The following is a 144179-nucleotide window of genomic DNA, read 5'->3' on the forward strand; positions in this document are numbered from 1 at the left end:
AGCCAAGAATGGCTTTAAGGCCACAAAGACACCGTTATCAACACATCACTGAGTTTTAACGAGACTGGATCTAGGATCTGGATGTTACTTATGTGATATTGCAGAAAGGATTAGGAGGAATGTAGCTACTGTACCTGTTTGATAGTAGCTGTGGTGAAGAGTATGTACAGTTGCAAGAAGACCGGGCTTCGCACGGCCCCTTGGTATTACCGAGAGCAAAGACCATTGTGTTCAGCGTATGGCTCTGGCGCATCGTACTGCGTCTCCAGCAGCAATTTCAGCAGCATTTGGCAACACAGTGACATAATAAACTGTTACAAATCGCTTACTTCAAGGACAGCACTGATAAAACGTTCTGTAGCGAGTACTACACTGAACCTAAACCACCGACTTTTGCGATTTCAGTGGTGCCAAGCTAGAGCTCGTTGGAGGGGGGGATGGAGGACTATCGTGTTTTCCTGTGAAAGCGGTTCTGCCGCGTGACCGTGTGTTGGGTTGAAGGAGACCATTTGGGGGTTTGCAACCAATCTGCTGTGTGTGAGACACACTGGACCCAGATCTGGAGTTACGGACTGGAATGCGATTTCGTGCGTCAGAATGATCATCCTCGTAGCTATCCCATGCGCCCTGATTTAAAATTTGTACATCAGTCCGGTGATTCAACCTGCTGTGTTGCCATTCAGGAACAGAATTCCGGGAAAGGGTGTTTCCCAAGAGGATGTCGCTCACCCACTCACCGCTGTTGTAGCTCATCATGCTTCACAGAGTGTCGACATGTTGCGTTGGCCTGCTCTGTGATTAGATCTGTCTCCAATTGAGTATATATGGGACTCTAATGTCATCCAAAAACAGCATTGACAATGCCTGTATTGACCGGCCAAGTGCAACAGCCATGGAACTCCATCCCACAAACTGACATCCGGCACCTGAACAACATAATGTACTCAAGTTTGCAAGCTTGCATTGAAGATTCTGGCGGTCACACCGGTTATTAATGTACCACCATTTCACAATTGGAATGCCTAATCACGTGCGTGCATTAACCTGTGATCTTGAAATTTTAATCACTTAAGTACGTTACTTAGACCCTTTACGTCAATTATATTTAAGCGTTGTAATTTTTTTCCCGCCGGCGTAATCCACTATTTAGATAACTGTCGATGATACATAGCGTGGTAATAAGATTTACGTTTGTGCTGTCTGAAATAAAATGTTTCACGTATTGTATTCCATTGGCAAAAAATGACGTATGGTGGCCGGTTAGGGGCAGGGATTTTGCTGTTTAACTCTATGACAGCACTGCGTAGTCAGCAGTCAGTACAAGGACCTACTTCATGCCGTCGTCTCCACACATTATCACTGTGTATAACAGCGCGTAATTTATTTGTAACGTAGCGTTTATTACATTGCGTGTTTCTCTCTGTTATGATGCACTCTGAATTGAAGAGAATGATCAGAGGATGGTCCATATCGGCTAGAAACCGGTCATCACTTACGTATAAAAGTGTTTTATGCAAATCAAGACTGTTCTGCACAACATTTTATTACAACTAAAATTTTGATTACTTTTATTAAATTTATATGTAAATTATTTGTTTATATGCTTTCGTTTAAAAGGCTATGTTACATAACAAAAGTAAATGTTGATGGTCGGTATGTTTGGCAACGTGTGACTGCGCAAGTATATTAATATTCATGCAAAGGAAAATATTTTTAAAAAAATATCATCGCACCTCGTATTAAAATTGCAGGCTCGGCTTTCAGTAACAAAACAGCTAACGATAGAGCGCTGATGTCGCTAGATCGTTGCATCATCAAATGAAACAGCCAAAATAATATGATCATAATCTATTTAACGTAAAGGGATGATAGGTTGAGCAGAATGCTGAAATAACGCAGATCTGAATTAAACACAGTGTTATTATTCATAAAAATCTTACAGCACCGTGAATTTAGATCAGCAGCATGCAATGTCTGGAAAGGAACGAGTAAATAATGAAAAACTATCTAAAAACGTGCGTCATCGTTCTTAACGTGCATAATTATTATTTGAAAAGACAGTTGACATAGTGTAGCTGTATTTCGCGTACCTTTCTTTCTTGCTATTAGTTAAAATGAGTAGCTTTACATTGGTTTCCATGCAAATAACTTCAAATTATGATTAATATGAATAATGGCCATCACACAGTAGCACACAAATAGAAATTTGCTTAATAGTACTGTTCCGTAAGGTATCGCTGCCTGACGGGAGGCGGTTTTCATTACAGATACCACCTCTGGCCGTAATAACGGCCTTCATACGCCTGAGCATTGAGACAAACAGAGCTTGTATGGCGTGCTCAGGTACACCTGCCCATGCTGCTTCAACACGATACCACAGTTCATAAAGAGTAGTGACTGGCGTATTGCGACGAGCCAGTTTCTCGGCCACCATTGACCAGACGTTTTCTGTATCTAGAAAGGCCCGTACAGGACCTGAAATATGCGGTCGTGCATTATCCTGCTGAAATGTAGGGTTTCGCAGGGATCGAATGAATGGTAGAGCCACGGGTTGTAACACATCTGAAATGTAACGCCCACTGTTCAAAGTGCCCTCAATGCGAACAAGAACTGTTCGTGCAGATGGCTGTGGTCTTGCAAACGTCCCCATCTGTTGACTCAGGGACCGAGACGTGGCTGCACGATCCGTTACAGCCATGCAGATAAGATACCTGTCATCTCGACTGCTAGTGATACGATACCGTTGGGATCCAGCACGGCGTTCCGTATTACCCTCCTGAACCCACCGATTCCATCTTCTGCTAACAGTCATAGGATCTCGACCAATGCGAGCAGCAATGTCGCGATACGATAAACCGCAATCGCGATAGGCTACAATCCGACCTTTATCAGTGTCGGAAACGTGATGGTACGCATTTCTCCTCCTTACATGAGGCATCGCAACAACGTTGCACTAGTCAACGCCGGTCATCTGCTGTTTGTGTATGAGAAATCGGTGGGAAACTTTCCTCATGTCAGCTCGTTGTAGGTGTCGCCACCGGCGCTAACATTGTGTGTATGCTCTGAAAAGCTAATCATTTTAGTATCTCAGCATCTTCTTCCTGTCAGTTAAATTTCGCGTCTCTAGCACGTCATCTTTGTGATGTAGCAATTTTAATGGCCAGTAGTGTAGTAGGACCTAGTGAAGTGAAATGGAAAGAAAATAAGGATTTCTCGTCAGATGAGTTTAGTAATATCAACTGCAATAGAAAATGGTATAAAGGGAGTAGGATTCGTTATGAATAGGAAGATAGGGCACAGAGTGTGTTAGTGTGAACAGTTCTTTGTCAGGGTTATTCTCATCAGAATGGGCAGTAAACGAACACCGACAACAATTGTTCAGGTATGCAGGCCGCCGTCGCAAGCAGAAGATGAAAAGAGAGAAAGTGAATGAAAATGCTAACAGATAATTCAGTACGTAAACGGAGATGAAAAGCTAATAGTCGTGGGTGACTGGAAAGTAGTTGAAGGGGGATAATTTGTTAATAGGAGTAGGAATGAGAGAGAAGAAAGACTAATTGAGTTCTAAAATAAATTTGAGCTACTAATAGCAAATACTCTATTCAAGAATCACAAGAGGAGGAGGTATACTCGGAAAAGAACGGGAGCTACGTGAAAATATCAATTAGAATACTTCGTGGTCGGTCAGAGATTCCGAAGTCAGATTTGTGGGTGTAAGGCATACCCAGGAACAGTTATGAACTTAGATCACAAACTCGCAGTTATGAAGTCTCGGCAGAAGTTTAATAGGTTAGTCGGGGGGGAAACACTGTGCAAAGAAGTAGGATACGGAAATACTAATAATGAGCTACGTTTGAAGTTGTCTGAGGGGTACTGGTATTGAGATAATTAATAGTTCAGTAGGTAGTTCAGATGAAGAGGAATCTACATTTCAATAAAGGGCAGTCACAGAAGTTGGAATGAAAAAATATAAAGAAAGGTAGCTACAAGGAAACTTCAGCTGACTGACGAAACAAGAGAGTACAAAAATATTCAGGGAAATTTAGGAATGAAAAGAAATACGTTACTTAGGAATGAAGCAAATAGGAAGTTCAGGGAAGCTAAGGCGAAACGGCTAAATGAAAAATGCGAAGAAATCGAAAAAGAATTGACTGTCGGAAGTATTGAGTCAGCTTATAGGAAAGTCAAAACAAACTTCAGTGAAATTACAAGCAACTGCGGTAATATTAAGAGTGCAACTGGAATTCCACTGTTAAATGCAGAGGAGAGAGCAGATAGGTGGAAAGAGCACATTGATGGCCTCTATAAGGGGGATGGAGGGTGGGGTGGGGGGTGGGGGGGAGGAACGGACCGTGTCTGATCACGTGACAGAATAACAAACAGGAGTCTATGTAGAAAACATAGCGGATGCCGTATTAAAGCCATAATTTAAAACAGCTTTGACTGACCTAAGATCAAATAAGGCAAAAGGGATAGATAACATTCCATCAGTATTTATAAAAGCTTTTGGGAATGTGGCAAAAAAACTATGATGCACATTGGTGTGTAGAATGTGTGATACTGGCGATATACGATCAGACTTTCAGAAAAAAAAATCATCTACATACTTTCGTAGATAGGAAGAACCGAGCAGTTTCGCAGCACATGAACTTAAGTTTCCGACAAGAATAACACGCAGAGAAATGGAAGAGGAAATTTAAGATCTATTAGCCGACGATAAGTTTTGCTTAAAGAAATGTAGAGGCACCAGACAGGCAGTTCTGGCTTCGCGGTTGGTAATGGAAGCAAGACTGAAGGAGAAATCAAGACACGTACATGGGATTTGTAGACCAGGAAAAAGCGTTTGTCAATGTAAAATGGCTCAAGGTGTTTGAAATTGAGAGAGAAGTATGGGTAAGCTACAGTAAAGCTGTAAGTTGGCAATATATAATAGGTACAAGAAACAAGAGGGAACAGTAAGTGGGAGACTAAGGACAAAATGCACCGATTAAAAAGGGTGTAAGGCAGGGAAGCGGTCTTCCGTCCCTACTGTACAGTCTGTACATGAAAGAGTCGATGACTGATATAAAAGAAAAAAGTGCGGGATTAAAAATCAGGATGAAAGGATACCGTCAGTAAGATTGACTGATGACATTGCTATCCTCACTGAAAGTAAAGAACATAAGTATCTGTTGAATGGAGTGAACAGTCTTATGGGTACAGAGTACGTATTGAAAGCAAATCGAATAAAGATGAAATTAATGACAAGTAGTAGAAATCAGGATAGTGAGAAACTTAAGATCAGAATTGGGTATCAAGAAATAGGTGAAATTGAGGAATTCTGCTATCTAGGCAGGAAAAATAACAAGTGGCGGGCGAGCAAGGGGAACATAAAAAGCAGCATCGAACTGGAAAAAGGACATTCCTGGCCAAGAAAAGTCAACTAGTATCAAAGAAATGCCTTAATTTGAGGAAGAAATGTCTAAGAACATAAAAAAAAGTTTGGAGCACGGCATTGCATGATAGTGGAACATGGACTGTGAGAAACCGGAACAGAAGAGAATCGAAGCATTTGAGATGTGATGTTACAGAAGAATGCTGAAAATTAGTTGAACTGGTAAGGTAAGGTATGAGGTGTTTGCCAGCCGACTCGGCGAGAAAGGAATGCCATAAGTAGTGTTGGCCACATGAGTATCCCTGTCACGTACAGCGCCTGAGCACTCTATCAGTAGCTGATATTGTTGCACAGGTAAACATCTGTGTACGGTTTATTCAACTGCGTGTCAACCTTGGTGACTGTTATGGCCATACGTTCTCCCATCAAGGTGTTTAAGAGACATTTGCCAGGCTTTGTTAGAGGGTACTCTACTTGGTCTGCGACAAGAAGTGCCTTTACGAATGCGTCTACATCTCCTCTTGATTACAGTGTTAATGTTCGTAGGTTTTAAGGGATTTTGTGACAGATGGACAGATAGGGATGGACCAATTCCTTGGAATCCTCAGTCTCTGCACCTAAACCCACTAGACTTAAATTTGTTGTGGCATTTGAAAGCCCTTGTGTGTGCAAATCCAGTACAACATGTTTAGAGTCTGCCGACATCTACCATGGAAAGCTGTGAAACAATCAGTATCTGTCAAGTGACACATCAGTGCATCATGGATTCACTGTGACAGCGAGTTGATGCAAATGTTCATGTTAAAGGAGGTAATTTTGAACATTTAATTTAGGTAAGTGTTTCCATACTGTGCTGACTCCTTTTGATTCTGTCTGGTTCACATTATTAATTTGTTAAAGAGCTGTAGAAACTTATATTTAACATGGAAAAATTGTCTCCAGAACAATGTCCACAAAACTTTTTCTTCCTCTATGTGTGAGAAATTTTTCCTCGAAGTTTCGCCTTACATCTTTGTTACATCCTGTATATGTGAGCCAGACAGGCTAGTGTTTCTGCAATGGCATTATTTCAGAAGTGATAACAAGCTAGAGTACTTGTTCGTAACCACTAGACAAAAAATAGTTCATATACTCCAGTTTTCCTGTCTGGTCAGCTTCTCCAGATGCCTCATCCGTGCTGCAAGGTAGACCAACTTCGGCTTTCAGGGATGCGAACTCTTGTATTCTGCTTTGTCAGGACAGTGAATGTATAATCGTGAGTCCTCAATACGCTCTTTTGTTCCGTAGTGTCTGGCCATCGAGGTGCCGGACGCCTCTTCCCTATGACGTTGTTCTGCTGAATTAATGTTGGCCAGTTCATACAAGACTAGTCTGGAGTGCAACATAGTGGATGGTATGACTATATACGGTTTAGGTTTTAAACGGGGAAATGAAGGGACAGAAACTGCCTACTCTCTTGTTTCAGCACAAGTTACACTAATATTGCACAGTAAAACGAGCCTTTGATTGTGGCACCATACACAATCCTTAACCCGGCTCCAGGGAGGTAGGGTGCCCTTCCCTGTTCCTCCACTGGGGTAATTCCTGTTTGGCGCGTCCACGTCGCGGGGGTGGGCATCTTACACGTCAGTAGGCTGGAGTGCTACCCACGCCCAGGGTTACGGGTGAAGACCTTAATGGCAGCGACGGCGGAGAAGGAAGACTTCGGAACGGCGTAGCTGGCAGATGAGGCATCCCTCCTTTCTGGGGATTAAATAAGGAGGGAACCACTGCCTTGTGGTGGAGGAGAAACTCCAAAGGCTAAGGGATACAAGGATACAACCCCAACAGAAAATCCTTTCTTCCGTTAGGCCTAGCAAGCCAGTAGGAAAGGGTTCATATATTGCTTTCAAAACACAGACGAGCCTCGGAACGAACCACTCAGGATTTGACCCCACTGCTTCTTCAAGTGCTGGTGCAAATGATGGGAGACCTGATGATATTCGTCAGTACAAGAAGATGAAACCAACTGGACTAAAAAATAACCTAAATATTGGCACTCTTAATATATCAACCTCAATGGAAAAATGGAAGAAATGACAGATGTACTAACAGAGAGGAAGTTAGATATATTGGGATTAAGCGAAACAAAGTGGAAGGGAAAAGGTGAGAAGAATTTGAGAGGAGGAGGAAAACTGTGCTGGAGTGGGAATAACAGGTCTGGAAGCAACGGTGTGGCAGCGATAGGGGAATAAGAATGTACAAAGCTGTATTGAAAATGTGAGATATATATCAGATAGGATCATAATCTTAAACTTGAGATTCCAAAAAGAAACCCTAGAAGTGCAGTCTGCAAGACGAACTTTCCCACTTACAAAAAGTGTTTGAAGACAATGTGTACTCTCCACAACAAATACAGAGGGCACTGAAAATGAAACCGAAAGAGACCACAAAGAAAGCAGAAGATGAAGAAACCTTTAAATCGATGGCCTTCCTGCCGTTTGAGGGTAGCCTCTCATCAAAAATAGGACACAAAGTAAAAGTGATTTTTCGTCCTCAACCCAAGACAGCTGCACTCGTAGGCTCCGTCAAAGATGATTTGCTGCTCCGAAAATCTGGAGTATACAAAATTCCATGTGAATGTAGCCTTTCCTACATAGGACAAACAACTCGTACTGTCCGAGAAAGATGTACAGAACACCAGAGGTACACACGACTTTCACAACCTAACAAGTCGTCAATGGCAGAGCACTGTATTGATAATGGTCCCGGTATGTTGTATGACAACGTCGAAATTTTGTCAACTACTTCATCCTTTTGGGACTCGATGGTGAAGGAGGCAATTGAAATTCGCTTGACGACGAATTTAATTAATAGAGATAGTGGTTTTAATCTTGATAAATCCTAGAAACCGGCACTTGCTGTAATAACCTCGCAAAGACGTCGTCACAGTGCAGCTCACAAAGATATATCGATATACCAACACAGATCAACTGCGGAGTCATAGATACAACTAACGCATTATGCACGTCTCTGCCGCCCAACGTCTCTGGCGCATTTGCATCTGTGGCCGCATGCGCAGTCACGCGGAAAAACAGTATAAAGGGACCAAGCGAGCACTGGAGAGGCAGTCTTGCGGCTCACTCTGAGGATGGCTCAACGTTACACAGCCGAAATATTAGAAGAAGAAGGAGATTTCTTGCGGCTGCACACCCGAAACTTAATGGACCAACACTAAAAGTAATCCAGATTTATGCATCTCAAGTGGGACGTAGCGAAGAAGAGAAGATGGATTTTGAAAATGTGTTAGGAAACCATATAGAGAGTGCTAATATAGTGATGGGAGATTTTAATGCACAGGTGGTAGGCAAAGACAGAAAGGGATTTGAGCAAGTATTGGGATGATTTGGATATAAAGGCAGAAATGAAGAAGAGGAAAGGCTCCTGGATTTGTGCCAGAGGAATTGAATGAAAATAGCAAACAGCTGGTTTATGAAGAGAGAAAGTCGTGTTATCACCAGATACAGTTGGGATGGAAGAACCAAGAGTGTAATTGTTTATATTCTAGCAGATAGGGGATGGGGAGAGAAAGTAACAAATGTGAAGGTAATTACAAGTGTGAGTGAAGATGGAGACCATAGATTACTGGTGGGACAATGCAAAATGAATCAGTGTGTGAAAAATAGAAAACAGAACAAAATGCTGAGGATACGAGATTGGAAACTAAAGGAGAGTGAATGTGCTGAGAAGTACAGAGAATTAATCACACAAACATTTTCAAAAGAAGTTTTCTGTGATGTAGAAAAAGAATGGAGTTTATTCAAAGACACTTTAGTCGAAGCAGCACAAAAAGTATGTGGCAGAACATCTGGAAAGGAAAAAAATAAGACAGACAAGTTGGTGGGATGATACCACAATCCTAGCAGTTAGAAGAAAAAAACGGAGCATGGAGAAAGTGGTGAAAAACTAAAAATGATGAAGACCATAAAATATATAGAGAGGAAAAGAAGAAGTGCAAAGAAATAGTGGAAACAGCAAAGAAAAACGTATGGGAAGAGTTTATAAAAAAACTTTAAGATGTGAAGAGCAATAAGAAAATGTTCCATAAAGTGATGAAAAATAAAAGGAATGCTTCTGAAGTACCAGTAAAGATGGAAACAGAGGACGGTACCATAATTGAAGATCCAGGGAATATAAAAGACCTCTGGAAAGAACATTTTAAGAAGCTGTTAAAAGCTGAGGAGCAGGTACACGAGGAAACAACAAATAATGGTGAAATTGAGAGAAGTTGGGAAGCAGAATTAGGACAAATTACACGGGAAAAAATTGAAAAAGCTGTGAAGAAGATTAAGAGGGGGGGGGGGGGGAAGCCCCAGGACCTGATGAAGTATCAGTGGACATGATAAGAGCAGCAGGTCCAGTGAGACTGCAGTGGCTGCATAGAGCACTATCAAGTGTGTGGAGAAATATTACAATACCTGACGACTGGAGTACAGGAGACATTTTTCCCATCTTCAAGAAAGGCAATAAGAGACTTTGTAAAAACTACCAAGAAAGAACCCTTATGAGTCATGCAGCCATGATTTTTGAATGAATTTTACTAAATAGAATAAGTGCAAAGATAGAAAAGGAGCTGAGTGAAGAACAGCATGGGCTTAGGAAAGGAAGAAGCACGATCGACCTCATATTTTCTATCCACCAACTGATGGAAAAAAGTTGGGAGTATAACAAAAGGTTAAGAAAAGGCATATGACTCAGTTGACCGGCAAAGACTCTGGGAAGAAATGAAGAAGATAGATATAGAAGTTGGACAGATTAATGTTATAAAGACAATGCACAGAGGGCACAACTGTAGAATTAGAACACCATTGAGGAACTCTGAATACTTCCAAGTAAGACAAGGACTTAAGCAAGGAAGTATTCTATCTCCTGCACTTTTTAATGTTGTGATAGAGGGAATGAATAGGGCAGTTAAAGATATAGCAAAAGAAAAAGACAAAAAGATATTTTTTTGCAGATGATATGGTAATATGTGGTGATAAAGAGGTAGATGTACAGTTACAGCTTGATGCGTGGAAGTAAATAATGAAAAGGTATGGATTAAAACAAATAAAGATAAGAGTGAAGTAATGGTATTTGGAAGGGAGAAAGGGATCAACGAAATATTACCTTGAATGGGGAACCCCTCAAAGCGGTAGATAGTTTCACTTATTTAGGGAGTGAAATATCTAGGGATGGAAGAATAACTAACGAAATTAATAGGAGGTTTCAGAAGGGAGGCAATTTCTACCAAACAATAAAACACCTGATTTGGAATAAATAAGTTCCAGAAAGAGCAAAACTCCTTATGTATAAGAATTATTACATCCCTATTGTCACGTATGGTGGAGAAACATGGACATTGACAGAAAGGGACTGGAGCAGACTGCAAGAAGGGGAAATCAAATTTCTCAGAGCAATTAAGGGAAAAAGAAGAATGGACAGAGTAAGAAATGTAGGGTTTAGAAAGGACCTTAAACAAGAAAGTATGAGAGAAAAAATTGAAAGAAAGAGATTAAGATGGTATGGGCATGTTAAGATGATGCATGGGCAGGGATTCCCCAAAATTATGGAAGAACTAAAGATGGATGGGAAAAGACCTAGAGGGTGCCAAAGAACACGGTGGAAAATGGGAGTGAGAATATATGTAGAAAGAAGAGGTGTGACCTGGAAGCAAGTGGAGGTAGAAAAGTGGTGGGAGGACCGAGCCAAATGGAGAGGACTCGTCAACACCCAGACCCGGCATGTAGCTGGAGCGGGATTCGGATATAGACAGATAGAAAAGAAATGAAATGTGTGTGTGCCTAGAGCCTCCTGTCAGGTAGACCAGTTTTCCGGTGCAAATATTTTTATTCGATGCCACTTGGGAGACGTATGTGTCGATGAAGATGCAGCCCCCAGTCCCCGAGAGGAGACTATCTCTGACCTGGATGTGAATCGAACGCAAACGCCTCACATGGCATTCTGGCGCAGTGACCACTTAGCTGTGGAGGTGGAAGACAGAAGAATGTAATGAAGTTAAGACAGGTCCCAACACCACAAAATATGCAATACTTGTTAAAACGTACTTTACGTAGCCACACCAGTTTTATAATTAATTTTAGCCCATGAGGCGTAAACTGTCACTGTTACGTGCTATAGTAATTTTAAAAATCTAGCACATTACAGGCATAAGAAAAAGTGAGAATTGTAATTTTACATAGTTTTACTCATAATAATTTCATGTTACTACTTAGTTACTATACAACATAAATATTAGAAAAAATGGCGTCAAAACTGTAAACTTTAGGCGCAGCTGATAGAGGGCGCCATACGCAAAATCGATGTGTACTGTGAAACCAACATATAATTTTACGACAGTAATGTTTGAACTGTGTAAGCATTCACTTGAGCACGAACAACTGCTACAATTCCGCACTGGTATGTAATGTTAACAATAACAAACAACAATGTCATGGACTTATAACTTTTGTAAATCACATTCTAATATATATTCTTGTATTTGTTTTAGCATTGATAATGACCTAACACAGATCGAAATCTGATCTGCGTTGTGACTATAAATGTCATATTAAAGCAACTTAATTCTACGACTGATTTCTGCTCTATCTAACCCAAGAAGAATGAGACTTACGGCCTAGTCACAGGGTTTTAGCTATTACATCGATAAATTAATGTTATTAATTTTTTGTTTGTTTGCATATATATTTCTTCAGTTGGGTGTACTTTGAAATCAACATCTTACACTACCATAACACGCTGGTAGAAGGGACAAAACAAAACGGTGCAGCATATATATGAAATAGAGTGCGGTCGTTTCCTGCCAAAACCGATGTTAAGTTAGTGGGAGTTATAGCTAATTCACTATAGTATATAACGGTGGTCTGGTGTGGCACGTGATTCCAGTATGTCAAACACGTCCGAATGACGACTAACGGAGTGGTACAGCATCCCGCTCGAAAGAAGTGGGAATCGTAAGACAAATGGAGGCTTGGTGGTCCAAGACAGACAGATCATAATCGCGGTGATAGTGGAAGAAGTGTAAAAAAGTGATTGATCACTTTCTAGCATCTCACGTCCTTTGCCGCCTGATAGGTTTCGTTGCTGTACACAGCCATTCTGAAAACAACTGAACCGGGGCAGCAGTGGAAATACTGCAGCTATTTCAGATCATTTCAGATTTCTTCAACCACCTGATGACCGTCGACAGGTGCTACATTGAGATGAAGGAATTAAGCAAACTGAGGAGAAAATAGATTCACTACCGTCGAAGAAGGTGAAGAGCTAACCGTAATCGACCAACTTGATGTTGTGCTTTTTGTAGTTATAGTCGCGTGGTGCTAAGAGATCGTGCTTCTAAGATCCAAACCGTCGCAATAGTTAAGACAGTTTGTCAAGGGGACGTGTTTGCTCCGCTGCTACGCCCAAACTCATTCTGCAGAGATCACAGTCACATATGCTGTTTCTTGGTGTTATCACTTCCCTCACTTCATACTGTAGCACTAAGAAGCATTTTCGCTTTCTTCGGCTGAAGAAACTGTTATGTATGATGGTGACGAGGTGATTTTTAAAGTGGAATTTTTCCTGAAAATATGAAACGCAGATACCATCGAGATACCCCCCCCCCCCCCCACCGTACTTGATTGGTGAAAAAGTGTCACATTGAAACATTTGGAGTAAAACTAACGTCATCACTAAGTTTCATGGGAGTGACCTGATTTTTTTCAAGGTGATAATTACTAGTGCAACTCTGTGATTCCTCCCAATCATACTGTTAGATTGCCAAGATCGACTGCTACATGAGGCATAATACCAGTAATAGAGCAGACGGCGCTGGAAATTCTCGATGCCCATGGGACCAAGCCCCTGACTGTGGTTTTTGTGTAATGACATAAAAGGTACTATCCCACTGAATCCCACCATGTGGTAACTGGTAAACATCAAAAGTTTCATATTTACATATGGCATTGGATGAAGATGCTAAAAAATACTGGGAATACTAGGATAACACCCAACCTTTTATTACAGACACACTGGGAATACTAGGGCAACACTCCACCATATATTACAGATACACTGTAATCACAAAGTGTCTGCCGCCTCGTTTAACTCATAATAATTCAGAAAATAGGATACTGTTGAATATTTAAAATAATCAAAGTTTTCCTTTGGATGAAAGTACTGAAAAATGCGTGTTTGGAATGCAAGAAGAAAATCCGAAAAAACTGTAAAAATAACTTCAAAATTTTAACAAATTTCCTCAGAACTATAGATAAATGGAAGTTGGTCATACGTTGGAAAGAATGCAGAAACGTTATGGGACAGTCAGGATTGCATTAATATATACTAATTCAGCCAATAGAATAGTGCCTTAACATTTTTAACGTATGCACTCTATTTCGAAGTGTCCGACATATATTTTTCTCGGTCACAAACTATAACCATACAGTAATTCAGCCACTAGCATAACGCCCCAACAGTTTTTATCACGCCACTGTAACGCCACTGTAACGGCAAAGTATGCGATATACTTTTTGAGCCATTAACCATAGAGTAACGTTCCGCCTTTATGCATCGCCTAATTGTTGAACTAGAGGACTTTAAGAGGGGTTTGGAAGGCAGAACATTCAAAGTAAATGACGGGTAAACATGCAGGACTTAAATAAATAACCGATAAGAGCACTGATGCACACATAGTTTCCATTGGGAACACAAATTAGATTTGCATAAACAATTTGTTTACATAAGGATGCTAGGACAAGTGGTAGTGAGTTTATTTACATAAGGACCCCCGTTTCCCAATTGCCCCTGAGCAAGGCTAATTGCACTACATTATCATTGAACATACTTTTGCCCTATTACTTACACTTGTACGCTAAAGGCTTTTAATTCCCACAGACTCGGTTCTAGGGCGGCAAGAAGTCAAGGAAATAGTGCGCCGACACCTTTTTAACCCTAGTACTTTGTTGTGTGACAGCGCTAATTCCGCAATGAGCCTGATGTTATGGAACATAGTTATAATTCAGACAGCTGTATGAATGGACTGTTGATAGTCTGAGGGCGGATACCTTACTCTCTCAAGGGAAGAGGGAAACAGCTCAGCGACTCAGCTACTGGAATCGCGTTCGGGAGAAGTGTCCAGCCATTGCGATCTAGGTTTTCTGTATGGATGCTAAACTAGGTAATTCCTTAGAATAGGCCTTTACGAGTTTCCTGTCGCATTGTTATCAACTTCATGATTACGTTTGGTCAACAGTGACCTTGTCATAGAATGGATTGTAGATGATAAGCTTCCTCTGTTTCGATCTCTAAAGATCGGAGCTGTAAAATATTCGCACGTTGTAGCAACAAAAGAGAATAAAATACGTAATATTGGCTAAATATCGACTAAATCACTCTTTAATCACCCTAACATTCATTACTAGTTATAGTTACCTCCTACCTCCCCTCGACAATATCATTTACTGTAGTTTATTAGTAGTTCAACTTTATTTTGTTGCCGGAAAGGTATTGAAAAATGGTTACCTTCCTGGCAGTGTTCATAATGAATTTCTTATTGCTTGTAGATTCCGTGTACTGAGCTTTTGATTTCTGAGTGTTATTACCCACAACTATATTCATTAGGTAATAAATATAGTAAGATCCTGCAGTTGTTTTACCCATTTGTTTGTATGTGCTTTTTATTGCACTGAAATTTACGCAGTTGTTAACGTTTAATGAATGTAGTAAGTACTTTTATTAACGATATCAAGACTTCATATTGTTTTAAATATACGTTGGTTTGTTGCTTAGAACCGAAACACAGTCGTATGCGGTTTTATAACTGAATTACGGATGTATTAAATAAAATGAAACCACAATATAATACTCGTTGCCAGGAGAACCGGCACAATTGACCATACGACCCACAGACACAAGCACACACACACACACATATATATATATATATATATATATATATATATATATATATATATATATATGTGTGTGTGTGTGTGTGTGTGTGTGTGTGTGTGTGTGTGTGCGTGTGCGCGTGTGTCTGTGGGTCGTATGGTCAACACTGGTAAAACAAACGCCTAGAAACTGAAAGGTAGCTGGATGAACGCTCATTCAGACAATGGAAATTTACGATCTGCCTTTAACCTAGCGTCTACCTCTAAATGGTATAAAGATTGTTTATTTTGTAAAATGAAGAAACAGCACAAAAGTTGCTGAATAAAATATCTTTTATTGTATACACGACCGGCTTAGGAAAACTTAAGGTTTTACCATATAATGTAAAAACTAAAATCACTTAATCATCATTTTTACCCCAATCCTGTCATTGAACAAAAGTTTCGTGTCAGATCGACAAAAGTGGGGACAAAAATTCCGTAAAAACAGTATCTCCTTGCTGACCGACCGGAAGCCATAACAGAAAAATGGACATACAATTGTCTCCAGAAAAAGAAGAACACTTTGTGATATGAAGATTGAGATGCTGTCTAGTGGCTTCTGTATCGAGGTATTTCATAGACGTTTAACGATTTTCCTGACGTATCGTGTGTGAGTGGCTGGCATTGTCAATGTTTTACCCTTCGTTGCTAATGCGACGTAAGAGGCGAACGCGCAGCAGGGATTGTACGAGTATGTGTCTGTGCGTTAACAAAATTACCTTATCACTACAACTATGGTTTTCCCCTTGTAACTTGGGACGGTAGTTCGCTGCACCACAGTAATCCAGGAATCAGTTGCACTAACTGTTTCTCATTTCATAAAACTGTTGTCATGTGAATTTCTAATGCTTCCTTGAATAAACGGGTGTGATAGCTCTCAGCTCTCCTCTGACATTCAGGTTATCGCTGTGGCGAACAGCTACCATGCCCGCAAACTCAGCATAGGCACACGAATTTGCAAATAACTGCCTACTTTCATCTAAAAGAGAAGAATTCCTCAAGTTAACTGGTTTTTGCATACTCGCGCCGATCGTTTAAGGGAAAAAGGGCAGACCCACGGCAGTAATGACCAATCAAAAGCCCTCAGGAGTGGGTGGGGCAGGTACCTATTATCTCTGACTGTGGGATCAAATCTAGTCCGTCATCAGTGGAGGAGGGTGAACCTTTGACAACGCTAGTCACTTGTGCTAGTCAACGTCAGAAAAATCGTTAAACAAACGACGTCTGATGAACCTGAGACAAAAGCCAAGCAGCAACACGTAAACAACTGGCCATGAAATTCTCCATAAATTTGACTGAATACTCTGCAGGAACGACACGTGGTTCAGATTCCACGTTAATATGTAGTGCACATGCCTCCAGATTCGGGACAAGCAATTAGCCAAAATGGGGTCCAACTCTGAGACTTCCCCCAGGCCATTGTGCTCCATGAAATAATTATTATGATAAGAAATCTTTCGTCTCTAGTATGTGTTTTTGGACAGAAGCTGTTAGCGCATTACTATTGGCATCTGAGCTATTGATCAAATTGCCATGATAATCAGTGTCATCGATACAACTCTTAAAACAAAGGTGTACGTAACATAACAAAACAATATCGGCAAACATTTATTTCACGAACTCCTTGTGTAATTACCATACCGGCTGTATCGGTGAGCTGTATCGGTGTTGCTCATCAAGACCGTAATGGCGAGTGCTGATGTGCAGATTATCTTCCACCAGATACATTGAGAAAGATAAGTGATACACTTGTTGATCGTAATGCCTTTTTGGCTTTTAACAGATAATGAAGAGAATGTTTTGAGGCTTTCAGAGAGGTTTTCGTAGAGTCACCAAGTAGGCAGCCATGGTGCGGTACGCTGCGGCCGTCTTGTGGGCGCTGGCGGCAGCGGCTGCGGCGACGGCGGCTGCTGTTGCCAACAGCGGAGCTGTCAACAAGTTCCCGGATGGTTTCCTGCTGGGAGCTGCCAGCGCCGCCTACCAGATAGAGGGCGCCTGGAACGAAGATGGTGAGTCAAAAGAAGTGGGAAAGCGGGTCAGCTATGCAAGCGTTTCACTAAGACGCTCAGGGGTGCAGCTTTTATATTCTATGTTGAATAAAATCGGGATTCAAACTGAAAAGGTATAGTAGTGACAAAATATTCAGTATTAATCCCCCGTTAGGATCTCCTGGATGGAACTGAACATGTAGGTCTTCATGGAAAAAGAATTAAACACCAATGTAAGCATAACATTCTACGTTTAGGAGCAACGAATGGTAGAACTTATATTGGAAGGGAAGGTAGAGGAACTGAAAATGGAAATACGTATAACGAAACAAGATATAGCTAGAGTCAGTGAAATGAAACGGAAGGCTTACAAAAAAAAAAAAAATAAGGCCAAACGTGTATAGGACAGTATCAACTAAATCATAAAATGAGATAATGGGAGTAGGATTACAGTAATGAGGTATGGTAATTAATAAATTACTATGAACAGTTCAGATATAGCTTTATTCTCATCAGAACTGGTACAAAATCCTACAATGATAGTTCTGGTATATATCCTAATATTAGAAGAAGAAGTTGACAGAGAACCTACAATTCGTGCTGGTTTGGAATGTAACAGTAGCGGAACACTACAGGAAGAATCGAAGGAGATCGTCTCAATGATAGGAGTGAGAGAGCAGTAAAACTCCTTGAATTGTGCGACAAACAACAGGAATAAATTTAAAAAAACTGTGAAATACAAAAGTCAACCATCACAAAAGGAAGATGTGCACTTGGAAAGTACTCGGAAACTCTGAATACTGCCAGGTGGGTTACATCGTAATGAGACAGAAATTCTGAGATCAGGTATTGAATTGGAAGGCATGCCTAGAAGTAACCATGAAGATTGGAAATGTCACAAAGAATCAGCATTTAAGGAAGTGTGACATGTAAGTTCTTTGTTTCTGCAGGTAAAGCAGTAATGATTATTACAGTGAGTAGTTCAACTGAGAAGCAACATACGTCTCTAAAAATGGTGAAGTCTGTCAGATAAATATAGGTAATAGCAAGATAACTACGGAGAAGCTGTCGGTTACCGAAGAAGTTCATGGAAATATGAGCGCTGGGGTTGTCTCTAAAGGTCATTAAGTTCTTGTGTGGAATGAATTTTTGTTTCTGGTACGTTAGTATAAGGGTTTTTCTAAGTCCTCTTATTTATTGGTCCTTCAAGAATAAAAAGAGGTACGTGGTTCATTTGAATTAGTTTGTCGAATTACTTTATTAAAAAATTCTCAAAAGGAATGGAATTTTAAAAATAGCGAACTTTTCCATCTCTAATCGAAGTTTTAGAATAGTATACAGAAGAATGGACGTCCACCGTGGCGCTTAGGGGCCACGGCACAGTTGCGACACCTGAGGATGGGCTTATGAGATCCCCGAAACTGGTCGTGATAATAAAAAGAGATCTACAAATTAAGCGATATTTTGACCCTCTAGTGGAATGGAGAAGATGTCCGGCAGATGAACATCAGTTCGCTCTAACGGAACTTAGATACCAGAGGCATTTTAGGTGTTCCAGTTGAAAATGACACAAGAATTTAGAAAACCTAAGGAGTCGCATAGAAGAAAAATTGCACGATATGAGCTGGAGGGATATTTTTTCAAATATAGGGACACCCCTACAAGGGAAGGAGGTCAATTTACAATTTGTATTAGAAACACTGGGAATAAAAGGAATGGGAAATCAGGAACGAAGTGCTTCGATTAATACTGCTGCTGCAGTCTCTCCTGGACTGTTAACTCCATATATTGAGAAAGAAGTGAGTGAGGTAAAACAAAAATTTCATTAGTGTTTTAAAATTCGTGGTTACTGGGTAGCATTGACAGTTCTCGCTCAAGAGATGGCTACCCTATGTGAAATTGAGGATGATTTACAGGGGCAGATAAATGGAATATAAAGTCCACTGTGCACATCTTCTTTAAGAGTCGACCAAGATGACAAGAGACCTGTACACTCAGACACCCTATTTCATTTTCCCAGTAAGTCACCCGACCTCAATGGCACAGAAAAGTGTGCAGGCCGCTGTGGCCGAGAGGTTCCAGGTGCTTCAGTCTGGAACCGCGCGACCGCTACGGCAGCAGGGTTCTAGGGGACCGATGACGACAAATTTTAAGTCCCATGGTGCTCAGAACCATTTGAACAATTTAGAACAGAAAGGTCTGGACTGTTTAGAACAGTACATGGAGCGTAGCAATACATTTTTCCTCACTTTGATAGGTACAACCCAACCAGCTATCAATAAGTAGCTGCACATGGACACCCGATATCCAAATAAAGTTGTGGACTCGTTGATTAATCACCCTCGAAAGTAATAAATTATGAATAAAATGACTATTACAGGAAACAAGAATCATAATTAATTCAGTTTATTCCGTTATAAAAAACATTTGACGAGAAATGATAATATTATTCTAATAAAATCTTGGCCTATTTGATACAAGGGTTTGGCGAAGATTGTAATAATATCTTAAGAGAAACAATTGTAATCGCGAAACTGTATCGTTATTGGCGTGATGTAAAAAAGACTGATAATACTATACAAGGGAACACATTGAACCCGTGGTTGGAGCTGGAAGTAAGCTGGTCACTGAGTCCGAATGCGACTCATCGAAGTGTACCCTGAAGTTATGAAGTTCTATAAAATGACTTTTAACATCCCCGCACATAGCGTCGAGCTCATAGAGGTAAATGTAGGTGAAGGCTGAAGTGACTGTAAAGTCAGTCAGTGGCAGCACATCAACGCCTCTCGCCAACGAATCAGCCGGATATCCCTCAATTCATTTCCTCAGGCAGTGAATCCTGACAGCCAGTTTTGTCAGAGGTGAAATGATGACATCTCTCTACAAAGAGATACTAAGAAGACTTTCTCCAAAGAAAACGTAAGAAGAAATAACCTTGTATCGAGTGCTCATTAACAGAAGAACTCGTAATTGCGCGTTTCTACTCGTTACTCTTGGTTCGGCTATGGATCTTCCAAGACCTGATCAGTACAAAGGCTTCTTAGGAACCACCTGTTCCCTTTTCCTGCTCTATTTCTTTGGCGATTAACGAGTAATGTGCGTAGTATCATTTAACACTGAAGAAAGGCGTCTCACTCTTTTTCAGACCCTGTGCGTGTCCGATAACGTGGGTTGTCAGTGGACAGTCGTGTTTTTCTGTCTGATCTCTAGTATATTCATATTAGCCATTCCTGGCAACTTTCATGTTGCGTTATCGTATGGTTTCTGCGAAGACATCGTCCAATGGTGTCTCAAGCTTTCAAACGGTTACAGAACTACCCCATTTTGAAGATATCATCTATAGCATTCGACACTTTCCGGAGAAAACACAGCTTCCTACGCTTTATACACGATAGTGCCTTCTTGGATATCGCTAAAAGCATCATTCCTTCCAACAACGTTCCTTCCCATTCCACATCTGGGTTGTGAAAGAAATCACGCCTTAGCAGTGTTTGCCTGTGGTCCTTTGGGTGTCCAAAAGCGGCAATATAAACGACAGTCCGGAGGCCATTGGGCCATTGACCTGTGGACCTCCCAAATCCCTCTTATGAGAACCTCCTCAAGGCTAACTACATGTTTCCATGGGTACGTTACCTTATCCCAATAAATATTCAACGTCCTCTTCTCCACACACAGCACGAAAATTCGAATAAAAGAGTAAATTAAGAATACAGGACATGAGTGATCTGTGGACAACCACTAGTACTACTACGTTTCACATTTCTCTGCGTCAGTTAATCATTACGATTGTATGGGTCTTTACATTATGATTTTACGTATGTTATAGGACTGTTTCCAAGAAAAAGGCAGTGTAATAGAATTTACTCATCATAAAAAGGTTTAGTACACCTCATCTCTATGAATTTTTCAGCGATACTACCTGGCGAGCTGGTGCAGTGGTTAGCACACATGACTCGTATTCGGGAGGATGACTATTAAACTCCACGTTTGCCTATCTAGATTTAGATTTTCAATGATTTCCGTAAATCGCCCCAGGCAAATGCTTGGATGGTTCCTGTTAAAGAGAATGGCCGAATTCCTTTCCCGTCCCTGACACAATCCGAACTTGTGCTCCATATCCAATGACCTCGATGTAGACGGGATGTTAAACGCAATCTTAATTACTTCCTTCCTTCCTACCTACCTTCATTCCTTCAGCGATAGCCGCTGACGTTAACTGCCATCTAATTCTATCGTCACTGAACGCACATCTAAATGGGTCAGAGAACTAAAATTTTCAAAAATCTTCGAATAGGAGAGGATACTGATCAATGGAAAGGAACATAAACATTACAGAAACAAACATAGATGTTAGAAAGTAGTTGTAAATTTTTTACATGTTTGCATAAAAATAAAATGGTAGTGAGACGAATAAAAATTGAGGATAAAAAAGTCTAGTGGCAAAGGAGATAATTTGTATCAGTTGTGCCAGTTCTGCACGTGGTCCATTAGACAAGTACTTCCAGAGGGATGTGGCTCCAGGTATCTACTGACACCTCACGTATTTACTGTAAATTACGGAGAGTGCATGTTGGTGGTACCAGAGAGTATTCCAGAGGTATTCCACCGGATTAAGATCACCCGAATTAGGTGTCTGATACATTAGCATGTGTTCAGTAGGTATCATATTCCTCAAAATCACTGTAGGATGATTCAGATCTTATGACATGGACACTTATCCTGCTGGAAAATATTATCTCCGTCACGTAGAACATCAATTATGAAGTTATGCACAGTAAACAATACTGTTAACGTTGTCGACAGCTATGCTGGTGCCTTTGATTACTAGAAAATGTCCCATGGAAATCCAGATTAATGTTCCGCATAGCTTAAAATCGCCCCCATGAGCCTGCTTTCGTAGCGAGATGTATGTTTCGAGCAGCCATTCACCTCCACAACAATTTATCCTGAAACAACCCGGTGACATGTTCGACAGTCGTATCTCGACAATCCTGTGTCAACTTAAGCCAGAACTGTCGATGTCATCTGGTCATATAACCAAACAATAGTTTAATTATTCTAATTAACCAAACTGTGTGTTAGCGTGCCGCTTCTGATTTTCCTGTGGTCGTGCTTAATAACAAATTCCTGTGTGTGGGCTAGCCAAATATGTTGTTTTCATGCGATTTCCCACATTCGATTAGGTAAATACAGACCTGGTACCCAAGTTCCACCTCAATTACACGATTCTAAAACATTTCGGAAACGTTATCACTCACGGTTGGTCGCGTCGGAGGTTACGGCATGGGTGTGTGTGTTTGTCCTTAGGATAATTTAGGTTAAGTAGTGTGTAAGATTAGGGACTGATGACCTTAGCAGTTAAGTTCCATAAGATTTCACGCAAATTTGAACATTTTTGTGTTCTCACTCATTCAGAGGGATAACTTGCAGACAGTTGAGATGCACAGATTCCTTATCCGGGCGTAATGTGATGGCCATGGGAACGACATCCAGCCATCTTCTAACCATAACACTGCGCCACTGGATAATAACCGTCCCTAATATAGGGTAAATCCAAATGAAAAAGAGGAAGGACTGAAAGAGTTTAATCAATATACTTATGGGAAATATAAATGATATAGCAGGCTAACTTATAAGCTATTTAAATATGTCATGTGCAATTATTTTAAAAGAAATTGCGATAAGTAGTTCCACTAATGAAAGATACGGAATTTTCTACCTGACTCTGGGGTTCGCTTGCCCCACCTAATTATACTGATGAGACAAAACAGTAATGTCAGTGGGAGACCAATGCTGCAGAGGCCTATATTTAATTATGTGTGCTCAACAAAGTGCTCCGAAATGTTTCGGCCAGCTCCAGTATTTTACTCTGTCGTGACATATCCACGGATCGCCGCCTATCCTACTTGAGTTGATAAGTCTCCAACCTCTACATCGGACGACCATTACCTCAACACCTGCTCATCGTTTCACAGTCCTCCATTGTCATTCCATAAATACTCGTGGTAGCACCCCGCGAACAACAGAGCGGCTTCACCGTTTCCGATGTTGTTCCCAGGCAACGGTCCATAATAATCCACCCTTTGTCATGTCAGTGCATTTCCTTTTTGCGCCCCCCCCCCCCTCCCCCAGTCATCGTTAACACGGATTCGCATTCACCTGTAGCCTACAAGTATACTTCACTTACTGGAAGGTGAGACCACAACTACGGTCACTCCCATGACTCCCATGGTGGGCTGACCTCAAAATGTTTTCTCTCATAAGGAAGTACTTGGTTCCCACATGACTCTACCTTCGCCATACTTTATGGAAGTAATTAATACTAACCAGCTGTCAGACAGTTTAAGATCACTGTTGTTATTATTACCATTGATCTCACTATGTCTCATTGAAATTCATTTGTCGACATTAAATTTAACTATGTCAAGAATTGTTTGATGTCTGTGATTATGGCTTGAAACTTCGTATTTCTGTGCTAGCTGTCGCAGTCAGCTTATATTCTATAGTAATTTGGCACTGTTGGTCCACCTTTAATAACGGAAATATCTCTCTGTGAAGGTAAAGGTGAAAACATCTGGGACCACATGTTCCACGAGCATCCAGAGTACGCTCACAACGGCGAGAATGGTGACGTAGCCTGCGACTCATACCACAAGTACGCTGAAGATGTCGAGGCTCTCAAGGGTATCGGGGTAAGTCTGAATGCTCTACCCAATGGTATAAAATAGATGTAGTCATTGACTGGAGTTAAACAGCTCCAGGTGATAATTTTCAAAGCAGTACAACTCATTTTCTTAGTGTGAGATCTTCCGAACCATTCGTCCCATTTTAACAATTTTTATTAGGTTGCTTTCTTGTCCGTCTTTTCGGTTCAAATGTTATAACTGATTTGAGCCTTGTTTCCTGCTGAGCTAGAGACTTGAAATTTTTAACGTAGCTGTGAACTGGATGACTCTGCAATACTAATTCCCTCTCTTGTCGTATTTTTCGGTACGGATGTGGTTGGGAGTGGGTATGAACGTTGCCCTGCAGGACCAGTGTGTTTTGAGGATACTATTTAAATGCGTTCCAGGTGTTGGACAGCGGAAGCTGCGGATCTGGAGAGAGACTGAAGACATGAATGACAAGCAGAAAATAATTATTTAAATAAAAACAAATTTTTACCAAAACTCTTTTTGAACTGCACTAAAATGTATAAAATATATTCTCCTAGCTCTATATAGAATCCTAACCCTACACAGTTAATCTAGACAATTTAGTGTTGTGAATTTTTTATAGCAATAACAGTACATATGAGATTAATAAGGAAAAACGTGGAACACACGTAAAATTCTACAGTTATGACGTGAGTATTCATGCATCAATTCTGTATAACATTCACCAAATCTTTTTTGTTGTAAATCGTACGTACAAGTATGTTACAGCTATTAAAAATTTTCAAGTACTAATTTTTATGCTTATCTGTATGTGACTTTGGACTCTTTATGAGACTAAAAGAAACTATTGTATACTCCTTAGCCTGATTTAAGAATGTATTACACTAAATAATTTATTGTTAATGAAACAGTTTTATTTTCCAAGAGTAAACCTGAGAACAGATTTCGGTTTGTAGAACTTTGTAGCATGATCCTATACACATTCGAAATATTGTGATTAATGTTCAATGAAAATAATGCCTATAATTAAATTCTCTGGAGAATTCCTAAACAATTGAGGGGAATTATGTGTCTTAAATTTACATGCTCATGTATTGCGTCAATTTGAGAGAACGAAAGTCTTCTCTATAAAAATTGGTTCGATTCAACACACTGAATCTTACGAAAACCATCTCTGTCCACTCGTCCATGACATTCCTGCCTTCGGTGTTGACGCAGAATTCCTTCAATTCAGGGAGGCAGTCGACACAGAACCGCACTATTGTTCAATGAACAAAAGATACCGACGTCGACTTGCTGCCATGTAATCTTTTCCCCTATGACGTCAGACAGATGCCCTAAGAAGAGTCAGGGTGGCAACACACCACTCTTCTGGCCGTTGTTTACTACCGGCGGATCCGGTACTCTTGCTCAATTTTCCTAAGGTTAGCAACGCCATAAACTAAAAATATCGTTGATATCCTTTCACGTAGCGTTTAAATCCCACGAGCTGTTAAGTGAACTGCAGGCCCGGGTGGCCGAGCGGTTCTAGGCGCTACAGTGTGGAACCGCGCGACCGCAGGTTCGAATCCTGCCTCGGGAAGGGATGTGTGTGGAGTCCTTACGTTAGTTAGGTTTAAATAGTTCGAAGTTCTAGGGGACTGATGACCTCAGAAGTTAAGTCCCATAGTGCTCAGAGCCATATTTTTGTTAAGTGACCCTGCTATTGTTGTTTTTTCTTTATATTATGCTCCTCAGCATTATCGCCGCGTGGGGTAGCCGCGCGATCTGAGGCCTCTTGTCACGGTCTGAGTGGCTTTCTCCCCGTCGGAGGTTTCAATCGTCCTTAGTGTAAATTAGTTTAAATTAGATTAAGTAGTCGGTAGGCTTAGGGACCGATTACCTCCGCAGTTTGGTCCCATAACTGCTGAACACTGTGTTACGTAGACTCGAATTTTAACAAATGTGTATAGGAGATGCTATTTGTGTTTAAGAATGTTGCATAGCTGCCTAATTCTTCCTGTGTTATAGGCGACCGCTTACCGTTTCTCCATCTCGTGGTCGCGTGTTCTGCCGACTGGGGACCTGGACGTGATCAACCAAGCGGGCATCGACTACTACAATAACATCATCAACCTACTACTGGAGAACGGTATAGAGCCAATGGTAAGTCAACTCATTTATTTGTATCACAGCAGAGATGTCTCACATATCTATCGGTCTCTCCATCCGGTAGAACAATCAAAAATAGGCTCATTACTAACGGCAACACGTACTCTCGCTACTTTTGATATGCACATACCGTTTAGACTGCAGCACAGGGAATTTTTAACGATTGCTGTTTACCTCCTCCTAACAGACATTTGTTTATTGCTGTTGCAACCAGACAGGACTTGTTTTCTGTAGGTGACGATGTACCATTGGGACCTGCCGCAAGCCCTGCAGTACATTGGGGGTTGGCCTAACCCACTGATGGTGGACTACTTTGTTGAATACGCTCGACTGCTCTTTGATACTTTTGGCGACAGGGTGAGTACAGTGCAGAAGGTGTTTCCACTTACTGATTAATAACTGAAGTTGTTCTTCCCAGAATAAATGAAGTTAACCTTGTTTATATAATATGCAGACGAATGGAGAAGAAAACTGAGGCTTCATTAATGACTTTGGCTTTAAAGAGGTAATGATGCAGAGACGCAACTAGATCATTCCGCTTGATGACGGCAGCAAAATAAGAATAACAAAGACACCGTTAGGATTTATCGATCTCGAAAAAGCTTTCGAAAATGCGGAATAGAAAATGACGAACAAAATTATCAGAAAAATAGGAGTAAGTTACAGCAAAAGACGGGTAACATACAACCAGAAGAAGAATGCTCTTACCCGCGCACAAAAAAAGGCGAATATATTCCTGTTTAAAAGGCTCTCGGAAAAAAGTGGGGAACCATCTGCCTCAATCCTCATTCCCCAACCGTCACCAAAATTTTGCCATGCGAACATATGCAGGCTTTTTAACGTAAGGAGAAAATAAATAAATTTCTTTAAATAGGAAACACACTTACGTTCAACACATTCCTACTAGCAGATAGTGTATCGCAATCATAAATATGGAACTTAAAGATGAGTTAATATTTTTATGAAATTAATGACAAATCAGTATATTACGTAGTAATTTGTCTAGGAATACAAAAGGTAATTCATACTATACGTCGCTTGTCAAAATTTAGTTCAGGAAGCTAGAATCAGGACTGAGGCAGCTAGTGCCCAACATTTTTCTAAGAGTCTTTTAAAGGGGGACATATTTACCTTTTCTGTACTCCAACACGACCATTCTTCCGATGGCTTCCTTTTTCTCCGTGCTACAGCAGGGTGCGCTGCTTATATAAAATTAATTCTGTATGTTAGTAAAGTTTCAACAGTTTATTTGTATAGCTTGATACTTTTATGTACCTTGACTCATATAAACAACAAATAAATACGCAGAATATATGTTTAACACAAAATCGTTTGCTTTACATTTTCTTCGGAATACTTTCCTCCTCTATCACAATTCATCCAAAACGCCCAGCTTAAGATTTGTGTCTTACAAGAATTAGCAGTCTTTCCAGTTTTACATAATTTGTGACAGTCGTTTTAAGTTCCACCCCGGCATGTGAATTCTATTTTAGCCCATTTTTGTCACTGGAGAAACACTTTGCGGACATTTTTACAAGTCTGAAGTGCCCATTATTACAGGGAGAGTACACCTTAAAGTTTTCATAGTGAAAAAATGCGTACCAAAAACTGGTTGATGACCTGAGAACCCTTGCGACGATCTTATAATCCTAGCCATGTGTTCCATATGTCGGTTAAAAATCTATTTACTCCTCCGGCTGAATAGTACCTGCATATTTTACGTGAGTAAGAACGTTAATTTAGAACCTGTGGATCTCGCTAATGAATAACGGTTCCCAAGAACACTAGCTTAAGAAAACATTGCAAAAATTCTAAGATTTGCCAAGAACAAAAGTTATTAAAGTGCCCATCCCCACAATTACTACTTTTGGCAACCGAAATTCATGGTTTTTGAATAAATCTTGATAAGGGATTCAGATTTTCAAAGACGGAATAATCGCGTTCCTTCACGAATGTCCAAAGAACGTACACTTAAAATTTGAGCCTTTTGCTACGGTTAGGTAATTAGATAATAGCAGCACACGGTGTAACAACGAATAAAAACCACTTTATTGCCGTTTTCTGCAAAAGTACTGTAACTTTGAAGCTCTGTATCTCATTAACAGATAGTCATGTCGAAAAAAGTGGCGACTTTCCCCGATAGTGTCATTTTAAGCACTCATGATAAAAATTTCTACGATGTGCAGTAAATATAAATTATCACCACAGTTGGTACTTTTCGTATCCAAAAATCATGATTTTCACAATTTCCTCAGATAACGCCCAAGGATAAATGTACTTTTAAAAGCTGCCTGAAGTCCACATTATACCACAGCTAATGTAAAAGAACGAACAGTTTTGCTTAATTTACCTGACTTGGAGGAGGTACGCAATGTTTAAATTTTGACCCTGTATTCTAATATAGCTGAATTTCCATCTTTCATGTGTCATTTGAAGTACTTCTATTGTTACCCAAGATTTCTGCCCCGTTTACTCTCATCTACTTACGTTTGCCAAACTTCCGAGATTGCACTCTTTAGAGATGTTCATTCCTCTTCAACTGAACTGCCTCTTACAGTTATTATTGCAGTATCTAAAGCATTCAAGAATTTCAAACGGATGTCATCCTTCCTCGGTAATGCAGTGTCGTCCTTTCTTCCAATAGATACGCAAATGATCGCCAGGTCACGGGCTATCCAAAACATTTAGCCGCTTACCTCTGTGATCAACAGTACCCGAGGGATAAGAAACTCTTACATCGAAAAAGCAATGACAGAAAGAAAAGATAGGTTTAAGAATGGGATTATTCAGGGAAATTGATATGAACAATAAAATTCTCTGATAACGTTGGCAGCCTTACTGAAAGTGAATAACACTAGCAGAGCCTCTGGTATGGAACGGTCAATCTGATGAGCGCAGGATAGGCACTGGGGGTAAACCAAAGGAAGACGAACGCAACGACGGGTAGTAGATATGAGATTGGTGAGAAACTTACGGTATAAGTTGAGGACCACGCAGAAAAAGATGTGAAGGGCTTCTGCTACCTTGGAAGCAAAATAATGTATGTCAAAAGAAGAAAAGAGGACATAGAATGGAGATCAGTACTGGCCTAGTCTATTATTATGAAACATATGTCTTAATCTGACGAATAAAATTCAGAGAATACAGATTTTAAGCCCATACTTGTGTGGAAGAGAAACAAGCAATGTGAGACAACCGAAAAGGAAGAGAAGCGAAGTGTTTGAGATGTGGTGTTATAGAAGTATTTTGAAAATTACGTGGGTTGACAAGATAAGGAATGGGGTGGATCTCTGGAGACACAGCGACGAAAGAAGGGATAGCCCAATATTGCATGAGATAAGATGTCACGGAACAACTTCCGTGGTATTAAGGAAAGCTGACATTAGAATTCATCCCACAAACAACTGAGGTCAGGTGAAGAGGTCAGCGGAAGAGAGATCGTGAATGACCACACCAAACCAATAAGAAGGCTAACGAGTAAGAAAAAGAAATCACTTCACCAGAACCCCCCCCCCTTTTACAGACAATCACTGTCCTCTTAACAATTACCCGTTCTCTTCTCCGAAGGCTGTCTTAACTTTTATTTGCGCTGAATCAGTCCTGCGGCCGACCATTTCTTTTTCGAGTCCTTCACATTTTCCTTCAGCCATTTAGCCTTGTCATCCTTAGACTTACTACTTTTTTGTTCCCAAGAGATTTATATTGTTGTATTTCTGTCTTTCTACAAACGTTTCTGCACTTCTTCCTTTCGCTTATCGTTTGAAGTATTTCGCTGCTAACCAAGGTTTCTCCACCGTATTCTTCCTTTTTTAAAAAAACTTATGGGCGCTTTGGCATTAACCTTTCGACCAGAGAAGTGAGTAACTACTGATTTGGTATACAATATCACATATACGGCATACAAAATAGAAATTCTACTGATTCCAGGTAAACTTCATGTAGCAGTCTGTAAGTTCACGCACTCAACACAGTCTTACACCTCTTTGTCTGAATTATAACTGAATATCCTCTTCTTTCAGAAACTGGGCAAAGCTACCCTAGTCCGCTGTGGTCAGCTGTCGAAACAGATCCGTCAAAGATGTAAGATGGGGAATTCCTGCTTTGATCAAGGTCTTAAGAAGCCTGCGGCTTTCTGTGTAATAGCGTGACCATCCTAGTATCGCATGGTTGAGGTCTGCAATTTTAGTTGGGTGGTCTTCGCAAAATCGAGATGGCTGAACTTTCATCCTATTAAGATGTGAGGGATAATAGCTGTGCTCCAGCCAGATAAGCGTTATGGTAGTGGTAGGATGTCTGGATAGCTGGATTTGGAAGAACAGGTTTTTCGCGGAATACTCGGTTGTACTGCGGCATAGTGTCTCCCTCTGGACTGTTGTGAGATATCTAAGTATGTGACCATTCTTGAAGAACCTTTTCCTTTACGTCAGCATCAGAATTTGTATGTGGAAAGCAGATGTAGTACGGCTGGTCATCAGTCACTCCTTGCTTCGCCAAGCGGTCCGCCAACACGTTACCAGAGTAATAATAACTGGACACGTTTATGTTGACTTTCACACTGATAGAATAACTTAATGACATCCAGCACATGACAGTTACTGTTGGATCACATTGCTGATTTCCCAGGTTTTCCAGTGCACTGCTCGAATCCGTGACGATAAAGATGTCGTCAAACTGATTTGCCGGATATTGAAGGGCTTCATTTATTGCAAGAACTTCGGTAGTAAAGATGCTGGTTTCCATCCGTAGCTTGAATATAGCACAAGACAGTGGATCTCCGCAGAAGTAAGAAAGCTGGTGCCCTCTCTTGATTTGGAGCCGTCAGTGAATATTTTGACCTATGAGGGCCACATTGATGCAACAAGATGGGAAACGCCAGTAGAAGTAGCGAAAGTTCGATCCGACCTAGTCGGATCATAGAAGATTTTGGGCTGGTAGTTCAGTAGGACATATTCAAAACTAAATGCAGGAAGCAGAGAATCTTTTAGGGCCAGGGGTATTACACATCTTTTTTGCCTGAAACATTGAACTAGAAGAGGTACCTTCCTCCTGCGAATCCTATCGACGTACACGTTGTCGTCAGTGAAGCCGTAAGATTTTCTACAAGAAAATGAATTGTTCACGTTGCTCTACTAAAAGGATTAACTTCTGGGAAAAGATAGCTCTCCGCAATTGAAGAGGCATCTTCCTTGCTTATACCAAAAGTGCATTCACATGTGTGAAATTCATTGCCCCAAGACAGATGCGTATGGCACCTTACAGCGGAGTGCCCGTCTTGCTTAGTAGAGACGTCAAAGCATTGACGTATAACGTCCAGCCATAATCCAGTATTGATCAAATCATGTCACGGTAAAAAGTGAGTGGGACAGGAGCATCAGTTCCCCACCATATGCGTGGTACCGATAGTAGAATATTGAATCTAACGAACTTGGGAATCAAATATTCCACATGGTTTGCCCACATCAATCTGCTGACCAAAAAGAGTCCAAGCCATTTGACTGAGCTCATTACAGGAATGATGAAAGACCGTAATCGTTTCTCGGGCGTTGTTTTCATCCATTTCTGCCGTGTAAAGACAACCGAAGAAGATTTTGTATCGGCCATATTCAGCCCAGTTCTGCACGTCCACGAATACAGTACGTAAGCCGCTCGATGCAACGACATTAGCGTCATCCTTAAGCTGAGAGAAAACATGTACATGCAATTGTTATCGGCGTATATTAGGACTTTTACTGAAGAACCAAAAATTGTGCTAAGGCCTGAGGAGTGCACTGCATGAAGGATAGTACCTAAGATAGGAGATTTCCGGCTGTCCTCTGTAGACCAAACGCGGTGCATGCAATGCATTGTCCTGTTGCCCACATAACTCACACGTTGCTCGCAAGTGAGAGTAAGGGTTGCGGAAAATGAGGTTTGGCGCACCCACTGACTGGAGTTTCCGTATCAGGACATTCACGTCCACATTGTCATAGGCACAGTGAACATCGACAAACATTCCATCAGGTCTCCATTAGAAGCATAAATATATCCTATGTCGGTAGTTAAGAGACTTAGGCTGTCTGTGATGTCCCCTTCCTTTACGTAACCCGATCTCAAGCGGGGTAGAATGGAGTTCCTCTCAACCACTGGTAACGGCGCTTCTTGACACTTTTTAATGTGTTAAACACGCAAGAAGCGCGATGGACCAGTTTGAACGGCCCAAATAGGGGCCTCTGCTTGGCTTTAATATGGGAACAATGGGGAAGTTGCTAAGTCCCCATTAATGATTGTAGATGTCGAGCTGTATTTGTAAAGATTCGTCGGGCAAGTTGGGCAGAATTTTGTAGTGGATGTTGTCATGTCCTGGAGCAGCACTGCTAGTACATTCCAAGAACAGTCCTAAGAACTGAAACGGAATCAGTAGGGATTGTGTCGATATCAGGGATGAAGGAGAAGCAGAGATTCAGGAATGACCGAATAGGGAATAGTTCCGGAATTTGCGTGTGGTGGACTAAATCAATGACAACGGAATTTCTAAGGTGAATGTCTGAAAAACCTGTTTCGTAGACTGTTTCTTTGGATGCTTCAAAAACAGTTTGGTAGCGCGGCCACCTGTTGGTATTTTACAAATTTCCCTGAGATGCGTTATCATTTATAGATTCTGTAAGTTAGCTTTCGTCTAGAAACGTGTTTTCAGCAGTCTTGATTCCACAATGGCCGGCCGCTGTGGCTGAGCGGTTCTAGGCTCTTCACTCCGGAATCGCGCTACTGCTACGGTAGCAGGTTCGAATCCTGCCTTGGGTGTGAATGTGTGTGATATCGTTGGGTTATTTAGGTTTAAGTAGTTCTAAGACTAGGAGAGTCATGACCTCAGATGTTAAGTTACTTAAAGCCATTTGAACCATTTGATTCCACCGTGGAACGGAAAGACCTTTCGGACGCCGGAACGGTTTTACTTGGCATTTGAAAAATACGGCCACCTCATTTACTAGGCACAGATTGTAATGTTCGTCAGCGGACCCTTGCAAAAAAAGTGCGCGAAAGAGTTCCTTGAGTTATGTTTTACACACCTCCCAGTTTTCTTTGCGCTTGTTTCATTTTAAGTATTGCATGTGTGGACTTGGATCACTCTCATTTATCACAAATATTCAAATAGCAAAGTGATCAGACCCCAGAAGGTGATGGCACACCTCCCACTTAAATTCTTGGGAGATATTCGATGAACACAGCGTTATGTCTCTTGCAGACGGGCTTCTTCCACGCGCCAGAACGAGAGTTGGGCGACCGCTGTTCAGAATATATAAAATGGATTCATCAGTGATGTCCAATACAGCTGGTCAATATCTATCGTTATTCTAGCATGGTACGGATTGCAGACTCCACAAAACAGGCAAAGGGGATCGACGTTATGAAGCAATGTATGACATTCATCAGTTTCGATTCTGGATCTTGGAGGGCGTTATAGGGCGACTATGGAGAGGTCTAAAGTCTTGGAGCAAGTTGCAGCGCTACAGCCTGAAGGCCTCTTACATGTGTGTGGTCGATGTATCTAGCAGAATGAGGAACTGAGCTGGAACGAACAGTGCAACTCCCCCTTTTCCGACGTGTCTGTCTTCCTGAAAAGTGTGGAAGCCTAGGAGCGAGAACAATTAATGTGGTTTGAACTGAGTTTCTGGACTAACAGCAATGTGTATGTCTTGTAAAATAAATTCTCTTTGCGGGGTTTCCCTGTTGGAAATGACCGACCCGGCGTTTCATTGTAGTATTTTAATCGCCTTTTCTCGGAGTCAGAGTTTCTAGTTACGACTGCCTCATCGCTGTGGAATTGCCGGGTCCCTGTAGAGCCTTTTGGATTAAGTGAATGATCTGCATTATACGATTAAAAAGGATATCATGCAACGTGTCTGGCCCCGAAACGAGCAGTCTGTTTGTTTCCATGTCCGCCGTGGAACATCGTTACAATAGTTGTTTAGCGCCATGGAGGCTTGATGTTGCGGTGTGTACGGGTTGGTACGAATCAGTCAAAAGTGGCAGGGTGTTCCGAGTGCAGAGGTTGTTCTAGCGTCCATCTGGGGTGTGGGCTCCGGGCGTGCGGACTGGCGTCGCTGCAGTGTGACTGTATGAATGTGCGGCTGAGCCTGCAGAGCTGCTTTCAGTGTGGGTTCAGGAGGCTTCGTTCCACCTTCGATAACCTTGCCCTCCTGGAGGCGGCTATACAACAAGCTTTCCTACGCCGTCATCACCTTCTAGGTGTATTTTTCGACATTGAGAAGGCCTACGATACCACTTGGAGGTGTCTCATCCTGGAGCAACTTCACGAATGGGGTTTTCGTGGTTGTCTTCCTCTTGTCATTAAGTCTTTCCTCTCGCCACGATATTTTAGATACCGAATTGGTGACGTCCTGTCTGATCGCTTTGAGCTGGAGAACGGTGTCCCTCAGGGTAGCGTTTTAAGTGTGACTCTCTTTGCCATCGCTATTAATAGCATTACGTCCATAGTGAAAATTCCTGTCCAGTGTTCTTTGTTTGTGGATGATTTCTCTTTGTTTTGCTCTTCTTCAAGCCTTGCAACGCCAACTCGTCAGTTGCAACTTACGATTAGACGTTTGGATGACTGGGCGCGGAAGAGTGGTTTTAAGTTTTCCACCGAGAAGTCTGTATGTGTTCTTTTTAACCGTTCTCGTCCGATTTTAACCTTTCCTGAGTTGCGGATGAGGGACACTATTCTTACTTTTAAAGACACGGTGAGGTTTCTGGGGCTCATTATTGACCCGAGGCTCACGTGGTTACCTCATCTTAAAGAGCTGAAACGGCAATCGCTTAAGGCTTTAAGTATTTTAAAATGTCTTAGCCACAGTACATGGGGAGTTGACAGGACATGTCTGCTCCAGTTTTACAGGGCGTTTGTGCGATCTCGGCTCGATTATGGGTGCACGGTGTACGGGTCTGCGAGGCCTTCTTACTTAAAGATGTTGGACGTTGTGCACCATGAAGGGCTTCGGTTGGCCACTGGGGAATTCCGAACTAGCCCCATACCAAGCCTCTGTGCAGAGGCTGGTGAACCGCCACTTCCTATGCGGCGACGGCTACTTACAGTGCGCCAGGCGTATAAAACTTTGTCCACACCATACACCCCTGCATACCCTGCCATTGCTCAGCCTCCTCTGGCACAGTTATTTCATAAACGGCAACGTGCGACGCAGCCCTGTGGGATTCGCGCACAGGATTGCCTCGCTGCGATGTCTATGGCTGGTCTTCGTGTTTTGCGTCGCGGTTGGAGCAGATCTCCACCTTGACTCCTCCGGAGACCCAAACTTAATTTAGATTTGACTAATTTTAAGAAAGATGGCACACCAGATTTTACATTTTAGATGTGCATCACGGTTTCACTGTCGTGTACACTGATGGCTCCAAACAGGAGAATTTCCTTGGCTGTAGTGTTCCCTGATCAAGTTACCCGGATTCGCCTCCCTGCTGAATATACCGTTTTCGCAGCGGAGCTCCACGCGATCCTGAAGGCACTGGAGCAGATGAATCGTGTTCGGGGCGATCGATTTCTTCTCTGCTCCGATTCTCTTAGTGCCTTACAGTCACTGCAGAACCTGTACCCGACTGAGGCGATGGTCCAGCTGATACATGACCAACTCTACTTGCTCCAATGGCGGGGTACAGAAGTATCCTTCTGCTGGGTGCCTAGTCGTGTTGGCATCTGGGGTAATGAACAGGCCGATCGGGCTTCCAAGGAGGCCTGCAGAGAGCAGGATGTGGTCCAGTGTCCTATTCCCTTGCAGTCAGTCATCGCTGCATTCCACAGGAAGTGCATGGAGTTGTCGGAGGACGAATGGCTGGCGGTGACGGCCAATAAACTGCGGTTCATAAAGTCAACCACTCAGCCATGGCGTTCGTCCTGCCGGTTGCTCAGGCGGGAGGAGGTGGCCCTCACACGTCTTCGGATCGGGCACTGTCCTCTCACACAAAGCTTTTTATTACGGCGGGAGGATCCACCGATTTGTGATGCTTGTGGCGTGCACATCTCTGCCCGGCACATTTTAACAGACTGCATTTTATACCGTGATGCACGGGCAGAAGCACAAGTTGCTGGGGATCTCCCTTCTGTTTTAACTAATGATGAGACATGTGTGTCTAGGGTTTTTAAGTTTTGTGATGTGTCTGGACTCTGGCCTAAAATTTTAGGCTGGAGGTTTTAGTGTATTGCAGAGTGGCTGACTCCTCCCCTTTTTTCCTTGCGGTCAGCCAGCCACTTCCATCTGCTACATTGTTTTAGCTTCCTCTATCATTTTCTTCCTGTGTTGTCCATGTTTTACTGCTGACGCTCTGCTTCATCCCACGCTTTGGTGTGGGTGAGCACATGTTTTTCAACGATTGTTACCCATGTTTTCTGTTCCGTTTTATATTCCTGTTCTGGGATTTTTCTTGACACCCGTCTCACTAAGTTACTGAACGGGCGCTGAAGACCTTGCTGTCGTGCGCCCAAAACCCCTCTACTACTACTACTACTACCCCTGCAGAGCTGGGAAGGCTCGCCCATCCCGTTCGGATGGAAGAGACTGCACTGCTTCGGAATTCGGCCAATGTGAGGCAACCGTCCCGGCTTCCACGAACGTGACGCCTTGCCTAGTAGCGACTTCCTTCATATACCTGACGCTCGTACACTGGGCCCTCTCCGTGTACGGCTCTGTGCGCCTGGTTGCAAACTACACACAGCGGCTGAGTGGACAGACAGTGGACTCGGGCATGATTTGGAGCATCTTATCGCAGAGCTGTGCCGACCGCTTCAATGATTAAATCAGAGACGGTTAAAACATTGCCGCGCAGAAGGGACATATACTCACGGGCAATGCATCCCGTAGATTGAAACAAAGTCTGACGCAACTTGCGAAACAAATTGGACCTCACAACGTGACAAATGTTACGGTAGTGGTAACTCTGTCCTTCATCATCTTTTATGACACGCGCCTGACTTGCAAGACGATATAGCGTGCAACTATCGTATACAGGAGTTCTTCCTCATTTAAGCTGGTTCCATCTTTTCTGATTAAACCATAATGCGTAATGATGTAACTTGGTATGTACGCCTCCAGTTTGGAAGCTGAAAATACCAGAAACTTTACCAGTAAGTTACACTCCTGGAAATTGAAATAAGAACACCGTGAATTCATTGTCCCAGGAAGGGGAAACTTTATTGACACATTCCTGGGGTCAGATACATCACATGATTACACTGACAGAACCACAGGCACATACACACAGGCAACAGAGCATGCACAATGTCGGTACTAGTACAGTGTATATCCACCTTTCGCAGCAATGCAGGCTGCTATTCTCCCATGGAGACGATCGTAGAGATGCTGGATGTAGTCCTGTGGAACGACTTGCCATGCAATTTCCACCTGGCGCCCCACTTGGACCAGCGTTAGTGCTGGACGTGCAGACCGCGTGAGACGACGCTTCATCCAGTCCCCAACATGCTCAATGGGGGAGAGATCCGGAGATCTTGCTGGCCAGCGTAGTTGACTTACACCTTCTAGAGCACGTTGGGTGGCACGGGATATATGCGGACGTGCATTGTCCAGTTGGAATAGCAAGTTTCCTTGCCGGTCTACTAATGGTAGAACGATGGGTTCGATGATGGTTTGGATGTACCGTGCACTATTCAGTGTCCCCTCGACGATCACCAGAGGTGTACGGCCAGTGTAGGAGATCGCTCCCCACACCATGATGCCGGGTGTCGGCCCTGTTTGCCTCGGTTGTTTGCAGTCCTGATTGTGGTGCTCACCTGCACGGCACCAAACACGCATACGACCATCATTGGCACCAAGGCAGAAGCGACTCTCATCGCTGAAGACGACACGTCTCCATTCGTCCCTCCATTCACGCCTGTCGCGACACCACTGGAGGCGGGCTGCACGATGTTGGGGCGTGAGCGGAAGACGGCCTAACGGTGTGCGGGACCGTAGCCCAGCTTCATGGAGACGGTTGCGAATGGTCCTCGCCGATACCCCAGCAGCAACAGTGTCCCTAATTTGCTGGGAAGTGGCGGTGCGGTCCCCTACGGCACTGCGTAGGATCCTACGGTCTTGGCGTGCATCCGTGCGTCGCTGCGGTCCGGTCCCAGGTCGACGGGCACGTGCACCTTCCGCCGACCACTGGCGACAACATCGATGTACTGTGGAGACCTCACGCCCCACGTGTTGAGCAATTCGACGGTACGTCCACCCGGCCTCCCGCATGCCCACTATACGCCCTCGCTCAAAGTCCGTCAACTGCACATACGGTTCACGTCCACGCTGTCGCGGCATGCTACCAGTGTTAAAGACTGCGATGGAGCTCCGTATGCCACGGCAAACTGGCTGACACTGACGGCGGCGGTGCACAAATGCTGCGCAGCTAGCCATTAGACGTCCAACACCGCGGTTCCTGGTGTGTCCGCTGTGCCGTGCGTGTGATCATTGTTTGTACAGCCCTCTCGCAGTGTCCGGAGGAAGTATGGTGGGTCTGACACACCGGTGTCAATGTGTTCTTTTTTCCATTTCCAGGAGTGTATATTCCAATCTCACTGTGTCGATAATGGTTATTTTTATTCATTGCATAAGCTGACCGGCCAGTGGATTGTTAGTTTATCATCTCCCTTTATAAACTGATTTACCCGGTCAGTGCCCTCATAAATTTTCTCTACAACTTCATCTTCTTTCTGTGACATGTACATACATAAACTCCAGTTATAGGCATTGGTTTACTTTCAATTCTGCTAGGAACAACCTACCAGAATTGTAACTAACACTCTGTCCGACCTCTGGATTAAAGACATATCCTATTCCCCTTATACCACTTTCTACAGTTACTGATATTACCATACATTCGTCTAACAAGATATCATTGTCTTCCTTCCGTTTCCGTTCTGCCGCTCCCCGTTACACTGCCCCTTCCCCATAACATCTAGACTGAGCACTGACATTTGCCTTTCGAGATTTTATAAGCCCCTACCCGACACAAACTTCTGACATCCACGCACAGACATATAGAACGCTTACCCTTTCGTTAATTATTCAAGTTCTTATCACTTGGGCGGTACCCTTCCAGAGATACGAGAAGGGGACCAGTTCAGAATCTTTTGCCAATGGAGAGATCATCGTGACTTCAGTTACTAGCCATAAGTCCTGGGCGTAAACTTGATATATAATTTATGGATTGGTTTCCATGGTCTCCTCCATGTTTATGCCGTTGATCATTGCTTATCCGTCCCCCTTTTAGGAGGAATTTCACACCCCAAGGCCAACAGGATATTCATATCTCCTTAACAATGCCGTTAGTAACCCAAGGATCGCTCTTTTGGCGGAAGTCCCCCACAAATCATCTGAGTTTTATTTAGATTTAAACCCTAATACTCAGTGAGCCTTGTTCGGGGTAAGCTTTCCGCTACCTTCATTTTTCGTCGATTTGCTGTTTCAGTGCAAACTTCTTTTCCTAAGATAGGAGAAAAAACTTTTTATTATATTCAACTTCTTTTCCTCAGACAGGCGAAAAAACTTTTTATTACATTCTCAGTAGGCCAGAATTTTGTTGATCTTTACACACAGAGGATGTCCAGCATTTTCAAGAACTACTTCCTTAAAATCTCAAATTTCTCAACTAGCTCACAGGTATTTCCATCGACAGCATATATGAAGTTCATATCTCGATAATTTTCACACGTGTTATATAAAAAATTTCTCTAATCCACTACACTTAAGCACGATAATTTTCTGATTTCTCTATGTGTTTTCTTGGCCTCGTAATTTTGAATAAATTTTTCACTATGAAGGCAGTAGCTACATTATTTCTGAAAAATTGACTGTTTAATGAATCGTATTTTTTTATGGACAGTAGTTCCACTATTGTCTGTAAGTACCCAAGCGCATGTTAAACGTTAACTATACTTTTCCTTTTGCATTCAGCAATAGACACATCTCTCTACCCCGTTCCAAGGCATGGAACTATGTCATGTCAATGCCACGTGTTTGAACATCAACGCATTCATATCAGTCATTTAGTGCGCGAAACGACAGTATGTTTGCCCGTCGTCTCACTTTGTTTTCTTTGTTTAGGGTTAGAAGTGGACAGTGATGAACACTGCAGCAGAGGATTTATGTACGCAATTCGGTGCTAACGCTGTCTGTTTTCAACAAAACAGAGACAGCAGCCAACAGACTACAGAGTCATGTAGTCGTGGTTGTTGTTAAGTAGCAGCAAGAAATTCATGAATGAACTAGAAATTTTAATGAGATGTTTGTCGTCATTTATGCATTCAAACTTCACTTAACTACAACATGTACATTTACCGTTTTTTTTCTTTTTCTAGTCTTTTATTGTTGCTATGTTTCATTAGCTGAATATAAATAAAAATAGATTTCAACACAAGAAAATTAAATGATACTACTCTCGAAAGGAAGCAGGTTCGAATGCTGCGTTTATACTTGTCAGTGTCTACTAATGACTTGGGCTTTCCGCTGCTGCAGGTGAAGTGGTGGACCACGATCAACGAGCCGTACATAGTGGCGTGCGGCTACTCCAGTTCCGGCTGGCAGGCTCCGTCCCAGAACGCCCCGGGCATCGGCAACTACCTGGCGGCGCACACCATGATCCGAGCCCACGCCAGGGTCTACCGCCTGTACGAGCAGGAGTACCGGGCCACGCAGAACGGTGAGCGTACCAGGTGCTGTCTTCTCACAGATCAGTGTTCCAAGACGGAGTAGTTTTCTGTTTGCAGCGTGTTATAAAAGACAGTGCCTCTACATACGACAACAATATATAGGGTTATCCATAAGCATAACCGGGGTTTCGGAAAATAATTGTATGAAAGCTACAAGACATACAGAAAAATCACCCGCATCGGTGGACACAGCACCCCTCAAAATTTCCATTCCTCATACGCAATATGGTGTAGTTTCAAAGGGCACGAAGAGGTCAGATGTGTCGGAAAACAGAGTATAATGGCGCCATGTGTGCGTTTTGTGTCTTTGCATTCACAAAAGGTGTTCCAATTTTGTCGGTTCAGCGACGACTTTGTACCATAAGCCACGTCAAATCTCCAAATGAGAGAACAATCCATTGGTGGTACAATACATTCAAAAAGGCCGGTACCTACATGTTGGAAGTAAACAGATCGGCCTTGACCGTCAGCCGAGAGGGTGTATCGGCTGCAGAAACCCGTCAGAGCTCGAAAAAATGTACAAAGCGTACGTGTAGAGGACTACAAATAAAGCAGTCAAAATCTGGCGAATTCTGTCGCATGCGTCTGCGAACAAAAGCATGCAGGCCACTGTTACATGCGTTGACTATTCGGGACAAGGAACTTCGGTTTGATTTTTGCAATGAGTTGTAGCAACTACTGGAGGAAGACAGTTTTTCACGGCAATTGGTTTTCAGTGAGGAAGGGATGATTCGTGTGTAGAGTTAAGAACTTACACACAAGTTTGCGGGACGCATTTGTGACTCTCCTGAAGTTAACGTATGTGCACCATGTTCTCTCTCAAGACGGCTAATGCAACAATTACAGCAAGCCAATCGAGACTTCATTTTTGCAAGACGGCGGTTAAAAATTAGGAGAGAAGCTCTGTCCACCGACATGTGTCAACTTTCTGTAGATCTTGTAGATTTTGCGCAGTCGGTTTCTGAAACCGGTACGTAGAGCTGAAGATGTCATTCACATGGTTCGAATGGCTACTAACAATGGAATTGTCATGAACGCGCTGGAATAGTCCTTTACTGATACATGCAGGCACTAATGGTTTAGGTAAATGGTCATTCGGGAGCTGTGGTGATGGTTTAAGATACATGTACACTTGTTAAGGTCATCTTCATTTCAGAAATACAAATATAAAATCTTCAAGACTGTGTGAACCCAGTCCCCATTATACACACAACTGTTCCACAATAATAACACTATTAGTCTACAATTTCGTAAAAATAGTATTAATAAAAAATTTTGAATACTCAACACAAACTTATAAGGTTACACAAAGAACAGTTTCAACGCTTAACAGCACTCACAAAATAGTACAAGGTTTAGCCTACTGGACCAAATGCAGGTCATGCTCCTGCTTCTGTTATTACTTGATCGGCACTTACGTTGCATACCAAAATCCTCAAGTAAATTTCAGTCACTAGAAACGAATACAATTATTAATTCAAAAGCACAAATACTGGTCAAGCTTACCTTTAGTTATTATTTGAACAACGCGCTATTCTCATACCACGACTAATAGCATTTCACGCCTCTAATTGTTTCTCCCGCGTTTCGAGAACAAACGAAACATGATTATGTGCGCCTGGAGGGAGTTTTAAGTAAAACGTAGTTTTTCATGCATCTCAATGTTTATCATGTCATATCGTCTGAACCATGTGTCGTAGAGCGGCAAGATTTTGCAGGTACATTCAATTGTGTATTTAGATGCTATATGGAAAATGCTTTGCGGATGCAGTTAGTAGTGAAGAAGTAATAAATTAAAGCCTCATGTCTTGGGACAAACAGTTTTATGAAGGATGGAAACTGTGTGCAAAGTTTACTGCAAGCCACAAAGTGCTGTCATTGCCAAAAACTGAATTAACAGAGACTTGATGTTTGCACGTGGCGAGTTTAGCAGCACCGAGGCATACAGACAGTTTATAATCGAAACACTTGTCATACTGTGTTTAATCTTTCACATTAGAATATACCTTTTAATGAGTAGATTATGCTACCATTTTAAATTTTTAAATTCGGTCACTATTTATGTGAAATGTCGAAAATAAAATTTTTGTTGACCGAGAAAACTCTTAAGTAGTCAAAAAGCAGCTCGGATGTGACTGTGTGCCCAGAATTAGTTGCTTTATTGTAGATTCTTCCTTTCGTAACTCAAGTACCATGGAGTGCATTCCCTGGCGCCTTAACACATGTCCTGTTATCCTGCACCTTCTTCCTGTCAATTTTTTTCCATCTGTTATTTTTTTCCTCAATTCAGAGGAGAACTCCTCATTCCTTGGCTTATCAGTGCACCTAATTTTCAACATCGTTTCTTCTCAAATGCTTCAATTCTCTTCGGTTCCTAGTTCCCCACTGCCCGTGCCATACCACCAAACAATACTGTGCTCCAAACGTACATGTTCAGAAATTTCTGCCTCAATTTAAGATCTATGTTTGACACTAGTAGAGTCTTCTTCTCTACGAATGCCGTTTTTTACCTGTAGTACTCTGCTTTCTATGTCCACTGTGCCTCGTCCGTCACATGTATGTTTTAACCGTTGTTGTTGGTGTTGATTTATTGTCTTTTCTGGTAAGAACAACCGAGTATCACAGTAGCATGCTCTCTGCCCTGCCTTCCTATTCATAAAGAGCCTATCCCCCTTATACCATCTTCTGCTAATGTTGGGCTTACGCCATATTCATCGGAACAGGAATCCTTCTCGTTTTTCCATTTCATTTCAGTGGCCCTACGGTGTCTAGGAAGAGTTGTTAAATTTCCGTTTTCTGATTTTTTAGCTTCCGTAACACGTTCTAACTTCTGACATTCCACGCACCGACTCGTAGAACGTCATCCTTTTGTTGGCTATTCAGTATTTTCTCATGGTCACCACCCCATTTGTAGGTCTCTTTCAGTGATCAGAATAGGTGATTCTGGAATCTTTTGCTAATGGAGATATCATTACGATACGTTTTCAGTTACAGGGGGAAGTGGCAACGAAACGACTATTCAAGTTGGTGTACAGGATACGTGAGACTGCCAAAATACTATCAGACTTTCGGAAAAAAACATTATCCACACAATTCCGAAGATAGCAAGAGCCGATGAGTGCATACACTGTAAGAAGGCTGTTTAGGTTTTTATGTTGGTAGCGCCACGTAGCGCTCTGTATGAAAATCACTGACTGCTGTATGCAGTCTGTGGCTGGTTTGCATTGTTGGAATATTTGCGATTGTAGTGTTGGGCAGTTGGATGTGAACAGCGCGTAGCGTTGCGCAGTAGGAGGTGAGCCGCCAGCAGTGGTGATTGTGTTGAGAGAGATGGCAGAAATTTGAGAGCGGCCGATATGGACGTGTGTCCATCAGAAAGAGTAAATTTGTAATACTGGATATCATGAACTTGCTCCGGACACTGCGAGAGGAATGTACAAGCAATGATCACACGCACGGCACAGCGGAAACACCAGGAACCGCGGTGTTGGCCGTTGAATGGTGCTAGCTGCGCAGCATTTGTGCACCGCCGCCATCAGTGTCAGCCAGTTTGCCGTAACATACGGAGCTCCATCGCAGTCTTTAACCCTGCTAGCATGCCGCGACAGCGTGGACGTGAACCGTATGTGCAGTTGACGGACTTTCAGCGAGGGCGTATAGTGGGCATGCGGGAGGCCGGGTGGACGTACCGCCGAATTGCTCAACACGTGGGGCGTGAGGTCTCTACAGTACATCGATGTTGTCACCAGTGGTCGGCGGAAGGTGCACGTGCCCGTCGACCTGGGACCGGACCGCAGCGACGCACGGATGCACGCCAAGACCGTAGGATCCTACGCAGTGCCGTAGGGGACCGCACCGCCACTTCCCAGCAAATTAGGGACACTGTTGCTTCTGGGGTATCGGCGAGGACCATTCGCAACCGTCTCCATGAAGCTGGGCTACGGTCCCGCAAACCGTTAGACCGTCTTCCGCTCACGCCCCAACATCGTGCAGCCCGCCTCCAGTGGTGTCGCGACAGGCGTGAATGGAGGGACGAATGGAGACGTGTCGTCTTCAGCGATCAGAGTCGCTTCTGCCTTGGTGCCAATGATGGTCGTATGCGTGTTTGGCGCCGTGCAGGTGAGCGCCACAATCAGGACTGCATACGACCGAGGCACACAGGGCCAACACCTGGCATCATGGTGTGGGGAGCGATCTCCTACACTGGCCGTACACCTCTGGTGATCGTCGAGGGGACACTGAATAGTGCACGGTACATCCAAACCGTCATTGAACCCATCGTTCTACCATTCCTAGACCGGCAAGGGAACTTGCTGTTCTAACAGGACAATGCATGTCCGCATGTATCCCATGCCACCCAACGTGCTCTAGAAGGTGTAAGTCAACTACCCTGGCCAGCAAGATCTCCGGAACTGTCCCCCATTGAGCATGTTTGGGACTGGATGAAGCGTCGTCTCACGCGGTCTGCACGTCCAGCACGAACGCTGGTCCAATTGAGGCGCTAGGTGGAAATGGCATGGCAAGCCCTTCCACAGGACTACATCCAGCATCTCTACGATCGTCTCCATGGGAGAATAGCAGCCTGCATTGCTGCGAAAGGTGGATGTACACTGTACTAGTGCCGACATTGTGCATGCTCTGTTGCCTGTGTCTATGTGCCTGTGGTTCTGTCAGTGTGATCATGTGATGTATCTGACCCAAGGAATGTGTCAATAAAGTTTCCCCTTCCTGGGACAATGAACTCACGGTGTTCTTATTTCAATTTCCAGGAGTATATATATATATATATATATATATATATATATATATATATATATATATATATATGATCACTTTTGAACATTATTAAGTTAAACACATTGTTTGTTGTCCATTAAAATCTTATTACTATTATTTTGAGCTTTTCCTCATTACAGAGGTTTATCTTCAACATAATAATTTACTTGGAATTTACAATATAAACAATAACCGTTCATAAACTATATTCTCAAAATATTTCTCCAGGTGTTTGGAGCTTGTGTGTCTTCTTCCTCTGCATCCATTCTCCTCATTGTGTGCTGTACATTTTGGATCCAGGTGGTCATAGGCGTCCTCTTCTTTTCCTCTCCGGTTCCCACTCCAGTATCAATTTTGGTATTCTGCACGTACCACTGTAATTTCTTCCTATCCGTTACGTCATATATTCTTTCCTTTATTTCCATTCTCCTTATTACTTCGGTGTTCCGTATCTTTTCTATCCTGGAGATTCTTGCCGATCTTCTCCAAAAGTCCATCTCTAGAGCTTGTAATTTTTAAATGTACTTCATGTTAATTGTCCAGGTCTCCGTTCCATACAGAACCACACTCTCTAATATGGATTTGTATATTAATTTTTTAGTTCTGCTCATTACATTCCTGCTACATAAGACTGAGTTAAGCATCCCAATGACACTCCATCCACTATTAATTCTTTTATTGATTTCTGATTCTGATTTTCCCTCGATTTGTAGAATGGATCCCAAATAATAGAAAGTGTTTATCTTTTTGATTTTCATTCCTTCAATGCATAGCTCATCTGAATCATTAGTCAAGTATTCTGTTTTTTGGTAATTAATCTTCAAACCCCAAGTTTTGTATGCTATTGCTAGTTGATTGCACATATAGGTAGCATCCTCCCCATCTTGTGATGCGACTACTTGATCATCATCAAACAATAAATGATGTAGGTAAACTCCATCTCTTATTTGTAATCCCATACTATTACATTTACGAGACCATGTTCTAAGGCTAATATCTATATAGATTTTAAATAATGGTGGTGACATGGGACAGCCCTGTAAAAGGCCTTTGCTTGTTCTAAATTTCTGCGAAAGTTTATTACCAACTCTCACTTGGCAAATGGTATCCTTATGCATCTGTTGTATTATTTTAATCAAGGAAGAGTTTATGTTTGCCATACGTAGTGCTCTCCAAAGTAATTTTCTTGGAACAGTATCATACGCTTTTTCTAGATCTAAGAAAGTGAATCCTACATTTTTTGATTTTTCCCTATGTTTCTCCAAAATCTGTCGTAATGTGAAAATATGGTCTACACATGATCTCCCAGCCGTGATTCGATATTGTTCTTCTTGGGTTCTAAAATCTTTTTCCAGTTTGTTTTTAATTATTTTCGCAAAAATTTCCATTAATGTGTTTGTAACACAAATTCCTCGATAGTCTGAACAAATTTTGCGATCCCCTTTCTTAAATATTGCATTAATGTAACCTAGCTTCATCTCGTTGGGTATTGACTCTCCATGTATCATTTTGTTGAAGAGCTGTGTTATCAGTTTCACAATTTTGTCACCACCATATTTCAGACACTCCAGATTGATGTTGCCTGGTCCTGGTGACTTACCATTCTTTCCTGTTCTCAACGCCTGAAGTACTTCACTTTCTAAAATCTGGATCTCATCATCTTCATGTCCTTTATCTTCCCCTGTCCCTTCTTCTAGATATTCTTCTCTGTCCTCATTTAATAATTTTCGGAAATACTGTTCCCATTCCTTTTGTGTTATCAGCTGGAGATTAGTTTTGCTTTTTGTATCCTGCCGAAGCCCTTTCAATACTGACCATGCTTCTTTTGCTCTCACAAATCCTAATTTGCTATTCATCTTGGCACATGTTCTTTCACACACTTCATTTTTTGCCATCCTTATTTTTTTCATCACTTCATCCTTCTTTTCCTTGTATATTGATCTTGTTTCTTCTGATTTATCATTCAACAGCTGAAGGAAAGCATTTCGTTTTTCTCTAACTAGGACCTCTAGTTCCTCTGACCACCACTCTGCTGCACGGTGGTGGTTGCTATCTTTTTTACCCAATACCTCTGTTGCTATGATTTTCACATTAGCTTTTATATAGTCATATGTTTCCTCTGTACTTCCTTCAAATGATTCAACCAGTTTCCTTTCCATCCTGGCCGCAAAGAGTGTTTTGATACTTTCGTTGTAGGCTGTCAATATTAAAAGGCAAATTTTCACCTTTCTCAGTCTGGTTCGTTTTATTTATGTTACTTGTACCACTCCTTGCATTCTTCCATGGCCAGAAAGACTTCATTTTAACTAGATAGTGGTCTGATCCACACTGGGCTCCTCTATAAGATCTGACGTCTAATGCTTTGAAACTACTTGTTTGCCTAATGATAATATAATCTATTACAGAACGAAGTTCTTTGGTGTTCTTTTGCCAAGTATTTTTTTGAATGCCCTTATGTTTGAAAAATGTGTTGGTAATTTTTAGATCAAATTGTTCACAAATTGCAATCAATCGTTCCCCATTGTCATTATATTCGTCCTCTCCATGTTTTCCTACTACTCTACAAGATTCTCTAATTCCTACCCTTCCCTTCAGATCTCCCAAGATAGTCAGTTCCTTTCTTCTTGGGATTTTTTCCATAGTCTCCCTGAGGGTGTCCCAAAAGGTATCCTTCTCATTATCTTCTGTGTCGTTCGTGGGTGCATATACGCCAATAATCACAACTTCCCTACCAAATAATGTCATTTCAACAGTTATAATACGTTGATTGATGAATGTCCAATTTGTGATTCTTCCTTTCCATGATTTCTTTATCATAATGGAGACTCTTGCTTTGGCTCTTACTGCTTTGATACCCCACTCCAGATATGAACACAATTATCCAGTTCTTCTCCTCCTTTGCTTTTCTTCCTTGTTTCAGGGAGTACGACCACATCCATGTCAAGTTCTGCAGGTAGTAAATTTATTTTAGTGGAAATACCTTGCACATTCCAGCAACCAAACATAATTATCCGTTTCTCATCGACAGTTCGCGTCGTCCAAAGTTCCATTTTTTCCAAGGCATATTATTAGGTTTTTTAGCATTTCTATGGTTTTATGTAAGTGAGGAGCTGGCCCACTGCACAACCCCCAACCCGGAGGATCAAGTAATTTTTACTCAAGGTTTTCTTCCTTTAGCCTTTGATAAACCAATATTATACTACAAGGCAGCAGTTGCTAGTTTTGGTCCACCCCGGGTATTTTATTTCCCCGGTACCCACCATATCTGGTGAGCATTCCCCTATCCGCCACCTGGGGAGGCGCCCGATAGGAGACCAGCAAACTCCACAATCTTTCATTTTCTAACTATGCCTATCAGTAGTTAGTGCCTTCAGTTGTTAGAATCTTTTATTTAGCTGCCAGTATTGGCGCTCGCTGTATTGTAGTAGTTCGAGTAACGAAGATTTTTGTCAGGTAAATGATTCATGAAAGGTATAGGTTATTGTTAGTCAGGGCCATTCTTTTGTAGGGATTATTTAAAGGCATATTGCATTTCGCTAAAAATATTGTGTGTCGGTTTAGTGTTGATCAGAATAAGTAAAGAGACAAATGTCTGCGTACGTTCAGTTCTGCTCAGCAATTTGAAAATCAAATAACGTAAGAGGTTTTCCAGTACCGTCATTTTTAAATTTTTCTAAGGGGATGTATCAACACTTTATTTGTCTTTAAAGCAGTGGTTTCCACTGCCTTCGCATCCGAAGCCTGTAAACGTTTCTGCTTCTTTCACGTTTTAGGGGCCGTTTCGCACGCCAAGGGCAAAAGCTCCAACTGAATCTCCATACGATCCGCCGATTTCTTTGACAAGGCCGTTAGAAAAACTATGCTGACTTCTTATGTCGGAATATAGATTGGTGATTCACATTTCTTATTTCTGTTTCTTGTTATATGAGTACACAGTCTCTCTGCCCGCTGTCAATCTCTGTATCAAAATTTTTATGTTCGAAAATAAGGGAAATTCGGAAATTGCTATAGTACAATAAACACAGCAACAACTGAAAGGAAATATGACGTCATTAAAATATTTTCCAGTGTTGCCTCCGCTGACTGTTGTCCATGGGAATTACATGTGGATAGTCCATCTGTTTTTAAAATAAGTATTACTTTACAAAGCTGCAATGTACTAAAGGATAGCCAGGCATTTTGGAGAGCAAATTTGTTGAATTTGATTTTACATTCGTGTTTCCAACATTTGTGCAGCAGCAACTTGTTACCAGACTATAATAGTGATGTCGCATGGTCTTTAAACCCTAGGTTTTGCCATTCCTTTAGTTATGTTCTAATCAGACTAAAGTTGGCTGTTACAAAAAGACTACAGCAACTGAAGTTCATGTGTTGTTCAGTACTCGTCAAAGGTTCAGACTCTTTGGTTTGCTTCTACATCAAGTTAACTGTCTACAAGATAGAGATCTTCATGTCCTAAAACACTGCACTTCAGAACCACAAAACTATTATATTTCATTTTTATTATTTTTCATACAAATAAGTTTGCTTTCGCTTCTCGTTATTATACCATTATCCCCAAATCTATAAATCAAAATGAAATCCACTCACTATTTTAGTCAGTTAATTTCGTACAGCTTTAACATAAATTACATGCGTATTACAGGCAAAGTGGGCATTGCACTCAACTCGGATTGGTACGAGCCAGCAGAGGACACTGATTCCTACTTGGAAGCACAGGAGCGCATGTTCCAGTTCCAGGTAAGCTGTGGCACATCTGTTTACTACAATTAGAGGTTCAGAGAAGCACAGAAGAGTGCATATACAACTACGTAACAATCAAATATTCTGTCAATTATAATCATCATTAGCACTACCTGCTAGATAGCTGTAATCCAACGAATGGGAAAATAGTGTTCCCTTAACGCACATGTTTTAGGAGCACCACAAAACACCGCAGCCTTAAACGTCACAACATTGAATCATATATGTAAAAGATGTACCTCCGATATTTAAAAGGAAACGATTTCTGAAAGCAGGAAGTGTACCGATTCATTACGTACAGTCGCCAAATCAGGAAGAATATTTCCAACCACGCAGTGAGTTGATCGCAAAAACTATGGGTATCGATTTGTTTGGAGACTAGCTGAGTACTTGGCGTTGTCTGGATATGTAATTATATCAGTTCTACCAATCACACTCCTTCTTCCCCCCCCCCCCTCCCGCCCGATCTCTGTCCATCTCCTCTGCCCCCATCCCCAGTCTCTGACCCTCTTCTCTCTGTCCTCCTCCTCCATCCCTCCACCCTTGTCTTTCGATCCCCCTTGCCTTTGTATCTGTGCATATGCTACTCCACCCCATCTCTGTCCAAGTCCTCGTCCCCCACTCTCGGTCCGTCTCCTCCTGTGTACATATCTTGTTCTCCCTCCCCTTCTCCTTATCCACAACTAACTGTTTTCCTTCTCTACCCGTCTCTTCCTCTTTCTTCTATGCAACGAATAATGATATTACCTACGTTCAGCGGCATATTGGGGTACATATTTTTTGAGTCATCACCGGTATGGATTAGAATTGGAGAAAACAGAAATTCGTGCACAACTTGACTAGAAGAAGGGATCGGTTGGTAGAGCATATCCTGAGGCATCATGGGATCACCAATTTAGTATTGGAGGGCAGTTTGGAGGGTAAAAGTCGTAGAGGGAGACCAAGGAAATGAGTACACTAAACAGATTGAGAAGGATGTAGGTTGCAGAAGGTACTGGGAAATGAAGAAGCTTGCACAGGATAGAGTATCATGGAGAGGTGCATCAAACCTGTCGCTGGACAGACGACCACAACAACAACAACAGTGTTGTGAGTGGTATGATGCCGCCCACCACGAATTTCTCTACTGTGCCAACCTCATCATCTCAGAGTAGTACATGAACCCTCAATTATTTGCTTGATGTATTCAAATCTCTGTCTTCCACTACAGTTTTTACCCTTACAACTCGCTCTAGTCCCATGGAAATCACTCCTTAATGTCTCAACAGATATGTTAAGTCCTTTCTCCTTGTCACTGTTTTCCACATATTCCTTTCCTCTCTGATTCCGCACAAAATTTCCTCATTCCTTATCTCATAATTGCACCTAATTTTCAGCTTTAGTCTTTAGCATCACATCTCAAATGATTCGATTCTCTTCTGCTCCGGGTTTCCCACAGTTTGTGTTTCACGACCATACAAAAATGTGCTCCAAACGTACGTTCTCAGAAATTTATTCCTCAAATTAAGGCCTGTGTTTGATACTAGAAGCCTTCTCTTGGCCAGGAATGCTCTTTTTGCCAGTACTAGTGTGCTTTTTATGTCCTCCCAGCTCCATCCGCCAACGATTATTTTGCGGCCTAGGTAGCAGAATTACTTAACTTCATCCATTTCGTGACCATCAGTCCTGATGTTAAGTTTCTTGCTGTTCTCACTTCTGTTATCATTTCTGGTACTTCTCATTACCTTCGTCTTTCTTATATTTACTCTCAGTCCATATTCTGTACTGATTAGACTGTTCATTCCACACAGCAGATCATGTAATTCTACTTCACTTTTATTCAGGTAGCAATGTCATCAGTGAATCTTCTCATTGATGTCCTTTCACCTTCAATTTTAATTCTACTCCTGAACCTTTCTTTTATTTCCATTGTTACTGCGTCGATGTACAGGTAGAACAATAGGGGGGAAAGACAACATACATGTCTTACACCATTTTTAATCCGAAGATTTTGTTCTTGCTCATCCACTTTTATTATTCCCTCTTGAGTCTTGTGCATATTGTGTTTAACCCGTCTCTCCCTATAACTTACCACTAATTTTCTCATTTCGATCATCTTGCACCATTTTATGACGTGCATTCAGGTTCTAAGGCCTCCGATTTTTTCTCCGGACTGGAAAGAGATAGAAACATGCGCATTGTTTTAAAATTAGGCTGCGTTCATTGTCAATACGTCCCAGAGATGGGAGCACCGTACGGCAGATGGAATTTTACTGCCAGCGTCGAGAATGAGAACTGTTTTAAATACCTAAAATGGCGACGTTTTCCTTACTTGAACAGCGTGCAATCATTCGTTTTCTGAATTTGCGTGGTGTGAAACCAATTGAAATTCATCGACAGTTGAAGGAGACATGTGGTGATGGAGTTATGGATGTGTTGAAAGTGCGTTCATGGGTGCGACAGTTTAATGAAGGCAGAACATCGTGCGACAACAAACCGAAACAACCTCGGGCTCGCACAAGCCGGTCTGACGACATGATCGAGAAAGTGGAGAGAACTGTTTTGAGGGATCGCCGAATGACTGTTGAACAGTTCGCCTCCAGAGTTGACATTTCTGTGGGTTCTCTGCACAGAATCCTGCATGACGACCTGAAAATGCGAAAAGTATCATCCAGGTGGGTGCCACGAATGCTGACGGACGACCATATGGCTGCCAGTGTGGCATGTTGCCAAGCAATGTTGACGCGCAACGACAGCATGAATGGGACTTCCTTTTCGTCGGTTGTGACAATGTATGAGACGTGGATTCCATTTTTAAATCCAGAAACAAAGCGCCAGTCAGCTCAATGAAAGCACACAGATTCACCGCCACCAAAAAAATTTCCGGTAACCGCCACTTCTGAAAAAATGATGGTGTCCATGTTCTGGGACAGCGAGGGCGTAATACTTACCCATTGCGTTCCAAAGGGCACTACGGTTTTAGGTGCATCCTACGAAAATGTTTTGAAGAACAAGTTCCTTCCTGCACTGCAACAAAAACGTTCGGGAAGGGTTGCGCGTGTGTTGTTTCACCAAGACAACGCACCCGCACATCGAGCTAATGTTACGCAACAGTTTCTTCGTGATAAGAACTTTGAAGTGATTCCTCATGCTCCCTACTCACTTGACCTGGCTCCTAGTGACTTTTAGCTTTTACCAACAATTAAAGACACTCTCCATGGCCGCACATTCACCAGCCGTGCTACTATTGCTTCAGCGATTTTCCACTGCTGAAAAGAGACTCCTAAAGAAGCCTTCGCCGCTGCCATGGAATCATGGCGTCAGCGTTGTGAAAAATGTGTACGTCTGCAGGGCGATTACGTCGAGAAGTAACGCCTGTTTCATCGATTTCGGGTAAGTAGTTAATTAGAAAAAAATTCGGAGGCCTTAGAACTTGAATTCACCTCGTACATTGTCGAACTCTTTCTCCAGGTCCACAGATCGTATGAACGTGTCTTGACTTTTCTTGAGTCATGCTTCCATTATCAGCCACAACCTCAGAACTGCCTCTCTAGTGCCTTTAGCTTTCCTAAAGCCAAACTCAGCGTCATCTGCCATATCCTCCTTTTTCTTTTCCAGTTTTCTGTGTATTATTCTTCTCAGCAACTTGGATGCCTGAGCTGTTGAGCTGGTTGTTCGATGATTCTCGTTTTTACCAGCTCTTGCACTCTCCGAAATTGCGTGGATGATGTTCTACTGGAAGTCACATGCTTTGTCGCCAGACTCATAAATTCTAATACTGAATCCTCTATCTCTTGTACATCGGCTCCTGTTACTTCTTCTGTCAGATCCCAACAAGTTTCATTCCTCATAGAGGCCTTCAGTGTATTCTTTCCACCTATCCGCTCGCTCCTCTGTATTTAACATTGGAATTCCCGTTCTACTCTTGGTATTAACACCTCTGATTTTAATTTCACCGAAAGTTGTTTTGACTTTCCTTATATGCTGAGTCAGTCTGTCCAACAATCACTTAATTTTCGATTTCTTCAGGTGTTTCAAGCAGCCATTTCGTCTTAACGTCCTTGCACTTCTTATTTATTTTATTCCTCAGCGGCTTGTGTTTCTGTATTGCCGAATTTCAAAAAATGGTTCAAATGGCTCTGAGCACTATGGGATTCAACTGCTGTGGTCATCAGTCCCCTAGAACTTAGAACTACTTAAACCTAACTAACCTAAGGACATCACACACATCCATGCCCGAGGCAGGATTCTAACCTGCGACCGCAGCAGTCGCACTATTGCCGAATTTACCTGAACATTTTTGTACTTCCTTCTTTCATAGATCAACTCAAGTATTTCCATTGTTACCCAACGTTTCTTCGCAGTTACTTCTTGTACCTATGTTTTTGTTTCCTACTTCTGTGACTGTCCTCTTTCGAGATGTCCAGCCGTCTTCAGATATACTGGCATCTGAGCGGTTACTTATTGCTATACCTACAGTCTTCGAGAAATTCAAGCGTCCCTCGTCATTCTTAGTACTTCCGTATCCCACTTGTTTGCGTTATGATTCTTCCTGACAAACCTCTTGAACTTCAGCCTAGTCTTCTCCATTACTGCATTGTGTTCTGAGTCTACATTTGCATCTGGGTACGCCCTACAATCCAGTACCTGATTTCGGAATCTCTGTCTGGCCATGATGTATAATCTAACTGAAATCTTCCCGTATCATCCGGCCTTTTCCAAGTATACCTTCTCCGCTTGCAACCCCTGAATACAGTATTCGCTATTTCTAACTGAAATTTATTACAGAACTCAATTAGTCTTTCTCCTCTCTCATTTCAGTTCACAAATCCATATTCTCCTTTAACATCTTCTCCTACTCCTTGTCCTATAAGTGCATTCCAGACTCACAAGATTGTGAGATTTTCATCTCCCTTTACGTACTGCATTACCTTTCCAATATCTTCACATACTTTCTCTATCTCTTAATCTTCATCGTGCGACATAGGCACATATACCTGAACTATTGTTGTTGGTGTTGTCGGTTTGCTGTCGATTCTCATGCAAATCCTTGTCTTCTTTCCGTTTCAGTTCATTGACCCTTACAACATGTATATCGGACCTTTGCATTTACCTTTTCAGGTTTCCTAGCTTCTCTACCACGTTCAAGCTTCTGATATTCCACAACCCGACCCGTAGAACGTTATACTTTGGTTTGTTATTCAAACTTTTTCTCATGGTCACCTCCTCCTTGGCAGTCTCCTCTCGGAGATCCGAATGAAGACTATACAAGAATCTTTTGCCAATGGCGAGATCATCGTGACACTTTTTCCTTTACAAGCCACATGTCCTGTGGATTCACGATATGTGCCTTAAATGCAGGGTCTTCTATTGTCTTTTACATCCTCAGGCCGTTTTCCTTGGCAATTCCCCTACCTTTAGGGGCAGTTTCCAACCCCCAGAAACAGGGGTGTCCTGAATCTCTGTCTACTCCTTCGCCCTCTTTGACGAGACTGTTAGCACAATGAGGGTGACTTCTTAAGCCCGAAGTCTTCGGGCGCCAATGCTGATTTTTCTTCAGAATTTAAGGAGTGTGGTTGATTCGAACCCGGAACGAATACGTTTTGATTATTAATCATAGACGCTACTCCCTTTTTTATGTAAATCTCATTTTGTTCGTTATTATTCGTTACTTTTGTTTGGGGCGGACGTCCCATGACACCCCTTCAAGATCATCGTTGACCCCGGCATAATTGTTTGTTTATTGCAGAGGGCTGCTAACCCTCTCACAGTGAGCTACCGTGCCGGCTAATGCCGAATACTGTAGAAAGCTGTGAGCTCTTTTTCCTTGTGTGATTATGTGGGGTGTATCTGGGAGAAAAATTTCCGTGAAGGTTTTAATTTACCGCTAAAGCTTGTTGCAAGTCACTAAGTGCTCTAGTTCTCAAATACTGGGTGAAAAAAATCAGGGTATTCTTTCGTCGTGATCTACACCTATTTCTCATACTCTTTGATAAGTAGATGGTTCTTACCCCAATAGCGATTCTTTGCAGCCCTTAAAGTAATATGTGTACCAACTTTGGTTCAAGTCGGTTCAGTGGTTTCGGAGGAGGTGTTGAACGTAGGTACATGCATTAACTTTTATAATGCGTAGAATATCCTTTTTCTCATGAACCGATTTGGGGAAGTACAGTCTTGATTCACTGAAGCTACACGTGAAAACGCAATAAAATTCCGTGCAGTAGTTTTGCAGACTAGCAAATTCAAAGAAAAGCAGACAGACACGACAGTTTCACAGATTTCGTATTACTATAGAAAATATCTTCCTGTAATTGCAAAACTAATTAGAATGGCTTAACGTTTTTTGACACTCGTTATTTCCAGCATTTTCGAAGAATGACATTCAAATGTTTGGAAGGACGTGTTACTGAGCTCCACGGAAAAATACTGGAGTGGATACCATCCTCTGGATCTGTCACAGTTTACGATTTTCATATTTGAGACAGCAGCGGTATTGGAAGTTAAATAATGAGGAATTGCTGTACTGTCTATATGCACCTAAAGTATGTTGCTCTATAACAATTTCTGATAATCTTGTTACTTAATTTTCCTTACTTTCCCCAACTACCTAAATTTATTTCATTAGCAAAATTGCTTTTGCACAGCTCCTACACGATTTAGGCATACACACAACTTTGAACCATTGTAAACTGCTAACTGAAGCTGTAATATTCCATACCTTTAGCTTATTCCTGGTTCCAAAATATTTTATCTTTCGACGAATCGTTAGCTACTAGGTATCGTGGTAATTATTAACTGTGGTTTTTACACCTCTGCTCCAGCAAAACGAAATAGATACATAAACCGACTAGAAAATTTCATTTGTCGGCTTGCTTTTTATTAAACAGGAGGCGTAGCCCTTAATCAAATTGTTACTCTATTTTGGTTTGTGCTATGTACATGCGACACTGTTGTTTTGTTGACTTTTCCTTTCAATGGTTTTCGATGCCTAGAGGTATATACATAGAAGTTTTTTCTGTCCCGTGATGATTCAGTCTCTGCTTCCGATGGCTGGCTTCAAATGGCTTCAACCACATTCTTGAAAAATACAAAAGTTTTCACTTAGGACTGATATTTCCTATTTATTCACAATCACCGTTTCGCAGTCATATTTGGTCCCTACTTACGACACGTAATTCTAAAGACGTGAACCTTTATTATACAGCAAATATAAACATAGCGCTTATATGTATTATGCAGTCGCAAAAGTGTTATTCAATAATAATCAATTGCAATACCGTAAAAGGCTGCATTCTGCCATAATTTATAACTCAAAAAGACCTGCTCTATGCTCACAAATCGCTTGTGAAATCTCTACTACTTTAATCACGTCTAATGACGTTCTTTACTACTGAATTATAAATATTTTTCCAGAACTGTCAAACCTCGAGTTGTTCAGTTCCTCATTTTTCATACGTTTGGCTTCCAGAAAAATTCACAACAATACTCTTTCTGCTCAGTTGTCTATCCAGAAAAATCCGCGGCCCGTTCCTCTTATTTTACACAGATATTAATCCACCTAGTACACATTCAACCAAAATTTACATCTCTAACGCTTACATACACACAGAAAAAATATGAGGAATAAAATGAAATTATCATAGGCAAAACGGCTTTAGCTTACGTAGAGCAGCAAGAGTAAAGCTTACCCATGAAACATTTCATACACTTCTTAACTGGCAACCCAGCGTATGTAATCTTCCCACAATTCGGATGATGTAATTCGAGTTGCTTGTTTTAATGTGCATGAAATATATTAAAGGCTTGTTATGTTTTGGGCACCATACAGAAAAGTGAAAGTAACTTTCTGTCACGTTTAAAGGAAGGGCAGCGCAAATAAATGTGGAACGGGAATTCCACTGATAAATACGGAGAAGAGAGTGGATAGGCATAGAGACAAAATTGAAGACTCTGAGAGCAAGGGGACTTGTGTGATGACGTTGTAGACGAAGAAATGAGAGTTGATGTGGAAGAAATAGGGTAATCAGTATAAGAGCTTTGGAATGCTTGTAATAAAATAAGACGGAAGGGACAAATAAATTTCTTCCAAATTTCTAAAATCATTGGGGAACGCTACAACGAGACGACTATTTAAGACGTATGTAGAGCCTATGAAACTGGAGACATACAAACAGACTATCAGAAAATAGTCATCAACACAATTACGGAAACTGCAAGAGCGTGAAAGTTCGTAAAATATCCCACTACCACTTTAACAGCTCATGATTCCTACCTGCTGACAAGAGTAATACTTACATAAATGGAATAAGAAAGAAACCTAGTTTCAGTTATAGTAGATTATGATCAATTTGACTTAAAGAAAGGTAAAGGCACCAGAAAAGCAGCTTAGATGTTGCGCTTGATAATGGAAACAAGACCGAAGAAAAATCATCACATGTTGATAGGTTTTGTCGATATAGAAAAATGGTGGAAGGTGCTCGAAACTCTGAGAAAAGAGGAGTAATGTATAGAGAAAAAAGAACATAACGTATAAGAACCAAGGGTAACGATAAGAATGGAAGCCGAAGAATTAAGTCCTCTGGTAACAAAGCACACAAGACAGAAATCCAGTATCCCTCCCTACTTTTCAATCTAGGCATCGAAGTAGCAGCAATGGAAATAAAGTTTAAATAGTTAGATTAAAATTCCGCACGAAAAATGATAGTGATAAGTTCCTCTGAGGACGTCCTCAGTGAATATGAAGAAGATTTACAGGAGCTGTCGAATGAAATGAACAGTTTAATAAGTACAGAATACGGATTGAGAGTGAACCTCACGAAAGTAGTCCAGCGTTTCAAGGATTCTAATTGTGAGTAACTTAAAATCAAGATTGGTAACCACGAAGTAGGTGAGTTTAAAGACTTGAGTGACTCTTGAAGCAAGATAACGTGTGTCTGACGAAACAAAGAGGACCTAAAAAGAAGACTGTCATCGGCAAAGAGGACACTCACCATTGAAGTCAGCTGGTATCATACATAATCGTAATCTGAGGTAAAAATTTCCGAGTATGTATATCTGCAGTGCAGCAGTGTATAGTAGGGAAAAATGGACTGTAGGAAAACCAGAAGAGAATCGAAACGTTTGACATATGTTGCTACAGAAGGAGGTTGAAAGTTACGTGAACTGATAAGTTATGAATGAAGGTGTTATCCACTCTTTCGGCAAAGGAGGGAACATATAGAAACACTGATAAGACAGCCACGAAGATAGGGCTTGTTAAGACTAGCGAAGAGCTTCCTTGCCAATAGACGGACCTGTAAAGGGTAAAAACTGTAGAGGCAGCGAGACTGGAACACAGCCAACAAATAACACTTGTTGACTGAGACTACTTTTCACGAAGGTAAAGTTTTTAATTTATTTTTGGTTTCTGATTTCAGACAAAGTACTTAGAATTTTTAGTCATATGGAGTTATAAAATTCTGAAGTTTCCAAATTTCAGTGAGCTTTGCAGAATCAAGTTTTTTAGACGTTGTAAAAGTGCTAGTATTGATTTGCGAACTTTTACAATGTCACGTGCTACAAAAGTATGTTTCATTTTATTGTCTATAATAAAGTTACATTTCTTTTAGTCGTCAGTCATTGACTCGTTTGATGGACCTTCATAGATTCCTCTCCTGTGCGAAACTCTACGTCTCTGAGTACCATTCACATCCTACCTATACACCATAATGTAAGCGACTATGTGTTTGTTTCACATAACATTTCTTCACACCAACTTCAGTAACTGTGATAAATCGACGAGTGCATACTTTTGGGAAATTCATGACTTCAAAGCGTTGTATTAATTCTCTTGATGACTTCTAATACATCTGTGCCAAACTTATAGTTGGCGTAAATGTTGGAGGTCACGAAAAGTTATGGGCCCCACAACGAGAATTCTCAAGTTGGGGAGCAAGGCTTCCGATTCCTACAAAAAAGGCACATTAGCGAAAAATACAAGCTCAGGTCTCAAAACTTCTAAGCAGCTACAACGCAAAAAATTGGAGGGAGAAATGTGCTGTTCGATAAAAAAAGTGGACCCAAAAACTTCTACTTATTCCACTGCACATAAAACCTGGCATTATAAAACACTTTATTAAACACTTACCAAAAGGTGGTGACACTTTTAAATATGTAGCAACTGTTGCAGTGGTTACCAGCGGCTGTGTTATATCCAACGTTATTCGTTTTTGGCTATCGACTAATCGATTGTACTGGGCTTTGGAAAGAATTTGTTTGCTACTAAACCATTTTTGTTCTTTCACTTAGCTTCAGAGACATATATCTGGCCAGTGGTGATACTTTTAAAGGATGAACACGGATTTGTAAATCCGAAAGAACATCATGAACGAAAACTTTCGGCAGTGGTAACGTTATATTTACTCTGCGCGCTTACAGAAGTACGACTAAACGATGAAACGTTTATCAGACCGTCAGATAAGTTCCTTTCTTTTTCTGGGACCATGAACTCGCTACTGCTCTTTTGTGAACACAGCAGACGCTTGTCAATGGGAGCCGGCTGTTGTGGCCGAGCGGTTGTAGATGCTTCAGTCCTGAACCTCGCGACTGTTACGGTCGCAGGTTCGAATCCTGCCTCGGGCATGGACGTATATGACGTCGTTAGGTTAGTTCGGTTTAAGTAGTTCCAAGTCAAGCGGATTGATGACCTTAGATGTTAAGTCCTATAGTACTATAAGCCACATGAACCATTTTTGAATCAACTGTTAAACTAGCGAAAAAATGTTCCTGTGGGAGCACAAAAAAGGCGAATTTGCTTAGTTCAAAAGACACTGACAGAAAACGCGGGAACCAGCTGCCTCAGTCCTCATTCTGCCTTCCTCACAAATCATTTAAACATGCGAACATCGCGCTCTTTTAACAAACATGATTCTAAATACTTTTACCCACTCTGCGTTTGTAGTTATTACTTCACACTCAGCATCTCTATTTATGTATGTCTCTTTCCCACTCTCTTCTTTCTCTCCCATTGATTTACAGTATGTCCTACTGCCACTGTCTCCACTCTCACTTGCAATGTCTGCTTATGTCTTCCTTTCCCACTGCCAATGTCTTCACCATATCTCGGCAGCTCGAAAACTCTGGGGGTTCAAATTGTTTTCCCGTTTATAAAATTTCGGTCCGAAACGTGTTCTTCCCTATATCTACGCTCTAAAGATCGCCGGTCTGGGATGGTCTAGACCGCTCAGGCATGTGAATGGTGTGCGCTCCTCCGTATTTACCATATACAACATCTCCTCTCTCTTTTACAGCCACTGCTTCTTTCTCTCTTCCTCTTTTGCTGCCATTGCCTCACTGGTCGTCCTTATCACCTCGCTCTTTGGCTTCCACTGCTATTGTCTTCCTCCATCTCGCTTTCTCTTTCACGGCCACTTCTCTGTCCCATTGTCATTGTGTCACCTGCCTTTCTCTCTCATTCCTACTGTCATCTATCTTTTCATTGTGACACCTGTCTTTCTTTCACATTTCCACTGTCTCATCTATCTTCCATTTTAATTTTCTGTCTGGTTCACTCTTTCAGCACAAAAATTATGTTTGCATGTCAAAGATTTTGGTGAGGAAGGTAGACTTAGGTATTTTAAAGAGGAACATATTCACCTCTTCTGTGCTTCAACAGGAGAATTTTTCCACTGGTTCCCTTCTTTTCTCTGCTACAACAGGGCGTGATGCTTATCGTATAGAAAGAATTCTGTAGGTCAGCAAAGTTTTGACATTTATTTACTTATATACTTCGTCACATTTTACACTTCGACACACATAAACGACAAATAAGTGCCCATAAAATAAGGTTATCACAGAATAGTTTGCTGTGCATTGCTTCTGGATACGTTGTTCATTGGTTGAAATTCGTAGAAAACGCCACTAGTATCATTTCTATCTTAAAAATGTAAAGATGTTATTAGACTATTTTATTGACTTTGCAGACTTTTCAGTTTTACATTTCAAGCTTTTTGCAGTCATTTTCTTTTTACGCTCATTAGCCCATTTTTCCTTGTTTAAGTGGTTATTTAACCTAATAATTAGTGTCGTCTAGCCCTCTCTTCTATCGGACCAAGGCTTCATTCATGCAGTGCTTCAATATCGTAGTTACTTAAGAAATAACTATTTTAATATGAAAAATGGTATTAAAATGATTTGAGTGTCTGTGGTGACAATGTGAGTAATCGTGAGTACAAAATAATAAAGTTAATACTGGCAGTACTTGCACAACTACCACTGCCACTAACAGTGATACAATAATTGTTGCAATAATAATAACAACGACAACAATAATAATGACAAAAATGATATTGGCATATAAAAAAACATTAGGTGTACAGTGTAAAACGTGTCTGATGTAACGAGTTCTGGTGAAACACTTGAGATGTTATTCAGTTCCCCAATGTGATGATGAACATTACTCCAGAACCGGTTTCCTGCTGCTGAAATGGACATCAAGACAGTAGCTGAAAAATGGAGCGCGAAAGAACGGATTTTGTTGTGATGGGGACGGATGTTTCTACAATTTTGTACAGACAAGAGCGTTAAGGTCAGGCTGAGATATGGCGGACAGTGTACGTTGGTAAGTCAGTGGAGAGGTTATGAAAATCTCTTCGCTTGTCTGCACACAACCAGGATAGCGGTAGATCGAAGAGACGAACATCACAGATATAAGGAACAAGTACTCATAACCAGCTCAGGCACCGTGAGGTGTTCTGAGACATGCCTTGCGTGATAACATCGATGTAATTAATAATTGTAAGTATAAAGGTATGTACAAGTATCTTTTTCAGAAGAGCTTTTTATATTTTTGTAGGGCACGGAGGGATGCGGATGCCTCTTTGCACATTGCTGTTACGTGTTCGCCAATTTAGATTTTCATCTATCGCTACCCCTAGAGTCTCTCATGAAGGAGGGAAGTTCATATTTGTCCCACTTACGGTTCAAGATGGCAGTGACTCCGGGCAATTCGGGCTTATGAACCTAAAATAACCAACCAGTGTCACTTGCGTTTTAAATGTGTTGAGCTTAAACCTAATAAAGTGCGCCCATTTTGATAGTGATCACCGGTCGGTACTGAGATTCCATACATCTGTTTTAGGTTTAGTGATCTGCACTTAGATATGACTGGAGTTCAGCAGTGCATATATGGTCTTTGCAGCAGGACAAAATTGGCAACACTTCATTGAATTACACTGAAAAGAGTATAGGACCTAATAATGACACCTGGGCGACGTCTGATGCTACCTGCCTTCATTGTGAATTTCTGGTGCCGGACGTAACTCATTGCTGCTGCAACGCCAGGCGTGAGTGAAACCATTGCACTACACGACGCGAAATTTAAGCTGTTAAGTTTGACAAAATCTTATCCCAAAATACTAAGAGTTTAATAATATGAAAAGCATTTGAATCATGTAAATCAGAAGTAGATGGAGTGTCAACTGAACAAGCTACGTACTTTATCTAGGGACTGTTACCACCAGCTGTAAAATGCTTAGCCGTAGAAGTGAAAAATCAAGTGGCAAATGAAGTAAGGGTAGCCAGGTGCCTGCGAAACACTGTGTGGGGAAACAACTTTATGACAACTGGGGGAAAATAAACACATATACACAATATTACGCTCCGTTTGGACATAAGCTGCAGAAACTAGAGCAGAAACGAAAAAAATAAAACAAAAACTAACGGCAGTGAAAATGAAGTTATTAAGAAAGATCGAAAGATTAACTTTTTGGGACAAGAGAACAAATGAATCCATAAGGGAACAGTTTGGAATAAAATATGTAAATAAATGGATGAAGACAAGATAAATATATTGGAAGGCCATGTGATAAGGGTTGATCCTTCAAGACTAACTAAAATTTGTAATCATGGACGACTGCAAGGGAAACGACTAACCGGACGACCGTCCAAGAGCTGTGACAGCTGTTTTTCCAGTTCATCCACGGAATGGCGCAAACAGGGGCAACCCTAGTCAGCAGAAGAATAACAAGAAGAAGAAGAAGTTTGACAACTATGATGTTGAAGTTAACATCGTTCGCTTAACGGCAAGCGCAGTGAAATTATGACGAATTTCTGAACCGATGTGTTGGACAGTGTTTCTAGTATGCCGGTCGATCGCATCACGCCTCTCATTTCTGTTCTGAGAGCACACTGAGCGCGTAAACATCCCTAGAAATTAGTTCCTCCCACCAAGTATAGGCGCCTGCTGAGAGATTTCGCCGCATTTCACTTAACCCCACTGACGTACCTGTCATGCATTTCATTATTCATGACAATCCTCGGCCGCACATCACAGAGGAAATGAGGCTCTCTCAGCGTGATCAATTGGAAGTACCTGATCACCCACAACATAGGCCGTACTTCACTCCCTCTTGTATTGATATCTGCTCATATGACACGCTGGCTATGAAAACAACGTTTTGGCACAGACAACGAGCTGTAGGCCAGCGAGAGAATTGGCGAAAAGCACTGACATGTATCTTCTATGACGAGGATATTGGAAAGCTGGTACAATGCTTCAACAAATGCCTAAGTCGGAGAAGCAGGTATGTAGAGTAGTAGGCGGAAGACGTAGGTAACGGTTGCGATTAAAACATTTTTTATTTTCACTGTGCTTTCCATTTATCGACCGATTCGGTCTTACTTTCCAAATAACCCTGGTACATTCATGGCACAGACCAGGTCATTCATGCATGCAGGGTGTTAAAAAACTATCCAATACTTCAGAGGATGACTGTACGCATCAAGTCAAGAAAAAATATCTGATAACCATGAGTGTGACAAAACATACATTCTCATATATCACCACTTGTTCGGAGGAGTCTCAACATGATGTCCTTTCAACTCAGAGCATGCCTCTACCCTTCAGTGTAAGCACTCACGCAATCTTTGAAATCACCCTGGTAGGAACTGAATGTGCTGCGCTGCACGGAAGACCCAATTGTTTAGTGTCTACACGTCATTTATTAGAGTGGTATAGACCAGTTGCTTCATGTGTCCCCAAAACCAGAAGGCCAGTGGATTTAATTCTGGGCAACGAGGAGGCCAAGGTATGGGACATCTACGGCCAATCCACCGTTTTTTAAATGTCAACGTCAGGTACCGACGCACCATGCAGAGATAATGTGATGGTGCACCGCCTTGCAACCCCCCCTCCCCCAAATTGATAAAAATTATCAATTTGACACTATCGTTCAAAGGCTGGGTTATTGTTTAGAATGTTTTCAAACTTTTCTTGGGAATACCTCGGCAATGTGGAGTTTATTCTTGAAATGAATTGATTCATTCAGCACTAAACCTTTAGTATCGTGCTTTTTAATACTTGCAGGCACATGGGAAAAATGAGTTCTAATCACAGCAATGCTTTTTTTTAACACCGGGATCTTTAAAAGCTTCCTTGCACTGGCAAACTCCTAAAGTCTCTGCACTATAGAAGTCGTTTACTATCCCCCAATGGCCTCGAAATGTTCATTATAAAACAACACAGCTTCGACCCAAGTAACCCAAAGAATTACCACTGATTTGGAAGGTAAAGGCACATTTGGTACACTTATTCTTTGTGGGTCTTGATGTGAGCAGGATCCATTAGAAAAATTTGTAGGTAAAATCAGTTTATTTACATTCACAAACGTGCAACGTACTTCTTCAGAAAAGCGATGTACTCCATGAGCAAATCACGTCACACGAATCGTATTGGGATAAAATGCTCGGAGGGCTTTTCCTGCTTTGATCATATAGGGAGTAGCATCTGAAATAAACACAGACACCCTTTCATCTGCCTAAGATTCTGCAAACATTTTTCTAATACCCCCATTCACAAATCTAGCGATTGTTGAATGATTTTCTTTATCAAGTTCTTTACAGGCTGCTAAATAGCAAGAAGAAGGATCTTCTTTTAAAGCACCAACCATTAAATCTGCAACGTAAAGGTCACAGTGTCTGTAGTTTTGTCAACCGAAATCCAGATAATGCTGTCCTTGATTCACTGCGTATTTCTTCCAGAAAATTTAGGTAAATTGTTGGTATGTAATTTTTCGCAATGTTGATTCATCTGGTATGTTTTGATTTAAGCAATATTTGCGTGGAAAGCCTTTGAGGATAGGGTTAGCAGGTTACTGAAGAGGAATATTGCTTGCAATGAATGCTTCACATAGATAAGTGGTAAACCGACTTTTTTGGTTACCTTTGGACAAATCCCTGGAACTGCTACTTGCCGTTGTCAGAAGTTGTTGTCCTTTATTCTGCATTCCGGGATATGAAGACTTTTCTTAACATGTTGGTGTATCTGAATTTTTTTTCTGTTATGCAAGAAACTTTTTCTCTCAAACTCGAGAACATAATACAATTCCATGATATGTAAATGTTCCACGATGGTCAGCTGTTCACGAAACGACGTGTCTTCTTCGGGGCGACATAGTACACAACACGTTACACACTACACGTCGTAAACACGTTCAGCTGTGTACAAGCAAACAAAGCTAAAATAAATAATGGGCGTGTGCGTAAAAACTTGGGTAGATTAATTTAATTGTTGCCGACACGTACGATATGGCAGTGGAGGAGATTAACTGAGGGCGTAGAAGCATTGACCCTGTCTTCCTGCTCCTGTTCCTCTTCTGTGATGATTTCGCTAGGCAGTGGTCTCTCGGTTAGCGATTGCACGCAGTTCCAGGTGAGGATCAATCTGTAAGACATCAAAACTAGAATGCAAATGCATGTGCAACATACAAATGCATATAATCAGGTCTCTACGACTCGAATCTTGGACTTTGTAGGACCCACGGTCATAAGTCACTTTTATCTCGTTTTGATACCGTCCCCTGATATATTTGATAGTTTTCTTTAAAACCCAGTCTTTTACGGGCAAACGGGTGTCTTGGAACCTCGGATCTCAGTAACGGATAATGAGATCGAAAAAGTTCGTAGGTACACCCATAATACTGTCTTCAGAACATACTGCAAAATTCCGACGATTTGCCGTGAACAGAAATTACTGAAGAGGACATCCCACACTTAGCATTTTAGGTAAGCAAAAAATCTTGGTTTTCCGGGTGAATCTTGATAACAAATTTAGATTTTCGAAAACGGGAAAATGACGTTCTAGATGAATGTCTAAAGAATGTATAGCTAAAATTTCAGCTATTTCTCTGGTTATTTATTTAGGTAATAGCAAACCATGGTGCAAAAGCGGTTAAAAACCAGCTTTCGCGGTTTTATACGTAAGTAGCATAACTTGAAACCTAACGATCTCAATAACAGATAGTGGTGCCGAAAAAAAAGTGGCGCCGTTCCTGGAGAACATCATCTTAAGAACACATGCCAAACTTTAGACAGTCTGCCATGAACAGAAATTATAGAAGGGACGGTCCCTTCTGTAAGTACTCTTAGCACCAAAAAATCATGATTTTTCTGGATTTTCTCAGCAACTCTCAATGAACAAAGGGTGCTTTTTATAAACCGCCTAAGGCCAACCCTAGACCACACCTAATGCAAATGAACCAACCGATTTTCTCAATTTGCGTGGGCTGGAAGAAGTGTGTAATTTTGACCCTGAGCAGTGGGATTGCAAGAGTATGCACATTCTTCCGAGAGCCATAAAGCTCGTCGTTAGGTCAAAGAGTATGCAAAATATTTGACCCCTTATCTCTGTGAGCCGCGCGGGAATAGCCGAGCGGTCTGCGGCGCTGCAATCATGGACTGGGCGGCTGGTCCCGGCGGAGGTTCGAGTCCTCCCTCAGGCATGGGTGTGTATTATTGTCCTTAGGATAATTTAGATTAAGTAGTGTGTAAGCTTAGGGACTCATGACCTTCGCAGCTAAGTCCCCTAAGATATCATAAACATTTGAACATTTTTTATCTCTGTGATCAGTATCAACCGAGATGTGACCTCCTGAAAAATCATATTTTTTTCGTGGATATTTGGATCATTTTGATACGAAGGACCGCAGCACTTACTGCGACCGGATAATGTTATATGTTGTGGTCCATGAATCAGAATTTCGTAATACCCACAAGCGCTGCGTTATAACTTGTATCACCGGTGCTTAGCGTAGACTACGCCTTAGAGTAGCATGTTCTCGTCGTCTGGAACGTACTCTTGTAAGGTGTTGGTGGTTTCAGTTGGGACTCTACGCGCACCCGATACTCCTGGACGGTGACTACCCGGCCGTGGTCCGCCAGAGGGTGGACAACAACAGCGCGGCAGAGGGGAGGCCGAGGTCCCGCCTGCCCAGCTTCACCGAAGAGGAGAAGCAGTACATCAAAGGTATCACTCACGCGTGCTTACCGCAGGCTCGAGGAAAGTAGCAAAGCGTTTCAGAAAAGTCTGCTAAGTTCAAGTAATCCATAGCTGCGAATATATCACATTTATTTCACACGAAATGTGTCTCATAACGATTAAGTAACGAAAAGAACAAAGTAACTCAGGAGTCCTCCGACCATTATGGGAACAGTGATCAAGTCTTTCGCACCGTTTATTGGCGGGTAACAATAATAGGTCCACTTTTTGTTAAAACTTTATTCATTTTTCGTTTCGGGCATAGACCATTCTCTGAAAATAAGCAATTGGTACATAGTGTTGTGTTCCATCATCTGAATCTTAACATCTCATTAAATCATGTGATAAGATACTCAGCATTAAGTTATTTGTGTGACTTAACAATTCCTACCCGTTTTCAAGTACGTTTCCTAATCGATGGTAGAATTGAAAGTAAGTGTAGTGCTCGTTTGTACTGAGTAAGTCTCAGCCAGTTAAGTTAATGAGTGGATGAGCAATTAAATCAACTAAGTTACACTGAATCACTGGAATTTTCTCTACCTGATCTGGTTAAATTGAAATTAAATACTCTCAAATTAACACATCAATATAAAATATTAGAAATCAAATCATCATTGAAAATCAGGTAATTTTGAAGCAGGCTGAGTGATGGGTTGCGTGGGTTTCACTAAATAACGTTAGTATAATAACTGAGAAGACGCTGAATATTCATTCATGAATTTAAATTAAAAACACAGCGTCAACTAAAATCATAACCGCAAATTAATGCTTGGTTTTCTTTATAGTACGTACTTCATAAACCGTATCACAACACATGTGAACAATACAAGATAAATAGAAAAGGAAGGATTCGAGAAACTAAACGCACACTCACATTCGTACTCACAATCTGTACAATGGATGAAGGAGTCTCAACCACAATACTCTACACCAAACTAAAACATGATGGAGCGGATAGCAATTAGATTTGCCTATCAACTGTGTGCTCAGTAGCTCTTGTAGACGTTTTCCGTTTAGAAGCTAAGGAAACTATGGCAATATTTATAAAGTCAGAAACGGCAATAATTAGAAAAAATGAAAATTGTTACACTGTTTGAAATACAGGTTGATCAACGAAACTGAACAAATAATAATATTGAGCTAGTGGCTCACCACACGATGAGACTGCTCGTGCTATAATACAAATAAAACACCACAGAATTTCACGAATGATATTCAATTAAAATAAAATAACACACGCACAGGAAGTTGTTAAAAGTAGTAACAACAAGAGAAAAATAAATCATCTAAGCAGATGGCTCAGTATACTACATGAGAAGCTAATTGTTACAATCACCAGTTCACACGCTACAAAGAATACGAAACTCTCGAAACGTAATCAAATCTAATAAGAGAAAAATAATTCTGAAACGAGCTTATAGAAAATATACGACATATTTACACTAACTGAATGGAGATACAGACTCGTAACGGTATTTCCCTTTCCTAAGTTGCTGTAGCACAACTAATCGAACTAAAGAAATGAGATATCAATAAGCATTATGGCTCTCCATAATTGAAAATAATTTTACAGATGGTTAATCGTGGCTAGAGCTGAAAGAAAGTATTAACATTTCCACTAAATGAAGTTCTTACACTTTCCAACTTCGTTACCTTACTAGAGATGATCGTAACAGTCACGTTCATACACAAACAGTGTTGCTCCACACTACCGGACTGAGGTCCACAGATAGGGGTAGAAATGGCCAAAGAAAGTACGTCCCGGCTACATGATAGCAGCTGACCAGTTGCCCCTAACACTACTTGAGCTCTACTCAATATTTGGCTAAACTGCCACTACCATTCAAAGAACACGTCCTCGTGAACCAAACTACATAAAGGGTCACATACAGACACCCACACACTCTCTCTAGCAGATAAAATAAGGAAAATGAAAAGCAGCACAGAAACATAGCATGAGACACATAAAGATAGAATGGATACTTGATAAACGGGGTTATGGAAACATATATACCTATAAAATACCTGCACTTGTGTATAACGTAAATTATAAGTTGAGAGATAATAATCTCTGAGTATTGAAATGCGACTGTGTCTCTCAAATGAAACATTACGTCATTCATCCTCCCCCCCCCCCCCCCCCCCCGTATCAAAAACACAAATATACAGAGGAACAGAGATTCTAGGAAATATGGAATGTCCGAAGTCAACTCAACATCTCAATTGTGCGGCACACATTGAGCCGTTTCACCGTTTTGTCATAATGGTGTATTCATAAAATGCTTAAATCAATAAAGATTTCAGTGCAGGCGGACAGTTGTTGTGGGACCAAATTGCATACAAAAAGACGTGTTCAGTAGAGTACATAAAACTGCACCCTATGTTCGTCAGGAATAGCGTCTAAAGCGTCCCCTATGCAGAATCTGTGTCTGGTGAAAAATAAGAACAGCCTACAAGCTTTCTGTCTGCACTGGAGTACAACAAATCACTGGATTTCTTTTTCTAGTTGCAGGAAGAATTCATGGCTACATCTTAGACACTATCACATTTGGCTTGCATAGTGGCATATATAAAGATGTTTTATAGGAAGGGTACTACACAACTACAAGTCAAAAGAGCAAACTCCAGAAATAACACACCTGTATTATGGACTTAAATGGTACAGAAACTAGAGGGCAATGAATACTAATAGCACTGAAAAGTTCGACTGAACAACAGAAAACTCACAGTATTCATGTAAAATTAGATTATGGGACGAGAAAATAAGAGATGGGATTTTTTTTTGGGGGGGGGGGGGGGGAGGGGGCGGACAGATCATACCTCAGGTGTTTTAGAACCTTTTTGGTCGTTACCTCAACGGCATGCTGGTAGGTTTCGAGGCTCGGCGGTAATCAGCCGTTAGTGTTACCATCGTTAAATTACGTCGAGTAAGTCGATTGGCGAGTCATAGAGTAAAATAACTCATTGATTATGTGGATTTCCCTATACCTTCCGAGCTTCAGCACTCACTGAATACTTACGAGGAACGTTTCCTATTGTCAATAAATGATCTCTATGAAATTTGGCGGATGTGTAGAAGAGGCCAAATAATGCAATATTTATTTTGTGGTTTCCGCCCAGTTTCAAGTTCAAGAGATAAAACACAGCCCGAAAAGTTAATTGGGGTATTAGGTTTGGAGGGAATATTTTCCAAATGGTGATATGTACAAATGTGACTCATAAAAAAGTTGATACTAAATTAAAGTTCTTGAAAATTGTATGCTCTAATTTTGTAAAATACTCCATCAGTATTAATGAATTTTAAAAATGAAAAATTTTGTTATAACATAAATTAATGGAGCTTTGAAGCTACATACATCCATGTGTAACAACTGGTTTCTGAAACACCACGTTGGGAAAATAAGATATGCACAGTCTGCTGTCAGAGTATTTTCAACATAACTTATTAAAATACTCATTATATAAAACACCATAATATAAAATATTCACGACCGATTAAAATGTTCATAAAACATTCGTTATTTGTCTAGTTATTTATTTTACTCTTATTTCTTTTGTTTTAAATTGTCATTTTACTTTTAATATTAATTTTTGTTTCCTGTTTTGTTTTTCAGTTTACCTTCTCACATAAGTGTATCTTTTTAATTTAAAATAATAAGTAACTCATATTATTATCATTATTATCAAAATAGTGATAACCTGTAAAGAACTACATAAAACATAACGTTTGCTTACAGTATGCGAGTGAAATGAACGAAATTTCTTCACATAACACACACGACATAGAACGAAAAACCTGTAAAACGAAGTTCATCACGATTTCAAGTTTTTGAGGCTGAACCTTTAAATATCCTGATTTGTATTAGGTATATTTCAGTACACTGGTAAGCCTTGACGGAGAGAAATGATTATGCAGTAATGACTGCAGCTTGATAATATTGTTTCTCAAGTGGAGATTGACATGACAATCATTCGATAGAACTACACTCCTGGAAATTGAAATAAGAACACCGTGAATTCATTGTCCCAGGAAGCGGAAACTTTATTGACACATTCCTGGGGTCAGATACATCACATGATTACACTGACAGAACCACAGGCACATAGACACAGGCAACAGAGCATACACAATGTTGGCACTAGTACAGTGTATATCCATCTTTTGCAGCAATGCAGGCTGCTATACTCCCATGGAGACGATCGTAGAGATGCTGGATGTAGTCCTGTGGAACGGCTTGCCATGCCATTTCCACCTGGCGCCTCAGTTGGACCAGCGTTCGTGCTGGACGTGCAGACCGCGTGAGACGACGCTTCATCCAGTCCCAAACATGCTCAATGGGGGACAGATCCGGAGATCTTGCTGGCCAGGGTAGTTGACTTACACTTTCTAGAGCACGTTGGGTGGCACGGGATACATGCGGACGTGCATTGTCCTGTTGGAACAGCAAGTTCCCTTGCCGGTCTAGGAATGGTAGAACGATGGGTTCGATGACGGTTTGGATGTACCGTGCACTATTCAGAGTCCCCTCGACGATCACCAGAGGTGTACGGCCAGTGTAGGAGATCACTCCCCACACCATGATACCGGGTGTTGGCCCTGTGTGCCTCGGTCGTATGCAGTCCTGATTGTGGCGCTCACCTGCACGGCGCCAAACACGTATACGACCATCATTGGCACCAAGGCAGAAGCGACTCTCATAGCTGAAGACGACACGTCTCCATTCGTCCCTCCATTCACGCCTGTCGCGACGCCACTGGAGGCAGGCTGCACGATGTTGGGGCGTGAGCGGAAGACGGCCTAACGGTGTGCAGGACCGTAGCCCAGCTTCATTGAGACGGTTGCGAATGGTCCTCGCCGATACCCCAGGAGCAACAGTGTCCCTAATTTGCTGGGAAGTGGCGGTGCGGTCCCCTACGGCACTGCGTAGGATCCTACGGTCTTGGCGTGCATCCGTGCGTCGCTGCGGTCTGGTGCCAGGTCGACGGACACGTGCACTTTCCGCCGACCACTGGCGACAACATCAATGTACTGTGGAGACCTCACGCCCCACGTGTTGAGCAATCCGGCGATACGTCCACCCGGCCTCCCGCATGACCACTATACGCCCTCGCTCAAAGTCCGTCAACTGCACATACGGTTCACGTCCACGCTGTCGCGGCATGCTATCAGTGTTAAAGACTGCGATGGAGCTCCGTATGCCACGGCAAACTGGCTGACACTGACGGCGACGGTGCACAAATGCTGCGCTGCTAGCGCCATTCGACGGCCAACACCGCGGTTCCTGGTGTGTCCGCTGTGCCGTGCGTGTGATCATTGCTTGTAGAGCCCTCTCGCAGTGCCCGGAGCAAGTATGGTGGGTCTGACACACCGGTGTCAATGTGTTCTTTTTTCCATTTCCAGGAGTGTTTATCTAAAAATTTACTCACAAAGTTCTTCCAAAATCGAAGGCCATATACGTTTTACGACTGTACCTGCGCCGTCAAGTCCTTTGGGATGTTGGAGGAACCTTGTGAGAAGATTTTCATATTTAGTTCTGTTGAATGATTGATGTTAATCTCCACTTGAGAAACAATGTAATCAAACTGCAGTCACTTGTACATAATCAATTCTGTCTATAAATTTCAAGAACGTTAATTACATATCAATCTTTATGTGAGAAACATTTTTCATTTATCACAGATTCGTTGGTATTCTTTCCAAATACAATACAGAAATCATCTTTCGAGGTGTGTTTTACCCCTTAAAAGTAAAACTTGGCAGAATCAATTAAATACTTATTGCTTTATTGTGCCCCATCTATACAACCGACAGATTTCATCAAAATCGTTTATTGACACAGAATATGAACGTCTATCAAGCTCCATTTATAATCCGAAGACGCATTAATTAACTGTTGTATGCAATAAGCCTCATACAGTAAATCGTCAAACGTGGAACGGACCGTGTCTGACAGATGCAGTCACAAAATTTCTTGACACTACCGCCCTTATTTGAGCTGTCCGTTCCCATTTACACAATTATATTCAGCTCTATCTCGATTTAGCATTTTTTGCACGGAATGTCTAGAACCGTGCAGATGCCAAATTCCAATTAGGATCATTTGTATCTTTTCATATAGCTGGAATCGACATTAGCGATTGTATTTGTTCCGAGAATTCTTAAGAAATTTCCTTGTGCATGACAAAAATTAAGGGTTCGGCAGATAAGTGCAATGTTTTCGTACGAGCTATGTGCGAGCGACTTGATTAAAAAATATGAAGGAGAAGTTTTGTAACACATGCTGTAGAATCTTGGTATTTGTCAAGGAAGACGGCTCCGAAAAATCTTTAGTAAGGTTAGTATCATGTCTTAGTTTCAAGCAAAGGTAACCCCCTAGCTCCGACATATGAGACAGCTGCCGAAATCTTAACAGAATGAATGGTGAACCAAAAGCCTTAGAAGAACTTAGGTGTCCATATGTGTTTCTAGACATTTTTATATATTTTGTTGAGATAACACTGTGGTACTGCTCCCGTTGTATCTCAATTCCTCGAAGTACCCCACTCAGTTTATAAATATATTCACTGCGATTCCCTGTTACAATCGTACAGATATGAGTGATTTCTACTAAATGACCAGCGAGTCGGATGCGATTTTAGTATATCCACTGTGGATGACGAAGATGATCGTCGTACAAGTATGCGGACTAATGGTTCGAATATTGAGAATTACCCGGTCTACTCATTGAATGCTGATTTCTCTTTAGAAGTCATTGGCACCGTAACATTACCTAGTTTGTGGGCTGTACGTTCCGTGTTAGCCAATGAAATGAAGCGATGGTACCATCCGTTTATGGAAAACGAGCTGCTGAGTCTTCTAAATCAAAGTAACGACGAGGATTTCATCATGACCCACCCAGCTGATTATGGTTGAACAGATAGTGACGGAGATGAGCTTGTATTCAAAACGTTAGTGAACCATCAAATGCTGAACTACAAAATGCATATCCAGATTTTGATGTTTCCATTGCTTCTTCTTCCGATTCCGAAGAAGAGGCTGAGAATACGGCTGGAAAATCTGATAAAAGACACAAAACTGATGATTTTAGATGGAAAGAAGGAGATTAGGACTCCAGAGTGTACAGTTTCGATAACAGCTATTCCAGTTGTAAAACGATTCATCAGCCGTATACGACTGCTTCCAACTTTCTATCTAAACAAGGAATTGTAAACTGCATATTTTTTATGAGCAATGTAATTTATGTTACGAGTACCTCTGAAATGTTGCTGGTGAAAAATCAAAACTCATACATGGGAAAAACACGAACAATGATGAAGTTTACTGTTTCCTTGTTGTAAATTTTATGATGGATCAAGTGAGAAGAAATAAAACAGTTATCGGATCAACGTTCCGTTACTGTCTACTCCAATTTCTGCAGAAATTCTGTAGTAAAACTGTTACACTTTGTTGATAACACTGCCAAAATTTGTAAAGAAAGGCGAATTCTGGATCAGCTAAACAAAGCATTCCCGGATGCTTTCTATCTTGTTATAAATTTTGTCACTGACGAAAGTTTGGTTCTCTGCAAAGATAGTGTCGTTTCCAAACAGCACATTCCATTCAAAGGTCATATATTTAGCATGAAGTGTTCTGTATTCTTTGGTAGCGAAAATGGAAATATTCTTGACTTTATTATTTATGTGGGTGCAGTAACAGACATAAAAAAATAAAATTATCTTGGTGAAAACGTTGGAGAAACTGGAAGAGCGCTACATTGGTAAAGCTCACACACTGTACTTTAACAGCTGGTACACTAGCTTGGTGTTATTTTCTTATCTACATGACAAAGTGACTGATGCTTGTGGATCAGTAAGGGAAAACTGTACTGGAATGACTGCTGTATCCAATAGAAAGTCGTGTGAGACTGAGTTTATGTTGACAGATAAACTTCTTCCTCTCGAGTGACAGGCAAGCGGTAAATGAGGACGCTTTCAAATCATCATGAAAGCATAATCATAGTGACTGACAAAAGTGACAGAAGCATAAATGAACCAAAATGAAAACCAGCTTGCATTGTAAGCTACACTTAAATTGGAGGGGCTGACGACAGAAGTGGCATGATGCTAAATTCAGTAGTCTGTTTACGAAAAACTGAAAATAGTTTAAAAACATTTCTTCATTTGGTGGATCTGCTGTTTTTCAACGCGCATGTGTATAAAATTCAGACTGGACGAAATATTTCAGTATCTGAATTTCAGCAGAAAACCATCAGGGAGATTCTAGAGAACCACCACCGACCGCGGAACAGAGGCACGTTATGGATGGAGATGGGCTGGTCATGCTATCCCTTACACCAAACCGAAGGCAACTTTTTCTCGCTGATTCCAGGAACATCAAACAATAATAACGCACAGAAAAGATGAGTTGTACGTAAAAACATGACACACATGGTGATTCTAGGTACATTTTTATAAAATGTAATGCACCTTTACATTTGAATTATTGTTTCTGAAGATACCGCACTTGGAAGTTGCACTAATGCAATAACGTATGTATTTCTTTGTCTCCTAATAAAGCTCCGTTTTTAAATACGGTGAGTATATCATTATAAATATTACGGAAAGAAAGAATTTAACATAATAGTACTGCGTTTTACGTCTTAATTTTTTGTCAATAACAACGATAGACTGCTAAATAGGTTAAATACATACCACTCGAAAATTACGAGCACATGCCAGACGGCTGTTCAGATTAAATGCACAATGAAAAGGTTAAGAAGACAACCCCGCATTTCATCTATGTAAGGGGAAATGAAATACATCGGATACCATATTTTGGTAGGAGCTCATTAATGTCTCTGAAGAGAGAGCCAGCATACCTTGATTTGTTGTTGTTCTATTTCGATCTTTGTATACTTGATAGGCGTTGGAAAATTTCTCTCCTCTTCAATTTCTTCAACTTAGAGTGATGCTGATAACCATCGTCCCCATTCATTTGTTTTACGTATTCAAATCTTTGTCTTTCCTGACAGTTGTTTCTTTCCACGGAATGTACTAGTCCCACGGAAGCTACTCTCTGAAGTCTTAAATAATGTCGTTATCATCCAGTCTCTTTTTCTGGTGTTTTGTACATATTTCTTTCCTCGCGAAGTATTCAGGGAACATCTGTATGTCTTAACATTTCAGTTCAGTTTCAGTATCCTTTTGTACCACAGTTTGCTTGCTACTACGCACATAAAATTAAGTTACAACTCTTACGTATTCTGCCTACTGAATTCACAGATTCTGTAAACTCCTCTTTATGTTTCAGCTGATGCTTGCTGTGAAGTGTTCTCGTTTCATCCGATCTATACCCTTTCAGGCTTTTCTATTCTTTTTTAAAATTTTAGGTTCAGCTGACTTCATCGGGATTAACACGTATACAACTACCATCGTGGAGCCTGGAGACTCGGGTGGCGTGCCGTCCTTTGAACTGGACACCGGCGTCATCAGGTACCAGAACGAATCGTGGCCGGGCAGCTCCGCGTCGTGGCTGAAGGTACGTGGAGGACATCGGTTTATAAACTTATCTGATACTAATCAGAACGATATACGGATCCAATCTTCAGATGATAATGCAGAAGTCATGATATTGTTGACTGGGATGTGTACTGATGGCTCCAACCACTAAATATGGAATCTCTTCACATTGAGTGGGATGTGGGTGCTTTCCTTCAACTGTTTGCGTGAGTGTGATGACAAGGAGAGATGTAGGACAGGGGAGTGAGGGACGGAGGGAAAAACGCGCTATCGGCAGACAGCTTATTCTTTCCGAATAGCTGAAAGGGGAAACCGAGCTTAACGTCACCATCGACCAGACTTGACATTGTCAATGTTACCTTCTATAGACACTGAAGAGAGATTACTTAGTTACTTAGGGAACCTTGGACAATTGTGCAGTGTCTGCTGGTGAGGAACTTGAACCACACACAACACTTCACATGCGAGCCTACCTGATAATACTGCCGCGGAGAGTCTTTTCCACAAATTGCGTTAAGACAACATAGAATGCTGACACGTGTTGTGATATAGACACACACACCACTCCGTGTCCTGAGTTATGACACCAAAAGGAAAAAAAAGTCACCTGGAGAGAATCTACGTAAATCTCTGTACATTGTTCTGCATTGTTACGCGGAAAATTCTTAGTCGTCCAGTAGGGCAATTATAGGGCTCTTCCAAGAAAACTACTGCCTTCCTGGAAATTTGTGGTAAGGTCTTATGGGAACAAACTGCTGAGGTCATCGGTCCCCTAAGCTTACACACTACTTAATCTAACTTAAACTGACTTACGCCAAGGACGACACACACACCCATGCCTGAGGGTTGACTCGAGCCTCCGACGGGGGCAGCCACGTGTACTGCGACAAGACGCCCAAGACCGCGCGGCTACCCCGGGCGGTGCGACTGCCTTCACCACGAGCATGGCTCACTTGTCAGTTTACAAATGGTTCAAATGGCTCTGAGCACTATGGGACTTGACATCTGAGGTCATCAGTTCCCTAGAACTTAGAACTACACAAACCTAACTAACCAAAGGACATCACACACAGCCATGCCCGAGGCAGGATTCGAACCTACGACCGTAGCGGTCGCGCGGTTACAGACTGTAGCCCCTAGATCCGCTCGGCAACCCCGTCCGGCTGTCAGTTTACAGACAAAGTACAACTCGCTAGAATTTCCCATCCAGTTCTCGCATGTGAGTTGACAAAATGACTTCACCGAGAACATGTCTATTTAGTGGAGCTATTTTCAGTTTATTGAGTATTTACCTGCTGTAGGTAAGTGAGCTTTTTTGTAACATATGGTCCCATGAACAACGGATGAGAAGTGCTTCATTCGTAAGTGTGACGTCAGTCATTAATTTACTGTTGGTGGGAAAGGTAAGTATGCTGTCGTTGATAACATACTGTGGAGCCTTGCAACCTTGTTGTCATTTGGTGGTGAATTAATGAATGACTAGAAAATTACTTCACTTCTGTCACCATTCATTGTGATACTGGTAGACTCTATAAATCTCTTCCATTCAGGAAATGCTCTCACTTACGTAGTGGGCTGTACAAGGTAGAGCCACCACCATGCACGCACAAGGCACCTTGCGAGGTGAAGTCAAAATATATAACGGAAACTGATCACGTTTAAATCTACAACACTAATCTGCTAAATGTGTTACTTGATTTGTCTGGAATTATCTCAAGTTCTATAATGTCTAGTAGGTGACCTGCCTCCGTTACACATGGAACCAACATACGGCTCTGAGCCTCTTCAGATGTTGAGAGAGCGGAGGCTCGGTGATACAGTTGATACCCTCAAGTTGCGAAAGGTATTCCAGCCACTGATAGTGGAGACAACGAATGCAGGTTGTTCAGTCTGGTTGACAGCTCCAGCTGTTCAGCTTTTTTACATAATAATTCATTAAGAACTGAAAATAAATACACAGTAAAATAAGAATGAATATATAAACAAGAGCATATTCCATGTAGGGTTAAAGCACTTTGTGAAAAATGAACTTTCCGGGCGCGTCTTCCACTGCATGCCACTGACTTATAAGGCGAGCTGCGATGTGTCGGTATAGCTTTGTGAAATACCCTGTAGCTGTCTTTTGGGACGTAGTGCGGCATAGTGGATAGGAAATTTCTTGCTCACTCATCATTTTGCAGACCTTTCAAGGAGAGAAGAACATCACGTCTAACTGACGACCTATTTTTCGCAACTCTCATAACCTCTCCACCCCCCCCCCCCCCCTCCACACACAAACCTCTTTTTCATTGTGTTAGAAGCCTGTAACACTATGTGTCCCTTAATATGTATCTACGTTACTTCGACATAGTACAAACATCTGATATTCGTTCTTAAATAACGTCATTTAACAATATATATAAATATTATACTAATAAAACACTTTTTATTTATCTGCTCTTTTTATAGCCCCAGCAACGCAGAAACTAAAAGTCTTTGAAACAAAAGAGGTAGGACCTTTCTTTTATAAAACGGCGTGCAGTTTCTTTTTGTACTGGGAAGCATTTCAGGGAAAAACCATGGTTTCCAAGACGATCAAGAATAACACAAAAAACTGACCTTTACCGCCGTCACATCCCCATTCACACCAGGTAAGAATTTTAGTATGTCATTCATTACACACCATTAATCACTGTACAAAAATTTGCGACTACACACATTTTTCCCCTAATTTTCTATATATGACTCGAGTAAGAACACTGCAATGAAAAGCGTTTTGCTTCTGCGTTTCAGTAGGTGTAGTTCATTTACGACTGCACGACGTGATCTGTGACTACACTGCAGCTTCTACAACCTAAACCATTTGACGCTGGAACGAGTACTTTCAAGGCACTGGTTGTGTATCCAAGGAGAGGCCCGCAGATCGACCTGACTGCGCGGTCTAGATGCAGAGCGCTTTCACACGTGTTTTGTGCCTACAGAGTGGCAGGGCCCAATATCCTCCAGTTAACTTTGTGTACTGCCTTATAAATATCGACCTAGGAAAACTGTATTTCGCACTACGATCCGCGGAAACTCAGGATAGACGCCTCCTATGGGAACGTCAAGGCAAACTTTACAGTAGACAATCAATTACTTGCCAAATAAGGGCCTGCGAAACCCGCTCTTAAGTGGAACTTAAAATTTAATATGCGGATAGAACTGAATACCGCTGCAGCTTATTAGGTAAATGGTCCAAGCCTGCCGGAATTAACACGGTGGTTTTCGCATCAGTGAATCTTTAATTGTATTATACGCGACAGTAAACCAGCCCATTGCTGAGACGTTGATTGTAAGCACGAGTAAGTGTGACGGAAGCTTTCATATTCCTGATTCGGAAATAAGTATCCCTGTTTTGTCAGCATTCAGAAGAGAAACATTTGTCGCTGTTCTGAGACTACATTATTTGTGTACTTGCACAGTTTCCGTTCAGCTCTGCTGTATAAAAATCTGCCTACGGATCAGATCTGACTCATGCCTTCTTGAGATCTCCCCAGACTCTCCTGAATCCATCTCCCTTCGAAAACCGTCAGCTATTCCTATTTGTAAACTAGAATCAGTTTTTGACGTGGTTTCAGACAGACATCCATGTAATTTAGTTCAGTATTTTTAGAGGTCCCTTTTAATGACTGTTTCTCTTCCTGTACAATCCGTACGTTACCGAAATGTTAGTAACTTACTCCAAAGGAAAAAATTCTGTCTCGCACTGCCTCCCATCATTGTCACTCCAGGGCCCTAAAGAAGTTTCCCTACTTCTGAACTGCGACATACGTCCTTCGTTTACCGCACTTATTAGTGCTCTAACCTTCTGGGACTTACCAGCAGCCACTTCTGGCACCTACACGTAACAAGTCTAACCCCTATCGGCTATACTTGCTCCTTTGCGTCACACTAGCTGCGACTGCATTAAGCTACGAAGCCGACCCCCCTGTAATTCACCCCATACATGTCCTAACTTCTTCATCTGGTAATTTTAACAAACATAACAAAAGAAGAAATTAAAAGTACGAACATATTTACTTATTCGTCTCCAGACCTGTTCTCATGAACAAGTAGAAAAATATTCACTAAATTAATTATTCACGGCACAAATATTCCAATTATATTTTGTTCGTAAGTAGGTCCACGGCCTCCAGCAATTCTGTGAAAGAAACACGACAACAATGGTTCTTATATTTTACAGAAGCAGTCATTCTCACTTATATATAAATATTATTTGATGTGTCGTATTTGTTGTGGAATACAGTCGAAGTCATACCATGTGCGAATCCATATGTGGAGCAATTAATCTACGTTAATGACTAAGAACGAAAACATCTTCCTACAAAAATACAACCACGTCATCTCATATGTCAACCACACGACTCCCACACACAGACTGATGCTGTAATCAACTGTTCTAATTTGGATGGTAATCGATTATGTACATCTTTGCGTACTATATGATTTGTGGGATGGCAATAACAGCAAATTGACCTTATATACAAAACCAGATCTCATGAGGCATATGTAACGTCAAATTGATAGTCGGCCTTTGGCTGTGGAGCGGTGCGGTACGTTCCGGCCGCTCCGTGTCGCGTTTCCGGGTGTGTTGTTGTTTACCGCGCCGGCGCGCTAGTGTTACGTATTGCCGTCACGTTCCTGACACACGATGGCTCTTTCGTATCGGAAAGCCACGATCAAGCTGCAGTTCGACACTACGTATTCTAGACCCAAGGCCCACGAAGTAGAGCGTTTTTTACGCGATGTGGTACATGTTGATCCTAACGAGCTGATCGGTATCCACTTATCTATTGTCTCCAGCGTCGTATATCTTAAGTTCACTGACGACGAAGCATGTGACAAACTTCTCAGACGCTCGACGGCAGGTTATCGGTTCTGCCACTCAGACGGAAACGTGGGTGTGGTGACGCTTGAACGTGCTGGATTGGGAATCCAAAATGTGCGCGTGTTTGAGCTCCCTTTTGAAGTTCCAGCGGATTTGGTCACCCTTGCTCTTCGACCCTATGGAACAGTTCTCGGCCACACGGCCGAAAAATGGAAGACCTTCGACACCTACCCTGTCCTTAACGGGGTGCGACAAGTCCGTATTGACCTGCATCGCCATATTCCTTCGTATCTCACGATCGCTGGTTGCAGGGCAATAATTATTTACGACGGTCAGCCGAGAACCTGCTCCGGTTGTGGCCAGACGGGACACATGCGTACCGAATGCCTGCAACGCCGTCTCGCGCAGACACCCTCGACCGACCAGATTCGTCCGTCGACACCGACCTCTCTGCCGATTACGTATGTTGCGGCGGCGAGACGGGAGACGCCAGCTGTATATGACGACCCCACTGTATTGGTGCGAGCTTTGGAGGACCCTGCAGTAGCTTCCACGGAGCCCCAAGCGTCTTTCAGTGCTGATGCTACTGATGTCCTTTCGTCGGACCCCGGCGCACCGTCACAACGGCTCGCCGACGGTGCGATGGAAGTTGAAGCACAGGATGCAGCGTCCTCCCCTTGCCCTACGTCGGAAACAGAGGCGCGGCAGCGTAAGCAGAAATCACCCAAGCGTCATAAGAAGCGGCGCAAGACAACCGACGACGTAGAACAGCCCGAGGCGACACCGCTGGATGACGAGGTGCCTCAACCGCTCCACCGCGCCGACGCAGGCGACCCTACCGTCTCACACGGTACGACGTCTTCTCCCACTACCGCTGGGTCTGGACCACATGGGGATGCGGGAGATCACCGCAGCTCCGACACCGGGGATGCACCCTTGCCTCCGTCTGCCTCTCGAGATCCAGTGGTGTCAACGTCCCTGGGCGACTGGGCGCAGGAGATGGAGTTGCAGGATGCGTTTCAGAACCAAGACGATGCACCGATGCCGATGGCAGCGTCTACGCGGCCGGCGACAGACGCCTAGGACGGCATGAGCACCTCTCGTCGCTGCCTAGCACTTCGCAAGACCGGCGCTCCACGTCACGACTACTGCCCTCCTGTCATACCATGGTCACCTCCCGAGACTTGATGGACCAGGCATACCGCCTCGCCACGATCAACGTCAATGGCATTACATCTGATGTCAAGACCCGTATGCTGAAGGATACGTTACGCGCTGCGGATCTGGACGTTGTTTTCCTTCAAGAAGTCCGATCAGGACTCTGTCTCGATGCCTACGGATATGACGCCTACACTATGCCTGCAGATGTGGGCGGCGGAGGTACGGCGATTCTACTGCGGGGAGGGATAATGGCCACTGATGTCTCCTATTTACCGTCGGCCCGGGGGGTCGCACTCACGATTGGTACAGTACGTCTGGTGAACTTATATGCTCCTTCAGGCACCGGCAAAAGGAGAGAACGGCGCACCTTTTTTGCCGAAGATATAGCCCCGCTCTTCCAGGGCAATACCGACCACTTGGTAGTAGGCGGCGATTTTAATTGTGTGCTCCGCCCATCCGACCAGGAGCCACACTATACCACCTGCCCGGCACTCCAGGCACTTGTACAGGACTTGGCCTTGTTGGACACCTGGATCATCCAACACGGCGACCGTCGAGCACACACCTACTTTACTAGCCACTCCGCGAGCCGTTTGGATCGAGTCTACGTCACCCGCGGCCTACGATCGGCCGTTGTCGACGCTGAGATGTGGCCGGCAGCGTTCACGGATCACCTCGCATATGTGTGTACTCTCACCCTTCCCCGCCAGCGCGTCCGCCGAAGCAGGGGTCCGTGGCGCCTCAATGTGGCCCTTCTTGATGAGATACATTGCAGACGCGCAGTCGAGTCCACATGGAGCAATTGCCACCGGCGTTTACCCGCCTACCGTTCTGTACTTCAATGGTGGTTACGGTGTGCAAAACCCGCACTGTGCCGAACATTAGTCAGCTATGGACGCGACCGAGCGCGCTGGTATACTGCGACTACTGATTTTTACTATACTGCGCTCCGCGAACTGGCTGTACAACCGCCGTCGCCAGAGCGACAATCAGCAGTACAACGCGTCAAGGCACAATTGCTTCGTATCAACGCCGTACGTCTTGCGGGTGTGCGGGTGCGAGCGAGGACGACTGATGATGTTCGTGGTGAACGACCTTCCCTCCACCATATCATTCAAGAACGCCGAAGACGCAAGAGGCAGCTCATTACCGAGGTTGAGACGGAGGACGGGCGACGCGTTGACGCACAAATGGATATCGTCCGAGCGTTCACACAGTCATATAAACTTCTTTACGAGAGGGAGTCCCACATGAATGTAGGGGTCAGGGAAGTCCTATCTGACCTACCAGTCTCTCGGAACCTACAAGATGATGCTACGCTCTTGTCGGCGGTGACTTTGGAAGAACTGCGAGAGGCTCTGTTGCGTGGCTCTCCCAACAAAACGCCTGGCCCTCTTGATTTTCGCCCGTTGACAATGCTAAACACTGACTATAAGCTGTTGACACGCATGCTCCGTGAGAGGCTCAAACCTACGGTAATGGCGGCCATTCACACTGATCAAACCTGCCTCGGGGGTGACACTAATGTGTTTACGACTTTAAGCACCTTTAGAGACGTGGTGGCGCTCATGCAAACTTGCCGCCTCCAAGGCGCTCTTGTTGCGCTGGACTTCGACCATGCTTTCGACCGCGTTAACCATGGTTTCCTGCGTACTGTTATGGAACACATCGGTGTCCCGCGTCTGACGACGTCTGTTGTGCTTCGATTGATCCATGGGGCTGTCACGAGGATTATGATCAACGGCTGTCGGTCCGCCCCCGTCCGTGTCAACAGGTCCGTCCGGCAGGGTTGTCCTCTTTCTGCCATGCTCTTCGCCGTTGCCCTCGAACCAGCTCTTCACGGACTACGGCGACGCTTAGAAGGACTTACCCTCCGTTCCGTAACCTTTCGATGTGGTGCATACGCCGACGATGTGATGTTCTTAGCACGGTCTGGTGACGAAATACACACGGCGTTTTCCTGGCTCCACCAGTATGGGGCGGTGGCAGGCAGTGTGCTCAACCTTCGGAAATCACGCTACATGGAGGTAGGACGAGGAATTCCTGCAGGTCTGGCCGTACCTCTGACAAAGGTCCCGATGCTCAAGTGTTTAGGGATATCACTCCATCGACAAATACAACGCACGGCGGCCTTTACGTATCGTATGGTCTTACGACGACTCCGTTTAGAGGCTCGTCTCAATAAATTCAGATCATTGAACATTTTGCAACGCGCCCAATACGTTAATGTGTACATGGCTTCTTACCTTAACCATTACGCCCATGTACTGCCGATAACGGACACGATGGCTTCCAGGATACAGGCAGTGTTTGGACACGTGGTGAACGATGGTGCTGTTTTCAAGATCCGTTTTGTTACGCTTACTTTACCCTTCGACAAAGGCGGTGTTGGACTCACTCACGTCAAGCACAGAGCGCTGGCACTGTATCTCCGTTCCATGAGGCGACTCTGGCTTTCACCAACAGCCAGTCTCCCCGGCCTACTGATTGAAGAAGTGGCCCCACGTACGCTGTACCCACCGGTACCAGTTGGACATTTATCGCCCTCGCTGTCACACATTAGAACGTTTTTCGTCGAGCATAGCTATGTGTTGCGGGTTATATCGGAGACACGGAATCCGACAGCGAAGACTTATTATAGTGCTCTCCAGCACTGGACTCCGGATAATGACATTGTACGGCGCCACCCTACGGTCGACTGGCCACGAGTATGGCGAGCCATCCACGCGCCGTTCCTGTCTACTTTCGTGCGATCGACGTGGTATGTGGTCGTTAACGAGAAACTTCCAACCCGACAACGGCTGCATGCCATTCACCTAATTGACGACCCTGTGTGCCCCCGTTGCACGACGTTAGACACGGACGAACATAGACTGAACTGTGGCCCCGCGCGTGAGTGCTGGAAACTGATCCGCCAGATCCTGGCTTTCCTGCTCCGCCGCCCCTACGTTTCGATTTTACCCCAAGAACTCTTTCATCCCGACGCTGTCTATTTCCCTATGACCCGGATGAATGCGGTTAATTGGGTACGAGGAATGGCGATACACTACATATACCGCGATGGAGACAAAGACGTCCTCGATTTATGGTACTATATGATCGACGAGTTTCTGGTCTTAACGAACAGACAGGATTACCGGAACCTTTTTGCGAACTATTTGGGTTCGTCATTCATGGACCCACCTCCCAGCTGGGGTGTGCCGGGTGTGAGAAGACATTAACTTGTAGATGTGATCTTTCCACGATTCCCCTATGGTAACAGAAACAGTCTCTGACTGTGTGCAGCGGCCCCGGGCGCTCCAACGATTGGTGGCTGGTGATGTCCAATGCAATGACGACCGCCCGTTCCTGGCCGCCCGCCTAGCAATGTGACCGCGGCGAGCAAGATGGCCCTTTTTAGTTCACTTTATTGGCAACTTTTTGCGCATGGCTGCCTTGTTTTTTTTAATGCATTCTCAAAAAAAAAATGTAGTTAGTAGTTTGTGAAATAAGCATTGTAGGCTGTGATTATATTTTTGTTGAGCTTAATAATTAGTGTGTGTAGAAACACCATTTTCTTTAAGTATTCATTGACATATTTCTGTACATGTTATTTGCATAAGTGCCTTAGTACAACTTCAGTTTTGTGGCTTTGTCATCGCATTTCCATGAAAGTAACCAAAAAGATGGGAGGTTATTTTATGCACAGACTGATTTTTTCTTTTCTTTTTTTGTAATATTTTTATTTTCCATTTGAAGTGTAAAATTTGAGCTTAATTGTTATGTTCTGCACCACAAAGGTGAAGCTTTGTAAGACTTTTCCCAATAAGTTGTTTTCTTGTGTAAAAAAAAAAAAAAAAAAGAAAAAAATTGATTAATGAAGCGTGTGTTACACAATCAAAATGGTATACATGAAAGACATGGGTTATACAATAATATTTAAACATATTGCAGATACAAATTCAAGTACGTATTCAGGCATTGATTTTAAGGAGCTTATCTGTTTCTAAACTGTGGATGTATGTATTGAATTTTAGACATACATTCATCCCAATCTGATCGCTAAAAGGCATATTTTCAAGTATGCCATTTTGTTACACACTTTTAATTAATTTACTTTGAGGTTGTAACATACGTTCCATAAAATCTGCTTTCCTAGGTAAGGTCAATCTGCACTTACAGGCACACCAGCAAAGCATGTAATACGCAAAGACGTGCATTGTCGATGGTCATCTAAATTAGAACAGCTGATTGTAGCCACACTCTTTGTGTACAAGTCTCGTGGTTCATACACAAAAAGACGTGGGTGTATGCTTGTAGGCCGATGTTTTCGCTCTTATATTGTGATACAGATTAATTATTTCACGTATGGGTTCACAAATTGAAGGACTTCTTGGTAGTATTCCCAATAAGTACTAAACCTTACGTAATTCTTATGTATAAGTAAAATAGACTTTTTCTATAGAATTTAAACATAAATGTAGTTATGTTTAACGGTTTTCCGCGGTGTATATAATTAATGTAGTACTCGTCCATCTTTGTGTATTTTTTATAGGTACTTGCAAAGTATCCATCGCACAACGAATAATGCACGTGAGTGTACAGTCTACTTTGGATAATGTTGCCTTTCACAAAATTAGTATTGCAAGTTTTACGTACAAAATGAAAAGAGATCTTGAATGAAGTATGAGCACGTAGATAAGGTAGCACAAGCAAATCATTGCCATGTTTCAGTCGAAGTAACAACGATTGTGGTGTGTAGTGCAAGTTGCTCGTGTCAACATGGCACAATATTTTGATGATGGATCCTGAAGCATTCATCAGGCCATGTTGAGACCCTGGAGTCGCTTATCTTCTCACCCCACATCGTTCTCGCCCGATGTTTTGATACGTAAAAAAAGAGAGAGGCATTAAATCTTCGTATTCATATGCAAACCTATCTCGAACACCGAGCGAGGTGGCGCAGTGGTTAGCACACTGGACTCGCCTTCGGGAGGATGACGGTTCAATCCAGTCTCCGGCCATCCTGGTTTAGGTTTTCCGTGATTTCCCTAAACCGCTTCAGGCAAATGCCGGGATGGTTCCTTTGAAAGGGCACGCCCGATTTCCTTCCCCATCCTTCCCTCACCCGAGCTTGCGCTCCGTCTCTAATTACCTCGTTGTCGACGGGACGTTAAACACTAATCTCCTCCTCCTCCTCCATATCGAACTCGTGGATAAAATTATATTGTAACAGAGCACCAACTAAAGCAATCGTAACAAGAAATCCGACATTGAAACAAATGGCAAAATTAATAAACATATTTCCACTGTCAAAATTTTGCCACTTGGCCAAAATTCCAAATCTACCAAAAGAACTGGGACGAGCTATAACACAAGAGGTCCTCTGACTGCTGTGGCGTAGGTACGTATTTTATGTTGTAGACACCGCATGTATTCTGAAGCCAGAAGAATAACGACTCCGCATGATCGACATTATGTGAAAGTGCGCTGATTTACTGAAAGACGGGATTTTCAAACAAAATAAAAAAAGAAGGAATTGCAGCTTCGGTTGACAGACACAGACGATAATCCGCATCAGCAACAGTAAGCCTCACAAATATTCCATCTACACTCGGTTACATGCGGCGCTTCTACGTGTAGAAGAGCTACAAAACAGAAAGCGCCCTCAAACCAAGAGACTAATCTGAAACGAACATATGCGAGGCTCTCAGGAGGAGCCCACTCAGGAATACTTCTCACTTCAAATTTCTGCAACACCACTGGTAGCAGCGAAGATCGAGGCACTTGGTACAATCCTGTTAACGCGACGATAGCGACCAAAAAATCTGGCTGTCATACCCTTGATCCAGAGTGAAGTGAGTGACACGTTCTGTGAACTAGACCCTCTGGAGCATAGGACCACGCGTCGGTCGGTCGCAGTGATTTGGCAAACTACTCTGCCTGACAAAAGAGCGAAGAGTGCAGAGTGAAGAAGAGGAAGAAACGAAACGGAACTCTACGGACTGAGACAGTATGTGAAGTTATTGCAATGATAGCAATATCGAGTCAAATTAACTAAAATCTCCTTCTCAGTATGACGTTGCACACTCTCTGGCTTTGATACGCTCACTGATTCTTTTGGGAAGTATGTCGTAACGCTGTTGTGTCCTCTCCTTAGGAAAGCCGGCCCACAGGTGGTGTAACTGCTCTTGTTATTCCGAATAGTGGCACAGGGACGCATATGACGTGTGAGCTGACCCCATACATGTCCTATCGGGGTAAATCGGGGATCTTGCTGGCCACAACTCTACTTCAGCACATGCATATCACGTGTTGACGAGCATTCTCATGTTGAAAAATTAGACCAAGGCAATGTTACGTGACAGGTGTCAAATGAGAAGGCACGATGTCCGTGGCGTAACGTTCCATGAATCACTATTAGCCTCGACGTGAGGCCATACCCGATGGCTCACTACACCATGAAGCCATGAGACCGTTGGCATCTTCAAAACATTGGGTGAATGGAACCTCTTACTACGTCGCAGCCATATTCGCTGGCATCGAAGATCATCGTAGTGCAGAACCTTGTTTGTTCACTGAACACAATGTGATGCCATTCACGAGAAACCATGCCTCCCAGTCACAGCATCAAACCAAACGCAGCCCTTTGTGTTGTGGCGTTAACTGCCCCGAGCACGGGGCGATAATGCCTTAATGTGGCTGCTGCTAGTCTGCGACCAATGGCGTGGGATGACACACAATGTTGCATAGAGGCCATTACTTGTTCTTGGGTCGAAGGTGCAAATGTGAAGGGGTTACGATGTGCTTGGCACACAGGATTTCGATCCTCCCTTCCAAAGTTCATAAGTGGTCGACCAGAATCTTGACGGCAAGTATGCCTGCCTTCAAGTTTCCCTGCAGTAAAACAGCCGAAAAAACTGAGTTACTGTACGATTTCACCAAATGGAGGCTGAAAATAAGACCGGTATAAAACTCTTCCAGCTGCTTTCTCATACTGCTATTCCGTACCCCCATGATCTCCAAAACAGTCTGTGCGCACGATGCCGTTAACGTCCCTTGTATATCCTACGACTGTTAACAACACTAAACACCAACAACACAGAAATGCTCTGGTGGTCGTTCTACTGTCACAGAGAACTGCTACACTATCATTTATATTCCTGCCAGTGGTGTGCACGTGTACGATGTTACACGGACATTCGATCATGTCTAGGTGCAGCACATCTTTAGCCCGGTGGTACTGTAAACGAATACTCAGCCTGATCAACGGGAACCCGCCGAACAACTTTGATGCAACAGCAATCACAGCACCAGACTTTCAACATTCCGTGCTTGCAAGGGATGATTCATCACATGGGTAGATGACCACACTGCGCATACCATCTTTCACTTTCCACACACTGAAATATTACAATTTCGAAATTATGTAAGGAATCACTACGAAAGAACAAGCAACACAACAAAAGATAAAGAAATTCTCATTAACTTTAACCAGAGACGAATGTCAGCAGCCACGTTGGCTAACAAACTGCTCAACAGCGACACTAAACTGACGCCCTCCTATCAACATGGAAAGTAACATAGCACTTCGACACCTGGGAAGAAAGTTTCAGCCTTTTCAGGAACACCCATCCACAACGAACTTCCAGCTTCTATAGGCCTTGATTGTGATTATGGAATTTTGAAACGCTTGTGTTCTTTGAAGTAATCATTTTTGGCCGCAAATGGTCTCCAAGTAGCCGAACATAACCATCACAGTCAATGATCGGGTCAGTTGGACCAGAACACACAGCTAATCCCATGTAAATACAGCCCACACCATTATGGGACCACCACCGGCTTGCACAGCGGCTTGGTGACAAATTAAGTCCTTGGTTTCGTGGGGTCTGCGCCTTACCCGAATCCTATCTTCACCTCTTACCAACGGAAATCTGGTCTCATCTGACCAGGCCACGGTTTTACAGTCGTATAGCGTCCAACCAGCAGGGTCACGAGCCCGAAAGAGGCACTGCAGGCGACGTCCTGTTGTTAGCAAAGGCATTTGCGTTAGTCGTCTGCTGCCTGATCCATTAAGGGGGAACGCAGGAGGAAATGCATGTGTTTACATAATGCAAAACAGATTTTCGTTCTTGAAAGACAATAGAAAAAAAATTTTCACGTGAGGTAATTATGCTATCTGCTCCAATCTGGCATTTTTTTAAAATTATTTCTCAAAAGTATGATCATGGTACTGATAGAAATTTTCACAACACATACTGTCACAAGCAAAAATTTCACAAAATTTCTTTACTTACAAATTTCATATTGCAGTAGGTAACTCTTAGGAATCAGATAAGAAAACGTTTGGAACAGTTTTTTAATGTCTGTTTTAGAGCTCTTACAATTTATTTTAAACAATTATCCATATGAAACGAAGCAAAGATTTTGACAGAAATACACCCAGAAAAAGTTTATACCACAAGAAGTTGTGTTATACTGTGAAAACAGTCTGCAGAAAATTCCACTTTTCTACCTCCAATAGTTCAGGGGAAAATGTTCTTATACACTGAAAAATGGAAGTTCCGTAAAATGCACATAAACGATTTTATAAGGGTTTACAGCAAAAATCAGTACTTTAATGTTGACTACAACCATACATTTTGTCTTCTTGCTCTTCGTGTACGTATTTCCTTTTTATCTGGTCTGCCCTTTTGGCTATATCCCTCACTGACAGCTCAGAACGAGCAACGCGCGCAGTATCTATCTTCTTCAGAACTGTAGAATAAGGTACGCATCATGGTGTCTTACTTTCTCCAAAATGCGAATTCACTTACGTGTTTACTGTTATTGTGCTGTTTGTACGTACAAATGGTGTTGTAAATTTATGTTTTCTCTCTTCTACCACTTGTTAGCAGTGTAAGTCTACTACTAGACAAGTGAAATGGCGGATTGTATTTTGCTATAGTTTAGCAAATGGACGTAACTGGCGAGCCAAAGCCTTCTATGCTGAAAAATATATCCACACCGCAGAGTGCCCTCTGATAAGCTGTTCAGCACATTTGTCCATGTCTGAGGGACGCTGGGACCTTGAAACTTGGGAGACTGACAGTGGAAGAACCTGCACAGTCCTCTCGTCTGACATGGAGGAACGGGTGCTACATTCGGTGGAAGAAAGTTCTATGTCCAATGTGCGACGATTAGTAGCAGCAGAAAGCGGGTCTCACTCTCTTATCTAGGTGGTGGGAGGGGGGGGGTGAGGGGGTGGAGGTATTTCATGAGCAACTGCTGTACCCACATCATCTATAGTGCGTTCAGGCCCTAAAACCAGATGATCATCATGGCAGAAAATGTTTCTGTTAATGGCCGTTGCAGAAGCGTACTGCAGATCCACTGCTCACATTCATACTTTATTTACCGATAGATGCAAATACCCAAGTAATTCAGGGAACATGGCGTCAACACCGATTCTCAATCAACGTACAAGCAGGCATACATGGTGGTAGATTAATATAGCTATACATTCTGCCACAAAGGTTAACTGGGGCGCCTTACCTTTAATTTCTTCCAAGAGAACCTCCCCATTGCACCCACTTCAGATTTAGTTATAAGTTGGCACAGTGGATAGGCCTACAAAAACTGAACACAAATCACTCGAGCAAACAGCAAGTTATGTAGAACTATGGAAAAAATAATTAAAATATACAATCTGAGTAGTCCATGCGATAGGCAACATCGAGGATAGCGTGATCTCAGGAGCGCCGTGGTCCCGTGGATAGCGTGAGCAGCAGCGGAATGAGAGGTTCTTGGTTCAAGTCTTCCCTCGAGTGAAAATTTTCAGACAATTATTTTGCGAAGCTGCACAGTTACACAGAGCAGTATGGTTTATGTGATCGTGTGTCTATTATCAAAGTTCAGGCACTCACACATAATCAACTCCGCTCTCCAAAATTGAAGGATATGTTCAGATTTGCTTGGACACATGCAGGATTTGACGGTCAACACACGGAAAAATTTGAAAACGTTAAAAACACATGCTTTGGCAGAGCACAGGGAAAACTGTGTGACTGTGATACTGTTGCATTCATCTGCTGCAGTTTATGTGACAAACGTTTTTTTAGGAGGGATTATCACATCCACAAGAAAACCTAAACCGGTCTCGGTAGAAGAATCTTTTTACCTATTCGCCAAGTGTACAAGTTAGGTGGGTCGACCACATATTCCTGTCATGTGACGCACATGCCGTCACCAGTGTCGTTTAGAGTGTATCAGACGTGTTTTCCTATGGAGGAATCGATTGACCTATGACCCTGCGATCAATTTTTTTCGGTTCCCATTGGAGAGGCACGTCCTTTCGTCTACTAATCGCACGGTTTTGCGGTGCGGTCGAGAAACACAGACATTAAACTTGTTACAGTGAACAAAGATGTCAATGAACGAACCGACAGATCATAACTTTGCGAAAATAAACTTTTCACTCGAGGGAAGACTTGAACGAGGGACCTCTCATTCCGCAGCTGCTCACGCTAACCACGTGACCACGGTGCTCCTGAGGTAAGACAATCCTTGATGTTGTCTATCTTGCACATGGACTACTTAGTTTGTATATTTTGCTTATTTTTTTCATAGTTCCACACAATTTCTTCCTGCTTTCTCGAGTGATCTGTGTTAAGTTTTTCAAGACCTATCCACTGTGCCAACTTATAACTAAATCTGAGGGGGCTGCGATGGGGAGGTTCCCTTGTTAGTAATGTATCGCCTAATTTGCTGGAGGCTGTGCCATTGCAGCAACAAATACAAATGTGGTTTATGCATGATGGCACACCACTGAACTTCCTTCACAATGTTCACAAACACCTGGTGCAGACATTTCAGCACCACCAGGTTAGTCGAGGGCCCCACAACTTGGTCTGCTTGTGCACCAGACCTCAATCCTGTAGACTTTTGATTATGGGCATACTTGACCCAATTCGTCTACAAAACGCCAATAACGATCTGCGTACACTACAGGGTCACCTCTTCAATGTGTGCCAGCAGGTACAGCAACAACTGGGTACAACTCAAAGAGTGCATGATTCCTTATGCTGGAGGACCGTAGGGTGCATTGTCATGAGTGGATGCCATGTTGAATGCCTCCTATAAGCTCGTGTATATAGCATGAAGTATTCATTTCCAGACCCATGTTTATTGGACTGATTTTTCTTGTTTTGATGAGTACTACCACCTCTGAGAGTATTCGACACTTTGTAAGGTGACAGATTAAATGAATCTCAATTTCGCAGCTTACATGAGAGTTTTTGTACATCATAACAGAAAGGTGAACACTTCATCTGACATATTTCGGTGAAAATGAGTAGATTTGCCAATTACGTGTACAGTATGCAATGCAAAGGAATGATACCCAAACGACAGTATTAAAACACTGCACCTAAATCCTGCATGTCAATGAGCAATAAGTGAACAAGTAGCTGGAGGAAACATTTCGTTTGGGGAGCAGATGCGAGTGGCGACATCATGGGCCGAGTACAACGGAAAGCTCTTAAAGTGACCCGCAGTGCAGGACAAAGAAAACAGGCTAGGTGACTCATCCAGGAGGAATAGTAGCAGTCCACCGGAGTGGTACCTAAAGAATCCCTAGAAAACTGTACTGGAAATTTCCACATGGGTACGAACAAACCAGCGATGCAGTCGATCACATGAACTGGCGTGGTATGCTCATGATGTACGCATGTAGCTTCTAGGTCTCTGGAGAGGGCACAAAATGTCCATTTGGCTGACATGAACTAGGAAGGAAGGAAGTACCGAAAATCGGACACAGTTTGATGGTAGGACCCTAGCGATTGGCAGAGATAGTTTCCACAAAATAAAAGGAACGATTCTATAGGTTGGAAAAAGCTGTGATGCGGAACTCAAAGGGTCGAAGGTAGGGGACAATTTTGCTAGGAGAGACACAAGACCGAAATTCTCGGGCACTCTCCTCTGACCAGCGTCAAGTGCAGAACAAGGTGCATCACGCTCTTTACGACTCAAAGGAGGAATTTTGAGGAACACTATGTTCACTTCGGCTGATATTCAGCTAGATATTAGCTGTTGCGTCGTTGAGCTCGAACAGCAGAGAAAAGAAACACTCAAATAATTAATTGTTCTTGTGAGAACTGAGAAGGCATTGTAACATGCATGCTGCTACATCCATGCACGTGCATATCGCCATCAAGACTAGGGAAGAGTACATGTTTTCTCGCCTAAGGAGAAACATAGGAAAGTTTCTGCTGATAAAATCAGCAAAGGTTTTGATTAGTTTTTATAGGACTTTAGGAGGACGAGAGCAGCCATGCAGCTGACAGCTCATAGCAGCTAAGGTAAATACTGTGTGTAGACGTGTAAACTTGTGAGTTCACCAGCTTGCATCCACTGTGAACTCGAGAAACCATGAGTAATCTTTTGCTCAGCTTGTCACAAAAACTAACCATCCTCTGTAGACTTGATTCTCATTATAAATGTCGAACTTAGAACCGGAATCGGATAACTTGTCGTAATACATGCCAACTTCACGATGTAGTAGTAAGAATAATTTCGTAAAGAATCTTCTGGTTAAAATTTGACGAAATGCGCTATCTTGACAACTGTCCTAACATTGTCACGTTACAACCTATGTAAATTCTTGTATTTCTTTGACAATAATTCTGGATTTAAAAAGAAATTGTGTACAGCTTAAACACCGTTGTGCTCTGTCATTGAATGAGGGTCTACTTCTGCCCCAGTCATTTATTCTATAAAACGCTAACGGACTCACAGGGTGTTTATGCTAATATCTGACGAAACAGAAAAGGAATGGAGTGTCAGAACATTTGTTTGAGTACCATGTATATTGTATTTCCGCAGTATTTGTCCTATTTTGTCCGACAATGGTCCTAGGTATGGCTCAAACGTAGTGACAATACATAGTTCCTTTTTCTCCTTAGTCTCTGTGTATAGCGCTGCACTGAAGTGCCGGCCGCGGTGGTCTCGCGGTTCTAGGCGCGCAGTTCGGAACCGTGCGACTGCTACTGTCGTAGGTTCGAATCCTGCCTCGGGCATGGATGTGTGTAATGGCCTTAGGTTAGTAAGGTTTAAGCAGTTCGAAGTTCTAGGGGACTAATGACCACAACAGTTGAGTCCCATAGTGCTCAGAGCCAATTGAACCATTTTGCACTGAAGTGATATCAGGTGTTCCCCAGGGAAGCATCCTGGGACCTCTGCTGTTCCTGATCTATGTAAATTACCTGGGTGACAGTCTGAGCAGTTCTCTTAGGTTGTTCGCAGATAATGCTGTAATTTACCGTCTAGTAAGGTCATCCGAAGACCAATATCAGTTACAAAGTGATTTAGAAAAGATTTCTGTATGGTGTGGCAAGTGGCAGTAGACGCTAAATAACGAAAAGTGTGAAATGATCCACATGAGTTCCAAAAGAAATCAGTTGGAATTCGATTACGCGATAAATAATGCAATTCTCAAGGCTGTCAATTCAACTAAGTACCTGGGTGTTAAAATTACGAACAACTTCAGTTGGAAAGACCACATAGATAATATTGTGGGGAAGGCGAGCCAAAGGTTGCGTTTCATTGGCAGGACACTTAGAAGATGCAACAAGTCTACTAAAGAGACAGCTTACACTACACTCGTTCGTCCTCTGTCAGAATATTGCTGTGCGGTTTGGGATCCTTACCAGGTGGGATTGACGGAGGGCATCGAAAGGGTGCAAAAAAGGGCAGCTCGTTTTGTATTACCACGAAATAGGAGAGAGAGTGTGGCAGATATGATACGCGAGTTGGGATGGAAGTCATTAAAGCAAAGACGTTTTCCGTCGCGGCGAGATCGATTTACGAAATTTCAGTCACCAACTTTTTGTTGAGCCCAACCTACATAGATAGGAATGATCATCAAAATAAAATAAGAGAAATCAGAGCTCGAACAGAAATGTTTAGGTGTTCGTTTTTCCCGCGCGCTGTTCGGGAGACAGTATGATTGTGGTTCGATGAACCCTCTGCCAAGCACTTAAATGTGAATTGCAGAGTAGTTACGTGGATGTAGATCTAGATGTAGATAGTTCATAGTGACCGTCGGATTCGCCTCTCAGTGTATGTCCGCCTTCAGGCGTCTACGTTTCAGATTTTCTGAACCTGGCAGCATACTTTAATATACTATTTCTCAGCCCTGGAGGATGGCAAACTTCGAGCTTCTGCGTGCAATAGTCGTACTATAAGGGCCTTCTTGCAGCATACGTGGTGAACAGCTTTTAGACCCAATTTCTAGTCATCAAGACGTCCATCAAATTTAGCTTGCAATCCAATTCGATTTCCGTATGTAATTTGATGCTTCGGTAAATGCAGTTAAGGTGCATAAGGAAGTGGTTCAGCTCATTTTTTCAGTACGATTTAGTCGACATACTGTTGCCCGAGTAACTAGATAGGTTTCAGGTCCACCAACAACCGGCAACACACACGTGAGATATTTAGTTGTTACACAGCGAGATCAGGAAGTTTTCATTCTAGGACTTTGCTGCAGCGGATACAAAAAGTAGCGTGGCTCCAATGCGGATACATAAAGATCGACAAATAGGAAAGCGATTAACCTAGCATTAATCCATTTCTGACATGCGCGCGTTGGATGCTAAATCGTGGAATATGGCGACGTTATTATCAAATTCATTGAAATATGATCAACGTGTTGTTATTATTCTCTTGGCGACCAAGTACAAACACCGACAGACATTAACTGGATCATAACCATATATACAAGCGATATATTTTAACGTTGTTGTTTCTTGTTTGACATTGTCTCGTTCCAATGAAATTCTTAACAGCCCAAGTATCACAGCGTAAAACTATGCTTCTTTTTTATATATGTTGGGATGACATGGATTGGAATCAGTAATCAGATCTGAAGAGGCAGGTCCAGAAAGTACTAAATTTGTGATGGCCAGCTACCATTCGTATGGGAAAGTCTAAATAGTTAATACTACAGTTTTCTTCCATTACTCTCATCTATAGTGGTCCGTTCTCGGACGAAACTGAACAACAGTTTCGTGGTTCAAATGAAGCCTTTGCCATTAATACAACTAATATTGTACCTTCTAAACTGAGGTATACTATAGAAAACCAGCAACATGGGTATCGAAATGCTAGAGTTCACAAGCTGCGCTGCAGAAAGTGAGAAGGCTTTTATGTTGGCCAGGCAGATCTTGTTTCACCTGCTTCAGAGAACATGCAAGTGTACATAACAGAACTGCCTTACGGGACTATCATCGCACATCTAAGCATAGAGTAGTGCTCATACGCCAAAGTACAATATATTCACATTAAGGTCCAAAAGCTAAAAGGTTTGATACACTGGAAAACATGCACGTTTACATAAATAATTAGAGGTAGCCAGATCACGTTGGTAACGACCAATTAGTGTCTGCCGAACATAATTTTTATAGTAAATTTGATTGTGAATTATAAGTATAGGTAACCGGACGATATATATATATATATATATATATATATATATATATATATATATATATATATATACTGACATGAAGACAGCTGCAGTACAACAGCCTGAAGGTACCATGACCGTAACCACAAACTTTATAACTAAGCTACCGCAAGCTTAACCGCCTCATGGCTTGCTCCAAAATTTAAAAGATTTTCTTTAGGAACTCGATAACCAAAATGTGAATATGCAGTTCCCTATAGTACAGAGTGTGAGAGGAAGATTGCTGTTGCTAAATTTGTCAATATCGTTACAAGGGGTATATTTCAATTATGATATTTATAGGAAGCCCACAACTTCACACATATTAATTCATAGTTATTCGAACCACTCATGGCAATATAAGGTGGCAGCACATCGCTCCATGCTGCGTAGGCTACGTAGTGACCCACTGTGCAGCGTTGCTTCTGAGCGAGAGTTACGCATAATTAAGCACATAGATAACTCCAATGTCGTTCATAAAATTAATAGTAGTGTAATATGAAAGAAAAAGGAGTCTTCCCCAAATGCAGCACAGAGATTACTTGGCGAGTATACCACCCTCCCCCCCCCCCACCCCCATGAACAATGGACCTTGCCGATGGTGGTGAGGCTTGCGTGACTCAGCGATACAGATGGCCGTACCGTAGGTGCTACCACGACGGAGGGGTATCTGTTGAGAGGCCAGACAAATGTGTGGTTCCTGAAGAGGGGCAGCAGCCTTTTCAGTAGTTGCAGGGGCAACAGTCTGGATGATTGACTGATCTGGCCTTGTAACACTAACTAAAATGGTCTTGCTGTGCTGGTACTGTGAACGGCTGAAAGCGAGGGGATACTACAGCCGTAACTTTTCCCGAGGGCATGTAGCTTTACTGTATGGTTAAATGATTATGGTGTCCTCTTTTTGGTCAGGCGAATACAGGGTTATAAATATAAAATCAAATAGGGGTAATGCAGGAATAGGTTTAATAATGAATAAAAATAGCAGTGCGGGTAAGTTACTACAAACAGCATAGTGAACGCATTATTGTGGGCAAGATAGACCCGAAGCCCACGCCTACCACAGTAGTACAAGTTTATATGCCAACTAGCTCTGCAGATGACGAAGAAACTGAAGAAATGTATGATTAAATAAAAGAAATTATTCAGATAGTGAAGGGAGACGAAAATTTAATAGTCATGGATGACTGGAATTCGGTAGTAGGAAAAGGGAGAGAAGGAAACGTAGTAGATGAATATGGATTGGGGGTAAGAAATGAAAGTGGAAGGTATCTGATAGAATCTTGCACAGAGGATAACTTTATCATAGTTAACACTTCGTTCAAGAATCATAAAAGAAGGTTGTATACATGGAAGATTCCTAGACATACTAGAAGGTATGAGACAGATTATATAACGGTAAGGCAGAGATTCAGGAACCAAGTTGTAAATTGTAAGACATTTCCAGGGGCAGATGTGGACTCTGACCACAATCTATTGGTTATGAATTGTAGATTAAAATCGAAGAAATTGCAAAAAGGTGGTAATTTAAGGAGATGGGACCTGGATAAAGTGACTAAACCAGAGGTTGTACAGAGTTTCAGGGAGAGTATAAGGGAACAACTGACAGGAATGGGCAAGAAATACAGTAGAAGAAGAATGGGTTGTTCAGAGGAAGAAGTAGTGAAGGCAGCAGACGATGAAGTAGATAAAAAGACGAGGGCTAGTAGTAAAGCTTGGGAAACAGAAGAAACATTGAATTTAATCGACGAAAGGAGAAAATATACAAAATGCAGTAAATGAAGCAGGCAAAAAGGAATACTAACATCACAAAAATGAGATCGACAGGAAGTGCAAAATGGCTAAGCAGGGATGGCTAGAGGATAAAGATAAGGTTGTTGAGGCTTATCTGACTAGGGCTAAGATAGATACTGCGTACAGGAAAATTAAAGAGGTCTTTGGAGAAAAGAGAACTACTTGTATGAATATCAAGAGCTCATATGGAAACCCAGTTCTAAGCAAAGAAGGGAAAGCAGAAAGGTGGAAGGAGTATATAGAAGGTCTATCTATACAAGGGCGATGTACTTGAGGGCAATATTATGGAAATAGAAGTGGATTTAGATTAAGACGAAATGGGAGATACGATACTGCCTGAAGAGTATGATAGAACACTGAAAGACCAGAGTCGAAACAAGGCCCCGGGAGTAGACAACATTCCATTATAACTACTGACAGCCTTGGGAGAGCCAGTCATGACAAAACTCTACCATCTTGTGAACAAGATGTATGAGACAAGCGAAATACCCTCAGACTTCAAGAAGAATATAATAATTCCAATCCCAAAGAAAGCAGGTGCTGACAGATGTGAAAATTACCGAACTATCAGTTTAATAAGTCACAGGTGCAAAATATTAAAGCGAATTCTTTAAGACGTATTGAAAAACTGGTGGAAGCCGACCTTGGAGATGATCAGTTTGGATTATTCGAAATGTTGCAACACGTGAGGCAATACTGACCTTACGACGCATCTTAGAAGAAAGATTAAGTAAAGGCAAACCTACGTTTCTAGCATTTGTAGACTTAGAAAAATTTCAATGTTGACTGGAATACTTTCTTTCAAATTCTACAGGTGGCAGGGTTAAAATACAGGGAACGAAAGGCTATTTACTATTTGTACAGAAACCAGATGGCGGTTATAAGAGTCGAGGGACATGAACGGGAAGCAGTGGTTGCGAATGGAGTGACACAGGGTTGTAGCCTCTCCCAGATGTTATTCAATCTGTATATTGAGCAAACAGTAAAGGAAACAAAAAAATTCGGAGTAGGTGTTAAAATCCATGGAGAAGAAATAAAAACTTTGAGGTTCGCCGATGACATTGTAATTCTGTCAGAGACAGCAAAGGATTTGGAAGAGCAGTTCAACGGAATGGACAGTGTCATGAAAGGAGGATATAAGATGAACACCAACAAAAGAAAAACGAGGATAATGGAATGTAGTCGAATTAAGTCGGGTGATGCTGAGGGAAGTAGATTACAAAATGAGACACTTGAAATAGTAAAGGAGTTGCGCTATTTGGGGAGCAAAATAACTCATGATGGTCGAAGTACAGAGGATAAAACATGTATACTGGCAATGGCAAGTACAGCGTTTCTAAAGAAGAGAAATTTGTTAACATCGAGTATAGATTTAAGTGTCAAGAAATCGTTTCCGAAAGTATTTGTATGGAGTGTAGCCATGTATGGAAGTGAAACAAGGACGATAAATAGTTTGGACAAGAAGAGTTTAGAAGCTTCCGAAGTGTGGTGCTGCAAAAGAATGCTGGAGATTTGAAGGGTGGATCACATAACTAGTGAGGAGGTATTGAATAGAATTGGGGAGAACAGGAGTTTGTAGCAAACTTGACAAGAAGGAAGGACCGGTTTGTCGGACATGTTCTGAGGCATCAAGGGATCACAAATTTAGCATTGGAGGGCAGCGGGGAGGGTAAAAATCATAGAGGAAGACCAAGAGATGAATACACTAAGCAGATTCAGAAGAATGTATTTTGCAGTAAGTACTGGGAGAGGTGCAGATACTGAAAGGTGTCCGACAAGGTTGCGCACTATTCCGTGTTATCTTTAACGTATACATTGAAGAGGCGCTGAAAAAAGTAAGGGAAAATTCACAGACAGGTGTAGTAATACATGGCCGATGATATATATATGTCCTGGCTGAAAGTGAAGAAGATCTTTTAGTGCTACTGAAGAGAATGGATAAAGTTATGGGTGAAGGATATAATATGAGAGTTAATAAAGCAAAAACAAAAGTAAAGGCATTCGACAAAGAAGATCAAGTGAAAGTTCAAGTTCATGTAGGCAATGAACTGCTTGAACAAGTTGATAAATTTACTTAACTGGGCAGTAATATTACCAATGATGGAAGGAGCAAGGCAGAAGGTAGAATAGCTCAAGCAAAGGCTGCTTTTATCAAGAAGAAAAACATATTAACATCTAAGAGCATCAGCCTTGAAATCAGGAAAAAGTTTTTGATATCATATGTGTGGAGTGTGGCATGCTGTGGATGTGAAACATGGATTCTTGGGAAAGAGGAAGACCAGAAGCTAAATTCTTTTGAAATGTGGTGCTTTAGACGCATGCTCAAAATAAAATGTATAGAAAAAGTCACAAACGAAGTGGTTCAGGAAAGAGCAGGTGAGAAGAAAAGCTTCTGGAGTTTCATTGTTAAAAGAAGAGTGCAATTTACAGGCCATCTATTAAGACATAAAGAACTCCTGAACACTATCATGGATATGTCGAGGGGAAAAGATCAAGAGGAAGACCACGGCTCAGGTACATGGATCAAATCGTGAAAGATGTGGGATGTAACACCTATAAAGAAATGAAGAGAAAAGCGGAAAGACGCACAGAATGGAGACAAGCTGCCATTGTAGCTGTTGCAAACCAATCCTTGGATTGATCACTACAGAAGAAGACTGGGAGATGAAGAAGCTCAGTCTCAGGACTGAAGACCACAACACCAACATGCTACCCTGATCCCTCTACGTGATAGTATTGTTAAAGATATGAATTACTATGTGTTTCCTTATTATGAAAACATATCCAAGAAAAAAGGTAAACAACATTTTATCCCCAAAACGAACGGCCAAAAAATTAGACATAGAGAAGATTCAAAAAGGGAAATATGCAGAAAATTATGTATAGTATTTCTTGTAACAGCTCCCCTGAAAAATACATAGGCCAAATGGGGAGAAGTTTTAGTGGACGTTTTAGGGGACATACCGCTATTTCCATTATAAGATCGCCTTTGAGCTTTCACTTGTAGGAGACAGGTAACACAGTCTCTCATGTTGCCACTGTTCTTCAAATTCTTCACCGTAAGGAAAAGTGTAATGGTCTTAATATTTTAGAATGACTGGAGATTTTTCGACCATTGAAAAGTAACTCAGAAAATACCCTCAGCTCCCAGACAGATTTACGTCACAGAAACGTCCTTGCCAAATTTGATTATTTAAGTGAATAACGTTTTCCAGCCCTACCTCTGTTTTTTATTTATGTAAAAATGCTTGCCATTTGTGAAAACAATTTTATTAATTTTAAGGACATTGTATTGGATAGTGCTGCATATAGAAGCCTAGATAGTATCAGGAAGCCTTTTGAAATTAGTTGTAACAGCAGATCTGACTTATGCGACTCTTAAACAGAGTGTACTATTTCTGGTTATTGCCTTTTGGTAATCTAAAACGTGCAGCCAGCTCTCTCCATTTCAGCTGAGGTACCTGGCTGCTTGATGTTTGCTACATAGGTCATGCGCTGCTTTCCGTGTGGCTTCGCTACAGATAGCGATTAGTCAGCGCTGCCAACAGCAATGCTTCCTTCCCAGGCCGTTTACAAATGCGGTAAAGCGTGGCACTATAAAAAACTGTTTCTTCTTCAGTGTTACAAACGCGGTGGTTTTTCTGGAGATATAAATTGTCTTTTACTATAAATTATTTTATTAGCTTCTAGTTTCTCACTTTGACGTATTTATTGAATTCTTTTTCAGGTTGGGGATGCCCTTGCCCCCAACAGATTCTATCATAGAATCTCGCACATTCATGAGTCTGAAGTTTTAAATACCTGGATGTAAAATGGCTACGAAGTCTTTCGCGACGTATTTCTTGAATAAAAATCTCTCGGTGTGCATGCCGCGTAAATTCAAGATAAAACTCCAAGCTTTCGACCTCTACCTCCATGGTCGTCGTCAGGGCTAAAACTGACTGTCGTGAACTAGCGAGGCTCCCACTTTTATATGCAAAGGACGGCTTCTGATTGGCTGGAGTACGTCATAGCAACAGCGATATGACGCGTAGTGAAGTGGTGCCCTCTACTTCCATAAATGTAGTTTGTATCCCGCGTTGCTTGCAGGGCCATTCCTGGATGTAAATGTTTTGATTGGATTTATCCGTTTAAACAGAGCTTTCAGTCATTTACATGCAAGTAGACACAGATCTTATCGCTGTTAATTGTCCATTTCTTGGCGTGGCTAAATTTCTGGTAAGTTCTTTATGCATTTGTATGCACCGAAGCACCTGAAGATGCAAATTTAATTTGCGAAACCGGACTTTTCTCCAATAAAGAATTATAACATTCGCAGCGGTATTGTTAATTCAATTCAAGCATTAATTTGGATCCTGGTTATCATATACCTCTATAGGTTGCAGGCATAACTGATTGTGTCGCTTCCTTAGCTTGAATATTAATTAAGGACACCGTAATCAGCCCAGCTATTTGATTTTTGTTGGTACTATTTGCTTAAAGGCCCTGATCTGCAGTAGTTCTTGACACATAGCATGGATTAAAAACATCCTCTAAGCTCTGTATGATCTATTACATGCGCCCTGTTACAACCCATTCATACCTTTAATTTTATTGCAGTCATCTACATTATTTTATACAGTGCATATCATTTCGATTGGTTCTGTAGTGGACACGTTGCACTCAATAAAGCTTGTATGACTTTTTAAGTTAGGTCAGCGTCGCGTTGTTTTTATGCACCTCACTTCCCTCCCCTCCCATATACAGTTGTTTCATGGGTCATACTTTTTGGGACCCCTCCATTCTGATTGGTTTATTCTTCGCGCTTGCACCTCTGCATTTTTCTTTTTTCGTCGCTTTGGTATGTTAATTAATGATGAAGATTTTTAATTTTTTATTATTACTGTTGTTTGTTGACTTTCAATAAGCTGACAAATGTAATTACTACAGATTTTGTATGTAGCGTAAGTCCATGGTCATTTTATATGTGTGTCCAGGTGGTATTAGTAATTGTTATATTGATCACACTGAAAAATCCTCCCTTCCTTCTGGTGCGCTGTTATTCATTACTTGTAACTACAGCATGTAATCGTTTAGCATGTACTAAACACGCCATCCAGCTGCGCGATAAGTAACTTGATAGCGTGTCTGACGCGTCCATGTTGCTACTCCGTCTGCGCGCAATGCTGCGCCACAAGTTTGAAAATTATGTTCACCTCTGGCATGCTAAGACGATACGAGAATTTTATCACCTGCGTGTACTTCACCTTCCATGAGTATTTCATCTTCCGTGTGCATTTTATCAACTATGTGCATTTTATTAACTGAATGTTCATCAAGATATGTGTACATGGGGATTGCCCTATATGTTCAGAGTTCACATAAAGTAACAAGCCAGTTGTATAACAACTTCCATAAGATACGTGGAATTTTGCATATTTTCTGTAATCCTTGATATGAATTGTAGTCTCCTTTACATCCCCTTATTGTCTTTATGTTTTCCACTTAGTTCAGATGACGGGAACATAAGACTATTAAAGTCAATCCTCTCGGAATCATAAAAGTGCCTTCACTGGGATCGCGGCGTACGATGTGTGTTCATTTTCAACCATACCGACCGCTCCACAGCACAGCATGTGTACCTCACAAGATAAAAATTCCTGTGTCCCATTCAAATACCGGGTGATTTAAGATAAAGCGGACTGTACTTCCTGGTTTTGAATATCTAGTTTCAAGGACTCTGTAGTTACAATTGAAGTATCCAAGCATGCTTAGCAGCTTGCACTCTGGCGCTATGGACGACACTGAAAGCGTCAGTGTTGGGTCGATTGTCTCGTTTGGTGCAACAGCCGAAATGTAAAATATATACGTGTATCGTTGTGGAAATTGACTATATCAGCTTGATGACAGTGGACTGTTTCACTCTTGAGAAGTGAGTGGTGTTTCCGAGCCTACAGCAATAGGAAACAACTATAACAGGTCGCATCTCCACGACATTGCTTCATGTGTTCCGTCGGTTTTTCAGTCACTTTAAGGTTGGAGTGTTTATGCACTAGGCCAGTGCCTATGAGAGATTTTGGGCTTTTGAATTTCTTCATCGAAGTCAGTTTCCATTAAATAACAGCTTCATCGCATAGGAATGATATGAAAATAAGCTGCATCTAACAGAAACATAGAACCTAAATAGTTACTTCTCTATTTGGCAAAAGAGGAGATACATCTTTAAACAACTTCAGCATGGTAAGCAATCATTTGTGACGTTAGGTTGGTAACTTGGAATGCCGGCCGCGGTGGCCGATCGGTTCTAGGCGCTTCAGCCCGCAACCGAGAGACTGCTACGGTAGCAGGTTCGAATCCTGCCTCGGGCACGGATGTGTGTGATGTCCTTAAGTTAGTTAGGTATACGTAGTCCTATGTTCTAGGGTACTCATGACCTCAGATCTTAAGTCATATAGTGTTCACAGCCATTTTAACCATTTTTTAACTTGGAATGAAATTTTCAATAAAGCAAATATGCGATTTTTAATGTGTTTCATGAAGGGAATAGCTCTTCAGTACACGTTTTGTCTCCTTCTCTTCCTCATCCCTTCCGTTCTATTACGTTCTCTGGTTGTAAATGCTTGTTCATGCCAACAGGTGGTCCCATGGGGTTTTCGCAAGTTACTGAACTGGATGTCAAACGAGTACCCAGGTTACCCCATAGTCGTCACTGAGAACGGCTATGGAGACTGGGGAGAACTGGATGATCAGCGCCGAATCGACTACTATGGGGTGAGTACACTATTGATGCCGTGTCGACAACTGCTCTTCGTAACTGCTTTACACCATAAGAAGCAAGAAAATGCTAATTTATTTGGCTTAGAGGAAATGTAAAATTTCTTTTAATTTTTCCCAGCATTGTTCGCTGTCTTAGATCAGAAGGTATATCCACACGTGAAGATTGCGGTGGCGTATTACTGGCTTAGATCAGAAGGTATATCCACACGTGTAGATTGCGGTGGCCTATTACTGCATATGCCCTCTAGTACTAAGGCCTCTCTCTGTTTTATACTTCACCCTATTAATTTATAAGGGACTATGACATCGAGTTTTAATACCCCGAAACTTTCGTCTGTATATTATATCTCACCCATAAGTAGATATACACACCCTGATTAACTTCGTTTTAGATTTCCTAGTGACAAGGAACTTTCTCATAGAGCAAGTATATAATTACAGGTGGGGTTGATACATACTAAACCTAGACAAAACCTTAATCCTTCCAACTGATTTCATGTAGCTACTCGCTATCTGTGCCTATGAAATACACATTACGGGGATAATTCGTGCAATGCAAAAATTTTTGCACTCTGTATCGCACAAAATCTGATTAACTGAATCTATCTGAGGTGTGATAGCAAAATGTCAAAATCTCCGTTGCTGCCAACACGTACCTTGACGTTTCACTCCAAGATGAGCTAATTTCAAAATGAGATTGTGCCATCACTAATGAAGGAAGTAGCAGTTCGTTCGACAACGTAGCTCTGAACTGAAAATATGTAAAGAATTAAATAAAGATAGGAGGAGCGACAAACAAATTCGAAAGAGCCCTACAAAATATTAATACTGTATATTTATTTCGTTCAGAAAATGAATACAGAACCTCATACTAGTCTCGCAATGAATCACTTGACAGCATGATGAAAGGTCTAAAAAAGACAAAAAAATCACCCTGTAATCGTAGTAACGCCCGTATTATTATTTGATTAGTGGAAACGCAGTGATATTATCAGCTAGCAAGTCGAGATGACCAAGTATAAACTGGATCTTGATTCCCATTGTTCCAACGAAACTGTGAACTGGAAAATGGTATAATACAGCCCACACTGATTGCAGATGTAGATCTCCTGTAGTAAATACACGGTTCAGTCACGTTAATGTGACCATAGTCGACGTCAATGTGCAATAATCAACCGCATACGTCAGATGGAAGTAGTACTAGCGGAGAGTACTTAAAGCGAGTCTGATGCGATATATCCGACGTCCAAAAAGACATAATCCTTGGCTTTCGGGGCAGAGGTGTAAGAATTTACGAAACGGCCGAGTGTGTAAACCGTTGGCGTGTCACCTTGGTTAAAGCACACCATGCATGGCAAAAAAGGTGCTACCCAAGTTCGGCACCGAGGCAACTGTAGTGCACTATGGGTTATTGAGACAGGGGTGAACGACGGCTGCGGTAATATACGGGCGAACAGCAAGTGACCGCCCAGATGAACTAAGGGGCGACGAACAGTACCTCATCAATAACCGTTCAGCAAAAGTTGCCGCACATGAGCATACGAAGCACGCCCCTGGTTCATACACCCTTGCTGACGACTGTTCATCGGCGATGTGGGTGGAATTTACACACCGATACCGCAACTGGGCGTCCAATGACGAAAGTGGCGACAGATGCCCTTCCTTTGAACCACGTTTCATATTGCATTGGACAGGCGGCCGTTGGCGTGTATGGCATGGAACGTCAAAAAGCGAACACCCTACCACAATCGTCGGAAGGATCCGGGCTGGAGGAGGAAACGTTTTGGTCTGGGAAATGCTTTCGTTGCATTCCCTAGGTGATCTCGTCATACCGGGAGGCACAATGGATCAATGAAAGTGCACGTCTACCCTTGGGTTCAAAATTGGCTCTGAGCACTATGAGACTTAACTTCTGCGGTCATCAGTCCCCTAGAACTTAGAACTACTTAAACCTAACTAACCTAAGGACATCACACACAACCGTGCCCAAGGCAGGATTCGAACCTGCGACCGTAGCGGTCAGGCGGTGCCAGACTGTGGCGCATAGAACCGCTCGGCCACTCTGGCCAGCTCTACCCTTGGGGAACCATGTCCACCTCTATATTCTGTTTGTCTTTCCCTGGAACGGTGTCATCTATCAGCACGAGAATGGAGCGTGTCACACAGCTCGAAGTGTACGTGCGTGGTTCGCTGAGGACCAGGTGGAGTTTACCGTACCAGACAGAGCACCAAGCATTCAGTCGATAGGTCATTAAAACCAATCTCCCTTCCTTTCTTCCCTTTTCCGAGCATATAAACCGAATCGACAGTCTGTGGGACCACCTCTATAGGGCTGTTCGAGGCATTGATCCTCGCTCGGATATCCTAACTCAGCTGGCCACGGCACTGGAATAGGCGTGGCTCCACATCTCTTTCGGTACTCCCAAAACTTCAGTGCCTCTCTTTCTGCAGCGCTTCACGCAGCTATTCAAGCTTTTGACAGGTGGTCACATTAATACGACTGGACAGTGTAAATCTAATATTCCAAAAAGCACAACTACGCATATCCGGAGCAAGCAAGTAGCCGTATCACCATAAATCAGAATGACGTCCCTTCACCGTACCCTTTCCTGTATCGTAAGATAAGCCATGTATATCGAACAGGTTGGCACGTCCTCAGAGGAAGAACAGAATGACTCTTTTTGTTTAGTAATCATGGAGATTTCACTAAACGGACTTCCCGCCAAGCATTTCTAGTGGCCGGCTCACCATGGAGCTTGGGTGGCTTGCTTATCACAAGCTTCGCAGTTGTCATCCAAAGATAGCAGGTGGATAAGTGAGCAAGACACGGAAAAGCCTTTTTTGTGGTGTAGACGAACACACAGCATGAAAGATGTCTAACAGCAGACGACCTTCAGTGCTTAAAGACGAATCAACAGAGGACACTATATCTACGTTCCATAGCACATTTACCTTAATATGTGTTCTGATAAATTAAATGTCACTTATGCTTAGGAACAGAACGGAAAGTTTGAAATGTGGAGTTACCGTAATGTCAGTACCTCTTATGGTTCGATAGTTTAGCGTTGTGATTGTTGGAAATATATTCAACTTTAAATTCGTCACAACTTCCCAAATTTCATCTCTTTATCTTGTAATCAAACTCTGTGCTGTTGATCTCAGCAATATAGTAAAATACTATATTAAAATTATCTTTTTCTGAGGAAACACGACGTCTCTGTCCTCACTGTTCCAGTTCATTTTGTTGTTTGTGTCTATCTTGTACAGTGAGCATACGTATCTACGTTCTTGTGTGACGCTTGTATTGTTAAATTTAGATACTGTCATTAAATCAGGCACTTACAGTGGAGGATCAGTATGACAGGCGAGAGACTGAACGAGTTGAACTAGTGGCCAAACTATACTTTCCACAGCTGTAACAGATTTGTAATACTCTCTTCATACGTCCATTGCATTACACACCAGATACACTTTCATTGTCTCAGTCAGAATTACATAACACTTCCATTTATATCTTCATCACACACATCTAAATACCTACAGTATGGTTATTTTACAAAACCCAAATTCGCACGGAAAGCTCATATTATCTAGTACTGAACAACGAATTTTGACGCTGTTCATGAAAATAGTTCATTACATTTTACATTTAACAGTAACAAATTATCTGCACTACATTCACATCTATTCTACCGATCTAATTTAAATCTTTCAATTTTTTTTCTCTGGTATTCCAAATAACGTTTATTCGTTTTGTTACTTGTCGCTAGCCTTAACGCCTCTTTACAAAATGTTCGAATCACTATTTACAACCACATGCAAAGCAATTTCTAACAATTCCTGTAACATAAATTAATTCATAAGATTTTGGATCATTGTGACTATTGTGGGAAGCATGATAGAAAACAGCACCTGGATCACTCACTATATTTCTGATTTTAAATATTGAAAATGGTTCAAATGGCTCTGAGTACTATGGGACTTAACATCTATGGTCATCAGTCCCCTAGAACTTAGAACTCTTAAATCTAACTAACTTAAGGACAGCACACAACACCCAGTCATCACGAGACAGGGAAAATCCCTGACCTCGCCGGGAATCGAACCCGGGAACCCGGGCGTTGGAAGCGAGAACGCTACCGCACGACCACGAGCTGCGGACTTTAAATACTGATTTCTTCGTGATGAACAGATCATTTTCAGATCCGAAGCTAGTACTACAAAGAACAGTTTGACCGACTGTATGGAGAGGTAACAGACCATGGCTTGTGGATTACGTTCATGAGATGTACAGCCTCCTGCCAATTGAGCTACACCTTTTGAAATTGATGTGGGGTCAAATTCTTATTGATACTCCGTTGATGGTTAGCAGCTAACAAATTACGATTTTGTGCTGAAGTGCACCTGTTTTATCGTCAAACATACTGCAGTATTACTGAAACATGTATAAACAAAATTACTCCACAGATTAGCTTAACATGCTACTTAATTTTTATATTTGGGTAACCTGCACCAATATTACAAAAAAAAATCATTTAAATCAAATAGTTCTCTGTGCCAAACCAACTTACTTCTTGAATTTGCAGTTTTTTTTTCTATACCGTGGTCATCGTTTGTGTGACTTAATACTTTTCGATGTATTTATATGTGGCGAGTAAGAGGTGCTCTCTAGCTGCTAATTTAGTGAAGTCCTATTTTACTCAGTCCTTGCTTTCAGAAATTTCAATTATATTCTGTATATCAACGAACGTCGTACTTCAGTTTCTTAGGACATGAAAATATCGAATGTTAAATATTAGTGGTAAATTAAAGGTAATTCTAGAGAGAAACCTAGAAAAGTAATTGGCTCGCGAACAATATCAATTTAAATAATATTTCTCTTTCTATTTGTTTTGATGCATTCATCGCCAAATTAAAGAATTGAAGTTCTCCTTACAAATATGTAATTTGTGTGTCTCAATTTTGTGGTCATGCTGCTGATTATTAGCAAAATATATTTTTCCAATATTAGGAAACAGTATTACACATTTCTTTCCTACATACTTCAGTATACAGTAACCAATCTCCCACGTCCTGATTTATCTCTGTATCATTACAGTTCTTTGTGAATTAATACAACGAAAGTTTTTTTAAAATTAATAAATTAGTTCAAGGTTTATTATAAACTGATAGATTGTTACAAAAAACATTCTGTTTGCTTACAACGGCTAAAATAATGAGCATTGTTATGCTCGTCCGATAACATGCCAGAATAAGAAGATGCTCCATTTGTGATACGTACGTGTAACTCTACACTACCCTTTCTCCGTTACAGAGTTATTTGGCCGAACTGTTGAAAGCTATTAATGAAGACGGTGTCAACATACTTGGTTACATGGCGTGGAGCATTATGGACAATCTGGAATGGGCTTCTGGATACGAGTAAGTTGAATATTTGTTGTTTTTATCATACTGTTTTCTAATAACCGTTACGTTCTTCACTTCGAAACTGAACTCTTTTCTGAGACACGACAAGTAACTACAACATTACTTACTTAATTAGACCGTGAATTCCGTTGAATAGATCCTGCAGTTCTTCTTCGTTTTCACTGATAGGACTATCATCATTGAAATTTATCACTGATATCCTTCCATCTTGAATTTTAATCCCATTCTTGAACTTTTTTCTTGTCGTCATTGATTTCTCTGTGTATGAACAGTAGGGGTGACAGGCTACATCACGTCTTACACCATTTTTAATCCGAGCACTTCGTTCTTGTTCTTCCTGCCTCATTAGTCGTTACAATAATGTGTACATATTGTATATTACCCGTCTCTTCCTGCATATTATACCAATTTTCCTGAGAATTTCGCTAAATCTTGCACTATTTTACATTGTCGAACTCTTTTGCCAAGACGGGAAATTCTATGAGCGTGTCCTGATATTTCTTCAATGTGGCTTCATCAACGGCAACGCCAGGACAGCCTCTCTGATAGCTTTACCCTTTCTCAAGTCAACCTGTTGTTCATAGCAGAGATCCTCAGTTATCCTTTTTCTGTATTAATATTTCGTGTCAGCGGTTACGATGCATGACATGTGAAGCTGATTGTGTGATAATTGTCCAATTTGTCGGCTCTTGCCAGTTTCGGATATGTGTGGCAGGGGTTTCTCTGAAAGTCTGATGGTATATCGCCAACCTAGTAAATTCTATACACGAATGTGAATAGTTATGTTGTTATCACTTCACACAACGATTTCATAAATTCCGACGGAATGTTATCTATCCCTTCTAGCTTATTTGATCTCAAGTGCTCCAAAACTCTGTTATATTTTGAGTCTGATACTGAATCAGGTCTATCGGCTCCACTTTTAAGTCTTCGGCCTAGAATCTCATTGGCTGGAACAGAACTGTGGTCAGTTATGAGCCCCGCATCGAAATGATCCCCGACAGCCAGCGATGACGTGCATGGAGACGCTACGGACGGCGGGGTGCGAACCCGACTGTTATCCTCCATACGGTTCGACAGCCGCGAGTGATGTTCTCGGGTGACATTTCTTTTCATAGCAGGAAACCTTACAGTTGAGTGGTACGCAAATGATATTCTGCTCTCTCCGTTTTGTTGTCCTTCATGGCAAGGCATCCTGAACTTATAATGTAGAAAGATAACAGCCGCCTCTAAAAGCCGAGAGTTTCTACGGTTTTTCTTCGTGCTTACTAAATCCTACCTTGGCTAGCAAGGTCGTCGGATCTCTCTCCAATTGAGAACGTTTGGAGCATTATCGACAGGGCCCTAAAACGAGCCCTGGATTCTGATGTTCTAACTCGCCAATTGGACATATTTTGGCACTATATCCCTCAGAAGGACATCCAATGACTATATCAATAAATATCAAGCCGAATAACTGCTTGCATAAGGGCCAGAGGTGGACCTACCAGTCACTGACTTTCTCAGATTTCAAGCTCTTTCTCTTGGATGAAACATCCACCAATTGCTCTGAAACTGTAATAGTTGTCTCTACATGTCCATCAAATCTGATGATTTCATTACCATTCGTATAGTTTCTTCATGGTGCGTCTTTTTTTTCTGTAGTTACAGCGAACTTCAATATGAGAGAGTGAAAAGAAACTTTCGATTCAAGCTGCTGGAATCAATCAGAATGTTTCAAACCGTCGGAATTGTCATTTCACACTTACCGTTGATGTGCGACAAGTATTTTCCTAGTCTGCTGTGGAACATAGTCCGTTTTTTTTGTTTGTTTTTTTTATCTTTCTTTAACTACAGCTTGTTGTAACCAGTGCAGTAAATCTGTTTCCTTGCTTTTTCTTTCAGGTTACGCTTCGGAATCTACAGGGTAGATTTCAACAGTACTGATCTTGCAAGGATTCCGAAAGCATCTGCAAGCTTCATGGGTGACATCTTCAGAAATAAGACAGTGCCTGATGAGTACTTTCAGTAGAATTAGCCAATCATATTCTTACTCATAAACAAACAATATCCGTAACTTATAAGTGAGCGATTGCGTTTAGAAAAGAACTATGTTTAAATACATGACGCAGTACCATTATTTTATTCCTTATTTTCAATTACTTCGCTATACAGTCCCATTCTTCATTATCTCCATATTTCCTTTAATCTTAAAATTGCTTTTACTCCTTGTTCTACAATGGAAACCAAATAGAAGGTAAATACTGTTTCAGATTTAGAAATACATGATGCTGAGTTTCAGTATCATGGCACAATGCTGTTAGTGGTAAGTCAAACACTGATGGTCATAAAAAGAGCTGCACCCAGAAGGGCAACGGGAATTGCGATCGTTTCACAGGTAGGTGGATGGTGCCATACTTGCGAAGTAACTACACTTTCAACGTTGAAGGAACTACATTAATTGCGCTAAACGGCCTCAAAACGTACGTGTCCGTACGGCGTCGGGCAACTATGGTTGTGAACATAAGTGTCCAAATGGCACTGCGTGGAATTGTACATGTCTCGAATTTACCTGATACTGTAACCCAAGGTGCTTGCTTCTTAATAGGTTGGAGGGAGAGGGCTGTGAGTTCTGGAGGTGTGAGGTGTTAGGGATAATTATTTTAAGAGGGATATTACCAGAGTGTTCTCATTAAATAATTCTTCTGCTAAATGACAAGTATAAAAGTTTTGGGACCACATTTCCGCGTTTCATCGTAGAAAACAAAAAAAAGCACTGAAATATCCGTGGGTTTCCTAAAAAGTACAATAAAACCTATCACTAGAAGCACGGAGATGCCCAAACATGCTAGATTAAATCTTTAAACCATTTAAAATTACAGCAGACCACAGAGAAACACAGCTTAAGTCGAGTGCTTTTAACTATATTCTGCCTTGGCATTTCGGGGGAAATCATTATAGCTTAAGAACAAGACAAAGTAATTATGTTAAAAGGATTCCACAACTGAGGTAGTAAGAATAAAAAAAGGGAATACAATGTTTAAACGTTATTATTAGTCTTACGGGAATAACATTAGGTACCGATACTCAGAATAAGTGACACTGGTGAACACAAACATTAATTGCCCACAATGGCAAACAGCTATGGTTACACTTTAGGGTCCATCTCTGGTGAGATCCCAGAGGATAATGTTTAATATAAGGTTCTCACGAAAATAATTTTCCTCTGCCACCGCACTGGAAAAACGATTTCATACACGTTAGAGGTGTGTGCTGATGTTAATGTGCCCAGGACTACTTCTGTCTTAAGTTGCTTCTCGATGACATACGAGATATTTCAACATGAAACGGATACGCGTGTTGCGTCACATTATTTGTACCCTATGGAGACACAGCCTGACTCCTCATGCAGATTTTGACATTAAAGACTCTTACCTACCTAAAGATGACGTCATATTTATCGAAAATATATTTATATATCTACCCACCGACCCACACCGAGCGAGGTGGCGCAGTGGTTAGACACTGGACTCGCATTCGGGAGGACGACGGTTCAATCCCGCGTCCGGCCATCCTGATTTAGGTTTTCCGTGATTTCCCTAAATCACTCCAGGCAAATGCCAGGATGGTTCCTTTCAAAGGGCACGGCCGCCTTCCTTCCCCGTGCTACCCTAACCCGGTGAGACCGATGACCTCACTGTCTGGTCTCCTTCCCGAAAACCAACCTCCACCGACCCACACATACCTTCCACATGGCAGCAACGCGGACGTGGCACAACGCAACAGCGCGAGCGCTGGACACATAGTAAGATGATACAGTCAAGGTCACATTATTCCAAAGGCAGTCTACAACAAAGGTATACCTACTCATGCCTATACATCTCTCGGACTTTAGAAAGATCACTGGAGGCATAGCCAGGGTCCTCATGTTCAATATGACGTCATAAGCTCTTGCTTATATTAAAAGGCGTCATATGTACTAAAAATATACACTATGTGAACAAAAGAATCCGGACACTCCAAAAAACATAGGTTTTTCATATTAGGTGTATTGGGCTGCTACCCACTGCTACGTACTCCTTATCAGCGATCTCAGTAGTCATTAGGCATCATGAGAAGCAGAATAGGGCGCTCCGCGGACTTTGAATGTTGTCAGGTGATTGGGTGTCACTTGTGTCAAACGTCTATTCGCGAACTATCCGCACTCCTAAACATTATAGGTCCACTGTTCCCGATGTGACAGTGAAGTGGAAACGTGAAGGGCACAGGCGACGGCGTCTGTTGACTGACAAAGACCGCCGACTGTTGAAGAGGATCGTAATGTGCAATACGCAGTCGTCTATCCAGGCCATCACATAGGAATTCAACAATGCTTCAGGATCCACTGCAAGTACTGTGACAGTTAGGCAGGAGATGAGAAAACATAGATTTCATGGTCGAGCGGCTGCTCGTAAGGTACACATCAATCTTGTAAATGTCAACCGATGCCTCACTTGGTGTAAGGAGTGTAAACATTGGACGATTGAACAGTGGAAAAACGTTGTGTGGAGAGACGAATCACGGCACACAACGTGGCGATCTGATGGCGAATGCCGTTGAACGTCATGAGCCAGCGTGTTTAGTGCCAACAGTAAAATTCGGAGGAGGTGGTGTTATGGTGTGGTCATGTTTTTCATGGAGGGGGCTTGCACCGCTCCTTATTTTGTGTGGCGCTAACACAGCACAGGCCTACATTGATGTTTTAAGCACGTTCTTGCTTACCACTGTCAAAGAACAACTCGGGAATGGGGACTGCATCTTTCAACACGTTAGAGCACCTATTCATAATGCACCGCCTGTGGCGGAGTGGTTACATGACAATTACATCCCTGTAACGGACTGGCCTGCATAGAGTCCTGACCTGTATCATATAGAACAGCCATGGGATGTTTTGGAACACCTACTTCGTGCCAGGATTCACTGACCGACATCGATACCTCTCCTCAGTCCTGAAATCCATAAAGAATGGGCTGCCACTCCCGAAGAAAACTTCCAGCACCTGATTGAACGTTTGCCTCCGGGAGTGGAAGCTGTCATCAAGGCTAAAGGTGCGCCAACAGTACACTGAATGCTACATTGACGATGGAGGGCACCGCGAACTTGTAAGCCATTTTCAGCCACGTGTCCGGATACTTTTGATCACATAGTGTATTACAATATACACTCCTGGAAATAGAAATAAGAACACCGTGAATTCATTGTCCCAGGAAGGGGAAACTTTACTGACACATTCCTGGGGTCAGAGACATAACATGATCACAATGTCAGAACCACAGGCACATAGACACAGGCAACAGAGCATGCACAATGTCGGCACTAGTACAGTCTATATCCACCTTTCGCGGCAATGCAGGCTGCTATTCACCCATGGAGACGATCGTAGAGATGCTGGATGTAGTCCTGTGGAACGGCTTGCCATGCCATTTCCACCTGGCGCCTCAGTTGGACCAGCGTTCGTGCTGGACGTGCAGACCGCTTGAGACGACGCTTCATGACGTCCCAAACATGCTCAATGGGGGACATATCCGGAGATCTTGCTGGCCAGGGTAGTTGACTTACACCTTCTAGAGCACGTTCGGTGGCGCGGGATACATGCGGACGTGCATTTTCCTGTTGGAACAGCAAGTTCCCTTGCCGGTCTAGGAATGGTAGAACGATGGGTTCCATGACGGTTTGGATGTACCGTGCACTATTCAGTGTCCCCTCGACGATCACCAGAGGTGTACGGCCAGTGTAGGAGATCGCTCCCCACACCATGATTCCGGGTGTTGGCCCTGTGTGCCTCGGTCGTATGCAGTCCTGATTGTGGCGCTCACCGGCACGGCGCCAAACACGCATACGACCATCATTGGCACCAAGGCAGAAGCGACTCTCATCGCTGAAGACGACACGTCTCCATTCGTCCCTCCATTCACGCCTGTCGCGACACCACTGGAGGAGGGCTGCACGATGTTGGGGCGTGTGCGGAAGACGGCCTAACGGTGTGTGGGACCGTAGCCCAGCTTCATGGAGACGGTTGCGAATGGTCCTCGCCGATACCCCAGGAGCAACAGTGTCCCTAATTTGCTGGGAAGTGGCGGTGCGGTCCCCTACGGCACTGCGTAGGATCCTACGGTCTTGGCGTGCATCCGTGCGTCGCTGCGGTCCGGTCCCAGGTCGACGGGCACGTGCACCTTCCGCCGACCACTGGCGACAACATCGATGTACTGTGGAGACCTCACGCCCCACGTGTTGAGCAATTCGGTGGTACGACCACCCGGCCTCCCGCATGCTCACCATACGCCCTCGCTCAAAGTCCGTCAACTGCACATACGGTTCACGTCCACGCTGTCGCGGCATGCTACCAGTGTTAAAGACTGCGATGGAGCTCCGTATTTCACGGCAAACTGGCTGACACTGACGGCGGCGGTGCACAAATGTTGCGCAGCTAGCGCCATTCGACGGCGAACACCGCGGTTCCTGGTGTGTCCGCTGTGCCGTGCGTGTGATCATTGCTTGTACAGCCCTCCCGCAGTGTCCGGAGCAAGTATGGTGGGTCTGACACACCGGTGTCAATGTGTTCTTTTTTCCATTTCCAGGAGTGTGTTTTGAGGATTCAAGCTATGCGTCCCTCATTATATACTACGTGGTGCAATACATGTATCCACAAATGCTTCAAAAACTAACACTCCAAATAGGAGAGTCGAGCCCGGCAAGCGATAAGACCAAAAGATACATCTAATCCTTGAGCGGAAACTGTCCGCATACCCTCCATCTCGTAACAACCAAGCAATTCTGCACAGATAGTCCTTCGTTACTCTTTGTGGTCTACTGTTAGGCGGCGACACACAGCTTGATCACACATATGAGGAGCCCCAACTGACGGGCGAATGTGTCAGCACTACCAAAAGAGAAGACCAATTGTGAAGCGGGGTATTTGATTTTTATCCGTCTATCCCGTCAAATGACAGTGCCCGCCGAGTTCCAACTCTGTAAGACTCTCAGCTGTGTGTGACCAGCCGGCCAGCACGCTGGAGATCGGACAGGTTTGCGCGACCTTCTTGCGGTGATGGAAGACTCCTCGCCCAACGACACACTGTGCTTTTGTTCGCTGCTAGGTCTCCGTAGACATTCTACAAGCGCCTATGAATATCTGTGATGCTCTGTTTTTCCGCCAAAAGAAACTGAATGACAGCTCTCTGCTTGGAGCCCACCTCTTCGCAGACGCCATTTTTAACTCAACGCATAGTGGCACCACGCAGCTGAACACCGTGAAACAATAGGGACTGACGCGGGAATATTGTACAGATTCCTCATGTTTTTAACTGAAATTGTCAGAGAAAAACAAATGTGTTGCAGTACTTATTGAACGTCCCTCGCAGGTTCATTTAGTGCGCGCGAAAGCGTCCCGGATACGCTCAACCAACTCCCAAGGCAGACGCTACAAGAAAACCATCGTTTTTCACGGTGTAGTTAACGCCCGAAAGGGTATATTCCTACCACAGTTAACTAATGCATCGGTTCCTCCTCCTACATTTCAAGAAAAGACTACAAAGGTAAAATTAAAATTTTCGACTTACACGGTGACTTAGCAGCAGTCGTTCTTGCCGAGGACCATTTTTGTGTCTGTAGCGCTCGGTTAGGATTTTGGGGGGGGGGGGGGGGGGAAGGAACAAAGTGCCGTCCTCTAGCCCTATAAAGTGTCTGCCGATAGGTGTCAGCTTTCAGCTTTGACAATACTTCATTGGCGAATTAGAGATCCCCTCCTCTCTCTTTCGCTTAACATATCTGTCAGTATAGTTCTATGTTAAAAGTTCAGTTCCAATAAAGTAAAGTTCCTTGGGAAGTTTACTTTGAATTAAACGTCTTCGTTAATTGTTAAATAAGTCTGCAACAGAATCGACGACGAAATCTAAAATATTGAAATTGCGCAGCTGTGAGCCCATTTGCGCACTGAACGACTTGGGTTGCATACCGTTTCTCCTTTAACAGTCCCTTATCTTCTCCAATTTTTACAGTGTCCCTCTCTAGTGAAATTCCGGTGGTAAGCTAAACATAATGCTAATACTACCTTCACGTCGTTTAAATTAGGCTTCACAATTAGTCTTAGTACAGGGTCGAAAACGTCATATGACACTCTTTTTATGTAACACGAGTGTTCTGTGGTGTTCAGATGTAAATATGCTACGTTTTGAAGTCCAAATTTGCACCCATATTTGACCTGCTGTCGCAACTTCAGTGCAATTGGTCGCGTATTATGTGTTTTTCAGTTGAAACTTTTTTTCAAAGCGCTTTTCGAAGAATGACTGCAAATTAAATGCGTGCACGAAAACACGCTGCACCATATGATTCACGGATTCAGTTGCGCTGCAGTCATCGTGTGCCTGCCTGAAAGACAAAATTCTAGTTTCATGTTTGGAACTATCACACGGTTTGGATCTCTCCTCACAGTACTTATTTCGCAACAGACAGAGAGTTTCATCTGGGGAAGAAATAAAGATCAGTTTTAGTAAGTTTCTTGATGTCCAGTAAAAATTTAATATCTTGCAGATTATTATTAGTAAAGAAAATGTGACAGTAAACAACATTACACACATTTAGCTTTCATATTCGAGGTCCCCAAGTTATAGCTGACGCTTTATACATCCATACTTCTTACACGTTTCGCTCAACTCGATTTAAGCAGTGATTTAAGTGTAGATAATGACATTTTTATGAAATACTAGGTTTCTACTAGTGTCTACCCCAGCGTACATAAGCGTCTCATGCATTGCACGTATATATGTCTCTTTACTGCTGTTTAACAGCATGCGACATCCGAGACATTTCAAATTTCTCTGCACTATTCAGAGAAACTGACATTAATTTCGGTCCCTAAACACAGATAGAAGTACACTGAAGCGCTAAAGAAACTGGTGTTGGCTTGCGTGTCAAAATATAGAGATATGATAACGGCGCTCCGTTCGGCAACGGCTATATAAGGCAACAAGTGTCTGGCGCAGTTTTTGGATAGGTTACAGCTTCTTAAATAGCAGGCTATCAAGATTTAAGTGAGTTTGAACTTGGTGTTATAGTCAGCGAACGAGCAATGGGGCACAGCATCACATAGGTAGCGATGAAGTTGGGATTTTCACGTACGACTATATTACGAATGTACCGTTAACATAAGAAATCCGGTGAAACATTAGATCTCCGAAATCGCTGCGGCCAGAAAAAGATCCTGCAAGAATGGGACCAACGACGACTGAAGAGAATCGTTCTACGAGACAGAAATGCAGCCTTCGGCAAATTGCTGCACATTACAATGTAGGGCAATCAACAAGTGTCAGCGTGCGAACCATTCAACGGAACATCATCGATACAGGCAAACATCACCGATGTGGGCTTCCGGAGCCGAAGGCCCATTCGTGTACCCTTGATGACAACACGACATAAAGCTTTATGCCGCGCCTGGGACCTTCAGCTCCGACATTGGACTGTTGATGACTGGAAAGACGCTGCCTGGTCGAACGAGTCTCGTTTCAAACAGTATCGAGTGGATGGACGTGTACGGGTATGGAGCTAACCTCATGAATCCATGGACTCTGCATCTCAGCAGAGGACTGTTCAAGTTGGTGGAGCCGATGTAATGGTGTGGGGCATGTGCAGTCGGAGTGATATGGGGCCCGTAATACATCAAGATACGACTCTGACAGATGACACGTACGTAAGCATCCTGTCTGATCACCTGCAATCATATTCACTGTGCGTTCCAACAGACTTGGGCAGTTCTAGCACGACAATGCGACACCCCACACGACCAGAATTGCTACAGAGTTTCTCTAGGAACACTCTTACGAGTTTAAACACTTTCGCTGACCACTTAAACTCGTCAGACACGAACATTATTGAGCATATCAGGGATGCCTTGAACGTTCTGTTCAGGACAGATCCTCCACATACTCTTAGGGATTTATGGACTAAGTCTGGCAATTCCCTCCAGGTCTACTTCAGACATTAGTCGAGTCCATGCCACGTCGTGGTGCGGCATTTCTGCGTGTTTCAGGGTTGGGAGGGAGGGGTGGGAGAGGGGCTACACGAGATTTGGCAGATGTACCACTCTCTTTTTGTCTTCAGTGTGTATTGATCCATTCTCAGGACCTGGTTGACGACCTGAGCAACACAAATGTGGGATAAATTGCGTTTAATACTTTTAAAGCGTTCCATGTCATCAAAACCAAGGAATGAAACACCAACAGGTCGTTTTACAGTTTTAAAGGTGTCTTTCTCCTCGTCCCCATTTCTAAGAGTAGTAGAGGTATCTTGCAAATGCTGTACATCCAACTGTGTCCTCACACCTACCTCCTTTACTATGTGCTCATAATACCGCTTCATCATGCACGTGCCTTGAACACCCCCTCCTCCACATTCCCCCTCAATCTATCTGTCCTATTCCTCCTCTTTCTGCCAATCTGATCTGCTCCTCTCTGTGTCCATCTCCTCCCCTCCCCTCTATCTACCTCTTCCCCTCAACTCTCTCTACTCATCTCCTCATCTCCCGCTCATCGTCCATATCGTCCTCCCGACTCTCTCGAGGTCCATCTCCTCCACACCCCTCTCTGTCCATCTCCAACTCACCATCTGCCCATCTGCTTCTGCCCCTCTGTCTGTCCACCTACTTCTCCCTCTCTGTCTGTCCATCCTCTCAACCTGCTCTATCTTTTCACCTACTACTCTGTCCCTTCTCGGTCCACTACCCGATTATCACTGCCAAACCTATTCCAGTGGGACCTTGGTGGATTTCAACACCACAGTATTTTTTTGCCTGATGGTAATTATTTGTCAATTTTGGTTGAAGTCTATTCAGAAATTTAAGTAGTGATGTTGAATATATGCGTATGTGACGTGAATCGTTCACTTGTATGTCTGATGCTGTTTTAAACCCTACGACTTCAGGGAGGATGTTAAATTTATCACTGATATTCATCCGTGAAACGCACTGACAAAATCATAGGATCGCCGCAATGCTCATTCTCGCAACAAGGGACACGGCCATCAACGCAAACAAAGAGGCAGATAGCATTTCAGTCCTTTAAAGGTGTTCAGTGACAACTAAATACATAAAATAAATTCCAATAGGTCGTTATCGCAAATTTTTACGTCACCCCTTTTCATTCACGTTTCCACCCCTAGTGATAATGGGAAACTTACTCCCACAGTATTTTCATACACATAATTAGGTATCTACCGCGACTGGTTCAAATAGCTACAGGTGTTGCCGAGTTATGCTCCAGTGTGACCCCCTTTCATTTCCGCCCTTAAAGCAGGTGTGTGGTTTTTAAGTCCCAGTGATTAATTCCAGGTTGTAAGTAATCACTAAAACTCCTACTGTTTCAAGACTCAGATTCTCCTGTATAAAACAGATTCCTACTTCTGACTGCATTTGAATGAGTTAATGTGTAAAATAGGTAATGATAACCATGATGGTTTTGAAACGGTTCGAAATTAAGAACGAAATTGGTTGGATGTCGGTAAGTACTCTCTCATTATCAAAAATAGAATGAGTATAGTCTTTCACACATCTCAGTGTTTATATGCGTATCTCCTAAACTAAGTGTCGTACAATAATATAATTTTGAAGATCCATTGCGTGGTTTTTGTAGGTACAACAAGAACAGGGGGAATGTAGTAAGCGATAAACTCTTTTTCTTTCATCATTTTGTGAGGGAAGTCAGAAGATAAAGTTGCGTGAGGGTTTGACGCGTACTGTGTAATGTTTGTTGCAAGTTGCAAAGTGCTCTCATTCTCAAATATTGGATGAATATTTTCTGGGTATTTTAGCGCGCTGCATTGCACTTCTTTTCCACCCCAGCCATACTCCTCTGAGAGGCAGGTGTTTTTACTTCCACCGGATACCGAGTGATGTGTGTGCAAATGGTAGCAATGAGCGAGTAATTTAGGGGATTCTTATAACGCAAACAGACGATGAGATTTATGAGTAATAACGATGAGCTATTCCCTCTGCCGACTTCAATATTATCAAATACTAAGACAGATAGTCCAGCGCTGAATGTCGTCTAACTGCGTGGTAAGAATGTTACTACAAGGGCAGAGATACCTCGTGTATGAATATTCTGAAGAGCAGAATGTGTGGCCAGCGACGCAGACGGTTAAGGGCTCCCGAAAATATTAAATTACCGAGATGTCTGTCGCATCTGACAACCCGGTGGTCTGACAGCAGATATATTACGCAGATCCAAGTTGGTATTTCCATGTTGCACGTCTTCCAGAATGACCCTAGGCAACGAAGACTCTCACGCGTTTAGAATAACTGCCAAAACCAACTCTTAACAGCATACTCTTTAGTTCACAAGGATAAGTAATTAGCGGAAACAGTTCTAATTATGTAGATATAATGGTAGAAAATGTCGCCTCGGAATCACATGCAGGTTTATTACCTACAAGGTTATGTTTTGTGACACCCTCTAGTATTAGGATACATCAAAGTTCGTTCAGTTAAAAAGATCACACTTACGAAATTGTACACAAAATTCATTAATATAGCCTTCTGAGGAAATATTGAAAGGAACGCCCGTTAACAGCATCTGCTTACTTCATGCTAGGGACCCTATTACCACAGAAAAGAAAACTACACAATACAATACAAAGTATTACAACGATTTGGAGTGAACGCTATCGTGCCAGCATACATAATCGATTAATTTGGTTTTCCCTCTGCTCGCGTGTGCATATATGCAGGTGCACCATTTCTATACTTTATCGTAGTCTCGTCGTCAGAGCGTGCATTGTCAGATAAGGCATTTGAAGTTCTGCCGTTGCGTAGTTCTTTACCACCGGAAGAACATTATGCTGGCGCAAAAAAGGGGTATATCCTTCTATTTAGAAGACTGAAAAGCGAGGTACTGTCTGCTTCATCCTACCTTCCCCAGGATTTTCCCTCAAATTTTGGCATGGCCACATACTGAGGACTTTTCAAAATGCAACTCACCTCTCGCTCTCATAACCGCCACTTGGCTCACTCACACCCACTAATCTATTCGCATTCTCAGTTTCTTATTTCAACCCATCTCATAATCTCTTTGTGTCTTTCCGGTACTATCTCCTTCCTCACAGCACAGTCTCCTTTGTTCCTGATTGCTCTCACTGTCACTGTCTTTCTCTTGCACTCTTTTACTGCTGCTCTCTCACACACTCCAGCCCACTGCTGCTGTCTCTTCTCTCTGTCGATATCTCTCTCTTCCTCGTTGTCATTGTCATAGACTGTGTCTCATTATCCCTGGCTCTCACACACCTCCACTTTCTCCGTCTCTTTATTACCTGTCGCACTGGCAGTGTAATTTTTACACCACTGTCTACTATCTTCCAGTATTTATTGCTTTTTCGTATCTTTCCCACTGCCACTGTCTCCTTATTTCTCAGGTAAAGAAAGCGGGAATATGTACGCATGTAAAAATTTTTGAGATAAATTTCAAGGTTGCTGAGGAAGGTAGAATGAAGTAGCTGATACTCCACTTTTCTATCAGAGTCTTTTATATAGAAGAATGTTAGAATTTTTTGTGCTCTGATAGGAGCAGTTTTGCTCTGGTTCCCTTCTTTTTCCTGCTACAGCGAGAGTTTCACTCCTAAGAAATTAGCTTTATGGGCCAGTAAAACTTCAATAGTGTACATATGTCAAACTGAAACAACAGAAGATAGTTCACTTACGGGAAACTGAAACAAAGCAAAACTAATTTTACGCCAAAGGCCGGATTTTATGAGCGGAAAAATTTGGCATTTGCTTCACAACTACAACATGGGGTTCCCAGAACTCTTCTGATAATAACGGAGACACTTTACAGCATATTTCTCCGTGCGACATGACTTTATGAATTACGTTTTCGTCTCACACCGGGTTTTACCTGCGTATTTTACTTTTACAGTAGGGGTAATTTAGAAGCTCTGTGGCTCGGAAACGGATAAATACATTCAGAAAATTTTCAAAGTTTTCGAGACTGGATTTTTGAAGCGTATCGCCAGAACTTCAAACAATTGTTTTACGTAGACTTATTGGAATCGGCTTCACGGTTTTGGTTCCCGAAAACCATGATTTTGGGGTTCTTCTTCAGTACGGATAAATAGTTTTGAAAGCGAAAATATGGCACTTCTACATAAATGCCTGGGTAATACCGTTAAAATTCGATCAGTTTTCTGCAGTCATTTGTTACGCACTTACATTTCGTCTCATACCGGAATTCGAGATCGAATGCCACATGTAGAAGTAGGTAACTATAAACTTTTGCATCTGGGAAACGAACACAGATATCAAGAAAATTTTACAGTTTGTTCTATAACGGAATCTCGAAATACATCGCAAAAATTTCATCCATTTAATGTTAATAGCCGTCTTTAAATCCGCAAACCCATTTCTGGTACGAAAAATATTGTAGACAATTTTGTGGGATTTTCTAGGGAACCGCCCATAAACTAATGGTTCCTGTATAATAGCCTTAAGATCCACCGCAGACATCATCAAATGCAAAATGAACTAGTCGATATCCACCATTTGCCTAAGCAGGAGGAAGGGTGTAATATTCATACTTTGATCACGTATTGTAACATAGACGATTCTTCTGTTTGGCACACAAATTTTCCCTAGTCCAATAGCTATCCGGAATACCTGACCGTACCTTTCTATCACCAACAGAAATCGAGGTATGAGCCCCGGATGAATCCCGTTTCCATACGTTATGTAACGTACTGGGTAGCGAAAGCTGTCGCACATTATGGCTTATATCTCTTTTTCAGGCCATTCAGCTTAGAGCAATAACTTCCTGTATGACCAAGAGTCTCCATATAAATGCATAAAGTCAGCGCTACCGCTATCAAACTTCTTAACCGATTGTGTAGTTTCTTGCAAAAAGTAGAACTGATATTGAAAGCATTTTCTTCTGAAGTGGCACGCGATAACAGGACAATAAGTATCAGGAAAATTGATGTTACTCACTAGTTTCAAATTGTGTGACTTATTATTAAAAAATATATCGTGCTTGCAGCCGGTCATCGTTAGCTTCCATCCACAGTGGATGGGAAAATTTTAAATTTCGTATGTGACTGATTACTGACGTGAAAGTTATATATATAAATTGCGTCTTATCATACAAGATAACTTTATTTAAGCATTTTGGCTTATCAGAAACAGTGGATACATTTTCATCTGCTTTGGGTCTTACATTCTCTAGATGTATTTTTTATGTTCGTTATTCCGTCAGGTGTTGACGGAAAAGATATTTTGCGCAATAGACAGCATAAAAAAAATTTACAATCTGATTATCTTTATGTGTAGCGACAAATTTTACGAAAGTATAAAATTAAAATGACTTCACAAACACAGAAAACAATGTCTTTTCCTATGTCTTACACCACATTCTGTGAAAAATTGTCTGTCTTAACAAACAATTTTAGCATTGTATTTTTTGTAACAACTCATGTAGTACTATTTCCGTTAACGCCATGTGAAAGAACCGTGAAGATGCTAAGGACGGATCCACAAACTCCGGAATAAAATACTGTATAGTTTAAAAAATTCATTTTGTGACTAAAAGCTGATTTGTACACTTATTTATTTGTACGGCGAAAGATCTTCCACTGTTCTGCAGGTAACCTATAATGTCTGACATAACAGTAGGAATTAAGAATTGGAAAGCAGTTTACTTCTTTTAGTTTCGCTGTCTGCATTATAGCAACAAATGCTTCAGTGTAAGCCACTGACTACTCGAAGTGCCTGCCGCATGAACGAGAACACTTCACTTGGTTGTTCGACTACATGCTTATATCTTCTAACGTTATAGAGTTAAGTGTTAAATTCTAAGTAGTGGCCTTTTAGAAAAATGTTCTCACTTGAGGAGAAAATGATTTTTTTCCATTTTGTATTAGAACAAGGGACAATTTTTCCAGGCTGGCGGTGATGCAGTGTCTTTCTAGTGAAAAAGGTCAGTATTTTTCAAATTTTATTGGTTTTCGAACTCTGTCCACAATTTCTCCGGGGAATAAGTTCCATCCGTGAAAGTATTAAAATCCTTTCGATACGAGCCATCGATATACACTAGCAGTATGAAAGTAGAAAGACAGCTAGCGACTACGAGGTAGTTTCTTTACGGGCTACAATCCAGCTGGTATAGTTCTACGTTCTAGGGGACTAATGACTTCAGAAGTAAAGTCCCATGGTGCTCAGAGTCATTTGAACCGGATTTTGTTTTGTGAACCGTGTGAGTTGTTCAAGCATGGGCTAACGGCGACATTTTCACAGACTACAGAAACTGCGCTGGTCATTTTATACTGATCACATTAGTTGTGATGTTTCCCAAAAAATTTATTCACTAGGCAGAAAAATAGCAAATTAAAGTTGAAATTAAATCACAAGTTTTCAGAGCTTTATAGTAATCCTTCCGGACGCTGGGAGCGAGAGGTACTAGGAGCTTCAAGTTCGAACGCCGCAACCGCTACGGTCGCAGGTTCGAATCCTGCCTCGTCCATGAATATGTGTTATGTCCCTAGGTTAGTTAGGTTTAAGTAGTTCTACGTTCTAGGGGACTGATAACCTCAGATGTTAAGCCCCGTAGTGCGCAGAGCCATTTGAAACATAATATCCACAGTTGTCACAGAAGTACAGCTAATCAGAATATACTTTTCAGTTCCACTCTTAGAAACTAATTAACTCAGTTAATAAGACTGATACGATTGTTAGCAAGCTGTCCAGAGATGAATTATTACAATCCTGCTCAAAAGTATTCGAACAACCTGAATTGCATATCGCCTGATTCGCATACAACCCTCATAACGCAGCTGTCTAGCAGGTCATCTAATCGCTCCTCGGTACAGTCGTTTGACTATTGAAATTGGTTCCAACAAAACACCACTACAAATCATTCTTCTGTATTGCAACAAATCAAGATGTAAAGTAATACCACGATACTACAAATATCATGGAACATCATATCACACATAAGACTGTCCTTAAGGCTTGTAAGCTCACGTTTATTACAATAAATGATATGCCTGAAATGTTACCACTCTCATTCTAACGTCAGTAGGTTAATGCACGTAGTAAGTTCGTTGTTTTCATGATTTCCTCTTCAAAGTAACACATCGTACTTATTATTTAACACAAAATGACTTTAACTTCTTCACGAACTGCTAGTTGAGAATACGTATGAACTTCAAATGACACAGCGAACAGTCTCGGCTTGTATATGGCTTCAAACACAGGTCATGCAGACTAAGCACAGATTTCGTGACTTACAGAGACTAACAGTCATTCTTGACTAGGCATACAGAGAGTGATATAACTCGATTTTATACACTATCAGTTAGGAAATATCAACTTTAAAATGCATAATGTAAGCATTGTTAACGGAAGAGAATTCCAACCCATCATCTATTGACCCTGTTAACGAACTACGAGAGATGTTAAATATTACTTCTTCAGAAGTAACTTACTTGAAATGCCATGAGGTAAAGCTTTGTGTTGGACAGGGATTCCAACCATGAACCTAATCGGATTGTTATCGAAGCACAATCAACTGTGACATATCGGACTTTTACGGCAGTAGCAAGATGTTTTAACTGAAATGACGAGACGAAGTATTAATTTTTTCCTTGCCAAGACTCTAACGCGGCAAGTATCGCTGTTATATTCTAGAGAAAACGAACGTTAAATATGGGTTTGCTACACCAGCAGCGACATGTGAGCATTTTTGAACTAGAAATAATATGACGAAGACATATCGTTGTTCACTACACACAAAGAGACGCCAGCTACCGAATTTTTCTCCACCAGCAGCTCGGAATAACTTCCTTGAACTTACAGTGATCTCGCAAATAGTTCTGTGTCTTACTGGGTGTCAAAAACGTCAGATATCTTTAGTGTTGACAACGAATGAAAATACATTAAAATCAAAATCATTATCCTCCAGCAGATAGGTGTTCTCATGCTAGAGCGTGATAATAAATAATGAAAACTTTAGTGCCGGGCAAGGATTCGAACACGTTCACACGCAATATGTGGAAATGTTGAGGAATCTGCAGTTTTGAGCAAACAACAAATTGCAGCCGAACGGCATTATCACGAATGGATCAAATTTTGCGTTAAGGGAGGTCTCAGTTGCATTCCCAGTTCAGAACCAATTTTATCGACATTCAGGAACTCAAATAAAAGATGAAATAAGTGTCTTGTGACCCTACATAGCGTTTGTTTCGTCACTAGAAATAAATAACTAGTATAAGGAAGCTTACTGATGATAGAGTTTCTACATGTCGCCACTCCTGACTTTATTGTGGTTCAACCTAATGTCTACTTTGTAGAGAAGGAATATCATGTTTATGTGAATTTCAGACCACAAACCCATTATACTTTCTTCACTTGGCGTAGCCAGAAGAGAACATAATCTGTCTCTCACTACCAAAAATCATCGGCACAAGTAGGAATCGAACATGGACCATGAGTATATGAATCTATCATCAATCCAAAAGACCACAAAATGTTCTTCCCTGTGGCTCATTTTTCTATTGTAAGGCCGTTGCGCCACACTGGAATAGAATTCTGAGATACTGGCTCCCTGTAGTGGTTTAGAGTATGTTCAGTACATTCATTTACTCGGTTTACCGAATCGCTATGAACTAGCTACCTCGGCTGCCCATTGCATACATTCGACTCTGTTTTGTAATCACCGAAATAAAATCTCGTAACTGCCATCGGCACAGAACTGCGAATAGTGTAGGATGCAGAAATTTAAGCAGGAAGTGTTCGTTTCCACTTGAGCTACTCTATCGTGCTCTCAGTTTGTTGAAAACGTCGTCAAGTGCAAAAGAAAAGCTGTAACTGTCTGTGTCTCAGAAGTCTACATCAGGCCATGTGCATTACCTCACAACATTGTGGAATGCGGAAGTTCTGGAGGAAATGATATTGACTCCTGGAGCTCCTATACCGATGGTTCAGCTAGTAGTATAACAGTAAGTCTAGTGCGCCATAGACAAAACGTCACGTGTTCAAATCAGTTCACTGCTGCATGTTTTAAAATGCAATTCCGCTGTCTGCTAAACTTATCAATCTAATGGAATTTTGAACATAATTCCCTTCACTTCTCAACCCAAAATAGTTGCATGTGGGCTTAAAGTGCCAACTACTGCGACATTTCGTTCTTTTGAGGTTTAATAGACGGCCAGACAGCAGATGCATCTCGAAACTTTTGTATTATGTACGGGGAGAACGCATCATGCCAAAACACGTCACAAAGTATTTTTTAATTAGCTGTCGTGTGGCAGTGGCATTTTATTCTCCTTCAAACCTTGTTTGACAGCATTAACTCAGAACAAGTTTCTACATGTAATCAATAAATTGCATGTACATTCTCAGACTGTTATAGATAACATCAGAGAATTTGGATATATCTTTGATGAGTAGCTTCTCTCTCATGTCTACAATTGTTTAAACAACACGAAAAGAAATCCAACGAAAATTGGCACTACATTATAAGGAATGAAATAAAACTACCCATGATAATCTCACGACGGAAGTCTGTTTTAATGAACCTGAGTATCCGTACGCAATCGTGCCTCACCGGACCGAATTTATAAAATACTGCTCACTTAGATTTCGATTGGGTCTGTGTTTAATTGGTATACCGCGTCATACTCAAGATGTATGCAAATGTAGCATTTCATTAATAATGTTATGTATTCCTAGAAACCCAAAATCTGCTTGCCAGCAGCGGAAAGAGGCATTACCTATTGTGCAGCATTGTAGGTTTTTCACAATTGCCCTATGAGCCGAAAGTATTTTCTTGGATTTTCCTTATCGATGTTTGATCTGACTGCTAGTAGCTCTTTCACAGAAGGGATAAGAACGTCGCAGTCAGCGAGACTGGAACCGCGAACCAGAACAGACGCTTATTTACAGATCAGCATGTTACAACAGAGATAGCGAGGTCGTACGGTTGTAGACTTTCTGTTACGAGGCCAATAGTGACCAGAACTCGTAAATCGCCATTTAAAGGAGAAGATTAGTTGGGTTTTTCTCGTGTAACTTCTTTCCTGTCCCGATAATCGTAAATTTACAACCTTTTGTGACACGTCAAGCGATAATAACTCAGATAATTCAATGGAAATGACAGGAAAAATCAGGTGAACTTTCAGGCCTAATTCCGTGCACACCAGGAAGTAACTCGGCCATGAGAGAGTTGCCAAACATACCTTGCCTTGTTTCAAATCTCAGTTACAGTACCAGCAGGAGGAAGACAAACCGATGTGTTCCTACAGAGGGCTGGGAAGTGACTATAGCTGGTATCTCAAGGACACGGCTGGCGTGGCCTGCAATACGTAATGCGTCTGATTTGTACTTCTGTGACTAGGTTTAAGGATTATTACTATTAGTAATAATCCTCAGAACTGACTGTAAACTGAGCATCATATATCAGTAACTGTCATAGTTGTTCTTATATTTCTTTCGTAAGTGTACTCCAAACTAAGAAACTCATTCATGGACGTTTTCGTGCCTGGCCGATGGTCGAGTACAACAACAAATAAAAATCAATGTTTGTGTGGGTGGGAGTGTGTGGGTGGGTGTGAAGAGAGAGAGAGAGAGAGAGAGAGAGAGAGAGAGAGAGAGAGAGAGAGAGAGAGAGAGAGACAAATATAAAAAAGAATGAGAGAGAGTAAACGGTATGTAAAGAAATCTTTCATTAAAATGTAAAATGGCGCCATCCACATCATTACGAAATGTCGTATTCATGATGTATGAAATAAATATTAATCGAATCAAATCTAATCTAATCATATTGCTAACTAGCCATGAAGAGTCATGAATGGGAACCAAATCTAAACTTGAAAATAAAAGACCACAATTTTTGTAATAAACCGGTACTCCTATCAAGACTCTTCCGTCTCTGTTAACTAACCACGAAAGATGTCTGATATAACTCCATTCAGAAGTTGCAAAGTGTGCACGCGTTTTAAGATGAAGCGCATGATGTGAAGTTCTGTTAGGGAGATCAGAATCCAACACGTAATCGGATTGTTAACTAAATAAAACTAAACGTTATGTATCAGTTTTTCTTACCAGCTGCTAGGTGTTTGATTCTAAAATGAGGATACTAGATTTTGTGCATGAGCGACATTCTAACCGCACACCTACCGTCCTTCTTTATCTTCCACGAATATAGCTTAAGTATCAATTGGTTACTCACCAACAGTAAGATGTGTGCGTGTTTGACCAGAAATAACGACACCTATTGCGAATGTTGGCAACACATGAACAGACATTAAAAATGCATGTTAATTTTCACTATCAGCCCGGTGTGCATGTGATAGGTCTTGAAAAGAAATTAGGAATATTTTTGCACTGCATCAGTATTCGGACCCACATACGTACCTTTGGAGGTGACCTAGAGAAGATTGCATTCTTGGGAAAAGGAACGAAATGATTGAACTATATTGTTCCGAGTGATTCAGATCCCCGAGAGAGGTGATACGAATTCAAATCACATTCTACCACCAAATTTTTCAAAGTCTCTAAATCAATCAAGTACAAGTAAAATAAGTGCCCTGTTCGTTTAAGTGGCTAACGGTTCATCAAATAAAATAAAACTTCCTAATGTCAGTAAGTAAACGCTGGCGACAGTATTTCTGTTTACCATTACTTTCGCCTGTGTCATTTCCCAACGTAAGCCGGCTCTGCCCGGTTGGTAATGAAGGAACGCCATGTTTTATGCGGATTCTGAATCACAACGACTTTCTCTTGAGGTTAGCAGAGGTAAAGTAAATCTGTTTCTGCCTCGTAAGAGTAATTACCTGAAACCACGTATTGTAACGGATCATATGTTTAGCTTACAAAATTCGTTTCGGTGGAAAATATGCGAGCCTCTTAACTGGTTAAGTAGAAGCAAGATTCTGATTTGGAGATTTTGCTATTCCCATGTCAGCCGGATGTAAAGACTCCTCTAGGCATCATAGCTTCTATATGAAGCCATTTGAAATATTCACTAATTGAGCAAATGTCTTAGTTCTAGAAAATCCACTGTGAACTGTGACGTTACTGGATAATTCAATTTTTGCCGTCATTATTACTATCATTTTCTTCATACCGCTGCTGGAACACATGTGTTGCACGATATTTAATGCCTTTTGGTCATTATAGATGTAAGTGCCCAAGAACAGGTTCTTTCCTGTCTACGGAATTCTTTTATGTTAATATCAACCATCAGCAATTACTCGTATATTACATTAAAACTGAAGTAATTGATGAAGTCGTTACTTGATAACAAAAACGCGTTGTCTTTCTTCATTTACTTGCACCTAGAAACAGGTGTCGAATACTGCTAAACCAAACGCCAAGGGATCATACTGTCTTCAGATATATGTCGCCGACAGTGCTTATATATGATTTGGTCGACGTGACCTTTTTCAAGTTGTGTATGACAGAGAATGTTTTAGAAAATCAATGGTTTTCCTTTGGAATAAACAGAAAGATTTTCATTCTAAGCTATCCAAGTTCAAAATTTTCGCAATATTACTTCAAATTTAATATTTGCTTGTATAATGTAGGAGAGTATTTCACAGTCGCAAAACCTTCATCCGACCCATTGATTGACCGTACACTTAATGTCGCTTACCATAAATTCTAGCTCAGAGTGACAGCAGTTTAAGTAACCTAATGTGATGAAGAATGTTTGCCAGTGTTCTTTCTCACCGGAAAATACGCAAGTATCCCTTTGCGCCCCATAAGTACACTGTAACTGTAATTGGTGTGTGTATGCAATGCATAGGGATTGTAGATTTTAGTGGTGCTCTCTCTTCCACTTCTGTGGACAATATGCCTCATCTAACCGGGCCCTTTATCATTATAGGCCCTGGGCAGTGCAACATCATACTGACAACGGTAATGTGCTTTTACTGACAACCTCACTGTTCGTTTTACATGATTTTGTAATCATTTAAATAAAACAACATGACGATCCAGTGGGAGACATTCCCCTCCCCCCTCCCCCTTTTCCTTCTGTGAAATTTGTCACTAAGATTTTTGCCTTCCAACCAGCGAAATGCGGCAGAGTACGGATGGTAAACGATTCCCAAACCAGGATTTAGTGCCGTTAAGACGATTTCTTTAAACATTGTCGTATCTGAAGAAATTTAGTTTCTTCTTATATCATCTTATTAAGCAACGTTCACAGATATCTCAAATAGAAAAAGCTCTATATCCAGATATGAAGGTTGTAAAACAAACTTCCCACAGTTTGTGTCAGGTTGATCTTTCCATCTGATAGCACTGCGTAAGTGTTTTGTCTAAGAGGTATCACAAGTAGTGGCCCTTTAGCAGTGGGAATCAATGGTTGAAAACGAGTTTAACACCAATGTGTACAGTACTGCAAATACTCAAAATGATTATAATCAAGATTTAGTTCATTCAGAAACTGAGGCGTATTTATAATACTGAAGCTAGACTGTGTATCCTTGTCTTGCTTGAGTGGGCATTGGAAGGCGTTTACACACATGTTTACAATGCTGTCGATACTTCGAACGCTATTGTTTACGTTGCTCTCATAAACTAATTTTGTTTTTTATTTTTTCATTCTTCTGGGTCTTCAGCATGCAATATGTGTTCTAGGTACAGTATTAGACAAAACATTGACCGCTGAGTCGTTCACGTAAGGTGGACAATAAAGTCGTGGTCCCCTCAGAATTCTGTGTCCAGCAATATGCTTGATATGGCAACATTGTAGGCTACGGCACTTCCCGGAGGAAGTCTTGACTGCAGTCAGAGTACATCAGTCTTGACTACAACCGTAGTCTTAAGGTAAAACACGAGACTAGCTAATACGACATCTGGCAACAGAAATCACACGTCGACAAAACTTTTATCGCTCCTTTCCTCTCGGTGCTGAAGCTATGAGTGTAATTCAAGCATATCTACAATACATTTCGCTTTCTGTCACATTGGTAATAACAGTTTTGTTCAACACTATTTTAGCGAGAGACGTCTTGGACAGCTATCTGCCTCTGAACACTGCATGCGTCTGAGTTCTCTGAGACTCCTTTGCTGCCTACCTGCGGGGGCTGAGGCACTGCACTGCCTCGCCTTCTGCCGACAACGCCTGCTCCACTCCTCACTCTCGACGGTGTAACATGATTTAACGTTGTTGAGTGGTGACCCATCAAATCTGTCTAAGATTTGTGTTTCACACTCGATGGCAACGGATTCACAAAACCGTTTTTATTTGATAAGTATTTTATTACTATACTATGCACTACATAAAAGTGGCACAGAATTAATTTCATTGTTCCTGATCCAGTGTGCTATAATTAAAGCGTAACATCATGTTCTTTTTCATTTCACAGGAGATTCTTCAAATAATTTATTTTGTCATGGATTCATATCTGTTAGTCATGGCACAGAGAGTAAATGCAGTGTAATGGGTTTGGTTTCTTTCTTTGATTCCCTATGGTAAATGGATGCGAAACATTGTGTCAATACTTTTGTGAACCTACTCTATAGCTACTCAGTCAAATTGCTAGTTCTGAGTTCCATACATTAATTAATGAAGAAGTGAACGCAGTTCAAAAGTGATATTTAAAATATTCAATTGCATTTAAGGCGACAAAATTGCCCATATTAGAAGCTACCCAGAGAAAAAGTATGTTGCTAGAGCCGCTGTTACCAAGCATCTGCAGAGAGTTCCTAATTGCTACTGTGGAAATTTATCATAGAGGCCCTATACTAATACGGATGGTGGCACGGGGCTATGGTCACACTGCTGCCAGCACGCCACTCTCATCATGATACTGGTTGCTCAGCTTCATAACGCATCTTGAACGATAACAGAGGTTGTCACTTGCGTGAAGAATACCATTTATTTAGCCAAAAAATAAAATTTTCTGTCTCAGTGTCTAGGGGTTATATAGCACGAGTCATTCAAATGGAAAGGGAATATCAAGTGAATTTAGCAATCCAATTCAGTATCAAACGTGGAAGTGATTGCACTGTCACAGTGTTGCCAAATTTTTGTGACGATGTTGCCAATTCTCAGTTTTGCTAGGAAGAGCTATGTAGCGGTATGTGAGGAGAATACCGTGCTCATGTCATAGGAGGATACAGATAAGAGGCGCGGGGTTTGGTTAATATGCAGCTCTTTCTCCTACCAGTTGTGTCAAACACTCAGGTGTATGAACTTTCATCATGATTACAGTTTCCCACAAAATATATACGAAGAAAACATTTACCCTGTTAATTTGTGACAAAAGATTATTTCAGTGCAATAAAAAGTCTTTGGAAATCAGCTTTGACCACCTGTCACGAAAAGTAAGATAACAAACACTTTGCACCTCGAAATCGATTGCATCTAAGTAGAATTTCATGAATTGCACGAGAATGTAGAAAAATGTTGGTGGGAATGAAAGCTATAAGAAACACAATTAACTTATTATTCTGTGCCACGTAATAATCAATATATCTGAAAATACAGAAGAGAAGAAACTAAAAATTATGGCCATTAAGACAGAAACTAAAGTGCAGATGCTGGTACTTTGCAGGTCTGATCTCTTTCATCTTCCGATCTACACAAATAATGTATACTAGCCAGAGTATTCATTGCTTTCGTAATGTTTCACTCTTATTTAGTCTTCTAATGAAGAACTGGATCCACACCCATCAGTCTGATTGATTCTTTGTATCCTTCCATCTACTATATTTATGTGTTATTGCTCGGTGTTCAAAAATCAAAATGTTATGCCTGCTTCCCGGAGGTATTAGAACGAGGTCGCAAGAAGGCTAACGAAGTATAATCGAAATCCATTGAGACGCCAATTTGTCTGTCGTCATGGTGTTAAGTCGACAGGAACAGTTGGGTATTGTTGCCTGCATCACCGGCGTCCCATTGTTGTCTTCTCTTACTGAGATTTTCATATTACCCTGAACAAAGGACGTCGAGATAAATGTGTATATTCTCCGTGACTAAACATCCCACATTCAATTCATCCTGATCCATTCGCTACGTGCATCAGCAATATGAGTGATAGGAAAGTTGATGTGACGTGACGAATAACAATAACGAAGGTAGTAGTAACAAATCAGTAATCAAGGATGTTTACTGCATTACAGACAGTTGCTAACGATTAACAAAATAACCAAGAAAGGCTGAGTGTTTTATTGGCGCACTGCATAGGTGTTCTCACCACTGTGTTACTGGTTGTTAGCAGAGGGAAAAGAGAGAACACTGTAGCCATATATATAGCTAGTATAACGAGATATTACCTATAAGCTATCCTTGCCTTACCTCATGAGACGAACATGGCGTCACCGAGCTGATATTTGAAATACATTTCTGTTTTCTCACTCTGTCTCTCTACCTCTCTTTATTTATTTATTATTTTTTGAGGAAAGCATCAAGAAGCGCGATTAATAAGCAAGTAGGCATATAATCTATTTACAGATATTTTCATATGGTTATATAATGCAAAATACCCCTTTTAAGTGTATTATTGGGTAATTCCAATCAGTGATAGTCGTGAGCTTTCACGCATTCAGTGGGATGAAACCTATCACAGAAGCAGGCAAATCACAAATATTTCTTGCACCATGTGCAACACACAAACGAAATCTCGCTGCACTGACGTATTGTCTGATATATTGCTCGGAAAACATATCTGATTCATGTTGCTAAATACAGCTCTATCAGATATCAGTGTGGTTGCATACCAAGTGTATAAAAGTATATCTTGAAATACACAGAAAGGCACAAAGGGGTATTCGACTAAAACGTAGCCATGAACAAGATCGTAACTGGGGTCAACAGCATCGTCGTCTACCACCTTGGGAACACGAGCGGTGACAGTGCTCGGCCAGTTACTTATGTTTACTGGTATCAAAGCTAGAGCATGAAAACATAAAAATTTTAATAACCTGAAGATCATTAACTTTGAAACCCATAGCACAGTAAAGAAGTCTTAAGTTAGAGGATTGGTTTGAACACCACAGGGCGTTAATAGGCCCGGTCCTGTTGGAGGTGTTGTTGTTGTTGTTGTTGTGGTCTTCAGTCCTTAGACTGGTTTGATGCAGCTCTCCATGCTACTCTATCCTGTGCAAGCTTCTTCATCTCCCATTACTTACTGCAACCTACATCCTTCTGAATCTGCTTAGTGTATTCATCTCTTGGTCTCCCTCTACAATTTTTACCATCCACATTGACCTCCAATGCTAAATTTGTGATCCCTTGATACCTCAAAACATGTCCTAACAATCGGTCCCTTCTTTTTGTCAAGTTGTGCCACAAACTCCTCTTCTCCCCAGTTCTATTCAATACCTCCTCATTAGTTATGTGATGTACCCATCAAATCTTCAGCATTCTTCTGTAGTACCACCTTTCGAAAGCTTCTATTCTCTTCTTGTCCAAACTATTTATCATCCATCTTTCAATTCCATACATGGCTACACTCCATACAAATACTTTCAGAAACGACTTCCTGACACTTAATCTATACTCGTTGTTAACAAATTTCCCTTCTTCAGAAACGCTTTCCTTGCCATTGCCAGTCTACATTTTATATCCTCTCTACTTCGACCATCATCAGTTATTTTACTCCCTAAATAGAAAAAGTCCTTTACTACCTTAAGTGTCTCATTTCCTAATCTAATTGCCTCAGCATCACCCGATTTAGTCTGACTACATTCCATTATCCTCGTTTTGCTTTTGTTGATGTTCATCTTATATCCTCCTTTCAAGACACTGTCCATTCCGTTCAACTGCTCTTCCAAGTCCTTTGCTGCCTCTGGCAGAATTACCATGTCATCGGTGAATCTCAAAGTTTTTATTTCTTCTCCATGAATTTTAATATCTACTCCAAATTTTTCTTTTGTTGCCTTTACTGCTTGCTCAATATACAGATTGAATAACATTGGGGAGGGGCTACAACCCTGTCTCACTCCCTTCCCAACCACTGCTTCCCTTTCATGCCCCTCGACTCTTATAACTGCCATCTGGTTCCTGTACAAATTGTAAATAGCCTTACGCTCCCTGTATTTTACCCCTGCCACCTTCAGAATTTGAAAGAGAGTATTCCAGCTAACATTGTCAAAAGCTTTCTCTAATTCTACAAATGCTAGAAATGTGCCTTTTCTTAGTCTTTCTTCTAAGATAAGTCGTAAGGTTAGTATTGCCTCACATGTTCCAAGACTTCCCCAAGGTCCGCTTCTACCAGTTTTTCCATTCGTCTGTAAAGAATTCTCGTTAGTATTTTGCAGCTGTGACTTATTAAACTGGTAGTACGGTAATTTTTACATCTGTCAACACCTGCTTTCTTTGGGATTGGAATTATTATACTCTTCTTGAACTCTGAGGGTATTTCGCCTGTCTCATACATGTTGCTCACCAGATGGTAGAGTTTTGTCATGACTGGCTCTCTCAATGCCGTCAGTAGCTCTAATGGAATGTTGTCTACTCCTGGGGCCTTGTTTCGACTCAGGTCTTTCAGTGCTCTGTCAGACTCTTCCCGCAGTATCGTATCTCCCATTTCATCTTCATCTGCATCCTCTTCCATTTCCAGAACATTGTCCTCAAGTACATCTTTCCTTCCCTTCTTTGCTTAGAACTGGGTTTCCATCTGAGCTCTTGATATTCATACAAGTGGCTCTCTTTTCTCCAAAGGTCTCTTTAATTTTCGTGTAGGCAGTATCTATCTTGCCCCTAGTGAGGTAAGCCTCTACATCCTTACATTTGTCCTCTAGCCATCCCTGCTTAGCCATTTTGCACTTCCTGTCGATCTCATTTTTGAGACGTTTGTATTCCTTTTTGCCTGCTTCATTTACTGCATTTTTATATTTTCTCCTTTCATCAATTAAATTTAATATTTCTTCTGTTACTCCCGGATTTCTATTAGCCCTCGTCTTTTTACCTACTTGATCTTCTGCTGCCTTCACTACTTCATCCCTCAGAGCTACCCATTCTTCTTCTACTGTATTTCTTTCCCCCATTCCTGTCAATTGTTCCCTCATGCTGTCCCTGAAACTCTGTACAACATCTGGTTCTTTCAGTTTATACAGGTCCCACCTCCTTAAATTCCCAACTTTTTGCAATTTCTTCAGTTTTAATCTACAGTTCATAACCAATAGATTGTGGTCAGAGCCCACATCTGCCCTTGGAAATGTCCTACAATTTAAAACCTTAACCTAAATCTCTGTCTTACCATTATATAATCTATCTGATACCTTTTAGTAACTCCAGGATTCTTCCATGTATACAACCTTCTTTTATGATTCTTGGACCAAGTGTTTGCTATGATCAAGTTATGCTCTGTGCAAAATTCTAACAGACGGTTTCCTCTTTCATTTCTCAGCCCCAGTCCACATTCACCTACTATGTTTCCTTCTCTCCCTTTTCCTACTGTCGAATTCCAGTCACCCTTCACTACCTGAATAATTTCTTTTATCTCATCATACATTTCTTCAATTTTGTCGTCATCTGTAGAGCTAGTTGGCATATAAACTTGTACTACTGTAGTAGGCATGGGCTTCGTGTCTACCTTGGCTACTATAATACGTTCACTATGCTGTTTGTACTAGTTTACCCGTACTCCTATTTTTTTATTCATTATTAAACCTACTCCTGCATTACCCCTATTTGATTTTGTATTTATAACAATGTATTCACCTGACCACAAGTCTTATTCCTCCTGTCACCGAACTTCACTAATTCCCACTATAGCTAATTTTAACCTATCCGTTTCCGTTTTTAAATTTTCTAACCTACCTGCCCGATTAAGGAATCTGACATTCCACCCTCCGATCCGTAGAACGCCAGTTTTCTTTCTCCTGATATCGACGTCCTCTTGAGTAGTCCTCGCCCGGAGATCCGAATGGGGGACTATTTTACCTCCGTAATATTTTACCCAAGAGTACGACATCATCATTTATTCATACAGTACAGCTGCATGCCCTCGGGAAAAATTACGGCTGTAGTTTCCCCTTGATTTCAGCCGTTCGCAGTACCAGCACTGCAAGGCCGATTTGCTTAATGTTACAAAGCAAGATCAGTCAATCATCCAGACTGTTGCCCCTGCAACTATTGAAAAGGCTGCTGCCCCTCTTCAGGAACCACACGTTTGTCTGGCCTCTCAACAGATACCCCTCGTTGTGGTTGCACGTACGGTATGGCCATCTGTATCGCTGAGGCAAGCAAGCCTTCCCACCAACGGCAAGGTCCATGGTTCATGGCGGGGGGCTTATGGAGGTGGTATGCCGTTGCTTTCCTTGCTTTCCTCCGACCTTTCAGTTGACTTGCGTAGACATCTAATAGGGGAACCTACAGTTCAACGTCGCTTACGGACAACCGTGCAACTCAGCACTTTTGAGATCAACGAACACTACCTGCAACGAAGTGAGAGTAAAATGGGAGATAAAATTTATGGGAATAACCAGGGATCGAAGCCGAGACCTTCGTACTCGTAGTCTTGTTATCACTTTGCCGCCATGTAGCCACCACTGTGGCTTCTGCATGGCATTAAAATTAAGGATCTCTTGTTTGTGTGCTTTGGCCCTTGTGTGCCCCTGCACCAAAATATAGAGAACTGAATTGAATGTAGTGCCTTCAAGTTGGCGTAAACAGAAAAGGAGAAAAATTAATGACA

At 41.9% G+C, this 144179-nt stretch overlaps 1 protein-coding gene across 1 annotated transcript; it reads left to right on the plus strand.

Moving 5' to 3' along the window:
- Positions 1–17119: 17119 nt before the first annotated feature.
- LOC126281469 (myrosinase 1-like) lies at positions 17120–115661 on the plus strand. Its single transcript, XM_049980463.1, has 11 exons — positions 17120–17336; positions 23874–24007; positions 25982–26116; positions 26357–26479; positions 40615–40798; positions 50230–50324; positions 68442–68586; positions 77967–78115; positions 107970–108104; positions 113425–113531; positions 115422–115661. Exons 1-11 carry the CDS (start codon positions 17174–17176, stop codon positions 115546–115548), a joined length of 1497 nt encoding a protein of 498 aa, XP_049836420.1. The 5' UTR covers positions 17120–17173; the 3' UTR covers positions 115549–115661.
- Positions 115662–144179: the final 28518 nt, after the last annotated feature.

This window comes from Schistocerca gregaria, chromosome 7, assembly GCF_023897955.1.
Source record: "Schistocerca gregaria isolate iqSchGreg1 chromosome 7, iqSchGreg1.2, whole genome shotgun sequence".
Lineage (NCBI taxonomy): Eukaryota > Metazoa > Arthropoda > Insecta > Orthoptera > Acrididae > Schistocerca > Schistocerca gregaria.

Coding starts and splice junctions, on each gene's coding strand:
- LOC126281469 (XM_049980463.1), top strand. CDS start 17,174: ATGGTGCGGTACGCTGCGGCCGTCTTGTGGGCGCTGGCGGCAGCGGCT. Junction 24,008..25,981: donor AGGCTCTCAAGGGTATCGGG/GTAAGTCTGAAT, acceptor CCTGTGTTATAG/GCGACCGCTTACCGTTTCTC. Junction 40,799..50,229: donor GTACCGGGCCACGCAGAACG/GTGAGCGTACCA, acceptor TGCGTATTACAG/GCAAAGTGGGCATTGCACTC.